Here is a 140,259-nt window from a genome sequence, read left to right on the forward strand (position 1 = left end):
ACTCAACCCTGGCCTCAACCCCAACTTCCCCCATTTTAAACCCAGTTCTACACCATCCTCAACCCTAACTCTACACCTAACTTTATCAGGTTCTATCCCGTATGCACCTCCAGCCCCTCCCAGCTCCCAGCCTATCTGTCTCTCATCTTTCACACCAACTGCAACGTAAGTGCATACCCTCCAGTAACTGTCAGCCTGAGCATTCATTTTCAACCTCAAGTCTAACTGTGTCTTGTCTATAATCAAACCATCCTCCACACCCAATGCAACCATTCCATCAGTGCATGGGAGCACAGGCTTATAATCTCAGATTTTAGGAGACAAAGGCAGGAAGACTGGGAGTTCAAGATCATCTCTAGCTGCATAGCTAGTTTGAGGCCATCCTGGCCTACGTGAGCCCTTTTCTTAAAAACAGCAAAATAATGGCAAAACAACAAATCAACCCAAAAGTGTTTAGCCATCCCTCACTTCACAAACTAGCCCAACTACATCATTTGTCCCATATCCATTTCTGGTCCCAAACTCTGTCAACTCTGTCTTTCTCTCTACCCATCACACTTTCCACTAACCTCCATTCTAGATCCAACCCCAAATTCATCTCACCCTAGACCATCAATGTATGTGTGCCCAACCCCAACACTTCTCTTTTCCTGACCCAAATCCATGTGCATGTATCTCTCAACTTGCATTCAACTATCCCCATCTCCAAGCCCAGGCAGGTTCAATCCCTTTCCTGACTCTAACCCCATCCCAGTCTCCAATCCAAGCCGTACGCTCAGCCCCTTCCCAACCCCATCTTCATAGGTCCTAATCCCAACTTCATACCAAACCATTCCATGTGTCTATGTCTCTGTATAATCCTTATCACCTCTGTCTCTCTCCTAGCATTTTCTTATCTCTGCTGCAATCTTTCTTTGTCTCTGTCCCTTTAAGTTTGTAATTTCACCTATCCTGATCTCCCATGCCCAGACCAGCTCTCACCAGTGTTTACCTCTTCCCCACGCTGTTTGTCCCCATCTTCCTTTCTATCCTTTCATTCACCCATCTTTCCATCCACCTTCTAAGTTTCTATCCATTCATGAATCCTCCCACTCATCCATCTATCTATCTATCTATCTATCTATCTATCTATCTATCTATCTATCTATCCACCCATCCACCCACTCACACACCCATGCACCCACCCATTCATTCACCCATCCACCCATTCATCCATCCACCACCTGCCCACCCATCCACCCATTCATTCATCCATCCATCCATCCATCCATTCATCTTTCCATCCATCCATTCATCTTTCCATCCATCCATTCATCTTTCCATCCATCCATTCATCTTTCCATCCATCTATCCATGAACTCATCCAGTCTTCCTTCCCAATACCCTCCCCAGTTCTGTCCTCTCCTGCCCCATCCCTAACTTTCTTCCACCCCCTCTTCTCCAGGCCCACTCACGGCTTTCTGCAGTGCGCTGCGGTGAGCAGCCACTGTGGGCTGATCAGAACGGCCCCACAGTACAGCTTGTTGGGCCCCAGAAGCAGGGCACCTTGCCATGGCTGTGTGTCCTTTGGGCAATCTGACCCATTCACAATCCGAGAGCTGCTGTCTGAACGGGTGTCCTCCCCTGAGTTGGAATCCGTGTTGAGGTCTCTGTTGGTCCCAGAGGGTTTGGTGCCAGAGGAGTTGTCACAAGAGGCAACATCATCAGCAAGAGCAAGCTCTGGAAATAGAGTGAGTGGAGAATGGATCTAGCGGTAGGGGTCGGAAGGGGCTTAGATGCAGGAATGCTCTTACAGTCAGAAACTGGGACTGCCCAAATTGTCTGACGTGACACGCTAGGCTTTTAGATAAGGAGTTGGAACCAGGATTGTGGAGGGGAAGCCAGGGATTATAGGCCTGGACTGAAGGATTGACTGAGCCCGAGATCTAGGGATATAAACAGAGCTGTAGGGGTGTAGGCCAGGACTGAAAGATGGGGTCAGGACTATGGAAATAGAACCAAGACTGGGATGTGGCCAGATCTGTAGGGGTGGGGTCAGAGCAGTGTAGGCAGAGCCAAGACCACAGGGAGGGAGCTCGTAGAACAAGCTGAAACCACAACTCAACCAGCAAGTTGGGATTTAGGACAGGGAACCTTGGTTCCAGTGGGCTTCTTGGACTTCGTGAGCTCCAGGGATTCCTGATATCCCAGGAACTCAACAGGAAATACCTGGAGAGAAGGAGGGTGCCCTGGGGCACAGGAGCCCTTAAGGGCAGACTAAGCTTGAGCATTGAGACCTAACTTCCAGAAGTGGAGTCAGAAGCCAAGACCAGTGGTACAAGCTGGTCACCCTACCTATTCTGGAGACTAGGGCACCAGGATGGCAAGACCCGAGAGGCTGGGGACTTGGAATTAGTCTAGGGAGAACTGAGGCAGGGTCACTTGGGGTGATAAGTCCCACAAAAACCCTGACTCTGGAAAGGGAGATGGAGCTAAGCTTTGGAACCACTTATAGCAAATGGATGGAGCCTAGCGAAGAGGGGTACGCTCTGGGGCTGAAGCCTGGCCTAGGGACTTGGTGAGAGCAGTGGGTAGAGTGGGAGCCCTTGGGTGGAGCTGGGGTGGGGGACAGGAAACAGGGACTCTGGAAGGGCCCAGCAAGTCTCACTTTCTGGATTCTCACATAGACTTGTATGCATTCTGTTCCCCACCCCTCACCCTCACGGGCTATCATTGGTCGTGTTCCTGCTAATGGCCCAGAGAAGGGTCGCCTCAGTGCTGTCTGCACTCACAGGCACATTCCAAAAAAAAAAAAACAAAAAAACAAAAACAAAAACAAAAACAAAAAAAAACCAAAAAAAAAAAAAAAAAAAAACAAAACAAAAAAAACAAAAAACAAACAAACCCACACACTGTGTCCAAAGGCAGCTGCTCCCGAGTGACAGGTGGTCTCTCTGGAGCTCGTCCACCTGGCCACCTGAGTGGTGGTGTGTGTGGATGGGGAGACCACAGACACTTCTGCACACAGCCATGCTGACGTGTCACACTGAAAGGACATCCGTATTTCACTTTCCAGCATGGCACAGTGCAAGAAAACCATCTCAGTAGCTACGGTCAGTCACTTCTCAATCAGTTTCTAGAGGCAGAGTCAGGAACCCCAGTTACAGGGGCATGAGAGCACATCCAGCTGTGTTTGAAGCCCTCCAAAAACACACAACCCCCTGAATGTAAAGCCCTAACTGTCACAGGATCACAAATACAGTCACGGACACAGCCCTGCACTCAGAAGGGGCTGTCTGCAAACACGAGGGTCATGCATTCTCACGGGGATGAGCAGAGCTGCACTGCATCCCAGACATAGACACTGGGGTGCAGAGGAGACACACGGAGCCAAATGCCCAGCGACGTCTACGCCAAGCTGGAATGTGCACCCACAATGTTGCAGCACCAAAGTGAACTGAGGTGCATGGACATCTGACTACCCACAAAGCCTCAGAGGATCCATACCGTCTGCCATGCAGTCACTCCATAGGGGACAAGGACACATGCAAGGCAAGCAGAATCACTCACATTTGTAATCCTGGAACTTAGGGAACTGAAGCAGGAGGATTGCCTAGAATTCAAACCCAGCCAGGGTTGCACAGTGAGTACCAGGAGAGCCTGGGCTATAGGACAGGTTCTAGACTAGCCTGGGCTAAAAGTGAGATTATGTCTTAAGAACTAAAACTAAGGGGTCTGCAGAGATGGCTCAGCGATTAAGAGCACTGGCTGCTCCTGCAGTGGACCTGGGTATGATTCCGAGTGTCCACCTGACGGCTCACAGCGAGCTGCAACTACAGCTTCCAACTGAAGCCTATTCCGGCCTCCTTGGGCACTGACATGCACAGTGCAAAATATCTTTACAAATACATAAGTAAAATAAATTAAAAAACAAACAAACAAACCAATAACAGCAAGAACATATGATGGCGCACAACTGCAATTCTACCTCTCAGGAGGCAAATATAAAAGGATTGGCTGCAAGTTCAAGGCCAACTTGGTCTAAATAATGAGTTCTAGACCAGCCTGGGCTGCACAGTGAGACTCTGTCTCAAAAATAATAATAAACAAATTACATAAAAGCCCTTTCCTTCTCCGCAATACGTACACAGCCACGGGGCCCACATTTAATTGTGTAACCACAGAGGCACAAACACACATTCACCTGGTCCTGGAGACACACCCTGTGGTCCACAGAGGCAGTCCTCCCCACACACTTAGGGGACCCTGGTTACCTGAGACCCCCAGAACCAGGGTTGCGATCAGGGTAGCCATTGCCCATTTCCAGGGGTGTCCTGCCCTCGCCATGACCGCTGAACCTGGTAAGAAATAGAGGACGAGGCTAGGTGGTTCTGAAGAGGCCTAGGTGGTTCTGGAAGTCGTGTTCCACTTTCATCACCGTCCCTGCCTCACCATGAGCACCCAGGGACCGGCAGTGGAGGGGAAGGACTGCCAGCATCTTATAGTCCCTGTCCATGTGGACAGCAAGAGAGGCGGGGTGAATCCAACCAAGATAAGACAGAGCCGGATCAGCTTCCCGCTCTTTCCTTACCTGCTGAGACCCTTCCCCAGGCCTCACCTGACACTTTGCCCCTGTTCCCTGGGCAGTGGGTGGTGGGGTCTGGCTCCCAAAATAGCTGCAGACTTCTCAAGCTGGCCTGAGCCTTTTAGCCACCACCTCCTCCTCTGCGCTGGCACCTGGTGATATAACCACCCACTGGTCCCTGGGGCACATTCCCAGGCAGTGAGGTTCCTGTCGGTCTGGGCCCCAGCACTCACTCTTCCTGCCTCCCCTCCCCTCCACCCCCCACCCAGTGCTGAGTGCCACTCCCTCCCTGCCTGGCCCCAAGGATGGGGAGGGGTCCTCAGCGCAGGCCGGGCCCTCCTCAGCCTGGCATCTCACCAGCTCCCAGGCACTCTCCCTGATAGCTAATGTTCCACATCCACTCACTCATTACAACTCTGTGTCTCCTGTCTCATCCCTCCCACTCTGTTTTTAAAATTCTTCTACCTGTGGTCTAGCTGTCTGTCCCCTTGGCACCCAATGACTCTGTCAGTGTGTCTTTCTCCATCACTCTGTCCCTGTTTCTGTCTGTCTGCTTTTGTGTGTTTCTTTGCCTCCTAGGCATCTGTCTCTCTATCACTGATCTTCTTGGTCTCTGTTCTGTCCCTCTTTTTCTCCTTATCTCTCTCTCTTTTTTTTCTCTGTGTGTCTTTCTGTGTTTCCCCCTGTCTTCGCCTCTCTGTCTCCCCATCTGTCTTGTCTCTCTGTCTCTCTGATTTTCATCCCATTCATGTCTAGTCTCTGAATATTGGTTCTCTGTCTTTTACTGTCTCCCTATGCCCCTCCCTGTCATTTGAGCAGGAGAGACAAAGATGTTTGTAGATGAAACCCCATCATCAACTTCCACCCCTGATACTAGGTCCCAGGCCAAGGGTCAGCCAGAGGAAGGGAAGCAGGCTGCCCCCACTAGGTGCCCTGGTCCAGCTGGCACAGCCAGACATGGATGACACAATGGGGCAATGGGGTGGGGCACCCTGTTAATGGAAAAGAGGCCAAGGGCCAGGACCAGAGTTGGGTGGCTCCTAGCGCTTTGGGAAATAGGGCATTGAATGGGGAGCAGAGCAGCACCCCTCCCTGTCTGATCTTTACCACCTGGCAGCCTTTCCTGCCCTCTTCTGTGTCCTGGCTTCTCTTTCTGTCAACATGCCCACACCAATTCTCCAGGTCTTATCCCCACAGGAAGATCCGTGAGCTTCGTGCCAAACACAAACTTTCTCCGCTTGAAATGACAGTCATTACCATGCACAGATTCCAATAGAGGTGTTAGAACCTGGGGTGGGCTCTACTGCATAGGAGGAAAAAAAACTAAACCGCAAAACCCACCTTGAGGTTTCATGCGATGATTAAATGGCTACAAAAACCAGCCACCAATTTCTCTGTTTTTTTCTCACTTATGTGGTCTTTTAAGTTTAGCTTACAGTTGTTAAACGTTTGACTTTTAAAAATTGTATTGTATTATAGTTATTTATTACTTTATGTATCATTTTTCTGTGTTTTATTTGGTGTGTGTGTGTGTGTGTGTGTGTGTGTGTGTGTGTGTGTGTGTGTGTGATACTCAAGTGGAAGAGGACAACCTGTAGGAGTCTGGGCCTCTCTGTCCACTACGTGGGTCTCAGAGACCGAGGCGAGGTCATTAGGCTCAACGTCAAGTGCTTTGACCTGCTGAGTGGTCTCCTCAGCTCCTGTTTTTGTTCCTTGAGATAAAACCTCACGCTGTAGGCCAGGCTGACCTCTAGTTCTTGGCTAGGATTATATGTGTGAACCATCACATTTAGATAAAAGCCAACTTTTTTTTTTACTTTATTTATGAAGCAAGTCTTGAATGCACTACGCAGCTGAAGATGCCTTGAACTGCAGACCTTCCTGCCCCCAGCTCCTGAGTGTTGGGGTTGCATGTACCCCACAACCTGTTTGATGCAGTGTTTTGGATTAAAACTAGGACTTCATGAATGCCAACTGAGCTACATTATGCCTCAATTGTTTTAATTAGTGATATCTATTTTTTTTAAATGTGTATGAGTCTTTTGCTAGCTTATATGTATAAGCAGCATGTAGTCACCCATAGAAGCCAGAAGATGCCCCATTCCCTAGCACTGGAATTACAGGCAGTTGTGAGACAAGATGCGGGTGCCAGGAACCAAATTCAGGTCTTCAGTGGTCTTAACTGAGAAGCCATCTCCCCTGCCCTTTAGAGAGATCTTTTAAAAAAAAAAAGATTGGTTTATTTTTTATTTTATGTGCATTGGTGTTTTGTCTGCATGTACGCCTATCTAAGGGTATGGAATCCCCAGGAAATGAAGTTACAGACAGTTGTAAACTGCATGTGTGTGCTGGGAATTGGACCTAGGTCCTCTGTAAGAGCAGCCAGTGCTCTCAATTGCTGAACCATCTTTCTAGCACCTAGCAGATCTTTTTTTTTTTTTTTTTTTTTTTTTTTGGTTCTTTTTTTTTGAGCTGGGGACCGAACCCAGGGCCTTGCGCCCCCTAGGCAAGCGCTCTACCACTGAGCTAAATCCCCCAACCCGTCCTAGCCAGATCTTTAAAAAATATTTTTAAACTTATTTTTTGAGAAGTTCATTCATGCGTACAATGTATTTCGGTCACAATCACATTTACTCCCTCCCCAGCTTCTCCCAGATCCCCACACCCCGTCCCAATGCCTTGTTTGTTCTTTAAAAAGTTTTAAAAATTTATTCTTCTTTCATGTAGTTCATCTCAACCACAGCTTTACCTCCCTCTACTTCTTCCAGTTCCCTCCCACCTCCTCTCTCCCCCACATCCACTCCTCATTCCCATCTGTTTCCCCCAGAAAATACCAGGCTTCCAAGGGATATCAACCAAACAGAGCTCAACGAGATCGAGTAAGACCAGGTGCAAACCCTCAAATCAAGGGTAAGCGAAGCAACTTAGTAGGAGAAAAGGGTCTCCTCCAAAACAGGCAAAGGAGTCAGAGACACCCCCACTCCCACTGTCAGGGGTCCCCACAAAGCACGGATTCAACAATTATCACATAAATGCAGAGGACCTAACGCAGACCGATTCCTTCTCTGTGATTCCCCCATAAGCCCTGCTTAGTTAATTCAATTTGTGGTACTCTCCAGGTATCCTTGACTCCTCTGGTTCCCACAATTCCTCCTCCTTTTCTTCCCTGGGGTTCCCCTCCAAACTCTAATCTGCAAGTGGGGAGACTTGATTGAGACCTCCAACCTAAGCTCTCTCTCTCTCTGCCTAATGGCTCTGGGTCTCTGTGTCTGATCCATGAACATTCGAGATCTTCCCAACTTCTGATTTCTTTTTCAATTTCTTTCTTCAAAAACTTGAAATTCTTGTCATAAAGGTCTTTCACTTGCTTGGTTAGAGTTACCCCAAGATATTTTAAATTATTTGTGGTTATTGTGAAAGATGTTGTTTCCTTAATTTCTTCTTCAGTCAATTTATTGTTTGTATGTATGTGGGCTACTGATTTTTTTTTTTTAGTTAATCTTGAATTCAGTCACTTTGCTGATGGTGTTCATTAGCTGTACAAGTTCCCTGATAAAATTATTGGGGTCTCTCATGTGCGTTATTATATCCTCTACAAATAACGGTAACTTGACTTCTTTCTAATTTGTATCTTCTTGATCTCTTTCAGTTGTCTTATTGCTCTAACTAGAACTTCAAGTACTACACTGAATAGATATGGAGTATCTATAGATAGAATGGGCAGCCTTGTCTTGTCACTGATTTTAGTGGAATTGCTTTGGGTTCCTCTCCATTTAATTCGATGTTGCCTATAGGCTTGCTGTAAATTGTCTTCATTATGTTTGGTGTGTTCTTTGTATCTCTAATCTCTTCAATACTTTTATCATGAAGGGTGTTGGATTTTATCAAAGGCTGTCTTTGGTATCTAATGAGATTATCATATTTTTCTTTCAGTTTGTTTATATGATGGATTATATTGACTGACTTTTTTATGTTGACTCAACTCTGCATCTCTGGGATGAAACCTACTTGGTCATGGTGGATAATCATTTTGATGTGTTCATAGATTTAGTTTGCAAATATTTATTGAGTTTTTTTGCATCTGTTTATAAGAGTAATTGGTATGTAATTCTCTTTTTGTTGTATCTTGGTGTAGTTCAGGTTTCAGGGTTTCTGTGGCCTCATAAAATGAATTTTGCAATGTTTCTTCTGTTCTTATGTTGTGGAATAATTTGAAGAGTATTGGCATTAGCTCTTCTTTCAACATATGGTAAAGTTCTGCACTAAAACTGTCTGGCCCTCAGCTGTTTTGGTTGGTTGAGACTTTTAATGACTGTTTCTATTTCCTTAGGGGTTATAGGTCTATTTAAATTGCTTATCTGGCCTTGATTTAACTTTGGTAAGTGGTTCTATCAAGAAAATTATTCTTTAAGATTTTCTAATTTTGTGGAACACAGGTTTTTAATCATAAAAATGATTCTGTAGATTTTTTTTTTTTTGGTGTCTGCTGCTGTGTCCCTCTTTTGTTTCTGATTTTGTTAACTTGAATTCTCCATTTTCAATTTAACTTAGATAAGGGTTTGTCTTTTTTGTTGATTTTCTCAAAGAACCAACTCTTTGTTTTGTCGACTCTTTGTATCATTCTCTTTGCATCTATTCTATTGATTTTAGCCCTCAGTTTGATCATTTCCAGCCATCTACTCCTCTTGAGTGTGCTTACTTCTTTTTGTTCTAGAACTTTAGTTGTGCTGCTAAGTCACTACAATGAAAACCCTCCAATTTTTTCAACGTAGCCACTTAGTGCTATGGACTTTGCTCTTAGCACTGCTTTCATTGTGTCCCATATGTTTGGGTGTGCTGTCTATTGTTTTCTCCATCTATAGCAGTTGAAAGTTTTGCTTGGTTTTATGGTCTGGGCTGACATCTGTGGTCTCATAGAGTCTGCAGGACATCTGTCCTGGTCCTTATGGCTTTTAGAGTCTATCTTGAAATAAGGTCTAATATATATATATATATATATATATATATATATATATATATATATGCGCGCGCACACACACACACACACACACGTGTGTGTGTTCTTGCTCTTTTTATCTTGCAGCTTTTAACATCCTTTGTTCTGTATGTTTAGTGTTTTGATTATTGTGTGATGAGGAAACTTTCTTTTCTGGTCTAATCTATTTTGGTGTTCTATAAGCTTCTTGGACTTTTATAGGCATGTCCTTATGTTAGGAAACATTTTTATTAAGATTTTGTTGAAAATATGTTTTGGGCATTTGAGCTGGGATTCTTCTATTCTATTATTCTTAGATTTGGTCTTTTCATAGTGTCCCATGTATCCTGGATAGTTTGTGTCAGGACTTTTTAAAATTTAACATTTCCTTTGACTGATGTATCTATTTCCTCTATCATATCTTCAATGGTTAAGATTCTCTCTTCCATCTCTTGTATTCTGTTGACAAAGTGTGCCCCTGTAATTCCTGTTTGAATTTCTAAATTTTTCATTTCTAGAATTTCCTCAATTTTTGTTTCCTTTATTGCTTCTATTCTATTTCCATTTTCAAGCCTTGAACTCTTTTATTCATTTACTTCACCTGTTTAATTGTATATTCCTATATTTCTCTAAGGGACTTATTCATTTCTTTCAGTTTTTTCTTTGTGTTTTCCTTAAGGAATTTCTTCATTGCCTCTTTAAGGACACCTATCGTTGGTTTTAAGATCTTTTTCTTGTGCTTCAGCTGTGTTGGACTCTTTAGATGTTGCTGTAGTAAGATAGCTAAGTTCTGACAGAGACATATTGCCCTTCCTCTTATTGATTGTGTTCTTAATGCTGGCATCTTGTCATCCCGGTTTGGGGAGATTATAGGCCTGGTGCTAATTTCTGAGTTTGCCTTTTTAGATGGGTGTTTTGTTCCTTGGTTTCTGTTTCTTCTCTGGTGTTCTGGCTGGTGTGGCCTGTGGTTAAGCAAGGGGTCTCCACACCAGTTGGTGGCTAGGATACAACAATGAGGAGGGGGAAGAGAGTTGAGGAGGTCCATGGACTGGGCAGCCAACCTGGATTCCAGTCAGGCAGGAGCTCTCTTCCCAAGTTGGCAGCTGGACACAACAATGATGATGAGAGGTGGGGTTGGGGATAGTAAGGGGGGCATCAAGAGAGTGAGGAGGTCCACAGGTGGGTGGTCTACCTGGAGTTCTGATAGTAAGGGTGGCCTCTGGTGGAGCAGGGGTCTCCTGAACTGGGGGCTTAGACATGGTGATGAAGAGGGGAGGGGGACATTGGGGATAGTATCAAGCCTGTGAGTATGAAGAGAAAGGGAGAGGTCCTCAGTCCAGTGACCTTCCTGGAGCTATAGTAGCCTCTGATTGAGCAGGGGTTTATTGTTTGTTTCTAATAATCCACTGAGTTCAATCAGTGCTGCCTGCATATATATGGTATGGGGTCATCCATTGGAGCAAAGGCAATTTGCTAGGGGTCATTCACCACTAGAACCTAACTTTCTCCCTCAGCAGCCACCAACTGCCAATAGCTCTCTGCTAGAGCTAGGGCTTGTGAAGGCCCCTGACATCCATGATGTAAGATCTATGGGCTTGTTCTTGTGCATCTCTTATACAGGGTAACCACACTACCATAAATTCATGAATTCAGTGACCATGTCATGTCTAAAATACACTATTTAAAAGTATTCTTCCCCAGTTTCTGGCTCTTGAGATATTTTATCACCCTCTTCAGTAAGTTCTCTGAGAATTGGAGTGGTGTGTGTATGTGTGTGTGTGTGTGTGTGTGTGTGTGTGTGTGTGTGTGTTACAGAAGTTTTGTTTATGGATGAGCACTGTACAATTGAGTATTCTCTGCTCTTTGACCAGTTGTGAGTCTTCTAGAGGTTTCTTTAGAGCCACGTTGATGAGATCATTACAGTATTATTTTGTCCCATTTTCAAACTAAATTCAAATCTCACTTCTGAAAAGAATACACCCACTGTTGTGGAAGCCATTTAGTTTTTAGACAAAAAATCCAGACATTCTGATAAGTTTCTTACCCAAGCACATTATACTTGAAAATATTACTGTTCTTGCATTCTTTCAAATATCCCAATACTGTATATAAATTTAATGTTTGTAGATACAAACTCAAAAATCATGTATTAAGAGGGATGGGGGGATGGCTTGCTGTAGAGTGCTCTCCTAGTATGTTTGAAGCTAGATAATCCACTCCAGGAACCACAAGAGAAAGAAAAACAAAAGAGATTTATTTAGGATGTGAGAGATAGCCCAGGGGATAGAACATCTGGCTATATATGTATATGGCTGAATTCAAATCCACAGAATCTAAGTAAAGTCAAACATGGCAGCATATCTCATTATTTCAACACACCTGGTAGGATGAGAGACAGAAACAAGAGAATCCACAGAAACTCAATGGTCAGCCAGCCTGGCAACACAGTGGTGAAGAAGAGACCCAGTCTCAAACAAGGTGGACGAAGAGAAGTGACCCCTGAGTTGTCCTCTGACCTCCACAAAAGGGACCTGACTTCACACCCATGCCCATGGGCATGCTCACTCACCCTCCCTTTCTAACACACACACACACACACACACACACAGAGAGAGAGAGAGAGAGAGAGAGAGAGAGAGAGAGAGAGAGAGAGAGAGAGGTGTCTTCTTTGTTATGTGAGTAAAAATCAAGTTTGTGGATATTCCCAGGGGTCAATCTTAAACCTTTCCACACTCAGGTGAAAGATGCTTTCAGTGTGAAAAACAGCTGGACCCAGCCTGTGGACCCTTTCTGTACCTTTTGGAGTTTCAGAAACCCACGCCACGCCCACTCGCATTCTCTGCTTCCAAGTTCGAGAGGTGAGCTCTTAGCTTCTGCTCCAGCGCCATGCCCGCCTGTCTCCCACCCTGCTCCCTGCCATGATGGTCATTGACTCACTGTATGAAACTGTAAGTGAGCTCCCAGTTAAATGCTTTTTAAATCAGCCGTCTTGCTCATAGTGTTTCATCACCACAACAGTAATCTTAACTAAGATGTGAGGTGACAAGCCTGTGTGGCTGGATTAGGCTACTTTCATCGTGCCTGATATCCCAACTCAGGGATGTTGACACCCATTTTCTGAATGTTTCTTGGTGGCTCTGGCCAGTTTCATGACTGTAATTGCTGCTCCTAACATTTAAAGAGTGCTGATTGAGACTGCCTGGTGGTCACAAGTTCTCCTTCCCATCTATTCAAAATGGTAGCTCTCTTTCTCCCCACTGTGGTTTGACTATAATGTTAGTATTTCATTGGTTTTTAGGTTGAAGCTCTAGCAGAGAACTTGCCCAATATGTACTAAGCTCCAGATTCATTGCCTAGCATCACACATAAGACTGAGCATTGTGGTCCATGCTTGTATTCTGAGCACTCAGTAGGTGGAGCTAGGAGGATGAGAAGCTCAAGGACATCCTGGACTGCATAAAGTTCTAACTCTCAGCTCTGAACTCTTCTCTCAGCCAAGCCCAGTTCTCCTGCCTGGCCCTTTGTCAGATGTCAACAGGCATGTCACGTACTTCTGCCTCAGATCCAGTGCCTGGTGTGATCTCTCACACCTAGGACGTTCCCTCACTGCTAGTGCCACCCGCCCAACCTCCACACCCAGACATCTTTCTTCAACCCTGCCCCAGTCCCAGGTCCACCTCTTCTCTCCCTGAACCACCATCCAAAATGCCTCCCACACCCTACAGTTACGTTTGTCTCGCTGTGCATTTGACTGCTCTCAAATGGTCCGTGTCTTCCTATGACCTCTAGGAGAAAGTCCTCGCCTAGATGCTGGTATCTGAGGTCCTTTTTGATACTCGTCTGCTATCATTCTTATTCCTACCACCGTCTTACAGACCTCTCACCCTTTCTGTTTGTTATGTAGTCCTGGCTGTCCTAGAACTCTCTTTGTAGACCAGGGTAGCCTCAGAGATCCACCTGCCTCTGCCTCTTGAGTGCTGGGATCAAAGGTGTGCGCCACCACACTATGCCCACCTTGGCAAACACATTTGCAATTTCCATGACCCTGACCATCTCCCAGATGTATTCACCAAAATACTCAATATTTTATACAAACTAAACATAAACTAAAATAACCAAAAATCACATAAATCAAAATTAATTATCATGTTGTATCTGAAATAATGACTATATTCAGTCAAAAATTCTGTAAGGTTACACTGACACTCAACTAATAAAGATGTAACTATGTTTTTTGCCTTCAAAAACACCATCCCCTCCATGCTGTTGGGCTGTCATTGGGGAGTGTGAGTAGAGAACTGAGAAGAGTCTAAACTGGCACAGAGTGGAGACAAGATGGTGTTTGTTACTTTAGTCACTTCAGCAGCAGCAAAAGTAAGGAGACGAAGCTGGGAGCAGTGGCTCATGCCTTTAATCCCAGCACTCGGGAAGCAGAGGTTGGTGGATCTCTGTGAGTTTAAGGCCAATCTGGTCTATACGGCAAGTACCAGGTCAGCCAAGGCTACATAGAGAGACACACCCCCATCTGTCTCTGTCTCTCTCTGTCTCTCTGTCTCTCTCTGTCTCTCTGTCTCTGTCTCTGTCTCTGTCTCTCTCTCTCTCTCTCTCTCTCTCTCTCTCTCTCTCTCTCTCTCACACACACACACACACACACACACACCACCACCACCACCACCACTACCACCACCACCATCACCACCAAATCAAATCAAACCACAACAAAAATGCTCTCCTATTGAGCATCTGCCTCAAGAGTCACTCTACGGCACTAGCTCACTCTTGGTCTCTGACTTAAAAGCAAGGATCCTGGTGGAGTGGGCTGTAGCTATCTCACCTCTACTATAACACAAAAGCTTGAGGAGAGTCATCCAAGGTGGATATCAAACTGAGTTGTGGCAGTGGGCAAAGCTAGGCTTCTAGAAAGCAGAAATGGAATAAAGAAAAGCACCCACTGTGTGCCTTTTACTGGTAGATGTGAATGAACACCTGTTCCTTATTTTTGCTGTAAGTGCTATTAACCACTGAGCATTTCTCCAGCCCCAATATTATCCCAATTTTACAGATGAGAGCATTCACACTCTAAAGGAAAGCACTTGTCAAGGGTGGCCACACTGGGGTTCCATCTGCTAACCACACCCATGGAGTAGGTGTAGCCTGTATCCTCCAATCCCCCTGGGGTGCAAGGATTGAACAAAGCATATGTGGCAGTGTTCTGTGTTCTGTGTCACTGCATTTATTAAGCATGAGGGGGCAGAGCTGGACATCTGAAGGCTCTGAGAGTGGGGCAGGGTTTCAGGGAGAGAGAATATGTAGCCAGCTAGGGTCAGGGGAGAGACAGATCAAGAACTGCATGTCTCATGTCAGAGTCACTTGTTTCTGATGATGTTTTGGATCCATCTGATACGAGTGCAGACATCTGTGTAAACTCCCGGCTTTTCCTTTGATCCACAGGGCATGTCACCCCATGACACAATCCCTCGGAGGTGATCACCGCATACCAGGGGACCTCCAGAATCACCCTGTGTGGAAGAGAGAGAAAATCAGAAACTCACATAGGAGGAGGAGGAGGAGAGGAGGAGGAGGAGGAGAAGGAGGAGGCGAAGTGGAGGGGAGTTAGAGATACTTGGAGATGGAGGAAAGGCTGGATTGGTAGTCATGCCTGTCATCTGACCTACTCAGGATGCCACAGTGGGAAGATTGCAAGTTTAAGGCTAGCTTGTACTATGTAGGAAGACCCTTTCTCAAAGTAAGAGAGGGAGGGGGCAGCGGCTCACCAATAGAGAGCTTGCTGAGCAGGCATAAGATCCTGGACTTAATTCCCAGGAAACGACAGAGATAGACGGGGGCTTAAGGATACCAAGTTCCACAAAGGTACAGTGAGAGAGAGGGTGTTTAAATAAACCGTCCATCTTGGGGAGAAGGTTGTTAAGACACAACATGTTCTAAGGGGAGTTGAAACTTTGCACCCCATGGCGAAGTTCCTTAAGCTCCATACGCAAACAACTGCAATGCTTCAGGAAGGCGTTGGGACTGACCAGATATACTAGGTCCCTTCTTCCCCAAGTATGTATAAGCAGTAAGGGCTACCAGGAGTCTCCCTACGTCAACATGAGCTGCCTGGAAGAGACCCTGAGTACCTCAGCTGCCAGAGGGAGACGCTCTCCAACCTGCTGTGTTGCCTGCAGGCTGTGCATTGTGCTCCACATTCTGGCTTTGATGAGCTGTCACCCATGATGGGCTGAGCTTTTGGTAATGCCCATGAGTCATTTCTGCTCCTGTAAGTAACCTCTTGCCCATGGTCCCGGAAGTAACCCCTATAAATCTTGTTGGTTCACTAAGTTGGACTTTGGTGTCATTCACTGGTTGGTTATTGCTTCCCTATCTGGGATGGAGACCTGTCTATCCCTGCAGGAAGAGGATCACAGGACAGAGAGAGACACCAAGGTCCATAAAAGTAAAGGTTATCAATGGAGTAGAGGGAGAGAGAAGAGCAGGGAGACGAAAGTGATAAGATCAGTAGGGGAGGCTGGAAAGGGAGGGACTCAAGAGGGAGGCACAAACTTTCAATGCTCCCCATCCCTTGATCCCAGGCCAGCCACGCCTACCTGTTTTGTTTCCAAACCACTATCTCACTTTCTTGGCTTCCCCACCCTTGCCCCCACCCCATCCCTACCCTTGTTTTCTTGGTAGGTTGATGTTGGCCCTCCATGGTCTAGAGTCATTCTGGAGTAAAAAGGAGTCTGAGAGGATAACAGGTAGAGAGGTTCCAGATAAGGTATTGAAGATTGGAGGGGTGTGATGGTGCATGCCTCTCATCCCCAGTACCCCACAGGCTGATGCAGGAGAAATTGCTGTGGGTCTGGGGACAAGACAAGGCTTGTGAATGAGTTCCAGAGAAGCCCAACTGCAGGTTTTGAGAGACGGGCATAGAATCCCTCTTTGAAGCTGGGATGCCCCCTAATCTGGAGCTCAGCTATTTCCAAATGGGCTTCATGGCTGCAGCTCTGAGGAAGGATAGCTCTCTGTAGCATGTCTCTGGCCCCTGGGCATCCCCAGTTGTTCAAAACTTCCACCAAGGTGACCATTCATTGAAATCGTTTCTTAAATTTTCAGGCTTGCTAGGTTTACCCATATTTGGCTAGCCATTTTAGCATCTCTCTGTCTCTTGGTATCTCCCTCTTTGACCTTGCATCTAAACTCCTTGTTCTTGTTTCTGATCTCTCTCTCTCTCTCTCTCTCTCTCTCTCTCTCTCTCTCTCTCTCTCTCTCTCTCTCTCTCTCTCATGTGTGTGTGAACATTTGAGAGTATGCGTGCATGCAGAAACATGTATGTGCAGGTGGAGACCAGTTGTCATAGGCATCCTTCCTTAGGAGTCGTCCACTGTGTGTTTTGAGACAGGGTTTCTCACAGGCTGAAGCTCACCCATTAGGTTAGGATGGCTGGCCGATGAACCCCAGGGATACGCCTGCCTCTGTCCTCAAGTTCTAGAATCACGAGCACATGCCATTCACCATGCCCTACAGCTCAGGTCCTCATCCTTGCCTGGTGAGTACCTTACTGACTGAGCCAACCTCTCCGCTTGGACCTGCCTTGATCCTCTCTTATCCGTCTTTACATGTGCGAAGCAGAGTCTCTTCTCCTGTCTTGTCCCCCAGTGTCCTCCCGGGCTGACTCTCTCGATCTCTGTTCAGCTCTGTTTTGGTTTGCGTGTCTGTCTTCCTGTCTGTCTTTGACTTCAGGTCTCTGTCCCCGGTCTCACCTGGCAGGAATCGTTCCCTTCTCTCTTGTCGCCTGCACACACCATGCTTCGGGTGATCTTGCCAGGGTAGGCGCGCTCACACTCTTCCCGGGACACCAGCTGGACATCAGCACACTGGATGGTATCTGGGAATTCACCTAGGAGGAGGGAGATGGGCCAGGCCCACACACTTCCCTTCAACAGCTGTCCTTACTGCTCTTCTCCCTCATTTCCCGCAGACTCCCCTTTTGTTTCTCTTTCATGCTTAGAATCTGCTTTCCTTGTCACCGTCTCCGGCTTGATCCCTTTCCCCACCATTCTTGGCTTGACTTCCCCACTAATCATTACTCCTCCATGACTTCTCACTTCTCTTCTCATTGGCCTTTCATTTGTGGCCTCTCCACGTTTGGTCCAACTCCTCAGCCTTCTCTCCCTCCATTTGTCTCTTACCTACAAACAGAGTGGCCTACTGATCCTCCCCATCAGCACCTTCTCATGGCCTACCACCTTCCTTCCCACCTCCATCATTAGATCCCCTCCCTTGGGTCTCTTTGGCTACTCCCAACCATCTCCCCTCACTGACCATTTTCCATCTTGCCCCAGCCCAGGATCTGACAGTTGAGATTCTTCTCAGAGCAGTCCTCCTTCAAAGGCAGGGGCTGGATCCTTTGAGAGAATTTGACTGGACGTTTCAGGTGCACCATCATGATGTCATTGTCATGGGTTTGGGGATTGTAGCGGGGATGGACAATAGTCCTGTCCACAGAGATTTGCCTTTGGAAGGTCTCAGTTTGCCGTAGATTGTGTTTCCCCAAGTACACCTCCAGATTCCTGGGAAGAAGACAGGTAGGACTCACTTACAGTCCTGGGCTTCACTGGAGGCTCCTAGAGAGATCACCTGTCCCCCTCCCCCTCCTCCCTCCCCCTCCGCCCTCCTCCATTCTCCTTCCTCCCTCCTCCCTTGATCTTCCCCAGCTCAGTAAAAGGCAAGCTCATTCTTCTAGAATTTTGCCTTTTAAACTCTTCTACTGCACAGCTTGACAGCAAACTTCCAGAGCTGCGGGTTCTGCTTGCACGGATTCAATTGGCCACAGGTTAGAAATATTGGGGGAGTAGCAGAGCGTGGTGGTGCACACCTTTACTCCTAGCACTCTGGAAGCAGACGCTGGAGGATTCCTATGAGTTTGTGGCCAACCTGGTCTATATAGTGTATTCCAAGCCAATAGGGCAACATAGAGAGACCCTGACTCAAAGACAAGCAACAAGAGAGGAGGAGCTGGCAAGACAGGTCAGCAGGTCGGGTGACTGTCGCACAAGCCCAATTAGCTGAGCCCCAGAACCGCCATGAATGTGGACAGAGAGGACCTGACTCTACGAAGTTGTCCTACGAACTGCACAGGTGCACTGTGGCGTGTGCACACCCATGCAACAAGATTAATAAATTCAACATTTAAAATATGTATCCGGGGGAAATGTGCTTGGGTTAAACAAAAATAGATTTTTTTTTCTAGTTACTGTTCCTTAAACAAAAGGATCTAACAGCTATTCATGTTATGTTTGTGTTGCCATGGGCACTACATGTAATCTAAAGACAATCTCACTATTTATTTCACAAGATTCATTTTTGTATTTAAATACATGTGTGGGTAGGGTATGCACATTTGAGTGCAGGTGCCCATGAAGGACAGAGAGGGTGTTGGATCTTCCGACGATGGAGTTACAGACAGTTCAGCGTTGCCATATGGGTGCTGGGAACTGAACGCAGATCCTCAGCAAGAGGACCTATCTCTCCAACCTTTAAAAACATTTGATTCCGTGAGTATGTGTTGCATAGCTGTGCATGCACAGAGGCTAGAAAGGAGGCTTTGGAACCCTCTGGGTTGGAGCTACAGGCATTTGGAGGCCGCCTGGCTTGTGACACCAGTGCTTGCATTTAAACTTCAGTCCTAATGCCTGTGAAGCAGGTTAACCACCGAGCTATCATTCCAGCCCCCTCCCTTTTTGAGGAAGTCTCTTGCAGCCCAAGCTGGCCTCAAGTTTCCTGTGTAGCTGGGGCTCAGCTTGTGACTTTGATTCTCCTGCCTCCATTTCTCAAATGCTAACACTAGAGTGGTGAATGCCAGGCCCGACTTAGGAGATGCCGGGGAAGGAACTCATGGCAGTCACTCCACCTGCCCTGACAGCCCCTCCAGAGATATACGTTAGAGTCCACACAAAGATATCTATAGGTTACATGCAAATGGTGCACTATTTTTTAAAGGCCTTGAGACACCTCCAGGATCCCAGAACCTATGGGTACCTGGCTGAAGAGAGATGCTTACAGAATGATGGATGCCCACGTCTACCTCCCTTCTGAAGTCTACAAGGCACCCGCTGGACCCCCTTCCATCGACTTCTTAAAGACAGAGGAAACTCACGGTTTTCTGCAGTGGGCAGCTGTCAGCACCCACTGTGGGCCGACGAGGACCCCACCACACAGCAAGTGACCCGAGGTGTAGAGGGCAGCTTGGAAAGGGTGAGAGTTCTTCAAACAGGGGCCTCCATGTACCACCTTATCCTGATCCTCCGACCAGGCTGAGGGAGGAAGGGTTTGAGAGAAGAGCTCAGAGATCCTGGATCCTTCTGAGATGAACTGCAATCAAATAGGTCCCTAATCTCACTGTCACCTCCAAATCTATCTCCTCTTCCTCTACCTCCACCCTCTGGGTCTTTATTTTTATATTTACTTATTTTTGTTTCCCCTGCGCGTATGCCTGCACGCCAGAAGAGGGCAACAGATCTAGATGGTTGTGAGCCACCATGTGGTTGCTGGGAATTGAACTCAGGAATTGAATTCTGCTCTTAACCTTTCAGTCATCTCTCCAGCCTCCCCCGACCCACCCCGAAGCCCCCTTTTTGAGACTGAGTTTCTTGGCGCATTCCTGACTGGCCTGGAACTCACTCTGCAGATCAGGCTGGACTTAAACTCAGAGATCACCTGCCTCTCCCTTCCTAGTTCTGGGATCAAAGGCATGTGCCACCGTGCCTAGCTATCTCCATCCTCAAAGCTGTATGCATGCCTTATCTTCAAACCTACCTTCCAGACTTGTTCTTAGCCAGTCTCCTCGGGGCCTTCCTCATCTCAAAGCTGCATAGTTCTGCCCTAAACCACCGTCTGTCAACAGTGCCAATGCATCTACCAGCCCCTCCCCCTTCTACGTTCCTTTAGTCACCTGACTTAGCAAGAATCAAGCACAGGGCCAGCGTCTTCACTGTCAGCATCTTCGTGGGCATCTTGAAAGGGGAAGCCAACGATTCCATTAGTCATATCCCAGCCTCTGTTCAGGTCCCCACCCTGCTCCTTCCTTACCCTCTCCATCCTTCCTATCCTGTCCTGCTCTCCTGACCTTGTTTGATCTCTGCACACCCCCCTCTTCTCATCTCCTGGTTTCTCATTTCCCAACTCACAGCTTGAATCTGAGGGTCCTGTGAGAGCAGGTGCAAGACAGTATTACACAGACCATGTCCATGGTTCCAGTGGCTTTGGGGAAGAAACACAGCCCTGGACTCTGGTGTCCACTATAGAGCCGTTAGTCCAAGAGGCCCCTGATAGTCTTCCTCTCTGTGGGACTTTCCTTTTGCACATTGATCCATCCTTACTTACCCTTCACTCACCCCATACCCATAGGTGCTGCAGCACCTGTGGCCTTACCTGCTGCTGGCCAGCAGTGTACCTGCCAGAATTTAGGGGGGGGGGAAAGGACACCACCTATCACAGGCAGAGAAAGTCAGCAAGGCAGGGTGCTCCACGAGAGAAGGGGCAGAACAGACTGACAGAAGGTTGCCTTATGATCCGACCTGCATGAAATAGTGGGGTAGGCACCTGGTGCTGGGTCCCAAGTAGCAGACTGTCTCCAGAAACCCGCCTGGCTCTGTAGCCTCCCAGATAGAGGCGGGCTCTGTCCTCAGAGTCTCCCAGCTCCCTTTTAACCCCCTCTCTCTTCTAGTCTCTGAGCCAGGAGGAAGCCAGTCACACCCTTTTCTTCACCCAAGCCTCCCACATACATTCCTTCTGCCCCACAGCACTGCTTCTGGTGACCCTTGACCAGATAACTATGGGGAAGCCAGTGGCCCTCTCTGGAATATAGTGACCCTGGATCTCTGAATTTTGAGGGAGGAAATGATATGTTCTCCTGGGTCTGAAGGAGAAAGGCTGAGGCTTAGATCCCTGAGCCTAAGGAGAACTGGCATCTGGACTCCTGGGTTAAGGGAAGAGGGCTGGGGCCTAGAACACAAGCCTAAGTAGGGAGTGTTGATGTGGAACTCTTTAGTTTGAGGAGGAGGGAAGAGCCTGGACCCCTGGTCCAAAGGAGAAGAGTTGGGCCAAAACCTTTAGGATGGACATAGCGGGGGATGGGAGCTCATTCTTAGTTTTGGATTTGTAGGATTGGGGACATAATAAGACTGAGGACTGGACGCCAGTTCCCAGGTTAGCTAGTGGTGCCCCAGCCTCCCCAAGTACCCCACCTATACCCCCTAGGGAGCCTGCAGCTTCTCCTCCTGGGTTTGTATCTTTGAGGCACTGGAACCAGCTGCCCAGGTTCAGTGGGGTCAGAGTGACTCACCTACCTGTAAGTCCCTCTGTGGGTGCTGAAGACCTCCGTGTCCCGAGGAGAGTGGGAGCTGCCACCCAGCTATTGAGAAAGGGTGTTTCACTAAACTGTCCCCCACCCCTAACCCAGGCTGGGAAGCAGCATGAGCAATATGGGGAAAGAGTCTTCCAACAATTGGGCATTGTCTGTCCCCAGAAACCTGGTGCCATGCTCCCAGGAAGATGGGCGGGAGGCTATCTCAATGACTTCTCTTTGTATCAGTGTGAGTGACAGCCCTGCTGGGTCCAGCCCTGCTGAGTCCCTCATCTGAATATTTTAGAGCTCTACACACCCATCCTCCAAGTTTGCCCACCTTCATGTTCTCTGTGGATCCTTCTCTGTGTCTGCCTCCATCTATCTCAATGTATTTGCCGTCTTGGCATCTTTCGAGCCTTTGCTCATCACCCCCACCCCCGCTCTCTGTGTCTGTCTCAGACTTTCTATCGTTCCCTCTCTCTTTCCACATCTCTACTTCTTCCCCCTCTTTTTCTCTCTGTGTCTATTTCTCCCTTTCGTGTGTTCCTCTGCCTTATAAAATCTTTCTGTGCAACTGTCTTTCTGTCTGTCGGTCCTCCAGACCCCTGGACTCTCCCAACTTCTGTTTCTCTGCTGGCTCTCCTCCTGTACCACTTGGGGAAACATTTGTGCACTTGGTATGTAGTTATGCTCCTGGGGTGTGAGAAGGTATGGCAAGGTGTGTATGGTTCGGTTAGTGAGGTGCAGGAGGAGGTGAAGAGTCACTCCTGGGGTTTTTGCTTGTGCAGAGAGATGCACGAGTGGAGAGAACCTGGCATGCAGACACCGGGGAGCAGCACCAAGAGCGATAAGCTATGTCGTGACCTGGGAGAATCATGGGGAGGCGCCTTTGAACTTGGGTCTGGGGAGCAAGGCAGTGAAGAGGAGAGGACGCAGGCGTGTGTGGGAAGAGTAGGCAGTGGTCACTGTGGGCTGCAAGGGAGGGACTTGTGGAGGGTGGAGGGACCTGGGGAAGGGTGTGGGGATGAAGAGGGGAAATGGAGACATACTAGGAAGCCATCAGGCAATAGCAGCGTGCATGAATAACGTGCCCCTCAGCACTTGCTGGGTGTGACGCTCCACGCGCCCTTCTCTTCATTAACCTGATCTCGCACTGCTCAGGCCCCATTGCCCTGGCTAGGGAAGACTTTAGTTACCACCGAGGATACACTGGACACTTCATGCTGGGTCTCTTCTGAACTTAGTGTCTCACTGTCTCCCCAGACACAGTCAGTCCCCCTCACACAACCCACTGGCTCTCTAACCTTGTCTCATTGTTTCCCTTCTGTGGGGCCCACTCTCCTCTGGTCCTGTATTCCGGTCCCAGGTCAGCCTGGTTCCCTCACCCACCTCACTCTCTGTTCTCTGAACCACTCACTAGACTTCAAGAAGGGTCTCCCTGTACTTTGCTTGGACTATCCCCTGGCCTTGCTTCTCACAGATCTGCCCCTAATTCCTCATGCTTCTTGTCTTTGTACCCCCACCTTGTTCCCCTTTGTCTTGCCTTTGTCCCACTCCTCAGTTTGAGACTGGAGGATCTTCAGCAACCAGGGACCCAGTTATAGATCTCCAGCAAAGGGCTGGAGGCGTGGCTCGGGGCTAGGACATCTGTCTAGAATCCCCCACTGAGGGACTGAGGATGTGGATTCTTTTTATACCTCCTGCCTAGGGCCCTACAGTGGCCGGTAGTGCATGTGGCTCAGCTGTATATCACCTGCCTAGAAACCCCTAGTGAGGGGCAGGAGGTAGAATATCTTTCCAGAATCCCCCAGTGATAGTCTGAGGTGTGGCCCAGAGATCGAGAGCGTGCCTAGCATGTTCCTCAGTTCCGTTCCTCAGCATTACCAAGTGGTGTTTTCTTACGTGCTCCTATCACAGGTGTGAGTGGTGCCTAGGTTAACTAGCTTTGCTTAACTGTCGAACACTGTGTGTGTACGCTTATTAAAATACCATAAGCCTATGTAATTTTCATTTGTTCCTTGAAAGTAAATGTAGGAAGTTAGAAAAGAAAACAGCTGAAAAGATACAGCATAGGTCTGTCATCTCAGTTAGTGAGGAGGCAGAGGCAAGACTATTCCAAGTTCAAAGCAAGCTGAGGCTACAGAATGAGACCCCATCTTAAAATGAAAAGGAGAGAGTTGGCGTCATAGGTCTGCATGTGTGAGACCCTGGGTTCAAGCCCTGGTATGGTAAAATGAAACAAAACAAAAGCAGAAGCTCACTCAATTCCATTTTATAATGCAAGACACTAATGGTCCAGAATTTAGGATACCAATGATCACCAAAGAACCCATTTGCCTCATGTCCTGGCATATTGAGTGCTTGGAATCTGATAACCCCTTTACACTTTTAACTCAACTCTGTGGGAGGTCATCTTATCCCTTGGCCATACACTGTTTGGACCAGCCCTACCCATGTTTTTAGTGCTCTAGCTTTGGAACCCATATCAAGTGCCCCGGGTGGTTCCATGCTTTATGACCTTGGAGGGAGTCTCTGACTCTGAAATTTCCTTCCCGTTCCATGCTTTCCCCACCTTTTCCTGCTGACCACCTCTTGTCCCTTTGGTCTTGCCTGGAACATTGTCTCTGAGAATAACTTCCCACTGGACACCACCCAATGCCACCTGCCTTGGTTGGGTTAGTCATTCTCCTGTGTGGGTTTCCACAGGTGTCTCCTTCCAGGTGTTAGCCTGGACCAGAGCCATCTGTATCAGTGTCCATCTCTCCTGCTGGATCTTGAGCCCCAGAGGGCATGGACTATGCTGACTCATGGCTGCATCCACAGGGAACTCAGGAAATGTTGACCCATGACTACCATGACCTCATCACATCCACTCCTGTTGTGGATAGGAAACCTGTGGCACAGACTAGGGAAGTCCATCGCTCACGTACAAGCCCACAGGAAGTGGTAGAGCCTGAGCTGGAACTCAACTTCCGACATTGTGGTATTTCAATATAACACAAGCCAAAATGGCAGCATCCAAAACCGGAAGCCTTCTGACACGGAGAATTCTAAAATGTCCTGCCCTGACATATAGTCCAGTATGGTGTATTCAAAAACAGTGTATTCCAACATGGTTTAGTCTAACATTACTCCAAAATGGAGTATTTCAACACAGTGGTATTCCAACATGGACATGTTCCAACGCGGCAGTCATGTTCCATCTCTCTACAATTTCCCGAAGATGATAATAAAATTCTGTACTACTGTACCGGGTAAGTGGGCTCCAGAAGGATCATCCATGTGGAGGAAGGAGGGAACAGGTAGGGTTTGAGTCTCTTGTGACCTTCTCATGCCCATTCCCGTCCCACTGTCTCCTCTGTTCCCAAGTTATGGTGGGACTAGAAGATCTTCAGAGAGAATGAGGTCCACACATCTGTCAGTGAACTTCATTATCTTCACATCCTTATCTCTGATCAGGACACGTGTGTTTAAATCTGCGAATGTTTGATTCTAGATTGACTGATTCAGCCAAAATATTCAATAAAAAATTTAAAAAAAACTTCATGAGAGTAAGCAGGGAGAATGTGAGAAGCCGTGTGCATCCAGAACCAACTCCTATCATTGGTGCTCTGTGTGATGCTGTCCCAGCCACTGTTTACATGGGGAATCATTAAATCTTTATGATGATATCAAGAGGTGGGAGCGTTGTCTCCCACTTAAAGGATGAAGGAACACAGATGGGGAAGAAAGATAACAAGATAGTAAGGGCAGACAATGGGCTGGGGGTTGTAGCTCAGGGTCAGAGCATCTACTTATGCCTGGGAGGAGGGAGAGGGAGGAGGGAGAGAGCCAGAGAGAAGAATAAGGAGGAGGGGGAAGAGGGAGAGAGACAACAGGGTGGAGGGAGAACAAAACAGGCAAAGAGGAAAAAGAGAAGAGGGAGGAGGAAAGGAAAGGTAGAAAGGAGAAGAAAGATGGGAGAGAGCAAAGAGAGGGGCTACAGTGGGGAAGAGGAGAGAAGGAATGGGAGGCCGGGGAGAAGACAGGGATAACAGAACGGAGAAGCAACATACATGGGGGGTGTGGGGGTGTTGGGTGTTGGGGCGGCAGTGGGTATTCCTGGAAAATATAGGTTTCCTTTTGGAAATTTTAGTCCTGTTAATAAAAGAATTTAAAAACTGACTTGGAGGGGTAATTTATTTAGAAATTAGGAGGGAGGGGACAGGGACAGGGCATTTATGAAATTATTTTTAAATTAATAAAAATATTGTCTTAAACAGAGAAGGCAAGCTGCCTAGAGGAGGGAGACAGAGAAGGGTAAGGGAGAAGACTGTGATCTTTGCTCGCACACTTGAGCAATGGAGGTTGGCAAGCAGCGGCAAAGGGGAAGCGTAAGGGGCCTTGAGAGAGTGAGAAATCCCAGACTTTCAGGGAAATATACCTGTGTTTGGGTCAGTATGTGAAAAAAAAAGTAAGTCAGAGGAGCATGGAAGCAGCAGGAACCCCTGCATGGAGGAGGGGTTTCTGGGAAGGATAGATTCATGATCTCATTAAGGGGGTAATTACTCCTCCCTTTGCCTTAGCATGCCTCCAGGTGAATCAGATTTCCTGTGAGGTGCACTCCTAGCCAGGTGATTGACAGGTCCATCTGGATTAGCTCTTGAGGAGATAGTAGTCTGTAGTCATCTCTAATCTTTGTCATGTTCTAATCTTTGAAGCCAATCAGTGTCGTGTCTCCACCCAGACCAGAGGTAGATTCCATTCTTTTGACCAGGTGGGAGGCCTTCTTTCTTAATGGTCTTTGAAAAATACTTGACGTCTCCACCTCTCTCTCTCTCTCTCTCTCTCTCCTCCTCTCTCCTCCCTCCTCCTCCCTCCTCCCTCCTCCCTCCTATTTCCTTCTTGTTCACAAGCACTAGACATTTAATATCTACAGAGCTGGCACGATGCCTGTCATCCCTGCTTTTTAAAAAGGGCATCTTGTGTTGTTCTTTGACAATTTCATACCTGCGTACAATGCATTCTGACCACAGCCGCCCCTTACCCCACCTCCTACTCCCCCGGACACTCCCGCCTTCATGTCCTCGCCTCTCTTTTTCCCCCCTTCCTTTTTCACTTTGTAGAGTACTGACTCCAGCTAGTTCTGTTGAGATACGATGGATCCCATCTTGATCCCAGCCTACCCCTCTCACTTCCCTCTCCTTTCAGGCAGATAAACAGACTTGCTTCAAGTTCACAAAGGCAAGAGCAACCACCATGTCAAGAACATGTCATTTCATGGCAGTCTATGCTGTCCTCTTATGCTCTGTGTGTACACTCTTCCTCCGTGTTCTCTGAGTTTTGGCATTATTGGAATAGCTGTCCCGTTAGTCACTATTGAGGGCTGAGCACTCCTTAGTCACCCTTAGTCACCCCCTTACCCACCTTGACCAGGTGTCTGCATAAAGGGGTTACTCTGGTCAAGGTTGAGAGTAGCACTAGTCTGTGGGTACAAATATTTAGAGGGCAGTTTGACAATATAACGATTTAAACTAAACTACAGTAGGTGTTCCATTCCCCATCCCAGGGCCTATGACCTCCCAAGCCCTGGCCTACTGACCAGGTTTACAGTATCAGGTATGAATTCCCTCCTGTAAAGCAGGCCTCAAACCGGATCAGAAAGTGGTTGGTTACCCCTAGAAAACCTCGTGTCACTAACACACAGAGGTCAGGATCCATCGTGCTGATCCTCTCGGGGATTCAGAGATGATATTTCCCTTCGTACTGTTACCAGCAAAACAGGAGATGAAGGCAAAAGCCAGCTGTGGAGGGAAAGTCTACCCTGGCTGGCCTCCGAGGCAGGAGGAGAGATGTACACACGTACCCACAGCAAATGGGTTGTACGCTCCACCATAGGTTCTTAATGCAAGTTCCAGCAGCTATTGGCTTTACCTATAAGTCTACTGTCTGACCAAAGAAAAACAAAGCCCTTTCCAAAGAACCCAACTGAGTATGAAATTCTGTGTTTGTAACCAATCACACCCTTGCTGTAGCCAGGCTGCTTCAGTACCCCTGTGAGTCTAGGTTATCTTTTAAAAAGCTATGGTATATTTTATTTCTGAGTTTTGTGTGTGTGTGTGTGTGTGTGTGTGTGTGTGTGTGTGTGTGTGTGTGTGAATGTTGACATTGGATGTCTCCACCTTATTTTTTTTAGACAGTGTCTCTGGCTCTCTAGAGATAAATAGATAAATAGGCCTCCTGTAAAGCAGGCCTCAAACACAATCAGAAAGTGAGCCCCACCCCCACCCCATCCACTGTCTCCAGCTCTTCAGCATTAAGATTACAAACACACACACGGCCATGTGTGCGCTTGACGTGGGTGTTGGAAATGCAAACTCAGATCTTTGGGCTTGCACAACCAGCACTTTATCCACTGAGTGATCTTCGGAGCCCTCCCTAGATCCTTTGGAGATAGGGTCTCACTATGTAGCCTTGACTAGCCTGAAAGCGACTGTGTGGACCAGAATGACCTCAAACTCGTGGAGATCTCCTTTAGCTTTAGCCTCCCAAGTGCTGAGATTAAAGATTTACACCATCACAGCAGACCCTTTAAGTTTTGAGATCGAATGGTGATTTGGGTGGTTCGAAGAGAGAGGAAAAGCTGATAATACTCCATGGAAATTCAGGGCCAGCTTCCTTGGTATTCCTTACATGAGACACAGGTGCAGAAATCACTAGGTCTGGACTTAAGGCTGATGGAGGAAGGCCAGGGTCTGGACTCTGGGATTTGAGGGCAGAGGGGAGGATTCGGACCCTCGGAACCTAAGAAAGGAGGCTGGGTCTGGATTCCTGGGTCTGTGGGAGGAGGCGTTTAGGACCTTGAGACTGAGGGAGGAGGCTGGGGCCTAGACCCCTGAGCCTGAGGGAGGAGGCTGGGATCCAGATTCCCAAGTCTAAGGGAGGAGGGCTGGGGTCTAGACCCCTGAGCCTGAGGGAGGAGGCTGGGATCCAGATTCCCAAGTCTAAGGGAGGAGGGCTGGGGCCTAGACCCCTGAGCCTGAGGGAGGAGGCTGGGGTCTGTGCTCTGTTTCTCCATGGGCAGAGTTTAGTAGCTGCAGCATTTCTGACTGACTGGCTGAGGGCGGTCAGTGGAGACTCTGAAGAACTCAAACAATGTTTGTGGGGAAGGAACTCTGGGAGAGAAGCAGGAAGGACAGGTGGGAGGGTCAGGCCCTTAGTTGCATCCCATTGTCAGCAGATTCTGAGGTGTCACTGCCCAGAGAAGGAAGGCAAATTGCCTAGGTGTGTCTCTGCTCTGAGTCAGAAGGCACCCCTCCCTTCCAGAGCCCCCCTGATCTTTTGAGAGAAGCCTACTAGCCACCATCTTCCTCAGCCCTGAGTTTCTGGATGCTCACTCTTGGCTGACCCCCAGAGGACCTAAATGTCCAGTTTCTGTCTCCTCCACCCCTGATTGAAAACTTTCCCTGTCACCTGAGAGAAATTTGGGTCCCTCCCCATCCCTTCACCTTGGTGACTTAAGTGCTTACTGCCCATTCTTTCTCCCCTCAGGTCCTCCCTTTCCGTCCTCCCTTTTTACCTGTGAGAAAACAGAAACTCAAGAAATGAAGAAAACACACCACCCACCAGGACCAGGCTGAAAACAAGCTACAATGTCCTTAAAAGTTAAAAATGTGAAGAAGACTTTATTTACACTTCAATCTGGTTTTGTGTCAATGTATGTGTGCAGGTACACCTGTGCCTTCGCACATCTGGAGGTCAGGGGGAAGTATGCAGGCATCAGTTACTCCCTTCCACCGTGTAGGCCCTAGAGGCCATGTCAGGCTTGGCAGCAAGTGTTCTTACCCACTGAGCCATCTTGCCAACTCTTCCTCATAGGTCTCTTCCCTCCACCATCAATGCTCCCAGCTCCCCAACATTATTTTCCAGGCTATGAACACACACATCGATATCACTCAGAGTTTATTCTGTCTCATCAGTATTCATTGGGTATGTCCAGCCCATGTTCCCATTAAACATCAGACAACAACAGTCCCTCAGGGATAAGGCTGAGCACTACAGCATACGCAGTATTTCCCACAACTTCGTAGTGAGAGAAATCGAACTTTCACTGAAATAATCTACTATTGTGGACATGTTGGCGGTTTCCGTTCTTTTTCCTCTACAATAAGTAATGTAATGAATCCAAATTTGATTCTATTTTTTTTTAAAGAACTCTAGAAATGGATGGCCTGAGTCCAAGGCAGGGGATGAAGGTCTCACAGTTAGCAGCCACTTTCCAATAAAGGACCGTAGGAATCCTCAAGCTACTGCATTTGGAAGTTTTATTCTTCTGGCATCTTCCACAGCCCTCAGGTTTCTCAGTCTCCTGACTTGATTTGCTTTTAGGTCTCTGGGGTTCTGATTGGCTTATAAACTTAACGTAGTGTTGAGGTTTTGCTATGTCCTGGAGGAAAGGTAAAGCCAGGCAGGGCTTTACACAGCCTTCCAGGCTGGCAGCTTGCCCTCCTGGCACGTTAGCGATAGGTTTTCATGGTGTCCTCCAACCACCGTTGGTACTTGCAGACTTGAGTGTAGACTCCTGGGTCATTGGGCTGGCCACAAGGGTAGGTTCCCCAGGACACCAGACCTTGAAGGGTGTCATTGCACACCAAGGGCCCCCCTGAGTCACCCTATGGGGAACAGAGGAGGTTAGTTTTGGCTTCAGAGAAAAGCTCCGTGACCCCTAAGTCACCCTAAGACTAAAGGATGTCTAGTTCAGTCTTTGTCCTGACAATCTGAATTGACTTCTACCTTAGTTAAGGAGCATGGGTTTTGGGAACTAATGGGAAAGTAGGAATTCATACTGTCATGTTGATGACCTGGGTTCCATTAGAGTTTCTTGGCAGGAAAGGATGGAACTTCTGGACATTCACATATAATTTCCTTATTGATAAAGTCTATTAATTAAGGCTGGCGAGAAGGAGACTCTTCTGTAGGGATTGGGTAGGTACTCCCTTGGGCTGTCAGGAAGCCGACTCTAGCCCAGGGAGAGGAGATTCCCTGGTTCTCAGGGACAAGAATGTTTCTCCCACCAGTCAGTCCTTCAACACATCACAGCATCTGTCCTAAGAGGTGAGGGGATGGAGGGAGGGAGAGAAGGAGGAAGATAAAGAAGAAGAGAGAGAAGGTGGAGAGGGACAGGAGGAGGAGGGGTGTGGGAAGAAGGAGTGAGGAAGAAGAAAGAAGAGAGAGAAGGACACAAGATGAGCGAAAGAGAAGGGGAAGAAGAGAGAAAGAAGCAGGGAGAAAGGAGAGTGGATTGGGAAGATTGGAGATAGCAGAAGGAGAGGGAGAGAGGGAGACAGAAACAGAAGCCAGCCCAGGGCGGGGAGATGGCAAAAAGGCAAAGGAATAAAATAAAATTGGGAATAAAAAGAAAGGTGGAAATATGTTGTCTAAAGTCAGAGGCCCCTGACAGGCTGTGAAAAAAGAGCATGGAGGAGAATTGAGAGAGATCCATTCCTGTCCTAGGACCAAGACTATGGTTAGGCATCTGGATCAGGCAGAAAATGTTAGTGGTCATCATGAAGAAGAATGAGTTAAAAATCAAGAGGCGACTGGATATCAGCACTCCAGAGGCTGAGATGGAAAGACCAGGGATTCAAATCCTGCCTCAGCTACAGAGCAACTTTAAGACCAGACAGAGCTACTACACAGCCTTGTCTCAAAGACAAAACTGGGGGCCTAGGGAGACTCGGTGGTTAAGAGCACTGCCTGCTCTTGTAGAGGACTCAGGTCCAGTTTCCAGCACCTACATGTTAGCTCACAAGCACTTGTAACTTCAGTTCCAGAGGATCTGTGGCCCTTTTCTGGCCTCTTTTGGTACCAGGAACACATACAGCACACTTACATATACTCAGGCAAGACATTCATATACACAGAAACATTCTAAATAAATCTTAGAAATAAAATTTAAGAAGGAATGTTCAGTCTGGTGTACTGCTTGCCCCTGTAAGTACTGCACTTGGGAAGACCGAGGCAGGTGTGTGTATTTCTGTGAATTTGAGGCCAGCCTTGGCTACCTAGTTCTAGGTTAGACTTGATTATTTCAGGCTAACCTGAGTTACAGAGGGAGGTCCAGACCAGCCTGACCACAGAGGAATACTGTCTCAAGAGTGTAAAGATGAAATACCATTAATCACAGTATTTTGAAGGTTCTGCAAAGTTTGGAAGTAGGAGGCTCACTCACAATCCTGCATCCTTTATCTCCATCTTTCTCAGCTCCACTGAGCTACTGGCCTCTGGCTAGTGCGGTCCATGCATGAATCAAGGTTGTTGACCAACAGAAGGTGAGAGAGCTAAGGAGGTAGGATCTGGGTGATGGCCAGGACAGGCTGGGACAAAGAGCTTTGGGCCAATGTGGACAGACAGGGGTTTGATGGGAGAGTGGGGGCAGTGGGGACTCACATTGCATGTGTTAGTCTTAGAGTCGGGAATGCCAGCACACAGCATGGTTTTCCCCAGCAGATCCTTATACACCTTCTTGCACTCCTGGGAGGAGATGAGCTTCACATCCGAGCACATAAGATCCGAGGGGAAGGTCACTGTGGGGAGGAGGACTTCAGTAAGGGGACTGGGTAGGGTGGGGACCTGAGGAACCAGGTCAAGATCAGGGATAAAAGGGAAGAGGGTGTGTGAGGGAGGGGGCTGTGCTGGATCCCACACTGAGACAATCTCACCATCTGGGCTGGTTGTGGTGCCCCATCCAGAGACGGTGCACGATGTCCCTGGGGGTTCACAGTGGTCAGGAAGCTTGACTTTCTGCACCTTGTCTGACATCTTGACCGGCTTATCCATCTTCACAAGCATGATGTCATTGACATGGGTCCTTGTGGAGTAGCCAGGGTGTCGGAATGACCTTGAAGCCTTGATCCTCTGGGCACTCTGATCCTCTATCTTATCACTGCCCAGATGCACCGTGTACTGACTGGGAGAAGAGAGTGACACTCAGGGAAGGAGGGAGGAGGAAGGAAGGGAGTGGGAGAGATGGCAGGAGGGAGGGAGAAGGAATGAAGGGAGGAGGAGAAAGGAGGAGGAAGGGAGGGGGAAGAGGAAGAGAAGGAGGGAGAGAGGGGAAAGGAGGAGAGGGGAGGAAGCGAAGGAGAAGGAAGAGAGGGAAAGTGAGAGGAAGAGCTGGGTTAGAAGCCCAGAGAGAAGAACACAGAGAAAAAATAGGGAGCCAAAGAAAGGGGCAGAAATACACACAGAGAGAAACACAGAACAGAAAGAGAGAGGAGGGTGAGGACAGAGGCAGGGACCCAAAAGAGACTTACCCTGCCTGCCCTTGCAGAACCTACCCCATTTTGCAGTGGGCTGCTGTGAGCACCCAGCTTTCACCCACCAGCACTCCTCCACAATGAAGCTGATCGCCTTTGAGCAGAGCCACCTGCCACGGGTGGGAGCCTTCCTTACACTTGTAGCCATCTATAATCCTTTCTCCTTTATCCAGCACCAGGGGGAGAATGAGACAGTAAACAGGGAGTTAGAGTCAGTGAGGAGTCTATAAGGCTTGGGAGGAAAGGTCGAGGGTGGGATGGAGGATCATGCAGGGGACGTGAGAATGGGTTAGGGAGAGACTGGGACCACTCATGATAGCCCACAGGCTTCTGGAGCCTGCAGAGGCCACAGGGAGTCTGCCTGATTGAGGTGAGAAGAAAAGACAACCAGGATCACAGAGTCACGGGGTCAGGTCACCTGGCAGGAGCTATTTGGGACAGGGGATTCAGACTCAGAATGTTGGGGACACTGAGCAAGCCCTCACCTTGTCCAGCAGTTTCCAGGGCTAAAGACAGCAGCACAGTTAGCAGGGAAAGGAGCCAGACTCCCATCTCGGTGACAGTGGCTCAGGGGACTGCCAGATGAGAGAGCTAAATGTTGCCAGAGCAAGGGATGACGAAAGATGAGGCACTAAGACACAGCCCTACCCTCCGTCCCTGGATTCAGGAGTCCAGGCCTCGGGTCTCCTCTCTCTGGGATTCAGGAATCTAGTCAGAGCCCTCCTCCCTCAGACATTTGGGTTTTAGACTCTAGACCTTCTCTCTCAGACCCTGGAGTCCAATTCCAGCCGTCCTCCCTTAGACCCAAAGGTCCAGACCCCAGCCTTCTCCCTCAGCTCTTAGGATTCAGACCCCAGCCCTCCTCCTTCAGGCCCTGTTCCAGGGCAGCACCTAAGGTCCTTTGCTTCTATCTTGTGGGTGGATAGCAGCCCTCTTACCCCTCATGGCCTCCCGTCTAGGACCCTGGAACCCCAGTCTCCAGGGAGGTTCATGCACAACCCCCGAGGAAGCTCCTCTCACCTGGGAGTGACTTGGCTAAGCTCTGTCCTTGATCCGGAGCCCAGTCCAGTGTCTTCAGCCTTCTGTGGGGCTGATCCTTTTATACCTCCTCTGCCCCCGCACCGCCTCCAGCTCCCTGGGGCACAGGTGGAGCTGTCTCTGGGTGCCTTCCCTCTGCTTTGAGCTTAGAGTTATCTGAAATCCCTGAGGCAGCCCTAACAGTTGATACCACAGATCTTTCCCTCCACCCTCTGTACTGCAGTCAGGTAGGGTGACTCCCATGTGGAAGCCGGCCCCCGCACATTCTAGCATCACCATGTCAAGGAGTCGTCCCCTGGAGCAGAGTTCAATCAGGTGCAGAAAGCAGAGGGGCGTTCAGTTTGGAGCCTTACAAGTAGTATCATCTTCTAACTCTAACTTTCTCCCAGGGTAGCCCAGACCCCACACCATGATTGTGACCAGTGTGACTCCTGCCCGCTGGATCCAGTACTGCCTGTGAGGCTGAACTTAACTCCCAGCCCAAACAGACAAATTAAATAAAATAAAATTAAATTAAATTAAAATAAAATAAATAAAATACGGAGTCCACACCCAACACCAGCAGGGCTCTTATGGATATTGGTCTAGTCTCTGTCCTCGTGTTCTTTAAAAAAATTGTAAATTATATTTATTTATTGCCTGTGGTTTAGATGTGGAGGTCAGAGGACAACTTTGGGGAGTTGATTGTCCCCTTTCATCACATGGGGCCTGGTGGCAAGCACCTTTTCCCATCTCACCATCTCGACAGTGGTCATATTGATCTTTAATCATATAATACACGTATTGTGTTCTTTAAATACATTTTTACGTTTAACACATTTTATATACTTTAATACATATACATTTAATACATTTTATATACAATATAAATGTACTGCATTTATTATAAATATAATTAAATGTAGTACATTTAGTACATTTTATATACAACATATAATACACTTATATAAAAGCATATATATTGTTTTTGATAATAAAAATGTAAGATTCAAGCATTATCTAATAGAGTCCCCCATCCCCCACAACCCTCTTTATCTCACTTTTTTTTTTTTAAAAGATTCCACTCTACCTTCCTATGGTGGGGAGAGTACTGGGGATTGAACCTAGCTCCTTGCACATAGTAGGTGGGTGCTCTACTGCTGGGTCACACCCTAGCCCCTCTCTGGGGGATTCTTATGTTCAAAAGGAGACACAGGCAGGCAGGTAGATGTGGCATCACATACCTGTGATTCCAGCACTCCCAAGGTGGGGACAAAAGAGTCGGGAATCAGGGTTGTCTTTGGCTCTGTGAGTAGGCTCACACGCGATACTGTCTCATAAAATTTTTATAAAGGTGGCTCAGTTTTCATCCTGCCTGGCAGTGTCCCCCTTCGGGGTGCCAATTCTGAGACTGGAGCAGCCTTCTTAGAACCATGAAGAACATGGCAGTCGGCTAGGCCAACACACTGTGGATGAACTGAGGTGACTTTCCGGGGCTGCTTCTGAGCCAGCGGACACATCAGCAATGGCGTGTCTCCCTCTCCTGACTGTTCCGAGCCTCCTTCTGGGTTATAGCTATTCACTCTTGGAGCTGAATACAAGGCCAACTCAGAGATGGCCCTCAATAGAAAGCCAAATCCAGTTCAAAACTCTTTGCTCTCCCCCTCTTCCTTCTCCCTCGTCTTTCAGAGACAGGCTGTCACTTTATAGCATGCTTGCTTTGAACTCGTGATCCTCCCATCTGACTTCCAAATGTGGGGGTGTCAGATCTATGTTGGCATTTCTATCTCTGGAGCCCCATGTCAAACCACAGAAGTTAAAAGTCCAAGTCTTCCTCTGGCCCTTGCTTTCTTCACAGTCCTCATGCCATATCCTGTTCCAGACCCAGTCCCTCAAACACTTGAAAGAACTGTATTGAGCATCAATGGTATACCGGGCTGGCCCACATGTCAAAGATACAGAGGTGCATACACTTGGATAGAGACTCTTATTTCAAGGTGTTGGTAGACTTTTGTAAAAACAATAATCAAATAACTCTCGATAAGGATAGGGAGATGGCTCCGTTGGTACTTGCTCTGAAAGCTTGAGGGCCTGAGTTCAAATCCTCAGCACCCATTTAAATGGCCAAACATGCTGTGCATACCTACAACCCCACATTGTATATTCCTGTATCCCTGTTATTGCGGGTGGATAGAGACAGGCAGATCACAAGACCTAGCTGGTCGGGCAGCCTAGCTGACTGTCAAGCTTCTGGTTCACTGAGAGACCCTGTTTCATGGTGCTGAGATGGAATTGGTCAAGAAAGGCACCTTATATCCTGCTCTATCCTCCCCCACATATGCATGGGCATTCCACAAGATGCAGATAAACAGATGTGAAGGGGAGAGAGGGGGGGAGAGGGAGAGAATGTGCATGTGCGTGTTTGTTCTTATGACAAAACACCACAAATACATAAATAAAGTGACTTATAGAAGGGTTTATTCTGGCTTCTGGTTCCAGAGGGTTGGCATCCATAGTGATGGGTAGCAACCATGGAAACTGGTTAAGCTGAGAGCCATGTTCCCAGCCCCTTTCTGGGGTTGTCTAGTCAGGTGCTCTACCACTGAGCCACGCCCAGCCCCTCACTGGGGGATTCTAGGCAGGGGCTCTACCACTGAGCCACGCCCCCAGCCTCTTTCTGGGGGATTCTAGACAGGAGATGTACTATTGAGCTACATTTTGAGACCTCTTTTTACTTTTCATTTTGATACAGTGTTTCGCTCTGCACTGGAGGTTGAATTTGAACTTAATCTATAGCTGAATGCCTGGTCCTCCTGCCTTGCCTCTGCTTCCCTAGTGACTGGAATGACCACCTTTTCTGCTGAACATGACTTCCAGACACAATGTTTATCCCCCCCCAGCCAACTCTAAGATAACTTGTGCCAGCCAGCCCTGCCCTGACACAAACATGGCGATAACTATATTCAAACTAAGTCACTAAGGCTCAAGACCCTTCCTCCTATCAGAGTCCAAATTAGACCCCAGAAGGCAGACCCCCACCATGGGACTGACTCTGGCCCCAGGAAGTGTCAGCCTTCCTGACTTGGACTCCCAAGGTAAGCATTGGCGGTGTCCAGGAAGCACTGCATAAACGGGTGTGGTGGTTCATGACTGCAATCCTAGCAACTGGGGGGGGGGGGTTTGGAAGCAGGAAGATCACCATTGGTCAAGGTCACCATTGGCTACATGGGTACTCTGAGTCTACCCGGACCGCATGAGACTGATTCTATTGTGAGGGAATCAGGGTGGTAAGGGGGAGGGAAACCCCGGTGTTCGAAAGGCCTGTTTATCTTGAAATCCCTAGCTGTTGCTGTATGTCTAGCCCTCTGTTACAGTCTCTTCATTAGTAAGGCTGGTTTTGTGATTTAACACGGGTCCCTGAGCTCAGCGAACCGTGTGTGGTGTTCACTGTTTTTTTTTTTTTTTTTTTTAGCGGTGAGCCTGCATCAGCTGGAGGAACTTAAATGGTGTTGTGCAAACCACCTAGCACCCACAGAGCCGCCTCCTTACACTTAGTCCAAGCGAGCCATTCTGCCTCAGGGTGTGACAGAAAAGAACGTGACCTCGCAGGTCAATGCAACACAGAGTTGCTCACCCTGTGACTTTAGGTGAGTGACTTTACTCTTCTGTGTCTCCCTGTTCCCTCCTCTAAAGTGGGAGAGAGCAGAGCCACACCAGAAAGAAGGACTTCCTAAAGTTGTGCACGAGAAACGGGTACAGAGAGGTTGAAACAGAAGTTCGACAAAGAAAGAGGCTTCCATCCCTTGTCGGCCTCCAGGACACGTGTCAGATGCTTCTCAGGCCTGGTAGCTTTTTGTGTTTACAGGTTTTATTTATATGCATGTGTGTGTGTGCATATGTGCACATAGGCGGTGTCTGTAAAGGCCAAAGGAGAGTCAGAAACCCTGTGGCTGAAGTTACAGCTGGCTGCATACCGTCTGACCTGGGAACTGAACCCCAGTCCGCTGGAAGCATAGCAAATACCCTTAACCGCTGAGTTGTCTCTCAAGCCCATTTGTTCGTTCTCATGTGAAGTGGATAGAGGATTGTTACCCTTGTTTCACAGATAAGAAAACAAACCGCTGTATACCGAAGGAGGAACTGTGAGGTGGTGAGGCTAGCTCAGCGAGTAAAGTACTTGCCTTCTGGGAATGAAGACCAGGACCCAGTGCTGGGGAGCTGGAGACACATGGATCCCTGGGGGTTCCTTGCTGGCCAGCCTAGCCTAATTAGCAAGCTCCAGGCCAGTGATAGATTGAACCTGGGGAAGGATGAGTTTGACCTCTGACCTTCAAACATGTACATACACACACACACACACACACACACACACACACACACACACACACACACACACACACACTCCTCATCCTCAGAACTGCTGGTCCTATTAAAATACACATCCTCACATATTCCTTAATTCTAGCACACAGGAGGCAGAGGCAGGTGGCTCTCTGAGTTCGAGGCCAGCCTGATCTACAGAGGGAGTTCAAGGACAGCCAGGGCTACACAGAGAAACCCTATCTTGAAAACCAAAACCAAAACCAAAAAACAAACAGAAGTTTTTTGTGTTTGGAGTTAATCCCAGCACTCGTCATCAAAGCCCCATCCGGACACTCAGTCTCATGTCTTCTTTGTCCTCAGAGCTCCGTCCTGAAGCCTCTGCGGGTGACACCTATGGCACCTCACAATCACATGCGAGAACTGAGAGCCACCACCCTGCCACCTGTGCCCTGCCCGGAGGTGGCTGCACACAGCGACTCCAGCAACGCTTGAGTCATCCATGGGTCTGGTGGTTTATTGCTTCTGACCTCCTGAGTCTCACTTGCCTTCACTTTAGGAGAGCATCCACTTCTCTGAGGGAGAGGTTCCCTCCTCTCCTATATCTGGTGAAAGCCTCCCTCTGAGTCCTCCAATCCCTCCCTCACACTGGAGGATTAAATCCCTGGAGTTACAGATGGTTGTGAGCTGCCACGCGGGTGCTGGGAACCAAACTCGGGTCCTCTGAGAGAGCAGTGCACTGCTCTGACCCACGGAGCCATCTCTCCAGCCTCTCGATATAATATTGTTAGTATGATACCTTACATTTATTCTCTGAGTCTTCATGGGTACAATATCCTGGATGGATAAGGACTCAAGGCAAGCTGGCAACAGTCATTGTTCCTGGGGCGGGTCCCCTTCAAGCTGGACCAGAGTTGGGATCTAATTGTGCAAGGCGTTGGCCACACCCACACACCTGTGGAGGAAAATGGTCCTCAAATAACCCAATCAGCCATGTTTCATTCCACATGACACCAAACAGGCACTGGCTGGTCAGGATTGGTCTCTTGAATAAAGCTCAGTGAAATCATTAGCTATTTAGTAATCTACAATGTGGCCGAAGGAGAAAAATAAGATTGACTAACCCTGCCCTCTTTTATTAAAAAGACCAACACATGAATTCTTGGGGCTGGAGAGATGGGGCAGCCATTAACAACATCAAGAGTTCAATTCCCAGTTCCCCCATGGCAGCTCATCACAACCACCTTTAATTCTAGCTACAGAGGATCTGACGTCCTCTTCCAACATCCCTAGGCACCAGGCATGCATGTAGTGCACAGACATGCATGCAGTCAAATACTCAGAACTATGAAGAGAGAGTCAGAAAGCAGACACGCACACACACACACACACACACACACACACACACACACACACACACACACACACACACACACGGTGGGCAGACACACAGGGTGGAGAGCAGTGTAAGAGTGGGGAGAAGAAAAGAGGGAGATGGGGAGGAGGGAATTTAATTTAATTCAGGATGCAGGTTCTGTTCCCAGAGACTACATGGTGGCTCATGACCATCTGTTTAACTCCAGCTCCAGGGAATCTGGTGCTATCTTTTAGTCTTCTCAGATAGCTTCATACATCTCTCTCTGTGTCTCTCTTCCTCTCTCTGTCTGTCTCTGTCTCTGTCTCTGTCTCTCTCTCTCTCTCTCTCTCACACACACACAGAGAGAGAGAGACATATGCATAAATAAAAATAAAATAAATCTTTAAGAATGCTGAATATGATAATTTTTTTTAATTTGTGAGTTTGGGGCCAGATTTCCGGCTCTAGGCTGTACACAGTTCCTCCTGTGGCACAGGCCTTTAATCCAATCACAAAGCCATTAGTTACTCTCACAGCATTCATGCCATTATTGTACCCATGAAGACTCAGAGAATAAACTTAAGGTATCACACTAAAAATATTATATTGAGAAGCTGGAGAAATGGCTCAGTGGGTAAGAGCAGTGCACTGCTCTCTCAGAGGACCCAAGTTTGTCCCAATACCCACACGGCAGCTCACAGCCATCTGTAACTCCAGTTGCAGGGAACTAATGCCACCTTCTGGACACCACAGGCACTGTATACACATACACATGCACAGGCACATGCACACATACAGGCAAAACACCGATAAATATAAAATAAAAATTATTTTAAAAGCCATACTAAATGTGACAGTAAAGCCTGAATTCTATAGCACAGTGGCATGCACCTGTCAGTCATCCCATCACATGGGAGGTGCAAGTAGAAAGATCAGGAGTTCAAGACCATCCTTGACTACATATGAAACTCAAAACTAAGGCCAACCTAGGCTCTGTGAGACCATCTCTACAAATCAATGAATGACAAAAACACAGCCAGCCCTCGTAGTGAAGACCTACTACCTCAGGTGTGGAGAGAATGAAGCAACAGGATTTTTAATTCAAAGCCCGCGGTGGCTTCAGAGTGTGTTCAAGGTTCCAGTCAATCTGACAACCTACTGAGGAATGTCTAGAATTAAAGTGTCTTTAAAAGTATCCTGTGTGGTTGACAAGATGGCTCAGCAGGTAGAAGTGCTTGCCACACAAGCCCGACTTCCTGAATCAACTCCTAGAGCCTACGTAAAGGGAGAAGAAGAGAAACATCTTCATGAAGTGGTCCTCTGACAATGCTGTACACAAATACATCACACACACACACACACACACACACACACACAGTGATAGTAACTTTTAAAAAAAAAGGGCTATGGACGTATCTCAGCAGTAGGGCTTACCTAAATCCCACCAGTGAGGGGCAGGAGGTATTGGCTCAGTGGTAGAGATTTTGCCTAGAATCCTTGTGTAAGGAGCTGGGGCCATGATTTGGGGTTAAAGCACTTGCCTGGTCTGGTAAACCCTGGGATCAATCGATAGCACCAACTTTAAAAGCAGGAAAACCATAATGGAAATCTGCATGTGATGGTATTCTCCCACGATCCCAGCACTCAGGAGTCTGAGGCATCAGAATCATGATTTTGAGACCAGCCTGTCCTATATGATGAAACCCCATCTCATGAGGATGTGGAGGAAGGAAAACCCAAAATACTGATCTATCATAGACCAGAATCCTGGATATTTGGAATTCTTATAAATTTTGATCCTTTAAAACAGCTTCCCACTAACCGAGGTTGTTTTCCTCCTCCTCCTCCTCCTCCTCCTCCTCCTCCTCCTCCTATGTTGCTGAGGCTAGCCTTTGCAGAGTGAGAGTGCCAGGATGACAGACATGTTCCACCATGCCCACGTCCCTCAAATCCTTGTATAGCCACTCAGAAAATGTGATGGTCACAGAAGCCATGGGGACCTAGTTCCTTCATGCCTCCCACGAAGTCTATTAGCAAGGTGTAGCCCTTTGCCCTCCTCTATCCCTCTTCCCTAAACACAGGCGGAAACACAGTGGAGGAGCCAGCAGTGGTCTTTATTGACCGCCCATCCCCAGGATCAGTCCCTCTTGCCCATGGTCTTCTTGATCCAGTTAGTGTAGCGGCAGATTTTGGTGTAGACTCCGGGTTTCTCAGGTTTCCCACAGGGGTCTGAGCCCCATGAGGTGATGCCCTGGAGCACCCCGTTGCACACCAGAGGACCTCCCGAGTCGCCCTGAACAAAGGCAGAAGTGCATTTGCCTTAATATGCCCACATTTCTTTTTCTTCTGCCCCCAGCATTTAAAACTCTGGACTACATCTTGCTATCTAGTGCAGTACATGGAGATTGGAGGTCGGTGCACAGGGGGCTGTTCGCTCCTTTGACAAGGAGGGTCCTGGGAATCAAACTCAGATCGTTGGGTTTGAATATCAAACCGCTTTACCTGCTGAGCTATCTTGCACTGAACCCCATCAGCACTTAATTTTTGAGATATAGCCTAGGTACCTCAAACTCTCTGTGTAGCTAAGATTGACCCTGAATTTCCATACTCCTGCCTCCACCTTCTAAGTACTGGGATGGCAGGTGTGCACCACCACGCCCAGTTTCTGCATCGCTGGGGGTGGACCCTGGAGTTTTGTGTGTGGTCGGCAAGTATACCCTAACAACTGAGCCGCATCTCCTGGTCCTGAAACCAATTCTTCCATAGGGTGGAATGAATGGTTGGTTTCTGATAGGAAATGGGATAAGATGTGGTGGTCCAGGGGGAGAAAGTGGAGTTTCCAGTGCAGAGAAGAGTGCTAAAGATGATGTTCAAATTCCTGAGCAATGGGAAAAGGAAGTCAAATGTCCAAAGGGTAATTCATAGAGAGGACACAAGGCCTTCCTTCTAAGAGGGAACTTAGATAATGACTCCAGATGGGGAGCACAGGGGAAGGCACAGGATCCTCATAGAGACAGATGGAAAGATACCTCATTCATGCACAGAACCAATCTCTAAGGGGCAATGGTGAGGCTCTTCCTGAAACAGATCATTGTCTCTAAGTCAGGCAGACCTGTCAGTGAGGGGAATGACAACAGCCTTGGCCAATGAGGAAGAAAGATCTGCCTTTCAGGGGTCTAATCATTGGTGATGTGGGTGGAGCCTCCATGAAAGGGTCAAAACCAGAAGAAGTCCTGTGGACACAGATGCATGGCATTTGACAGGGAAGAGAATATTGTATATGTGGGGGAAAAAAATCCCAGGAGGGCAGGATGGGAAGTCACTGAGAGATTTGGAAGTCAGATTCCTCTTCCTGGCCCACTGAGAAGGCAATGCTGGTCCCCAAGGACGCAATGACAGAAGGAAGCCTCCCTGGGGAACCTGGTGTCAGAAAGCAGACCAGTTCAAGGAGCCATCAGTGTAGTGAAGCATTGCCTAATCCTTAGCCTCAGACGGTCCTCCATACCCTCTGCCACCTCTCCACAGCCTGTCCTTAGACGGGACAAGACAAGGATTGTGCACGGCAAGGCTCCTGAGATGCCAACCTCACCTCTGGGAGTAGCTCACTCTCTCTGACCTCTGCCAGGATGGCACAATGTCCCTATGTCCTACATCGTTGGGGTCACCCCCATCCACACCAAGCTGCGAGGGGGCAGTTTCAGAGGTTGCTCACCTGGCACGTGTCGGCCCCGTTGCTGCTGCCAGCACAGACCATACCCTCGGTGACCTTCCCCGGGTAGGCTCTCTCACACTTGTTCTGGGAGTAGATTTTCACTTCCGCACAGTTGAGGGTGTTTGGAAAGTTCTCTGAGAAGGAAGAGGCAAGAACAGGAACCTTTTCTCGCCATCCCATCCACACCAGAGCCCCTCTGTCCCTTGGCTGGACATTCCACAGGCCCTTGGCTTCCCGGACCAGTGCACCTTTCTCTGTCTAGACAGGAGCCCTTGAGTCTTACCTTCCATTTCTTGCCTTTAGTAAAATTTAAATCTGGGGGCAGATGATGGAGGGGGATACTGGAATACCTCTCTGTGACATGCCCCTGCTCTCCTCCCAGATTTCTTGTCACTAGCCCACCAGGTTCTTAATTTAGTCTGTATTCTCCTTTTCCTAAATGTAATATTCTCCTAGAAGTCCTTCCTGACCACTCTAATTAAAGTACATCTGTCTGTCCTCATTGGGTAGGGGGGCAGAGAGATGGGGTAGAGAGAGAGAAGGAGAGAGAAGGAGGGAGACAGAGAGAGAGACAGAGACAGAGAGAGAAGAGAAAAGAAGAAGAGCAAGAGGTAGAGGAGGAGGAAGAGGAGGAGGAGGAAGAGGAGGAGGAGGGAGGAGGAGGAGGAGGAGGGGGAGGAAGAGGAGGAGGAGGAAGAGGAGGAGGAGGGAGGATATAGAATTCAAGCCTCCACGCATCCTAGGCAGACACTGAATCACTGAACTGCATCCTAATCCTCTTTTTCATTAAATTTGGTCTCTTTCAAGGTGGTCTCACGTAGCCAAGGTTAGCTTCCAACTCTCTGATGAGCTAAGTGAGCCCGAACTCCTGATCCTTCAGCCTCCACTACCCAAGTGTTGGGGTCATAACTGCGTATAACCCATTATACTTTTGATTTTGGGACATGACTCTCATTAAACTGCTTAGACTGACCTTGACTGGGATCCTCCTCCTCAGCCTCCTGGTGCCTGGGATGACAGTCTGTGCTAACTCCCAGGATTCTGTATCCTTTTACCCTCCACAGCTTTCCTCTTGCCTCTACCCATTACTCGACAGTACATACATTGGTTTATTGTCTGTTTCCCCCAACTAGGGTGAGCTCCAGCAAATCTTCACTTTTGCTCAGGGCTTTATGTTTGCTCCCACGTTGACTACAGTATCTTGGGCACACTGGGTGTTTAATAAATATTAATGACTTGCTATGGGTGTGGCACAGAGGTGGAGCCCTTGCCTAGACTCCCCCAAGAGGGCCTGGGGGCACAGCTCAGTGATAGAGCACCTGCCTAGCAAGAACAAGGCCCTCAGCTCAATCTCTAACACTGACAAAAAAAGTTAATGATGGGAATTACAGTTAACTTTGCTCTTAATCCCCTCTGAGGAGAAGATGAGGGAAAAACCCAGAATCTTTCTGCTCACAATCTCACGTGACCCTCACAGATGCTCTTTGAAGAGGTTTGGGTGCACTCATTCACTTTCTCATTCATTCATTCACGGGCGGGGGGCGGATTTACAAAGCATTTCCAGGGTCCCAGCGAACTTCCAAGCACCTAGAACACATCATCAAGAGAACACAGGGCTGGAAGTGGCGGCGGACACCTTTAACCCTGACACTTGGGAGGCAGAGGTAGGAGGATCCCTGAGCGTTCAAAGCCAGACTTGTCTACATTGTTCCAGGACAGCCAGGGCTACACAATAGAGAGACCCTGTGTCAAACAAATCAATCAATCAAACAAACAAACAAACAAAACTCAGACTGAGGCCTGGAGAGATGCTCAGTGGTTAAGAGCACCCAGGCTATGCTCCCGGTACCCACATGGTGATTTAAAACCATCTATCACACCAGTTTCAGAACTTCAGGTACTCCATCGATGGAGTGCACACACACCCATGCAGGCAAACACTCACACACATAAAAGAAAAATAAAAACCCTAGGAAAGGAAACAGATGAGTCTTGGACAGGTATCTCAGCGAGTCAAACCTTAAGTCTGAAGGCCTGATTTTTATTCTCAGGACATCATGGTGGGAGGAGAGAACTAAGTCCCTTAGGTTGTCCCCAACCTCCACCTATGCACTGTGAAACGCACACATGCACATACACAATGCAGTAAAACTGAAGGAAACAGAACCCTCGTGGGGCTGATTGCCAATTGGATGCTGACTCCCTGGACCTGTCTGGAGAAAGTGAGGCTGGGGGATGGAAAGGGGCTCCCCCGGGCTGATGGAAAGATCCTTGCATTCCTCAGTCTGCATTTCCAAGCCGCGCTGCCTCAGTAGAAGTCGAGGCATGCAGGGACCTGACTGCTGGCGTGGCCAATGCCTGGAGGGCCCCATTGTTTCTCTGAGCTGAGTCCCACTTGTTCTCACTATGAGGTTATGAGCAGAGGAACATTCTAAATATGCCAAAGTCCCAAAGGGACTAACGTTTGGCTCATGAATAAGAAGGGAGTTTGGATTCCTTTGGATCCTGGAGGCTGGGTGATGATGAAGGGTCTGGACCCTAGGGTGTGGGAAGGAACAGGCCCAGACGGAAGCTTGTGCCCAAGTTTGCTAGAACGTTTCTATAAAGCTCTATACAGTGGATGTGCATACAAGATAAAGGAAAGGTTTTTCCTTCCTTTGAATTCTGCTTAACACTAACAACCTGTTTAATCTCTTTCCCATTATCATCTAGCATTCAAGGTTTTTAACATGGGCTCTGGTTGAGTGTGTGTGTGTGTGTGTGTGTGTGTGTGTGTGTGTGTGTGTGTGTGTGTGTTGTGTGATTAACCAATGGTGTTGATCCTCAAGTTGGAGTCTTCTTTGTTTTTTGAGCCAGCATTTCCAATTGGCCTGTAACTCAGCAATTCAGCTAGGCTGTCTGGCCAAAGAGTCTCCATTTGTTTATCTAACTCCTTAGAGCAGTGATCACAAGTGCACACCATGGGCTGCTGAGACGGCTCAGCAGGTAAAGGGGCTTGCTGCCAAGCCTCGCAACCTGAGTTCCACCCCCAGGACAGGAAGGGTGGAAGGAAACAACTGATTCCTACAGACTGTCCTCTGACCTTTGCATGCATGCTAGGGCATGCATGCGTACACATGCTCATACATACACAAACACACAAATAAATAGATATAACTTAAAAAACCAAACAGTGCCCAGATGTCTGTATTGAGACAGGGTTTGTCATTGAACCTGGATCTTTAGGCTACACTGGCTGAATGATGAACCCTGGAACCCATCTTTCTCCATCTCCCAGCTTTGGGGTTACTAGTGCATGCTGCCACACGTGGCTTTAACATGGGTGCTGGGGAGCTGAACTCAAAGTCCTCACACTTGCTCAGCAAACGCTTTACTTACATCACCCCCCAAAGCATTTCTTCCCCTTCCCCATAAAACTTAATGTGATCACTTTTCTCTTTCACTATCTTCTCTTAGGGAGCGTGTAGATCAGGGTATGTTGCGGGGGTGAGGGGGGTGTGCAGACCGCAATGGCTTGGGACTCACTGGAGTGACTGCCTTCTTTTCACCCTCTTAGGTAGGGGCCCGGCTCTTTACCTTGAGGGCTGGTGACAGTGCCCCAGCCTGATATGATGCACTTCTGGCCAACTTTGGGACACAGATTGGCCAGCTCGATGGGCTTCACTTTGTCCCCGAGGTTTGCTGAGTTCTGCAGTCGAATGAGCATTATGTCGTGGCTGTGATCCTCCGGGTTGCTACTGTTAAAGCAAGGATGCTGGATAGACTGAGCCACCTGGATCTCTTGCTCGGGCTCATCTCTTTTCTGAAGGCTGTGATCACCCAGACGCACGGAGTACTTGCTGCACAAGGAGGGGGGGGGTGAGAGGTGGGGATGAGCGTTGGAACCCAGGCAGGAGGCCTAGCCTGAGTGCCTCAAACGCAGCAGTCCTCCTTAGCCCTCCTCCCTCAGATCCAAGTCTCTCATTTCCTCCTCCTCAAACAGCCCTCAGCCTCTTCCCTCCAGATCCACCCATCTGTGCCGAGTCCTCCACGCACTCTTTTTTGCAGTGGGCTGCAGTGAGGACCCATCTGTCTCCGACCAGGACACCCCCGCAGACCAGTCTCTCGCCCTGGAACAAGGCTGTCTGCCAAGGTTGGGAGTGGGGTTTGCACTCCTGACCTTCCAGGATCTTGGAGCCCTGAGCTCTGGTGAGTCCTGCATCAGGAAGGAGAAGGGTGGCTCGCCACCCCCGATGTCAGAGCCCCAGCCAGGAAAGCCACTGTGGGTTCAAATGGACACACGGGCCAGTTCCTCTGTGTACCATCTCTTTTGACTTCAACAGATGAGGTCCCAGCATCCATTGGAACATGACCACGTGGCCACACATGTAAGCTCATTGAGACCTGAGAATAATCAACACTAGGCACAGACCCTCCACCATGTTTCCACACACGTCTAGGTGAGTTCTTATCCATCCGCACACTCAAATTCAGCCCCTTGTCTAACAGGCAACAAGGTCTCTTCGGCAGCCATGCACCTATGGGAAACTCAACACCCACCACCCCCCGCTCCCCGCCATGTGTTGTTATTTCTACTCACTCCCAAGAAAGCCCCCCAGTCCCCGAGACCACCACACGGCACCCACGTACCCACGTGTCAGCAGGAACCACTCAGAGTCCAGCAATCCCTACCCCACTGAAGGCCCTGGATGGTGGTACCTGTTCCCCTCACCTGCCCACGCTCCCATTAGCAGAAACAGAAGGATCCACGTCTGGAATGCACAGGGTGGGGGGCGTCCCATGGTGGACCCTGAAGAAGAGGGTGGAACTGAGAGGAAGTCCCGAGGGAGGAGCCTGAGATCTTGTTGTCTGGGGAACTGGGGGAAGGAGGTGTTTCCGGAGCTGTCTTGAGTCTTGCTGGAGGATGGAGCTGGGGTCTGAGGAAGCTGGGGCAGAGCTCTAGACTCCCCGAATTTTAGTGTAGGGGAGAGCTTGCTGGTGGGAATCCCGACATTTTAAAGGAAGGAGCTCTGACCCACTCGTGGGATTGGAGAGAAAGATCTGAGGCTGTGACTCCAACGTCCTGGGGAAGAGGGAGCTTAGAAGACCCGCTTGAAGATCCTGAGAGAAAGAATGTGAGATCCTGGGCTCAGGGAAGGGGAAAGTCCCTGCGCCTGAAGTCCATGTCTGGGGACTTCTGCGCCTCACCTTCCAGAATGCAGGGGGCGGGGTCACTCGGACTCGGTGGAAGAGGCCCCCGGACTTCCCTTCGGTGTGTCAGGTACAAGATTTTGCTGCCTTTTAACTAGGAAGCCCCGCCCACGGCTCCTCCCTCTGCCCGCACCTTGGTGCGGTGCCTCTGAACCCGCAAGCACTCGAGGAGGGAGCAGGGGCTGGAGTGAATTTAGAAGGAGGGGCTGGAGGATCGGAAGCCGAGGTGAGGACTAGAGGGGCAGTGCACCGACACCCTGAGTAGAAAAGAAAGAGATAGGTCGGAGGGTGGCAGCTGGAATCTGGGCTCCTGGGCCTGACGGGAGAGGGATAGTCTTTGGATATCTTGGTCTGAGAGAGGAGGGACAGGGACCCGAATCTGAGGGAGGAAAGTGGAAGCCTGAATCCCTGAGTCCGAGGAAAGTGAGTTGGGGTTTGAATACCTCATCTGAACCCCTGGATCTAAGGGAGGAGCGCTAAGATCTAGACTCCTGAGTCTGAGGGTGGAGGTTGAATCTGAAGGAGGACTCGGGTGTTCTCCAGGGACTGAAGGAGCAGGGGCCTGTGATTAAGTTCTCTGTCCTTCATGAAAGACGGGCTTGGAACTGAGTTTTGTGGAAATTGGGAAAGGCCTGCATTCTGGTTGGGGACTTTGAGGGTGGATCAGTAACCAGCTGGGTAGGCAGGTTAGGGTGAGGCTGTAACCTGGTTTCCCCTTCCTCCCAGGGCGGAGGGCCCAGCCCTGGCTGAAGTCCCAAGGTGCTGCAATAAGCTTGTTGTTAAGGTTAGCGCAAAGGTTCGGCTGGTGCAAGTTCCTTCATTTACCCTTTCCTCCCCACCCTTTATCCCACATTACAGGCGACAGGAAGTCATCGTTCCTATAGTTTATTCTGGTTCATCTGGTGACTCTGGAGAGATCAATGCCCCCATCATCCTCTCTCAAGAGTCAAACCCACGACACCCAGGGCAGAACACAGAGCTGTCCGAGGTCCACGTGCGCGGAGTAAGCGCAGTCCTAACATCCCTCCGAGTGGGGACAAATGGGATGGACTCCAGAGAAGTAATCCTATTTGGGTGAAATTTGAAGGGGTGCACTAGCTATTTAGAGAAAGATATTTCTTTGCAGTGATCCCGAGGGTTGGGCTATTCCAGAGAATGGTGATTAAAATCATGTAGTATGGGCCAGGAGCAAAGGAGGCGTGTCTCAGTTATTTTTTTTTTTTTTTGAGGGGGCGTGGTCGTATCATTGATTTGCCTGGGAGTAGAACCCAAGAGGGAAGATGACCTAAGTGGGTGGAGTCTTTGGGCGGAGCCTAAGGAGTGACTCTGAGGGTCAGAGTCTGAGGGGCGGAGTTTCTGAGGGAGTTTTGACACACATCAGAGAAGCTGGGGCTGTGGACTCCTGCAGGGTCTTCTTGTTCTACATCCATCTTCCTCTCCAGTCTGTCTTTAGCGTGGACTCAAATAAGCTTGTTGTTATGGTTGTATTTTTCCACGGTGTTTTCAATCCAGTCCAGGTAGTGGAAGACGCTGGTGTAGACAGCAGGTCTCTGGGGTCTGGAACAAGGCTCAGATCCCCCAGACACTATTCCTGCTAAGGTTCCTTTGCACACCAGTGGTCCCCCAGAGTCACCCTATACGTGGTGAAGAACAGAGCTGTTAGCTGGGTTTATTCATGAGAATGGAAGCTTCCTCCTGAGAAAACCTCCTGTTTCTTGCTGTCAATACCCAGGAGACCTGGTCTGTGATCTCTCCTTCCCCAGATCTAGGAATAGAAGCTCAGAGATCTTATCTCCCACCCCAGCATGCAGCATCCTGGGCTCCCAGAAATCCCCAGGACTCATCCTGGATCCCTAGGTCCTGGAATCTGTAGTTCCAGCCATCTCCTATCCTGAGGTCTAGGAAAGTGCTTCCACCCTCCTGCAGGGGACAGCTCACCTGGCAAGAGCCTCGGCCACCCTCCCACAGGCCAGCACACAGCATCTTCTCAGAGATGTGTCCTGGGTATGCCCAGCGGCAGAGCTTGTTGTCCAGGATGCTAATGTTGGCGCACTGCAGTGTCATTGGAAACTGGACTGTTGGGGGAGAAGGATGGGTGATGTTCCCAGAATCCCAGGCAGCACCCCCAAGAACCTTCCCTGCAGCCCTTCTTTCCTCAGGACTCCCATGGAGTCACTGGGCCAAGACTCAGAGATGACATCCCAGACAGTCAACCTAGGGCTGGAAAATGAATAGATGGACAAAGCAGGGGAGAAGACCAAAGGGGAGAGAGGCAGTGAAACAGGAAGGGGTGTGTGTGTGTGTGTGTGTGTGTGTGTGTGTGTGTGTGTCACAGGAGTGGGGTGCATAAAGACCAGGAAGGGAGATAAACATCCCTGAGGTGAAAACCACTACCAGAGGCAAATTGCAAGGCAGACATGAAGAGAAAAGGGTTGAGAGATGTTTACAGGGACTGGACAGCATAGTGGGGTACATGGTCTCTTGCAGACAGAAATCCCTGGAGTGTAGCGTCTACTGCTACTCTGGGATGGACCTGTGTTATTGATTCTGGCACGTTAGTGCTATTTTGAGAGTGTGAGCACCTCTTTTCCCATATGTATATGTGTATGGGTATATGTATATATGTAAAAAATGCTGTATAGGCCAAATTGACTTCAAATCCCTAGAGGGCTGCCCTGCCAACCAAATCTGGGGATTAAAAACACGAACCATCACATCCAGTCCTGAATTTTCTGTCTGTATATGCACATGTGGGGGGGGGGTGTACACAGAGGCAAAGGAGGCCATCAGGTCCCCTGCTCTGTCACTCTGTGAAACATTCCCTTGACCCAAGGTCTCTCCCTGAACCTGGAGCTCGGCGGGGAGCTAACAAGTCCTAGAGAGGAGGCCCTTGGGAAGGGAAGAGGGGGAGGATGGGATGAAGGGGAAGAAGAAAAGGAGAGGAAGAGGAAGATGAGGGAAGAGAAAGGAAGAAGATGGAGGAAGAGGATGGAGAGGGAGAAGGAAAGGGAGGAGGGAGAGACAGAGAAGAGAGGAGAGATGGTAGGAGATGAGCAAGGGTTAAGGGCAAACTCATACTTTTGGAGCTTGACACACTGCCCCAGCCAGAGATAAGGCACTGGGTGCCCACAGACGGCAGGCTCTGGCTGAGGTTGAGGGGTTGCACAGCTGGGCTCAGCCGGACCTTCCGAGGTAGCCGGATCAGCATAATATCATCATTGTGGTCATTGGCAGAGAGATCCGGATTGAACCCAGGATGGGGGAAGAAGTCTGTGACCAGAAGCAGCTTCTCAGGGCCCTCCCACTGCCAGAGATGATGTTCCCCGAGGCGAACCCATAGGTACCTGTGAGGACAGACTTCGGAGATCAGGCTGGGGACAGGGAGCTCTGTCCACCCAAGGTCCTGTAGGCCCCTCCACAGCCACATACCCAAGACTTTGCTCCTTGTAGTCTACTTTTCGAAATCAGTCATCTTCTTGCCCTTCCCACTTGGGGCCTCAGTGGTGACCTGGGTCCACTGGAACCTTGTGGATGCTGAGGAACCCCACCTACCACACAAAACAACCCCGCCTCTGCTCCCACAGGTCTGGTGGCTTCTGTGGGAGTGGCTTTAAGTATTTTTAACGTGTGTGTGGAGAGGGGTGGGATATAGCTAACTCCCAAGTTTTCCAAAAGGCCTAAAAGCCACTTCTACCTGTAATATCCTTTTATTGCCCAGGTTCTAACCTTAGGTTCCCTTGTTAAGCAAACTTACTCTGGTCTAAGTTCATGCTATGGGCAGTTGGGGACTTTCTATGGTCTCCAGGTCCCCTAGTTTCCAACTTTCGATAGGAAGCATCAGGGTGATGATTGAAAACTTGGGGTTTGAGGAGTATGGGGTGTTATTTCTGTGTCTACACCTCACCGACACCCTGGGGATGGGGAAGCTAGCCCCTTCGTCCATCTAGCCCCCATGACTCTTCCTCCCTCTCCACCACCCTGTTATCTTGCAGGCTAAATCAAAATATTACCCTTACAGCCCAAGATGGTGCCCGTCTTGGAAGGGTGCATGTTGGGAAATTCCTAGAGAGAAAATTGGCATCACCTAGGTGACCTTGACTGGAGAAAATGTGGAGAGGGTCTCACAGTGTCCAGGACCCTAGGACAACCGGAATCAGGACCCCAGATTTCTAAGAGTCTAACACTTCATTGCCTATGCCTCTGGGGTTCTGAGAAGTTCAACTCAGGGGACTAAGTCCACACCCCTCACATCCTACATCTTATTTTGTCAGAAAGTCCAAGATTTTTGTCCAGTGGTTGTGACAGCCCGTCATCCTAACATGGAGGAGCAGGAGTTAAGAGTTCGTTAGGAAAACAGGAGTTCAAGGCCACCTTTCGCTACATAGCAGGTTCGAGAACAGCCTGGGCTATTCAAAACCCCGTCTCAAAAACTCCAGGATTTTAAGATGGTCTGCATTAAATAGCATACTAGGGCTCAAAGATTCTAGAATCCCAATATTCTAGGACAGTAAGACAAGAGTGTTACAGATCTAGTACCCGTATAAACATTTGATTGTGGATTAAGCATCCACAGTTCAGAGCCATCTTGGTCCACAAGACTTTGCAATGGTGGGATTCTGGGATATTAAACCGGCCAGATTTTACATGTTCATCAGTCCATTCCAAACACTGTGGCTGGAAATCTAGTAATTTCTGACTACAGGCTTCTAGAATGTTCCTTTCCTCCATTCCTTCCTCTCTATCCTTCTTTCTTTGTTCCCTCTGTCACATCACTCTTCCCTCCTCTCATTTATGTTCCCTCCATCACTCTTTCCTTCCCTTTTCTTTTTTCTCGCTTTTGTTTTTTGTTTCTTGTTTTCCTTGAGACAGAGTTGCATGTGTCCCAGCTGGCCTAGAACCCTATGTAACTGAGGGTGATCTTGAATTTCTGATTGGGCCAGGATGTCTATAACCCCAGCACTCTGGGAAGGCAAATGTCTGTAGATCTCTGTTCCAGGTCGGTCTGGTCCACACTGCAAGTTCCAGGATAGCCAGGATTACTACACAGTGATACCCCGAAGAGCTTATGAATTGAGTCTTAGCATCAGGTCTCTGAGCAGGTAGCTAAGAGCCCCGGTTTGATGTCAGCCCTCTCCTGCCTCCAATCCCGGAGCCCCCAAGCCCCCAAGCTAGACCTTCCCCTCCTTCTGTTTCCCAGTCCCTGCTGGGCCTGACCAGCTCTGGACACTCACGGCTTGCGGCAGTGAGCAGCTGTGAGCAGCCATTGGTCATTGATGAGCGTGGCTCCACATAGCTGCCGGGTGAGGTAGAAGAGGCCGGCTTGCCAGGGCTGAGAGTTGCGCTGGCATTCCCGGGCTCCCACGGCGCGGGTGTCAGCTCCACAGTGGCCTGGGGTGCGGTGGAGGGCACAGGGGTCAGAGCCAGCAGGCTGGGGAGAGCTTAGGGAGGAGTTTCCTGGGGAATCCAAAGGGCGAGGACACCATATAGGGGAACATGGGGTTCAAGGATGCGGGTCTGGGCTTCTCACCTGCCAGCAGAGAGAACAGCACTAAGGTGAGTCCCAGCTTCATGGCCTTGGGCACAGGTCCTTTGGCCTGCTACTGGGCTCCCGGCCTTCTTTATGGTAAGCCATAGAGATCTTCCTTCCTCCTCCGTGGGGCCGCCCCTGTGATTAATCAGAGTTGGGAAATGTCCCCGGGGGAGGGGGAAGGCCTTATGACAGGGTCATCTGGAAGGGGAGGGGGCACAGGGGACTCTCCATGTGGCCTCCTAGCTCAGCAGAATGGGCTAAATGAGAGAAGATTGCTGGGCCTTAGAAAGTTTCCGTCAGAGCCTTAAGAGGGCGAGGTTTGCTTCCTATGTCCTCAGACTTCGAGATCTGGATTCAAACTGTTGCACGGCTTGGTGGAGGAGGGGAACAGGGAGGAGAAGGAAGAGGAAGGAAGGAAGGGCAGAAGAGGAAAGGGAAGAGGAAGGGACGAGGGACAGAGAGACACACAGAGAGAGAGACAGAGAGAGAGACAGAGAGACAGAGAATATGTATGTCTGGGTGAGAATGAAGCTCTCTCTACCAAACCAAACCTGTTTTGGGGCCGCGATCAGGGCTTCTTCTCTCAAGCACATGGGCCCCTTCTGTGGTGTTGAGAAATCTGGTCCTATCTGGATTAACCCACTCTTGTCATAACCTGCCCCCTTCCCCACAGCTCCCCAAGAACCCAGGTGCTCATGGTCCCTGGAATCAAGCCCAAGTCTCTCGGCCCCTCCCCTCTGTCCTCTGCCACCCTCTCAGAGCCCCACACCCGTTGCGCTGGTCTTACCCCATCCCCCAACTTCTATTTTGCTCATCATTCATGCATCTCCCTCCCAGCACGGGGTGAATCCCCTGGGAGAGCCCAACCTGGGTGTGACTCATCCCTGTCCCCAATATCACCCTGTTGTGGGTGGGGCTCTCTGGAGTCCTGCAAAGATGTCAGTGATTGAGTGAGTATCTTTCTCCATATCCTCTTTTTCTCTGATAAACTCTTACTCATCTCCAGGACCCAGTGCTCCTCTGCTGACTTGCCTTCAGTGATTTCTTCAGGTCAAGGCTGACTTGGCCCTCGAGTCCACTTTCCGATGCCCAGGAGCCTGAACATCAAGTTGAGATCTGCTCCCTGGAACAGCCCTTCCCTGTGGTGTTGTAATGTGAGCAGGACTGTCTGTGCCCCATCCTCTTGGGGGTGAAGAGTAGATGTGTGACTTGCTGGGGATGTTAAGTGACAATAGTAACCAGAGCTGCAGGGAGGAAGCAGATGGCACTAATGAACCAATGGTGCTCTCATCGGAGTGCCCGGGAGATGGTTCAGTGGGTAGGGTAGTTGCTGTGCAAACCTGAGGACCTGAGGACCTGAGCTCAATTATCAGAGCCCTTGTTTAAAACATGTGAGCACACACACACACACACACACACACACGCACGCACACACGCACGCACACACGCACACACACACACACACACACACACCCCACTACGACCAAGCAGGGTGTTTAATGTCCTTTTAGTCCCAGCACTCAGGAGATAATGACAGGCAGATCTTGGGGGCTTGCTGGCAAGCCAGGTTAGCCAATCTGTGATGTCCAGGTTTCGTGAAAGGCTCTGTCTCAAAAGATAAGAAGGACCAGGAGAAGGCTCAGTGGGTAAAGGGGCCTGCGGCCAAGTTGACCTGAATTTGATCCCCAAGACCCCCATGGTGGAACGAAGAACTGATTTTTATGAGTTGTCCTTTGACCTCTGCATGTGCACTGTGGCAGGAATACCTCTCAGCCCCCATCATATGCACACAGGTAAAAAGTAATATGATGCAATAAGAAGAGGTAGAGGGGCTGAGGAGATGGCTTGGAGCACCGGCTGCTCTTCCAGAGGACCCCAGTTCAATTTCCAGCAACCACATGATGGCTCAGAACTGAGACTCCAGCTCCAGGAGATCTGATCCAATCCGATGCTCTCTTCTGGTCTCCTTCCGCCCTGCATGCACATAGTGTTCAAACACACATATAGGCAAAATGTACATAGATATCAAATAAATAAAAATTATAAAAAATAATTATAAAAATAAAAACTTAAAAAATATTTGCTAAAAGAAGAAAGGGTGGGCAGCAATACAGGGAGAGAAATGATCTGACCTCTGACCTCTAAAGCGCGTGCGCGCGCGCACGCGCACACACACACACACACACACACACATGCGCACACACACATATGTGCACATACCTCTGGCCTCCACATGCACACACACACACACACACACATGTGCACACACACACATATGTGCACATACCTCTGGCCTCCACATGCACACACACACACACTTGTGCACATACTTCTGACCTCCATATGCACACACACAAATGTGCACACACACTTCTGGCTTCCACATGCACATACACATGCACATACCTCTGGCCTCCACATACACACATACATGTGTATGTGCACACACACACATGTGCACATACTTCTGGCCTCCACATGCACACACACACACACACACACACACACACTTGTGCACATACTTCTGACCTCCATATGCACACACACAAATGTGCACACACACTTCTGGCTTCCACATGCACATACACATGCACATACCTCTGGCCTACACACACAGCAGCCTGTATTGTGAGCTAAAGCACCAGATCCTGGAGATCTGATGCCCTCTTCTGGTATTTGAGTGTATGCACACACATAAAATTAAATGCAAATAAAATAGATCTTTTTAAAAGTCAGCGTTAATAGCTATCCTTAAAATAAAAGATTTATTTTATTCATGTGTTACAGATGTTTACTCATGCTGGGCCCCTACTGCAGTTCTCATGTCAAGAGCTTTGTAAGTGTCAAGCTATCTCTTTTGCCTCTAGCAGCTACCTTTTAAAAAATGACATTAATTTATTGTCTGTGGGCATGATGCAGAACGTGTGTGGAGGTCAAAGGACAGCTGTGGGAATCATGTTCTTCCTTTCCACTATACGGGTCATGGGTGTCAAACTTGGGTCATCAGGCTCGGCAACAAGCTCTTGTACCCAAAGAGCCATCTATCTCTCCAGCTGAATCATTCGAGCGGGGTTTATAAAAAGTATTTAGATTCTAGGATTGTGTGCACATGATTTTTTTTTCCTGGATGTATGTACGTGTATTGCCTGGTATCTGCAGATGTCGGAGGAAGGCATGGGGCCCCTTGGAACTGGAGTTAAAGATGGTCGTGAGCTGCCATGCTGGGATTGAGCCTGGGTTCTCTCTGCTCATCCAGTGTTCTTAAACACTGAGCCATCTCCAGCCACCCCCCCCCCACAGTAGCCTGGAGTTAAATAAGTTGGTTTCTATGATCTCATTTAATCTAGTGGGTATCTCTGTTTCGGGGTATGCCGATGAAGTTGAGTAAACACACTGTACAACAGCTGCTGTCACAGGTGTCACAGAGGAAGTGGGGGTCTGTGGAGGGGTAACCAGGGAGGGGGATATCATTTGAAATAAAAACTGATACAATTATTAATAAAAATTAGAGAGAGAGAGAGAGAGAGAGAGAGAGAGAGAGAGAGAGAGATTGACAACCAACAAAGACAGTTTGTCTAGGTCAATCCAGGGAGGCCTCCTGGAGGAAGTGACCTCACAGAGACCTGAATGTCAGGAATGTGAGACTAGCCTGTCTCCCAGACCTGATGAGCAGCTTCCTGGGGGTAGGGCTTGGTTGGAGTCATCTCTGGGACTTGGCAGAGGACATGGATGAATTACTTCTAAGCATGAGGCCGGTCTGCAAGACCCTACTTACTGTGCTTTGGATCCTCAGATGACACATTGGACTGGCATTTCCTGGGTATGCTAATGGTGTGGGATAGGGGAGGAGCCAATGGAAGGGAGCTGTAGGTCAGACTCCATGTTCTGACCTTAGACACCAACAGTCTGTGGGCTCTGGGCCTCGCATATAACAGAGACTCAGTTAACTGGTGTTCAAAGGGGGAAATGTGCTGATTTAATACCTGATCACTTTTCTCTATATCCTTTTTTCTGACGAACTTAGTCATCCTTTAAAACCCAAACCAAATGCCCCTCTATCAAGATTTCTGTGTTCCCTTTATTTCGGTCTAGGGTCAGTCAGGATGCTCAGACACATTTACATTTCATCTGAATTCTGGGAAGAACCCCATATGCCTTTTGAAATAGATACGTTTATCCACAGACCATATCAAGATGGAGGGGAGCCCTTAGCATACAGCACGGTTTTCTTTCTAAAGCCCACAGGCAGGCTCCTTGGTGAGCTTAGCAGTGGGGGGCCTCTCTGCTGTAGCTGGAAGTGGGCTTGGATGTTACACCAGACCCCCGAGTTCCAGGGCCCCAAGGGAGGTGGAGAGTGTGTCAGGTGACCCAACATCAAGCTGGTTCCTGCCAGGACAGGAAGAACTGGTGTTGGGTGGACCCAAAAATGAGACCTAGTGGGAGGGGAAAAGGAAGTGGTTGAAAGACCCTTCTGGAAGGTTAAGAGGAATGGAGAATCTGATTTTCCCATTAGTCCTGTGGGTGGGCTGGGCGTGAGACAGGAAAGAAAAATGGTGGAAGAGGGATGGATCCTTTGCTTCAAAGTGTCTCACTAGCTGAGAGTCAGGGATTCCAACAGTTAACCATATGGAGTTTTTTGTTTGTTTGTTTGAGTTTTTGTTGCTAGGTTTATTCACTGTTTTAAAGTCGTGTATATTTGTACATGTCTGTAGATGGGTACTCGGATTAAATTCAGGTGCCTGAGGCATCTGAACCCTTGTGTGCTGGGAACCAAATTCAGGTTCCTCGGTAGGAACAGTCCACACTCTTAACCATCGAGTCATGCCTCCAGGTGTACTGACTGGTTTTGTGTCAACTTACACAAACGAGCGTCATCATGGAGGAAGGAGCCTCAGTAGAGGAAATGCCTCCATGAGATCCAGCTGTAAGGCATTTTCTTAATTAGTCATTGATGGGGAGGACCCAGCCCATTGTGGGTGGTGCCATCCCTGAGCTGGTGGTCCTGGGTTCTATAAGAAAGCAAACTGAGCAAGCCATGGGAGCAAGCCAGGAAGCAGCACCCCTCTATGGCCTCTGCATCAGCTCCTGCCTCCAGGTTCCTGCACTGTCTGAGTTCCTGCCCTGACTTCCTTCAATAATGAGCAGTGATATGGAGGTATAAGTTTTCTCCCCAACTTGCTTTTGGGTCATGGTATGTCGTTGCAGCAGTAGAAACCCTAACTAAGACATCGGCCCATATTTTAAATATTTGGAATTTTATGTGCATTGCTGTTTTGCCTGCACATCCATGCTCCACACAAGTGCCCGGAAACCAGAAGAGGACACCAGAGCCTCTGCAGCTGGAACTGCAGCGGTTTGTGAGCTGCTGTGTGGATGTTAGGAGTTGACTCCAGGTGTCCTGGGAGAGCAACCGGCACGCACTCTTAACCGCTGAGCCATCTCTCCAGACCTCTCTCTGCCCCCCTCTTCCTTTCTTAACACCTTGTTTCACCTTTGTTTATTTTGTGTGTATTCCTGCACATGCTCGCCACAGTGTACGTGTGGTGGTCAGAGAACAACTGTCAGCGTCTGCTCTTTCCCTCCATCTGTGTGACCCATGGAGCTAATTGAGTGGTCCAACATTTCTTTTATACAGAAATATTTTCAAAAAAGAATCCTAAAGTCAAAGTAATCCAGGCCAAAGGACAAAATGTGTCTGACCTAGGTTGGGCCTCGCTACCCCTCCTAAGAATTTTCTGAGTGCCTCAGAGATGAGCCTGTTAACTGGCAACATTGTAGATAACTACCTTCCCAAGTCCTCCCAATTTGGAGTTGCACCACCATCTCTGCTGTGGTCCCACCAGATGCCCACAGAAGCCACCCTGTGATCTCATTTAGATATAATGGCACGATTATATTGATATAATCAGATATCCTTATGATGCTAACTTTAAACCCCATTGAAAAGCCCATTCTGGAGCTGGAGAGATGGCTCAGCGGTTAAGAGCACTGATTGCTCTTCCAGAGGTCCTGAGTTCAATTCCCAGCAACCATATGGTGGCTCACAACCATCTGTAATGGGATCCGATGCCCTCTTCTGGTCTGTCCAAAGACAGTGACAGTGTACTCACATATATGGAATAAATAAATCTTTAAAAAAAAAAGAAAAGAAAAGCCCATTCTGGCTATTGTGAAAACCAATGAGCCAGATTGTTCTTTGAGAAGCCCACTCTCCTGGGATAGGTGAGGTGGTTCGGGGGTGAAATCACATGCTGGTAAGCCTACGGCCTGAGTTTGATCCCTGGGATCTACACAACGAAAGAACTGACTCTCACAAACTGTTCTCTGATCTACACACACAGACACACACACACACACACACACACACACACACACACACACCTGTGCACACTTGAACAAATAGATATGTAAATATAATAATGAAAAGAAGGCCATGCCATGCTTTTAGATGTGTCTGGCGTTCTTCCAAAGTGCCTCTCTTTCTTTTAACCCTCATGCTTAAAATCTAAGTTAAAAATTTCTTGCAATGAACTCCAACGTGGGCAAGTAAGATGACTCAGCGGGCGAAGGCACCACCAAGCCTGACATCCTAGATTCAATCCCTTGAATGGAAGAACTGGCTCCTGAGGTGTCTGTCCCCTGACATCTATGAATGTGCTCGCGCTCATTTGCAGAAATAAATACATGCTTTTGTAAATTGAGAAGGTCTGAAGATTGCTCGGTGGGTAGAGGTGTTCATCATGGGGCCAGGTGACTTGAGTTCAGCCTCTGGAACCCACGTGGTAGAAAAAAAAAGAACCAACTGCTTTTCACCTCCACACATGTTCCATGCTGCGTGCATGCATGCACATACAAAAAATAAATATTATTAAAAAAAAAACACCAAAAGCCCCCAGCTCTACTGCACTCTGTATCATCAAGGAATCCAGTTTTACTGGATGGAACTGAGGTCCTTAAAACAGAAAGGCAGTCTGAGGGTACTCTGGGTGGCAGTGTGGAGCCACTTCCTTGCTGCTGACTTACATGAAGGCCGTCCTCTGTGCACTCACTGGCTCTGATCCCAGACAGACGCACACACATTGGAGGTCAGATCAGGTACTGTTTAATCGGAGATAACCAGATGGTTTTCCCGTCTCTGTGACAATTACCATAAACACACACACACACACACACACACACACACACACACACACACAAGTGTTCCATCACGGACCCCATACAATGTATGTAAGAGGTAGACAATTCATTGTCCCCATTTTTCAGACAAGGAAACTAAGGCTCATTGTCCCAGTCACACAGAGGAGGGAGGTAGAGAAAGCCAGGTTGAATAACAGATAACTTCTCTTAGAGACTTGGAGACTGCCGGCTTCCTTGAGGCCCTAGAACTCCCAGCCACCATTTTCTGCACTTGTGAGTGGAGAACAGGAGTGGGCGGGGGTGAGAGAAGAGGATGCATTCTCAGAGGTGTGGGCACCCATGAGAGGAGGACGGAGTGGGGGGTGGACAGATGAAGTGAGGATGAAGGGTGTGAGAGGCAGGTCATTTGGAACGGATGACTCTTCGAATCCAGTTGGTGTAGTTGCAGATCTTAGCGTAGACAGCCGGGTACTGGGTAGCAGCACCACATGGATAAATGTTCCATGAGAGGATGCCATGCAGGGTGTTGTCACACACCAGGGGTCCACCGGAGTCACTCTGGGGATGGGAGGAGATACCATGAAGTGAGATGCTGGGATGGGGCCGGAATGATGTTGGACATTGGGGTGGTAAGGGGACACAGGTAGAGGTGATGTTGGCATGGGGGGAAGGGGGTCAAGCTGGGAGGTGACAGGGGAGATGCGATGGGCTTTCAGCTGGAACTGGCTCATCCGAAGTGAGAAGACTGAGAAGGATCAAGAGATAGGGTTGGCAGGGTGAAAAGTGGATCGAGACAGCGGATCAAGAAAGGGGGTAAAGATTAGGCAGGACTGTGGATTGGGGGTGGGACAGGAGGGAGGCCGAAACAGCTCTTTCAGTGTCTTCCTGCACCATCCCGCATCCAAGAGACTTGCTGATTCTTACCTGGCAAGAATCTTGGTCTCTGTCCATCCCAGCACAAATCATGTTGTTGGTGATCACACCCGGGTAGAAGGTCTCACACTGCTTCTGACTGAGGAGAGTTACCCTGGAGCAGCTCAGGCGCCTGTTGTATTTCACTGGGAACAGGCCAGTCACACAGGGACCCGTTAGTCCAGGACCAAGATCCCCGAGTCCAGCCCCAAGCCTTCCTCCTTCATACTCAGGGAACCTAACCCCACCCCTCCACCCTTAGGCACAGAAATCCATACCCTCCTGGTCCTCCCTAGGCCTCCTCCCTCAGACCCAGGGTACCAGACCCAGACTCTCCTCTCAGATCCAGGGGTCTAGATCCTAGTCTCCCTCAAACCCAGATGCCAGACCTCGGCCCGATTAACCCAACCTGGGAGTCTTCCTCTTTTATAACCAGAGGTCCAGGCCCCAGCCTTCTGACCTCACATCGAAGTGTCTAGACTCCAGCCCTCTTCCCCAGATCCAGGGCTACAAAGTCCAACCTTCTAATCTCAGATCCAAGAATCCAATCCCAACTTCTGGAGTCCCTTGACCCAGGGTTCATAGTCTAGCCTCTTCCATCGGATATTCTAGCCTCTTCCATCAGACCTAGACATCCAGGCTCAGTCATCTTCCCTCAGATCTAGGGTCTAGCTCTCATTCAGCCTTTCACCCTTTCGACCTGGAAACCCTGGCCACAGGATCCTCCCCTAAACCCAGGAGTTCAGCCCTCCTCCCCAAAGTATACTCATCCAGCCCAGTTCTTGCCTCTTCGGTTGGCTGTGGTCCCCCAGCCTGAGACCTGGCACTCCTGCCTTGGCTGAGCACACTGGAAGGGCAATTGCACGGGATGCACTTTGGACGTCAGCACCACAGGACTGCTCAGTTTTAGCATCATGAGGTCGTGTTCATCTGAGCGGAGTGGCAGAACGGGGCCTGAGCAAGGCTGGTACTTGGGGTGGAAAACAGGGGAATTCGTGGACCTCAGTTGCTCGCTCTGGAAAAGCAGCAGGTGGTCATCTCCAACTCGAGCCCTCAGTGGTCTGGGGAGGGAAGAGAAGTCAGCTGGAGCCAAAATCGTCATGGAGACAGAGCCTGATCTAAGTCCTTGGGTCAGAGGGAGAAGTGAAGTGGGCTTCTGAGGTCAGAGGTCCTGGGAGAGGAGTTGGGGCTGGTCCCCTGGGACTGAGGGAAGAGGTTGGAGACTGGACTCCTGGGTCTGAGCGAGGAGGACTGAGGACTGAAACCCTGGTTCTGAGGGAAGAGAGTTTGAAGGTTGAAGGCTGATGGTGTCTCAACTCTTTGATATGCCCACCTCTCCTTTCTTCGTGTCACCTGGTCCTTTCTCCCTGTGTGGCAGTGATATGGAAGAGACTACAGGGCTTTTTGTTATTGTCGTTGTTTGTTTGTTTGTTTGTTTTTTGTTTGTTTTTGTCTTAAATACTGACTACAACAGGCCCTGACTTCTGTGGAAAGGATCGCTGGGCTCACAGCGCCCCGCCCTGGCGTAGCAGCTTGGATCCTGCCTCTTCAGTAGGATGGCTAACACCCCGATCCTGACCGAAGTTGGGCGAGTGCCTGGGCCCCATCCAACCCGCTCCTCCATTGCTGCCTCTGAGTCGAGTCGTTCCTTACTTATTTCTCCAGCAATGTGCGGCCGTGAGCACCCAGTTCTGGTCCACGAGGACACCCGCACATTGGAACTGGAGGTTATGGAAGAGGGAGACCTGCCAGGGTTGAAAGACACTCGGGCACAGAGTGCCGAAGGCCTCGAGGTCCTCGCGCGTGGTGTTTCCCGGGAGCAGCAGAGCCTGCGCCGCTGGATAGAGAAACAGGACAAGGGGATCAGTACTGGCCCGGAGCAGTCTGGGCTTCGGGTTAGTGCAGCACTTCACAGGATTGACCCCTCGGGGGCGCAGCTGAGTCGTGAGCCGTGGGAAAATGAGAGAACTCTGCGAACCAGTCGCTGAGACATAAAAGGGCAAAGGGGGTTAGAAAAGAACGGATCCAAGACACCCCGGTCTGAGGGAGTCGGATGTGGGGTGAGGCAATGTGCAGGAAAGACAGGGATCTTACCTACCAGGCTGAGATCGGATGCGAGCCTAGGCAGAGCACTGTGCAGAGGAAGTGTGGTAGGTAAGGGGCGAACAGGGGGGACAGAGGGGCAAAGACACAGTGGAGCAGTAAGAAGCAATGACAGAATACAGCGGGAGGTAAATGGGAGTGGTCAACATGGTGAAGGCAGTATGGAACAGGAGACAGGACACACAGTGGGGCGGTGAGGAGCAGGAGACTGGAACCCAAAGCATCAGAGAGGAGGAGACAGGGTCAAGGGAGGACAGCAGGAGATGGAGCCCAGAAGGTTGAGAAGCCCCAGATGTGCAAGACGAAAGTTTAGGTCTAGTCCAAAGATGGGAAGGTGCTCCAACAGTGTACAGCAGATTGGGGTACTGTAGCACCTCGTTTAAGAAGAGGAAGGAATGCAATGGGTCTGAGAGGAGTGAGGAGAAGACAGGGCAAGGCAGGGGAGACAGAGAGGCAGAGAAGCTGATGGAGCGAAGGGGCTGGGTTCTCTAACAGATGGGAGCGGCATCTGAGGACAGAGCCCACCCGAGGGTGGATCCTGTTTGGGATGTCTACGTGGGTGCCAGGCTCCCAGGAAGGCGAGCTGACTATGGTTGCAGTGGCAACATTCCCTCCACCTCCAGTCCTGGCCCTCCCCTCCTGTCGCCCCCGGCCCCAGGCTCACCCCAGAGTTGCATCATCAGTAGCGGCAGCAGTAGCTTCACCAGGGACAAGGAGCCAGAGGCAGTGGGGAGGTGAAGAATCGGGACCCTCATAGCTGATATCGGGCTTGCAGAGGCTGGAGTGGAGACCTAAAACAGGGATACTCCGTCAAGATCCCCTGTCTCAGCACACCTGGGCCACTTTAGTGGGACTCACTCCACAAGCCCCCAGGACTCCAGTCCTCCAGAGGGGAGCGATTTGTGCACCCAGCTTTTCCTGGCCACCAGCCACGCTGAACTCCAGGTCCACACTCCTTTGTGGGTGGGTGAGGGTCGTCCTCAGAGCCCGTGGGAACCTCTTCCTAACCTCCTAGCTGAGGGACTTCCCCATGCTGCAGGGAAATCAGGACTACGAAAGAGTTCCTGCCCGTTGCCCGAGGGTCTCCACCCATCCTCTCACCCAATAGGGTGGGGTGCATCCCGCTTCACCTGGGAGTAAGAAGAAAGGAGGCGACTCAGAAGTGTCTCTTGCCCAGCAGTATGGACTGCAAACAGTCCTCTGACCAGGGACCCCTGGCCAGACCTTCCCTTTTAACCCTCAAGATCCCGGAAGCTTCCCCCCACCCTTCCCCTTAGGGATTCACTCCCTCTCTTTCCCTCTCCCTAATTATAACGTGGGTGGGGCTGGCATTCAACCAGGGCCCCAGATTCCTGCTCTGGGAGGGGCCCTGGAATACAGGCTCCTGTCATTGACAATACCTTTTGGAGCTGGCTTTCTTGGGGGTTCCCCCATGCCCTGTTCTGAGAAGTATTCCCAGGTGTGGTGGGAAGATGGGGGGGGGCTCAAGTCTTCTGGGAGCTTGGGGTGATGAGATGGTGAGTGGTGGCGAGGGGAAACAAAGAGGAGGAGAGGGCTGCTGCTGGAATGGGGAAGAAGAGGTAGGTGGGCAGGGTTCAAGTAGGCAGAAGGAAAGAGTGGGAAAGGCAGTGACGTACTCCCAAGTGTCTAAACCAGGAGACAGAAGGCTCCTTGTGTCTCAGCATGTGCTTAGAGGGTGAGGGTGGGAAGCCGTGGTTTTGCACTAAGCCCTTGTGTGATCACCTTGCACCCTTCCCGTGTGTCTTCTTCAGGTGACACGAGCTAATGAATCACCTTGAGGGACAGGCCACATCACCTTGGCTGACACCCTCGTTTTGGGTGAGGAATGGGAGGCTCAGAGAGGGCTGTGACTCATAAGAGGTCACACAGCAAGCAAGTCCACCTACCAACTAGGGACTATTCTCTCTAGTTCCAGCGATCTCTCCCTTAGAACCTGTGTTATCTGAGGCATCTTGTCTGTCGAGAACTGTATTAACTGCAGAGGTTGCTTTGGCTCAGCCCTGTCCAGATTTTTGCTCCAGTGATTACGTTGTACCAGCCCACCAGCTACGTGGAGCTACAGAGCCTTCAAAATGTGGTAAAGATGACAGGAATTTCCTCCTGCTTTTGCGCCCTTTGACTTCATTTTGGCTGACAGATGCCCGTCAACGCTGACCTCAGTGAACTGAATCTGGCAGTTGGAAAATGATGGTAGCCTCCTTTACGAACTCTTACTCCATGTGTGAAGACACACTTAGTGAGATCACGCTTGCGCGTGTGCAATTTTTCATGCAGAGAGACAAACTGAGTGTGGTTTTGTCCTGCCTAGCCATCAAGATGGCTTGGTGGGTAAGGATGCTTGCCTAACAACCTGTGTTTGATCCTTGGATCCCACATGGTGGAAGGAGAGGACTGACCCCTGCAATTTGCTCTCTGACTTCCACGTGTGCACCGTGGCATGAGCCTCTCCCTGCCCACCCCTAAAAAAAAATGAATGAGTTTAAACAAATGGAAAACAAAACTAAACTAAAACTAAAAATATTTTAGATGTAACATAAAAAGAAAGTGAACAGGGCTTTAATAGGACATCACGCTGATAGCTAAGAGTCACCGGGCTTTTAAATCCTCTGGTCTTCCAGGTCTCAGCCGTGTGGCTGTGAGCAAGTGCCTTCGCCTGTCTGTGCCCACTTTCATGTCTGTCAAGTGGGTAGAAAAATAGGATCAATCTCCTTAGAGGTTTGTGATTATTCCATTGATTAGTAATATTTAAAAGATCTTTGGGGGCGCTGGAGAGATGATCAGCAGTTCAGAGGATTCACTGCATTTGCTGGGGACCAGGGTTTGGTTCATAGCACTCATATGGTGGCCAGGGAATCTGACGTCCTTTTCTGGACTCCTCAGACATCTAGACATACAGCATACAAACAAGTATGCAGACAAACTCTCATACACATACGACATTTATGAGCCCTCTGGATCAGGATTGATATGCAGTTGGCACTTAACAGAATCATTTATCATTTAACAAATATTTATTGAAACACTGGAATATGCCAGGGACAGTCTTCAAAGCTGGGAACAAAACAACAAAAACCAACCAGACGAACAAAACTAGTGATGATCATGTCCAGAGTCACAATTTAGTTCAAGTCAGGATTTGATTCCAACAAGCCCCAGGTTGATCATATTCGTGGTGGGTCGGAGAGATACACGCAAGGGTCCCAGCTGAGGACTCCTTAGGGAAGGATGAACAGAAGTCGAAGCATTAAAAAGAGGTTGGAGGGGTTGGGTGGTGGCAAGCAGGTCCCTTCTAATTGTTTCTCATAACCTCGTGGATCCAGTCAAAGTATTTGCAAACTTTTGTGTAGACCCCAGGCTTCCTGGTGACGGCACATGGGTCCTGACCCCAGGAGATGATGCCTTGGAGAGATCCATTACAGACCAGGGGGCCTCCAGAGTCACCCTGGCACGAGAGGAGACAACCTGTTAGAGTCAAGTGGGGTGTTTGGGATGGGGGTGAGGACGGTGGTGAAGGCGGCAGGGAGGAGAAGGAAGACGTTGACAGTGGGACAGTGAGAGGCTGGGAGATGGAGGTGGGATTCTGGGTGAGAAGATAGATGGGTTAAGGTTCAGAGGTTCTTCATGGGTGACGGAGCTGGAAATGAGGGTGAGCATGGGGAAGCAGGGTTGGATATGGCTGCGGTCAGGGCTGGGGATATCAGTAAAGATGTGCTGGAGGTTGGAATGGGTGTATGGCTGGAGACCCAGCCCCTGCCTGCTGACCTGACAGGAGTCCTTGCCCTCTTTCCGAACACTGGCACACAGCATGGTGTCCGTGATGTTCCCCGGGTAGGCCCTCTCACACTCCTTGTTTCCGATGATGGAGACATTGGCACATCGCAAGGAATGAGGCAGACGCACTGTGGGGACAGCAGTGGAGGGTGTGAGCAGTGGTCACCTGATTTTCTAACCCCACCACAGTAGCCAGAAACTCAGATAATCCTTGCCTTTACCCATATTTATGCTTGCAACTGTAGCAACAGCAATGCTATGAGTAAATTCTTCCCACTGCTTGCTCCCTATGTCCTATCTCTGATGCCCCCAATCCCGTAGGTGGATATGATTATTCTTTTTAGAAAAAAAAAAGACTTCAGAGAGGTAAAGCCACCTGCTTTAGATCCCACAGCTAGAAAGTTATAGATTTGGGAATCACAATGATCTTACACCTGTCCCTTCACACCTGCTTGCACCTTTCTCACACCTGTCTGTCTTGCACCTGTCTTGCACATGTCTCAGTCTTGAGGCCCAAAAGTGAATTTCTCATTTTCCTTTTAGCTCATTCCTCTCCTGACAGCCCCAGGTAACCAAGCCTCTTGATCTTTCTCTCTGAAGATTCATCTGGCCTCCTTTCCCCACATCCCATCCCCCACCCTGATCACGTTTCCCTCAGGAGCCCCTACACTGGGGGCTGGATGTGGTGCCCCATCCGGAAATGAGGCAGCTGGTGCCTGCAGTGACGCAGAGTGAGGACAGGGTGAGTGGTCGCACAGCTCGGGTAATGACGGCGGGAGACGACATCTTCACGAGCATTATGTCATTCCGGTGGTCTTTGTTGGGGAGGCTGTTGTTGAAGCCGGGGTGCGGGAAGGACTCAGTGGCCATTCGCCTCTGCTCACAGCCATCCGTCTTCTCCAGATTGTGCTCCCCAAGGAGGATCACGTAATGGCTGAGGTGGGAGAGATGTGGTCAGAGGTAGAAAGGTAGGGGGACAGGGCAGGGGTGGGGAGGGAGAGATGATGAATTGTACCTTGTGAACACCCAGACCCATCCAACTTCCAGCATCGCTCACCCCTGCATCCTCATCCTGACTAAAGCCATCAGCCATTCCAAGACCACCTCATCCCTTTATCATCAACCCAACTAGATCCTCGTCATAAAACGAATGCCCCTCCATCCCCCACCCCTTCATCTTCAGACCAGCTAGACCACCATTATACATACTAATACTACTTTACCCTCTCCAGTCTTGGTCACACCCCCATCATCCATGCTAACACCACTCCATACCCAATCCCTCCACCCACTGCTGCCACCCTCCACATGTTCTCCCTAGCCCCAGCCCCTATCTCCATCCATCTCTCCATCTCCAGCCCCCTCCCAGCCCCGCCCAGCCCCGCCCCAGCCCCCGCACCCACGGCTTGCGGCAGTGGGCTGCTGTCAGGAGCCATTTGGGGGCGATGAGGGTTGCCCCACAGAGAAGCCGTGTCTTCTGAAAAAGGGCCACCTGCCATGGCTGGGAGTGAGGCCTGCACTCATAACCCTTGATGATCCTCGTCTCTCCCCCTACGTGCCCTGAAGGGGGAAAAGATGAGGTGCAAGCATAAGAGAAGGTAGGCTGGTAGAAGGACCCCAGATATGGGAATGGGAGGATCAAAAGGGTAGGTGCTCTCATTCCCAGCTGGCATGCACTGGCATAAGACTCCAGGTCATTAGGGGATGTCCTAAGATTTTGAAGGGACCCTACCCCCTCATTCCTCCTCTTATACCCACTTGATGATGCCTGGTATAGCTCAGACTAGTTCATGGGGGTGATCTCTAAGCAGGGGTCACTGTAGTTATAGGGGAGACTTAGAAATTGGAGAGGGAGGCCTCATACTTCCCTCTAAGCCCCACTGTACCTGTTACCAGAGCAAGTGCAATGAATCGGAGAATCATCATGGCCTGGAGTAAGGCAGGACGGGCTCCAGGTTCCCCTGGGGACAAAGAGAAAGACTTAATCACTTTTAAGAGGCAATTGGAAGGCCATTTTGGTTTTGCTTCTTTCCTTCACTTGAGTTTCCTCCTGGTTCTCACACCAGTTCCCAAGCCTGTAAGAAAAGCCTTCTTCTAGAGTGGCCTTGGGCAGAGACTCGGATCTAGGCTGGCAGCTTCCTGGGTATTGAGAACAGCAAAGCTGCCGGGAAGGGCTTTGTTGGGCAAGGCTCCTGTCTCACTCAGTTTAAACTCTTCCAGTGGAGAAGGAAGACCCCTGGAAAAGTCTTAGAGAATATTGTTCTTCTTCCTCACACGAGTTCCTGGTTTGTTCTACCACTGGGAGCCCCACAAATAGAAGGGCAAGGGCAAGGGGCTGCCTACTGGGAAAGGACCTCATTTTAGATGTCTCAACAGGCAGAGTATTAAGGACCCATGAGGTCTGTCCACAACCAGTGAAATCCCTCCCTCCACCTTGCTGAACTCCTGTGAAGGACAGCCGGACAAGACTGGGTGTGGTTGGCTAAGGGACAGCGGGTGCCTACGGCTGCCCTGGCTGGTGGGGTTAGGAGAGGAGGGCAGGACTTAGCCACCGAAAGGGACAGAGGTCATTGAGTTTGGGGGCAGCAGTTTGGAGGTGTGAGATACAGAGAGAAGTTGAGAGTGGCTTCAAGTCCCTTCCCATTGTCCAAGGACAGATCAGAGGCGGAAATGCATCCTGGAACAGGAGGCCTAGTTTCTAGGATGGCAGTCTCCTGGAATAGGTGCAGGTGGGGGCAGGGGTGCGGGTGGAGTGGGGGAACCTTCTCTTCTCTTCTGGATTCACTCCTGGGCTTTGGGAATGGGGACTCTAAAGGGTGAGGTTGGCAGCTGCATCCGGCTGGGTCTGAGCACCCAGTGAAAAGGCAGGCAGGCGGGCAGGCAGGCAGGGGGTTGGCCCCTGTAAGGGGGGGCTGAGATGACTGAGCTTCTAGTCCTGCCTTATTACCCTGGGAGAGGGTTGTGTGGAAGCCAGGATGTCACCTGGCTGAACCCCTCTCTTCCCTGTGGCCTCCTCTTCTTGTAGGTATACCCTTTTCTTTCCAGTAGTTCTCGGAGTTTTAGGCCCCACACATCCCTCTCTCCCCTCCGTGTGTGTGATTTTGGTCTCTTTGCCTCTAGGCTTCTGTCCTTGCATGCCTTTGGATCCTTATTTCCTCTTGTCTCAGCATTTTGTCCTGTACCATCCCTTTCTAGGTCTCCCACTGTGCCAGCCTCTGTCTCCTTCTCTCTAAGGTCCCTGTGACTGTCTCTTCTCCGGCATGCCTTTCCCTCCTCACAGCCCAGTGGGCCTCTTGGCCTCCTTTGGGTCCTCCCTTCTCCTTTCCAAAGAGAGAAGGGGGGTAATCTGGGGCGTCACAGAGGTGGGGCTGCTTGCTAGGTGAAGGGGCAGGACAGGACGGTGGGGGAGGCAGGTCAGGGCCTGTGGCAGCCAAGGCTCAAGAAAGGAGAGAGAAACCTCAGCGGGTGTGCCAGGGGCCCCAGGGCTCCTATGTGGGCCTCCTTTCTCTGCTGACCCTTCCCCCGCCCCGGGTCTCCACTGCCCAGGCCTCCGGCACTTACTGGGTTCTGTAGATAATTTCCAGTCACTCTTCAGCCTCCTGGGCCTCCTCATTAGCTAGCTCAGCTCTCCCAGCTTATGTTTTCATTCAGATCTTTCTTCTGTAGGCCCTTTCCGCCTTTCTACCCAACTAGATGTGGGGCAAGGCGGGGTAGGCCTGGGCTCTGCCAGCAGCCTACCTTGGCCTCAAACACTATGGGCTCTGCCTCTTCCTAACCAGGTGACTGTACATGCCACAGGTGACTCCACCCCCGGGAAATTCAGTTCCCTACTCTGTGACATGGGGGGGGGGGTGCCGGCCTTGCCTTGGGGTGGAGTGGGGGACAAAATGCCAGGAGGATTCTGTGAAAGGCTACCATCCTTCTGTTTTTGGGTCAGTATACCGGGTCCCCAGCACACCAAGTCCCCTCTTAGGCATGTTTTTAGCAAGGCCCTCTTTTCTGTCTTCTGAAGAGAATGTGGAGACAGGACCGGTGGGGTGGGAATAACCTACCACTGTAGCTGGGTTGTTTCATCTCCAGACTCACCTTGGACCATGTCCGACACAATAAAGCATACTGGCATGCCATATCAGATAAAATGGATGAATATTCACACAGGCATAATACCACCCCAACTCTGGTCATTTATGTCCAGTTCATGAGAAAGCCGAAAGCTGGGGCTGGATAGCTGGTACGGCAGTTAAGAGAACTGGCTGCTCTCTTTAGAGGACCTTGATACAATTCCCAGTGCTCACACAGTGGTTTACAATCGTGTGTGATTTCAGTCCCAGGGGCTCCAAATCCAGTGTCTTCTTCTGGCTTTAGTGGGCACTGCATACATGTGGCTCATACAGGCAGGCAAAATACCCATACACATAAAATATAATAAAATAATAATAATAAAATAATAATAATAATAAATTTAAGACCCAAACCTTTGATTTTAAAACAGATTTTCAGTATGTAGCTCTGGCTGGCCTACAGCTCACTCTGTAGACAAGGTTGGTCTCAAACTCAGAGATCAGCCTACCCAGTGCTGGGACTAAAGACCTCCACCAATACTGCTGGGCTGTTTGTTTTTGCAAGAGGGTCTCATAAAACCCAGAACGGCCTTGAACTCCTGATCCTCCTCACCTCTCTCTTCAGAGTACTGAGATCACAGACCTATGCATCCAAGTCCAGCATAAACTCCCACCCTTTCTGGTTTCCTCCAGTCTTATATTAGATATTAAACAGACAGGTGCAGTCCCTTCCCTTGTTTGTATAACTTTTATTCCAGACAGCCCCCTCTCCACTGCCATAGATACACCCAAGGTTTCAAGAGGTTCTAAGCTCACAAGGGTGGGGGCTTGGAGTGGCGAGGGGGCAGACGTTGGTGCTCCAAGGGTCGGAGTGGCCCTAAGCAGAGCTGCATGCAGACCGAGGGAACCAGTTAGTTGTTCCTGATGACTACTCTGATCCAGTCCATGTATTTGCAGACCTTGGTGTAGACCCCTGGGATGCCTTTTTGACCACAAGGCCCAACAGAGCCCCAGGAAACCAGACCTTGAAGAACCCCTCCACATACCAGGGGTCCTCCAGAGTCACCCTAAAAGACAGAAATGAGACTGATATTAAAGAAAGTGGCTCCAAGCCAGGTCCCAGGAGAAAGGAGCACAGCTAGCTCACAGGAAGAACGTGATAATAGCTAGCCAATAGGAAGGAAGATGCCTACCACCTGACTGGGTTCTGGCCAATAAGGAAAGAGAATGCTATCTTCCGTGCCCAACCCCAGGAGAGGAGGGCTGGTATATATAATAGAAGAGAGTGCTTTGAGAAAATTGGTTGGTCTCTGGGTCCTATGACACTGGCCTCTTTTAGGGTGTCCAAGAGATCAGGAACACCTGATCACACGTTGACATGATCTGCTGATTTTATGACCTTCTTCATCCAATCTTTCTCCCTCCCCCTCTACCTCCCCCTCCCTCCCCATCTCCCTCCCCCTTCCCCCCATGTGGGTAAGCCCAATTAGTGGTAGGGAAGCCTTGGAGTACCCTTGAAGGGGCCCTGTCATATCCAGTCCTGGCTAGTTCTTTGCCCTCTACTGCTTGTCTGTTTGTCCTTCCCTCTTGTCAACCTTTTGTCCCTTTTCCTCCCTCTCCTGGTCCTCCATTCTGACCCCTCTCTCCTAATCCCTGCCTCTCCCTTCCTCAGACCGAGTTTGCCTTCCCCCAATCCTCCTCTCTTCATTCCTTCACCTCCCACCTCCTGGGTCTGGGTTTCTTCCTATGTTTCCTCAGTTCTGTAAGAGTGTGAGGTCAGAATCCAGCTGTGGCTCAAGCCGTAATATTTGGCAGCAACCTTCCTCTTCACCTCTCATGGACACCAATAGCCATTGTACAGGTACTGTCTTCCAGCCCCGAGCTAAGAGCCCCAGGTGCCAGGATCCCTGGCCTGGGAAGTGAGTTTACATCAAAGCGACTATTGGTGGCCATCCCTGCTGCTCCTGTGCCCCCTGCCTGCCTCCAGAGGGCCTGCCTGCAAGGCCTTGCTGCGAAACTTAACTCACTCTCAGAAAGGTATAAAAAGACATTTTTATATGCCATATGGACTCTGATTCCTCCTCAGGGTCCTCTCTGTCTCTGGTGCTGGGGCCTGAACACTCCCCAGCTCTTGCCATGTTGTTGCCTCTGTCTGTCTGCCTGTCCATGACACTAAGAACTCTATTACACCTCAGCCATCTACCTCGCTGTCCTTCAGCTTCCTCCCCTGCCCCACCCAAGGCTATGTCTTCCTTTCCTACTTTCTGTCCCAGGCCACGGTCACCACCCTGAGTGGATTCACCTGACAGGCATCCTTCCCAGCTTCTCCACCTGCACACAACATGTTCTCTGTCACTCTTCCAGGAAATACGGCCCGGCACGTCTTGTTAGAGACAATGGAGAGGTCGAGGCACTGGAGCCGATCTGGAAATGGGTCTGGAGGTGGGAGATAGGTGATCTAGGGCCCTCTGAGATCCCTCCTTTGAGGCTATGTTCTTCCCACAGACATTCCATCCAAATTCGTACCCCTCCCCTCAACTCCACTGCCTCCTAAACTCTGAGTTTCGTGACTCAGTTTCACAGTGACCCTTGTCCCAAGGTCATAGGCCTGGTCCCTTGACCTTTGACCTCATTCGCTCTCAATCTCAGCCTCACTCTCATCTTCCATCTCCTGAATCCATGTCCCGAGTTTCAGTTTAACCGCAGACCTCAGTTCTGCATCTTCCAAACTTTCACTTCACCTCAACTAAAAAAAAAGTCTTCTGATCTTGGGTCATTTGACTTCAGATTCCATGACACAGAAACCCTAGCCCAAATCCTATGACTTCCAATTGCAGACAGGAGAAAGATTCTGACCAGATTGTGATTCAGGGACCTCAGTGTCCCACCCCTAGTGGAGACTAAGCCCAGACACTCAGTTGAGAAGTCTAGGCAGAGGGTCTACCACATCTATAAACGTTTTCACTTTGTATTTTGAGATGGGCTCTCATTCTCTACCCAAGGCTGGCCTTGAACTTGCAACCCTTTTACTGAAGCCTCTGGAGAACCTGGGATTTGAGGCCCGATGATACCAGCCTTATATAGACCTCTAGTGCCTGAACCCATTACCCATGATGTCCTGATGACCCTGGTGTTACTCTGATCTCTGGTCACAACTCTAACCCCTGTCTTCTGACTCCATATGAAATCTAACTTTTGTGACTCTAAAGACTCCCACCTACCATGACCCTACCCTTGACCCTGATGATTAACCCCATGCTCTCTCTGAAGTGAATGCCTTGATCTCTTACCCTACATCTCTCACCCCTAAACTCAAGGCCTCTTACCCCATGGCTTGTTTGTAGTACCCCATCCTGATATATGACACTTGGCCCCAGTGGGTGCACAGGAACTGGGCAGGGCCACGGGCCGGACAGCATAGGTCAAGCTGATGGGTCTGTTCAGCCGTAGGAGTCGAAGATCATGCTCATGGTTCTGATAGGCACCATGATAGCTGGGGTGTGTTATGGAGAAGGTGGTGAGTCTCAACTGTTCCGTCAAATCCAGCTTGGAGAGGCTGTGTTCCCCAAGGCGCACCATGTACCTGAGGGTACGGTTGGTTAGTGAGTGGCAGATAGGTCGCCCCTTACCACTCTCTGTTTCTGTCTCTCTGTCTTTGTCTCTGGATCTCTGTCCCCCATCATCGATGTATGTTGCCTTAGTCTTCTACCTCCACGGCCCCTGTCTCTCTCTGCTGCTCTTGTCTTAGGGCAAGGGTATCCTCAATATACCAGCTGCCAAATTTATCCCCACAGCCATCACCAGCAGTTACGCCAGGGCTGTTGACTGAGCAACGGATAGGAAGGACACCACCTCTCTGTCCTGCACGGATCCTCTTGGTCTCTTAGCACCTAGGCTCCCCTTTCACAACGATGTCCAGACCTAGAAAATGGATCATCTGGGGTCTGGGGAGATAGCTCAGTAGTTATGTAGTTGGTATTTTGTCTACTTAAAGGTTTGCACCACCAACAGACAAAATGAAGGCATTCTAAAGAGACACTAGTGTCTCTCGACCTATCTATCAGATTATTGGAACAGCGGACCCCTAAGAAATGGCAATCCCCTTCCTAGGAACTTCATGCTGGGAGAAGAAAAAGGTGCCAGCCAAGAGGTAACATCTCTCCTGAAAAAATTTCACAAAGTTCTAAGAGCTCGTTGGGTCGATGGTTGGGTAGGATCACACTGTGGACTGCATAGACATGCAGGACATTAGCCCTCTATTTACACCTCAGTCTCACTGAGGGACCCCAAAGATGGAGTGGAGGGGAGCACTGGATCGCTTTGTGCCCTTCCCAATGTGGCCACGTTGAGTTAATCTTCTTTCTGTTATTAATTTGTTTTAATAGGCTTCTCAAGGAAGGGTGGCTGAATTTGGCTTCTTGGGGGGGACAGGCTGTGACTCAAGTTCAGTGACACTCTGAGTCTAGCTGGGGTTAGCGAATGCCTGGGGCTGGTGATAAACACTGTAGGAAAGAGAAGCGCACAGAAGGAAATGGGAAAGGAGCAGAGGCGCCATCCAGGTCCTCCACCCTCTGCGCACCTCGTCCCACCTGGCAACACCCAACTCTGCTTGCAGGAAGTTCTGCCCCTCTGACCTGAGGAGGGCCCATTCAGGCCGCTTACTTGCCACTGCAGTGAGCAGCCGTAAGGACCCACTTGCGGTCCACGAGGACACCACCACAGCGCAGGTATTTGCCATGGAACAGCCCCACCTGCCAAGGCTGTGAGTTCTTCACACACTCAACGCCATTATAGATCTTCTCCCTGTCTGCCTGACTGAGGCCTGAGGTGGGGTGTAGACCAGAGAAATGGGGTTAGACACGAAGATCGTGGGTGGGAGAAGGAGGCAAGGTACAGGAAGGGGAAAGGTGAAGAAATGAAGGCTGAATGTGTGCTTGATATCCCAGCACTCAGGAGGCCGAGGCAGGAGATCTATCACAGGCTTCAGGAAAACAAAACAAAATGCACAAAAAGATGGGAGATGAGAAGTAGCAGAGAAAGCTGACGGTTCGCAGACCCACGGATACAGGGAGACAACTAAGTAGGGTTGCCCTGTGACCCACCGTCAGCACCAGATAAAATATTATCATGGGGGAAGGACCCAGTCCAAGGGCTGCCACCACTCCTCCTCCTTCCCTTCCCACACCCCCACACCCTCCCTCGTCCCCCCAACCACCAATCAGAAAACTCACCCACAACACATAGGAGCAAGAGAATGTTGAGCTTCATGGTGGACTGCCTCCAGGGTCTGCCAGGAAAGTTGGGTTATCTGAAATCACTCTCTCCTGTGCCCCTCATCTTTGCTCTCTTTTCTCTGCCCCTTGTCCCCCAGGCCACTCCTTCATGGTTTCCATCTTCTCACCTGTTTGCCAGGTCTTCGATGGTTTGTCACCTGCCCAGCCTGTCTATCTGTCTCGCTCTGCTATCTTCTGGTTCACCTACCTTCCAGCCCTTTCATCTGCCGGCCACCTTGAGAGTCACTTCTCCTACTGTCCACCGGTCACACAGGATGCCCCACCTGATCCCTTTGTGTCAGCTGCTCAGATTTCCGTGTGGTGGTGGTGGGGTGGAAGAGGACAAAGAAGACAGGGTGGGGCATGGCTCTAATCCTGCAGGAACTCTATGCACACGAATGACACATAATTGAGCTTTGCAGCTCTATGAAGACCCAGCTCGACTACCCCCAACCCCACCCGCAGTGGCTCAGGGGATGGGCCCAGGGGACAATGACTCAAGATGTCTGTGGACCTGGATTCTAATCCCCACTCTTGGGAGGAATGCGCTGGGAGGGTGGGGCCCTAGAACACCCTGACCCTGGGAGGGCAGAGGAAAGAGGCTGAGTACAGGGTATGAGGGCTCAGTGGGGGAACTGAAAGCAGAGAGAGCCCAGGCTGGAAGAGCGGAGGCCAGGAGAGGTTCCCAGCCCTGTGGTTAGGGATGTACAATGTGGGCTCCTGACCTGGGCTCTTTGGAAGTTCAAATTCCCTTTTAATTTGTCGTTGTTTGTTTGTTTTATCTGTTTTTTTTTTAATTATTTTATGTGTGTAGGTATTTTGTCTGCACGTATATCCATGTAACTCTGTGTACTTGGTGCCAGTGGAGGTCGGAAGAAGAAGTCAGATCCCCTGGAAGTGACTGTGAGCTACCATATGGGTGCTGGAAATTGAACCTGGGTCCCCTGAAAATAGCCAGGGCTTTTAACTTCCAAGCTACATCTCCAGTACCCTGAATTTGTTTTTATCTTGTTTATTTGTTTTGTTGTTTGAGACAGGGTCTTGCTAGCCCCAGCTAACCCTTGCTATGAAGCCCAGGCTATCCTTGAATTCAAGCAATCATCCTGTCTCGGCCTCCTGAGTGCTGGGATCACACACATTAATGCCTAGAAGGAATGTTAAGGCCTAGGTGACTGTCACCTGGCTAGCCTGCCATTAAAGGAAACTCTCATAAGTTTCTGCTGTTGCTAAGAAACTTTCTAAAGTTGATTAAATGTGTTGTTATGTTCTATGCCACTGGGAACCAATCATGATAGAAGTTAATAGAACTGCTTTGAATGGTTATCTGCAATAAACTTGGACCAGAACCAACCACCCAGCTGCACTTCCTGCATCTATGTATAAGCTTTTATGGTATTTGCCTTTATAAGCTGCCCCTGGGATGGACCCCAGTATAAGAGAGACACCTGCCCCAATACAAGAAACTCTTTGGAATAAGACTTCCGTTTTGAGTAGGGATTGAGTAAAGTTTAAGTTCCTAAGACCTCCTTGGGAATCTGACATCCTACTTGGCAGAAAGAAACATGTACACGGGCAACTGACATCCCGGTAGACAAGTTAAGGCGTGAATGTTAGGCAAGGCAAGTCCCCTGCCACAGTGGAAGAATCCAACCAACGGGAAACAGGATAAGTGTACAACAAAGGCATGTTCCTAAGGAAGCCCCCCATCCCTAAATCCTGCTTAAAAAGTGTGTCTCATCTGGAAGGGAAGGGGTGAACTAAGGAGAGAAGGAAGATGGACGCAGAGATGGGAGGAACAGAGGGAAGTCGCTGCGAGGGAGGGAGACTGGAACACAGAACCCTGAGTGAGAGGCTACCTATGGAAATTTCTGGATAGCCACTGCTCCCTTTTGTTCTCCAGGCTCTATCAGTGCAATTTTTTAAATCATAGCAAAATTCCTTTTTAAAAAGGGAAGGAAGGAAGGAAGGAAGGAAGGAAGGAAGGAAGGAAGGAAGGAAGGAAGGAAGGCAGGCAAGCCAGACAGTGGTGTACATCTTTAATCCCAGCACCAAAGAGGTGGATCTCTGAGTTTGGGGCCAATCTGGTCTACAGAGTGAGTTTCAGGATAGTCAGGCCTACATAGAAAGGAAGAAAAAAGAGGGAAGAAGAAAAATCAAGAATGCAAACAAATAAAAAGCAGATTTCTTTGATTTTTTTACTTAAGTGTGTTTGTGTGTGTTTCTGTGTAGAGGTATATTCTTGTGAGTGCAGTGCCCACAGAGGCCAGAAGAGGGCATCAGGTCCCTTCGAGCTGGAGTTGAAGGCAGTGTGAGCCACCCCACATTGTTTCTGGGACCCAAACTGGGGTCTTATGCAAGAGCACCAAGCACTTTTAACAGCGGAACCATCTCTCCAGACTAAGAAAACCCTTCTAACAATAATTAGTATCCTTGTGAGGCATTCACCAGGGAAGACTGCTCAGACAGGTTTAAGCCAAATAGGAAGTCTTTATTAATCAGGACAGTGACTACACTGTGTGTTTGGGATCCTACTGTAGCCCTGGCTACACTCACGATGAGCTTTTAAGCACAAATACCATGTTCTGTGTTCACATACTTCAGTTAACAAGAGCAGTTAGCCAGAGCATAACTACAGAAAACAAATGGAAACATTAGTAAATTTAGAGACTTTCCCAGAGCTATGGACTTTGATGGATTTGGCCTTTGTTTTCCTTTTGGAAGGTGGTATTGACTACCACTGAGTTCTACACCCTGAATGGCACATTCATTGTGGAGTCAGTGGTGCTAAAGTCTCGGGTCCTTCTAAGGTCTCGGCTCTGTAACAGTTTCCATGGGTCTTAGTGAATGAGTCAAATCTTAGACTCATCCTGCTCTAAAGAGCTCTAGTTGGTCCTAAGGGCCATTAGTTTAATTTTACTAAATGGATATATAATTGGCCATATAGTTTAATATTCAGAGGCCTGCCACTAATCTAGTCAGAATGAGAATTAAAGGCCCAGTCAGTGCTGATAACAGAGCAGTTAGCCAGGGGAGACAGAGAACAAAGGCTGATATTAACTATCTGGTTTATGTCTTTTTCTTTTCTCTTTCTTTCTTTCTTTCTTTCTTTCTTTCTTTCTTTCTTTCTTTCTTCCTTCCTTCCTTCCTTCCTTTCTTTTCTTTTCTTTTTTTTTGAGTTTTGAGTTTTCTCTAACCATGTCAATGGTTTTAATTACTCCTGATCAATTAGCATAGAAACAGCAGGGGTTCCCCACCAATCCTCAAAGCCAGACATAGTTTCCTTTATCTCAGGAGAAGTGTGTCTAAGCCCTTTATAGTTTCTGGATCATTTCTGCAAGGGAATCTAACTGTTGTTTTAATACCCGTAGGTCCTGATCAACACGTCTACTTAGTTTGGAAAGCATCCGAAGAGGCACATTTAGTCAAACCACTAGTTCATGTCCACCAAGTTGTCTCGGGGGCTTTGAAGTATTGCTGTTGTCAAGATGAACTAACCCATAGGGAGAATAGCAAGGATCAGAATAAGGGGAAGTGCCTAGGTTAAAAGTTTTGGATATTAAACAAGTGTTAGCCCCTTATTAGTCCTATATTGTTAATTTGGGCTGCCCTCAGTCACGATGGATTTTATTGGGCAATAGGCTGACAGTCTGATTAGTTCCTATCCTTATGTAATGCAGGGGCTGGGTATCTAAGCATAACCAGCAATCCTGGCTAATTTTTTGGCTGGGAATGGTTAACTCTATCCCCAAGGTCTTTTCCAGTGGTATTGAGTCTGATATCCCAGGTTTTTTCTGTTTCTCAAAAGCCAGAATATGTTTTAAGGAATTTCCAGATTTTTAATTTTACCGTCATTGGATTACATTTTCCTATTGTGTATTTCTTGGGAAGGGCCTTTCTTTCTATATCTCCATCTGCATGCTTTTAGGATGCTGCCTCTGTTTTTTCGTCATGGAAATTCCATTGTTCCTGGCAACTAGGGAGTCCAACTGCTGTGCATGCACAGAATTTTAAACTCTGTATTCCTATCTCAAACGATATACTAGAACACACACACACACACACACACACACACACACACACACACACACACACACACACCTCCAGACCTTTAAAGAGGAATCAGTCAGTAAAGGTCAAAATGGGACCAAAATGAGATCGAAAATGGATATGGGTTGTTGACATGAAGTCATGTTTGTGAATACTTTCCCTGTATCTGTCTCCCTCTGTTTCCAGTCTAGGGTTGAGGGTGGTGGGGGATGAACCATGACTCTTCATACCTATAGTGTAAAACACAAGACTCTGGAGGAGATAGAGAGTGGGGAGTAGGAGTCCCTGGGACCCAGTGAAAGCTTAATTTCAATGTTATAGTCTAGAGACAGTCCATTTGGCAGCAGCATCTGTGGTTTCCGCTTTCTTAATCCAGGTGTAATGCCAGCTTTCTTTACTGCTAGAGGAGTGGAGAAAATCACCTTGTGGGCTCCTTTTTAAGTTTAGTTCCAGCATCTCTTTGGCTTGATCTAGATGGTATCATTGGACTCAAAGAAAAGGGAAACTGGTGGTATACTCAGAGGTTGGCTGAATCTCTTCAATAGTCCAATGAATAGTCTGTATGGAGAACTGGAAGGCCCATGATGACTTAAGAAAGGATTGCTTAGACAGTTCTGCCAACTGCTGGTCTCTGAGCCCGGGAAGCATGGAGGAAGCCTTTCAAACATAATCTCACGGTGGTGTAAATTTGTCCTTATATGGGGTTCAACAGGTTCAAAACAAAGCAAGGGAAGAGTGTCCATCCACCCTTTGTGGACTCTAATGAGAGTTTTGCTAGAGTTTTCTTTGAATGTCCTGTTTATTCTTTTTTTTTAACCTGGCCAGAACTGTAAGGTCCATATGGTCTATATGAGCAGTGACACTTTCAATCTATGTCTAGAGCTTTAGCTATTAATTGAGACGTTTGGCTATGAAAGCTAGGCCACTGTCAGACTCCTTGCTAGTGAGGGAAGGAAAATCAGGAGATCAATTCCCAGGGGAACTTTTTGGCTACTGTTCGATCAGTTTTAGTCGAGCTGGGGAATGTATCTGCCCACCCAGAAAAGGTCTCTATAAAATGTTGCAAGCATTTTTCTTTTATTTTCCCTGGGAGGTTTGGTGAAGTCAGTTTTCCTAGAGTTCACTAGGGTGTTGCTCTCTTATTCCAATCCCTTCCTGGGTAAAAAGCGCTGTGTTTTAAATTCACTTGAGCACAATCCTGCATCTGGCTGAGACTTCTCAGGCTAGGCTATCCAGTCTACGTAGAGCATCACTTGTTCTGAGCACTCAGAAGGTTTTGTGGGCCCAGCTGAGAAGCCTGTTAAAGGTCAATTACCAGAGTCCTGCCAGTTGTTTCTGGGAGAATGGTCTTTCCTTCTGGTGTCCTCCTCAACCTGTGAGTTCGAGATGTCCATCTCTTCTTCACTCAGGCAGCATCATGTCCTGGTATGTCATCAGAATATCAACAGGCCCCGCTGGTCTTTGGGCTGTTTGTCAAGCATCCAGGTTAGCAGCCCAGCAGGTGAGAACAGCAATTTGTAGGAAAAGTCAAATAGCCTCTAGGAAGGCCAAATTTTTTTTAATGTTTTTTTCCCAGTAGTGAGAAGTCCTTTTTCTCTTTAGATCATACAATGGACACACCCAGAAGTAAAAACATACTGACTGATGGTGCATATATATGGTGGTGGACTTTCCTTTTTCCCATCTGAGAGTTTAGGTCAGATCAATTCTGCTGTCTGGGCTGAGGTACCTGGCTTGGGCCCAAACTGTTTTGGTTAAGATAGCAACTATAGCTCTTTTCATTTTTCATCTCGTGACAGTCATGGATGAGCACCTATGGATCATCAGACAAGAAGGTAGCAGGATTGATGGCAGTGGGTCTCTCAAACCAACTTGAAGGTCATCCAAGGGCCTGATACTGGGCAACACAGTCATTAGACAGCCAGTGTTCTGATGCTCCTCAGAGGAGGTCCTCAAGTGCATTGTGGGGTGCTGTGAGTATAAGTCCTAACCAGAATTAATTTGTTGCTTTCTTTCATTAAACCAGCAGTAGCTTCCATAGCTCTTAAACAAGTGGATCATCCTGCATACCAGTTGTTTGGATAGGTATGTCATAGGGTATTTCTATGGCCCCAAAGTTTGGGTTAAAATCCCCTTTGTTTTTCGTTTCATGGACAAACAGATGAGAAGACTTTGAGATACCTGGAAGTCCTAGGGCTGGAGCTGAAGTCAAATCTATTCTTAAAGCCTGAATGCCTTTTGTTTAGTCTCAGTTCAGATTAGGGGCTCAGAGCTCAGGGCCCCACTTTGTGCTAGTGTATAAATAAATGCCTTGCTATTCCCACAACTTCTGAAACCCAGAGGCAGTAACATTCAGCTGCACCTCGAAACTCTCAAGCCTGTCACTAAGTGCCTTCATAAAGAAACTTGAGAGATCTCAAACTAGTAATTTAAAAGCACACCTAAAAGCTCTTGAACAAAAAAAAAAGCAAACACACCCAAGAGGAGTAGGTAGCAGGAAATAATCAAACTTGGGGCTGAAAACAATCAATTAGAAACAAAGAGAACAATATGAAGAACCAATGAAACCAAGAGCTGGTTTTTGAGAAAATCAACAAGCTAGATCAACCCTTATACAACATAACTAAAAGACAGAGAGGAAGAGAGAGAGAAAGAGAGAGAGAGAGAGAGAGAGAGAGAGAGAGAGAGAGAGAGATTCCAAATTAACAAAATCAGAAATGAAGAAGAGGACATAACAACAGATGCCAAGGAAATTGAAATAGTCACTAGGCCTGTACTTTACAAAATTAGAAAATCTAAATGAAGTGGATCAATTCCACGTACCAAAGATAAATCAATATCAGGCACACAATTAAATAGTTCTATAATCCTTAAGGAAATAAAAGCAGTCATCTAAAGTCCCCCAACTAAAAAAGTCCTAGGACCAGATGGTTTTAGTACAATATTCTACCAGACTTCCAAAGAAGAGATAATACCAATACTCCTCAAACTATTCCACAAAATAGAAACAGAAAGAATATTGCTGAACTCATTCTATGAGGCTACAGTTACCCTGATACCTAAACCACACAAAGACTCAACAAAGAAAGAGAATTTCAGGCCAATTTCTTTTTTAGACATCGATGCAAAATACTCAATAAAATACTCACAACCTAAATCCAGAAATATATTAAAAAATCATCCACCATGATCAAGTAGGCTTCACCCCACAGATACAGGGATGGTTCAACATCATTGATGTAACCCACCATATAAACAATTAGATGCTAATAAAAAGGCCTTTGACAAAATCCAACACCATTTCATGGTAAAAATCTTAGAAAGATCAGGGGTATAAGACTCATATCTAAACACAATAAGGACAATATACAGCTAGCCAATAGTCAACATCAAATTAAATGGAGAAAAACTTAAAAGAACTCCACTAAAATCAAGAACAAGACAAGGTTGTTCACTCTCTCCATATCTATTTAATATAGTACTTGAAGTTCTAGCTAGAGCAACTATGACAACTAAAGAAGATCAAAGGGATTAAAATTGTAAATGAAGAAGTCAAAATAGCTCTATCTGCAGATGATATGATAGTATGCATAAGTGACTCCCAAAATTCTACCAGAGAATGCCTACAGCTGATAAACACCTTCAGCAAAGTGACTGGATAAAAAATTAACTAAAAAAATTCAGTAGTTATCCTAGATACAAATGGTAAATGGGTTAAGAAGAAATTTAGGGATGAACACCCTTCACAATAACCACAAATAATATAAAATATCTTGGCATAACTCTAACCAAGCAAGAAAAATACCTGTGTGACAATCACTTCAAGTCCCTGAAGAAAGAAATTGAAAAAGATAACAGAAGATGGAAAAGATCCCCATGCTCATGGATAGGTAGGATTAACAGTATAAGTGGCCATCTTGGAGCTGGAGAGATGGCTCAGAGGTTAAGAGCACTTACTTGCCGCTCTTCAAGAGGTCCTTAGTTCAATTCCCAGCAACCACATGTGGTTATAACCAGCTATATTGAGATCTGGTGCCCTCTTCTGGCACTCATCCATGTATAAATAAATAGTCATTTAAAAAATGGCCATCTTACCGGGAAAAAAAAAACAAAAAAAACTACAGATTCAATACAATTTCCATCAAATTGCCAACACAATTCTTTACAGACCTTGAAAGAGGAATTCTCAACTTCATATGAAAAAAAAACAAACAAACAAAATGAATAATCAAAACAATCCTGAACAATAAAAGAATTTCTGGAATTATCACCATCCCTGATCTCAAGCTATACCAAAGAACAATAGTAATAAAACCTCATGATATTTGCATAAAAACAGACAGGTTGATCAATGAAATAGAATTAAAGACCCAGAAATAAACCTACATACCTATAGAACTTCATTTTTGATAAAGAAGCCAAAACCATACAATGGAAAAAAGAAAGCATCTTCAACAAATGGTGCTGGTCTAACTGGATGTTTGCATGTAGAAAACACAAATAGACTCATATTTATCACCCTGCACAAACTCAAGCCCAAGTGGATTAATGACCACAACCTAAAACTGGATACACTGGATATACCAATTCTAATAGAAGAGGAAGTGAAATAGCCTTGAACGCAGTGGGACAAGAGACAATTTCCTGAATAGAACGCCGATGGCTCAGGCTCTAAGATCATCAATTAATAAATGGGACCTCATAAAACTGAAAAGTTTCTGTAAGGCAAAGCACATCATTAATAGAACAAAACGGCAGCCTAATGATTAGGAAAGGAACTTCACCAATCCTACATTTGAAAGAGGGCTAACATCCAAAATATATAAAGAACTCAAGAAGTAAGACACCAACAAACCAAATAACGCAATTAAAAAACAGGGAACACAGCTACAGAGAGAATGTTCAGCAGAGGAATTTTGAATGGCCGAGAAGCACTTAAACGCTCATCTTCCTTAGTCATCAGGGAAATGCAAATCAAAACGACTCTGAGATTCCATCTGACACGCATCGGAATGGCTAAGATCAAAAACTCAAAAGCAGCTCGTGCTGGCAAGGATGTGGAACAAGGAGAACATTCCTCTGTTGCTGGTGGGAGTGTAAACTTGTACAACCACTTTGGAAATCGATCTGGCAGTTCCTCAGAAAATCGGGATCGTGGCTTAGTGGTGGAGTATTTACTTAGCTGTCATGAGGCTCTGAATTCCATACCCAGTACCAAAGTAAAAACAAACAAAGCAAATCAAAACAAGCAGAACACAAAGAAATCTGTATGCTCTGTTGGGTGGATGACTCCAGCTGGTACACACGCACACACACACACACACACACACACACACACACACACACACACACACTGCTATACATAGCTACCATTGTTTAATGATGTGAATACTTGAAATCTTCTATCTTTCCCTAGAACACATTGCCTGGGTAGTAGCTAAAGTCAGCACATTGTACAATGGAGCTCTTAAGTTTTTTCCCCCTATACATTTAAAAAGTTCATTTCAAGATATTGGAATTTATTTTTAAGTGTTTGATGACTGGATATACATTAAGGTGGGGTGGCTCCTCTTTGGCATTCTTATACTGCTACTTCCTTATTTTCCTCTAAGTTCCCAAGTCAGTATTGTCAACTCTCAAACCTATGGAGTCTGTATTGAATTTGTGAATGCTTACAGGGTTTGGTTAGGTTTCCATTTTCTGGACTAGTGTTGTGTGATATGTGGGAATCCATTGGAATAAAGCAGCACAGACATTATGGTAGGCTCTCAGTCCAACCTCTGGAGTTTAACTTCAGTTAGTGGTACAGTTAACAACCCTTAGTGGCCATGCTGTGTGGCTTTTCCTAGGGAGATACCACACATATCTACTTGGCCCAAACAGGAAACCCACAACAGACCAAAGTAAGATTATACCAAGCTCCAACTTGGCAAACCAATGAGTATTGAGTTACTTACAGGAGCAGGGATGACAGAAAGACAGCTGCATCGCCAAAAAGCTGCCCTAGCATGGATTATGGCTTTCCAGAGCCATAACCCTGGATTTCTTTGTAGGAGATTCATGGGTCAGAGAATCTCCTGTATGTAGCTGGTCTGTCATATGTTTGTAATGTCAGAGCTGGGGAGTAAGGAGAGGAAGGTCTGTGAAGCTCAATACCGTCAGTCTAGCCTACTTGTCAAGTCTCAGGCTAGTGAGAGACTCTCTAAAAATAAGGTGAGAGCTAGGTATGGTTACATTACCTTTAATCCCAGTACCTGGGAGGCAGAGGCAGGTAGGTCTCTGTGAATTCAATGTCAGCCTTGTCTGCACAGTAAATTCTAAGCCAGCCAATGCTACTTAGTGAGACCTTAACTAAAAACAAACAAACAAAAAAAACCCCACAAAAACAAAAGAGAACAATCACAAAACAACAACCAAACCCGAGGTAGAGTCATTAAGCTGGATCACCTAAAGTGCTTGCGGATAAGCTTGAGGACCCAAGTTGAATCCCTGGAGCCCACATGGTCACAGGAGAGAACAAACCTGAAACATCTGACTTCCATATCCGAGCAATGGTGTATGTAACCCCCTACCCCCAAAATAGTGCAAAAAACAAATAGAACAAAAGGTGATGAATGATACCTAAGATTATCCTCTGACTTTCACATGCACACAAACATGAACAAAACCAAGTGTGATGGTGCATGCTTGTAATCTTAGCACTAAGGAAGCTGAGGCCTAGGTTACAGTGCAAGACTGTGACTCAAAAAAAAAAAAAAATCAAACTAGCTACTACTGTACTGGATACCATACCTGTACCAGAGCCTCAGAAAGGACCCACTCATAGATGTCTAATGCTTCCTCAGACCTGGCTCAGATTTTTCTAATAGCACCCCTCCACTTGTTTCCATATGCTGGCCCACAACTCCAACAGAAGCCCCAGGCCCTACTGGAAACCATGATGGCTGATGTCCAGAAGAATCCCAGTGGCCACATTGGTATTCAAAAATGTTATCAAGAAGAGTTGCAGTCTGTCCAACTTGTCCATAAGCAGGACACAACACAGGCTGACTAACTTTACATGAGGGAGCTGGCAGAACACCAATAGCTCTACCACTAAGGCGGTTGACTCACTAGTGTAGAACAATGACCTATATAGAACCAAGTTACAGGCACCAGAACAGCTAGTCCAAGAGAAGCCGGAGGCTCAACGTGTAGAAGAGCCCAGCAGCTCTTGGAAGTCTCTTGTATTTGTCATTAAAAAGAAATCTAGCAGATCTGAAAGCAATCAATAAAATCATTCAACCAGTAGGCTCTTTACAGCCTGGAATCCATTGACTTGCTTGTTACATAAGACATGGTCTATGATTTAAAAGATTGCCTTTTTACAATATCTTTGTAGAGTATGATAAAAAAAGATTTGCTTTCTTTCTTTTCATTTTCCTTTCTTTCTTTCTTCTTTCTTTCTTTCTTTCTTTCTTTCTTTCTTTCTTTCTTCTGTGCAGTCCAACTCCTTTATTTCCTTTTTGTTCATTAGGCCATGATTCTGTATGGATGGGCTCTAGCAGCTCAGGCTCCTTCCCGTTAGTCTTCACAAAGTGGGCTTCTCTGGGTGGCACAGGCTGGTGCTTCAGCTGAACCCAGGTGCCCTCCTCTTTGGCTTCCTCTTTCTTCTGATCGTTCTCCTTCACCTGCTTCAGGAAGGCATCTCTGCTCTTTGAGTGCTTGATGTGCTCAATTCACTCATTGATCCTCTTGGCCAGAATCTTGCCCTTAACTTGCTTGTTTACAATGATGCCCACGTCATGCTGGGTGACATTGTAGACTCCCAGTTTTGCTGTGATAACACTTATGGGCATTCCTTTTGAACAGTACCCATTCCCTTGGTGTCTACAATATTACCCTCCTTGTAGATTCGTATGTATGTGGCCAAAGGAACAACTCCATGTTTCCTAAAAGGCCTAGGGAATATAAACCAAGTGCCTTTCCTCTTTCCCTTTGTGTGAGTTACTGGAAGATGGCTACCAGGGTTTGCTTTCTTAATATCTGATTATGATAATAGTTGTTCAATAAAAAGGTATCATTGGAAAGTGCTTCCACAAGGAATGTAGAATAGTCCTACCTTACATCAATACTTTGTACAACCATTAGAAATAATTCATAAGCCATTTCCTCAATTTACCTCAGTATAATTTACCATTATATGGATGATATCTTGCTGGCTGATTCAGATGGAGATGCCTTAGGAAAAACATTTGATGAGGTAAAGGGAATTTTGCCTTGTTGAGAATTACAAATTGATCCTGAAAAAAATGCAAAGAGGATATCCTAATAATTATCTAAGATATAAGATAGGTTTGCAGAAAATCCAATCACAGAAGGTACAAATCAGGAGAGATCAATTAAGAACTCTTGATGATTTCCAAAATAAATAAATAAATAAAATGTTGGGAGGTATCAATTGGCTAAGGCCCATAATTGCATTAACTACTCATAAGTTAAGTAATTTATTTCAAACCTTACAAGGTGATACAGACTTAAAAATTATCAGCTCAGGCTGAAAAAGAATTGACTCTGCTAGAAAAGAAATTACAGGATGCACACATACATCATTTGGATCCAAAGATGACTTAAATTTTAATTCTTTTGAGTTCTACTCATTTTCCCACAGGAATTCTTATGCAGGGGAGAAGATTTTATCTTAAAATGGATATTTTTAGCACACAAACAATAAGAAAATCAAAGACCTGTTTAGAAAAGTTTTCTGGATTGATTCTAGAAGGAAAAATTAGCAGAAATTGTGGTACCTTTGACTAATGCTGAAATTGCCTCATTAGGGGCAGAAAATGAATATTGGCAAGAACCTTGTAATAATTTTGGGGGGAAGAGATTAAAAACAAATACCCCTGAAGCAAGTGGGAAGAAGTATTTAGCTAAGCACTCTAGCTCCCAATGCGTCACACATGCACACCCACACGAGAGCTATCCGGATTCACAAAAGAACCGCACACACACACACACACACACACACACACACAGAGAGAGAGAGAGAGAGAGAGAGAGAGAGAGAGAGAGAGAGAGAGAGAGAGAGAGTTAATTTTACTTGGCTGGCTTAATGGCTGGGCATTTCTAATCCTTCCCGCCGCTAGCAAACAGCAGTATTCCTAAATTAACATCTTTTAAAATCTGTATTTCATCTCTGTTACCCCAAACACAATTGGGAAAGTGGCCTCTGTGGCCACTTCCCTGATTTTTCACGTGTCTGAGGACCTTTAGTGCTGGTCGTTTTTCTTCTCAGTCATGTCGATCTCCTTCTTCTTTCTCTTGCCCAGTTCCTAGCCTGTGCAAATCCCCAGGACCCACCTCAGTCTACCTGCCCAGCCATTGTCTATACAGCAGTTCTTTATTGCCAATCAAATCCATCTGGGGGTGGAGACCCTCAGTGTGTGATAACACGGCCTTTGGGAGCCAAATTGAATTGAGACAGCATTAGAACCAAGGCCCAACACAAGTGACTCAATTTATAAAAGTAACAAATTAGATTCTTTCTCACACAGTAAAAGGGACACCAATTTTTAGGGCCCCTACATTCTATATTGATGCAAAGAAATCAGAAAAGTCAGGTTACAAGTCAGAAAAATTAGTAAAATGGTCCAGAGCCTATATAACTTAGCTTAAAAATTAGAGTTGTGGGGGGTGGGGGTGGGGTGGGGTTGGAAAGATAGCTCAGTGGTTAAGAGCACTGACTGCTCTTACAGAGGTCCGGAGTTCAAATCCCAGCAACCACATGGTGGCTCACAACCATCTGTAATGAGAGCTGAGGCCCTTTTCTAGTGTGTCTAAAGACAGCTACAGTGTACTTATACATAATGAATTAGAGTTTTAAGCCATTCTTATGACATTACTAGATTTTCCTGAATCTCTTAACATAGTTATAGAAAGAGTTGTTTTACAAGCCACTGAACTTATTCAAAATAATGCACAATTTAACTTCACTATTTATTCAATTACAACAAGTAATCAGAAACAGAGATCATCCATTATGTATAACACGGATGAGAACCCATGCAGGTTAACCAGGATCCCCAACATGGAATAAAGAAATTATTCAGATATTCATAGGAAATATGCTAGAAGCTTCAGAATTTTATATATATTTTAAAAACAACCATGTTAACAGCAAAGGTTTAAAGATATTCTATCTCTTGGTAACAAGCCAAGAAAATGATAAGGCAGTGTCCTACTTGTTCTTTGTATAACCGAACTCCATCACCTGCTGGGAGTAATCCAAAAGATACTCAAAGAAATGAAATTGGGCAAGTGGATATGTTCCATTTCTCAGAGTTTGCAAAATTAAGGTATGTGCGCCATACCATAGACACATACTCAGGATTTCAATGGGCAACTGCTTTAAGTTCTGAAAAGGTTGTTTTACTAATTACACATGCATTAGAAGTTATGGCAATTATGGGGATACTTGTACAAATTAGGACAGACAGTGCTCCAGAATTTATCTCTAGTAAAATGAAACAATTTTTGCATATTACAATATAAAACATGTCACAGTTATACCGCATAATTCTAAAGAACAAACAATTGTTCAAATCAAATTTTAAAAGAGATACTTAATAAACAGAAAGAGGTAACAAAGAGCCCTTGAAATAGAATATAATGTTTTATTAACTTAAAACCTTGGCAATGGACAAAAATATCAACAGCTGCTGAGAAATATTGGCTCATAGAAAGAACTGCTGAATTAGAACATTCTGTCTGTTCTAAGGATGCCCTAACTTCAAAACGGAAGGAAAGAAATATATTGCATTAATGAAGAGGTTTTGTCTTTGTTTCAGCAGAAGAAGAGCAGCTATGGATACCATTAAAATGAATAGAGATTAAATTTGATCAGAGGAGACCTCTTGAAAAATCTTGGCTACAGACATGAGGAAAAAAATTTCAAGAGTAACAACAAAACAGGTAATATGAACATGGATCCCTCTACGTGGGAACAGCTTTGAGAGTCGCTGAGATAAAAATGTTTCCAGCCAGGACTTCAGCTGAGTCTACCCAATAAGTCTTGGTGGATACAGAGTCCTCAGGATTTATTATTCCATCCTGCCAAATGGAATGAGAGCTGAGGCCCGTTTCTAGTGTGTCTGTGTAATATCTATATTACAGTTTGGTTACACAGTTCTAAGGAACCTTTTTAAAAAAAGGATCCATGCCTTTCCTGCTCAAAGATCAAAGAATCATCTTTAGCTGATCTGGGCACACCACACATTCCATACACACATGGATCTTGCCTTCGAAAGTTTGTGTTTGCAGAGCAATGGAACCAGACACCAAAGAAGACAAGATAAACAGCCCAGATCCCCCTACCTCACAGACTGGCTCAGTAGCTGTTTCCTCAAGAATCTGCATCCAAAACTGCTTCAAGATGGCTAGCTAAGATGGACAGTAAGTTTGTAAGTCTGGACAGACTCGCAGAACGTTCCAGCCAGGACTTCAGTTAAGCCTTGTACTTTCCCGTCACACAGAAACCTGACAACAAATGATACTGCGATCTTTCTTAGGACTTGGCCATTATCCTAATTGTCTTAAGGCTCCCAAAAGAGAATGTCAACTTCAGACAGCAGGAAGCAGTTTTAAGAGGATGATGCCCCATCCCCCCCACAAGGGTTGGGTGGGTTTTGGTTGTCTGGTGGGTAAGGGGTCCTTGTTGTTGCTTTGGGGGTTGATTACAAATTGTAAATGGTCTTGGTCAGGGAGGAAATAAAATATAGGAGGTTAGATTCAGGGATTTCTCTCTTTCTTTTCTTTCCTTTATTCTTCTATCTCTCCTATTTAGTGTTGGGGAAGGAGGGAGAGAAGGGATTGAATGAAAAAAATGGATATCGGAGTAAAAGATAAAAGGATAGACTATTAAACTAAAGAGCATCAACAAGCCAAATATGTTTACATTGGTATGGAATTTTGTATGACTGATACAAATGTAAGGTTTTTTAAAACAACACACTGTATGTTTTAACTTTTGTTTAAGGTGTTATGCCTATGCAACTCATTTAAAAATGCAATGTGAGGTACTAGTCCTTGAAAGCTGCTATTGCAAACTGTTCACAATTAAGAAATGCAAATTAGTAGTCAATCAATCAAATTTATGGTCTTGTTAGGTAATAGTTTAGCTAATTACAGAAATAAACTTTATTTAGCCTCCATTAAGTGTCTTCTAAGATAAACAGATATAAATAGCTGGAAGCAAGCAACAGTTGCCTATTCAGATATTTTATAGGTAGATGCTCTTCAAAATCCTCAGCGATCTACAGAATATGGCATTTAAAGGTGCTTTATTAACAATGGGCTTTTCATGACAGTGAGACATGTCAGTTTCTGGCAACACCCATTCTACTTTAAAGAAGAATGATGAGCACTGAAGAATCTACACGTGGGGTTTGCTCCAAATGTGGCAAACTGCCACCAGGCAAAAGCCTGCTCTGGTTTCGACTGTACACAGCACGTTATCTAAACTGGACAAGCAGAACATAGAAAAAGTTGACTGCTGAACTTTGCAAGTACAAGGTAGGCAAGTCCTTCATAATTCCTGCTTCACAGGAAAGTCTATCATACCTGGGGCCAGAAGGCTGAAGATGATATTCTGACGATGCAGAGAAACATTGAGTGACTAACCAGGTAGTGAGAAACCCTTGTCATTTCTTCAGTTTTGGAAGCTTCTTGTTCTGCACTTCCTGTTCACTCAGGTAGTATTTATCCTTCTCAGGTTCTGCTGAGGTTAAAGACTAGATAGTTAAAATCTCACCATTAAGTTCAAGCTGTTTAGGATTTAAGAAAATGTTTTAAAGTCTAAAATATATTTATAGGTTGATAAATGCAAGTTATGATAGAAAATGGTTTAAATACAGAACTCTGACCTCACCAAGATAGTATAGTTGACTTTCTCCAAGGTTGCCAAGTACAAATGGACTGGACATTGTGAATGTAATTTTTACCTGATAGTTTTCATAATTGTTACTATTGTATATAGTTTATTAATATAAGAGAAAGAGCCTCTATTCAACTAAAAGGGGGAGAAGTAGGGGGACCGTTTTGTGAACTGTGTCTTCAGATGCTGATTACTGTGCCCAGAGACCTTGTTGCAGTATGGATGTTGGCATTGTTATTATTATTGAAGCATTTCCTGTCTCAAGGTTGCGTGGCAATTATTCTCCATCACCTTTGATTGGTTGGTAAAGATCTGATCAGCCTATAGGAAGAGAGTTAAGATGAAGCTTCTGATCCCAGTGAGGGTCGTGGGTAGAAAGAAAGGAGAAATTTCCAGCAAGGAGTGGCCATGAGGGAGTCTGGGGGGACACAGATGGAGCAGGAGCAACCAGGATGGGACTAATATGGCAGGAAATGGGACATATGCGTGGGTAGTAGGCAGCAGAGTTGGGTTAGTAGGTGAATACCTGCCCGGTTATAGTGCTTGGAACTTATTAATAAATATAGTAGGTCTCTGTGCCATTATTCAGGTGCAAGGGAGGGGCATAGAAAAGTACCATACTTTTACATACCACCACAATAACAGGAATTAACTATCATTGATCATTAATATCTCTAATATCAGTGGACTCAATTCCCCAATAAAAAGACACAGACTAGCAAAATACATGTGAAAACAGAACTGTCCTTCTGTTGTTTACAAGAATCATACTTCAGCACCAAAGATAGACATTACCTTATATAAAAGGTTAGAAAAAGATTTTCCATGCAAATGGACTCAAGAAGCAAGCTGGCATAGCCATTCTAATATCTAACAAATTAGACTTCAACCAAATTTAACCAAAAGAGATGGGGAAGGGTACTTCATATTTATTAAAGAAAAAAAATCCACCAAGATGATTTCTCACTTCTGGATATCTATGTTCCAAATGTAAGGGCATTTGTAAAAAGAAACATTACAAAAGCTTGAATCGTACATTAAATCCCACAGATTAATCGTAGAGGACTTCAACACGCCATTCTCACTAATGAACAGGCATTCCAGAGCAAAACTAGACGGAGAAATAACAAAAATAACAGTCGTTATGACCCAAATTAACCTAACAGATATCTATAGAACATTTCACCTGAACATAAAAGAATATACTTTCTAAGCACATCATGTAACTCTCTCCAAAACTGACCATATGCTTGGTCACAAAGCAAGTCTTAACAGATACAAGAATTTTGAAAAAAAAAAAAAAAACAAAAAACTGCCTGTATCCTAAGACCACCATTGACTAAAGCTGGATTTCAACAACAGAAAGCCTAAAAGATTCTCATGAAAAAATAAACATTCCTCTACTAAATGAACATTAGGTCAAGGTAGAAATAAAGACATTAAAGACTTCCTAGAATTCAATGAAATGAAAATGAAGGCACAACATACTCAAATTATGGGACATAGTGAAAGCAGTGCTAAGAGGGAAATTCACAGCACTAAAATCTTTCATAGGGGCTGGAGAGAGGGTTGGGGATTTGGCTCAGTGGTAGAGCGCTTGCCTAGGAGGCGCAAGGTCCTGGGTTCGGTACCCAGCCCCCCCCCCCAAAAAAAAGAAAGATAGGGGCTGGAGAGATGGCTCAGTGGTTAAGAGCACTGACTGCTCTTCCAGAGGTCCTGTGTTCAAATCCCAGCAACCACATGGTGGATCACAGCCATCTGTAATGAGATATGATGCCCTCTTCTGGTGTGTCTGTGTTGTAAAAATATAAAAATAAAAAAGTAATGCTGTCTTTAAAAGAAGGGGGTTGGGGTTGGGGATTTAGCTCAGTGGTAGAGTGCTTGCCTAGCAAGCACAAGGCCCTGGGTTCGGTCCTCAGCTCCGAAAAAAACGAAAAACAAAAAACAAAAAACAAAAAACTTTCATAAAGAAATTGAAGAGATCTCATACTAGAACCTAACAGCACATCTGAAAGCTCTAGAACAGAAAGAAGCAAACGCATCCGCAAACGCATCCAAGAAGAGTAGATGGCAGGAAATAATCAAACTGAAGGTTGATATTAATAAAATAGTAGAGATAATGACACAAAGAACCAATGAAGCGAAAAGTCAGTTCTTTGACAAAAATCAACAAGATAGAGAAACCCCTAATCAAACTAACTAAAAGGTAGAAAGAGAATATCCAAGTTAACAAAATCAGAATCAAAAGGGGGACATAACAGACGCTGAGGAAATCCAAACAACCATTAGGTCATACTTCCAAATCTGTACTTCACAAAACTGGTAAAAGACAGTTTTCTTGAAAGATAACCCTTACAAAAGTTAAATCAAGATCATAAACAATTTAAATAGACTTATAATCCCTAAGTAAATATAAACAGTAATCAAAAGTATCCCAACTAAGACATGACCAGGACCACATGGTTTTTAGTGTAGAATTCTATGAGACTTTCAAAGAAGAGCTGATGTCAATACTCAAAATATTCCACAAAACAGAAGAAGAATTGGCAAATTCATTTAATGAAGTCACAGTTACCCAAACCACACAAAGAGCCAAAAAAGAGAATCACAGACGAATTTCTTTCATGAACATTAATGCAAAGATAATAAAATACTGGCAAACAAAATCCAATAACGCATCAAGAAGATCATCAGCCTTCTAAAATTTGCCAACATAATCCACCGTATAAACAAACTGAAAAAAAAAAAGCCAAACGACACAATCGTTTCATTAGATGCTGAAAAAGCCAACGCCCTTTCAGGGTAAAAGTCTTGGAGAGATCAGAGACAGATAGAAAGAGCATACCTAATCATAATAAAGGCAATATACAGCAAGTCTATAGCCAACATCAAGTTAAATGAGGACAAACTCAAAGTAATTCCACTAAAACCAAGAACAAGACAAAGCTCTCTCCGTATCTATTCAAAATGGTACTTAAAGTTCTAGCTAGAGCAATAAAACAACTAAAAGAGATCAAGAGGTTACACACGGGAAAGGAAGAAGCCAAAGCATTGTTATCTGTGAATGATGTAATTGAAGTAGAAACTTAAGGGTTCTCTGGAAGGTCGGTTATGTCGGATGATGTTTTGCTAAGGCAGACACATAAAGGAACGTTTCTCTGAGGCAGACACAGGTGAACAGATGCTCTGCTAAAGCAAGCACATGAAAGGTCATGTGATGAAAGATTCTTTGCTAATGACACAAGCATATCAGTTCACCTTACACTGCATAGTTGAGCTGCATTTGTCAGGGCTCCACAGAAAGGAATGTACCAGAAAACTTCTAGTGGTGTGCTGCAGTTTCTTGCTGATTCTGCAGACTCAGGCCAATTGGCACGGTGATGTCAACTGAGGCAGACTCATGTGCTAAGGCAAGATGCATGGTAAGGCAAAACCCGTGGAGGACACGTGATGTTTAGAGGGTATTAATAGGACTTGATAGACATTAATGCAGTAATGTAGAGCTTGGCTCGCTCGTAGAGCTAGCTGTGCAAGTCTTGTTGGTCTCCAGTCTTCACTGATCTTTGCTTCATTGAGAGAGGCACCACTTAGAACTTCTTGTAGGCAAATTTTTTTGCAACCCACTCTTAATAAGAGTTTAACCTCTCCCCTAGCCCACCACCCAGAAGAGATAGTGGAATAGAAAAGTTATTAGGATATAGGGGAAGTTGGCCTCAGCAATAGTTCTTTGGGGGTGAGCTCGATCTTCTTTGGCATCAGTTTAGTCCCATAGCAAACACCATATATAACTTGGCAGCTGTAGACGAGCCCTCTAGGTCGGCAGACAGCACACATGAACTGGCAGCTACAGTCCAGTTCTTTTGGCAGGCAGATATGAGGCACAAACACCAATCGGCCAAAGTGGCAAGCTGTGACAGGAGCCTCAGGAGCAGGTCCTTGTGAGTTTCTCTCAATGGCAGCGTTATCACAAGTTGAGCTCAACAGCACTACATAAGGTGAACCAATACACTCATGTCCTTAGCAACAAACAGTGAGGCAGAGCAAACCAAACCAATGTTCAATGCTTGTCTCCCACTGTCGGTGTGGTCATATTTATACTCTTTCTTCAAGCGTCCTTTCACGTTTGCTATATCAAAATATCCCTCCACCTGTGTTTGCTTCAGGAAAACATTCTTTCCCGTGTCTGCTTTAGCAAGATGCCATTTCACCTGGGTGCCCCAGAAAACCATCATTTTAATGTAACTGATTTTCCAAAGAAACTAGAAGTTTCCACTTCAACTGCTCTTGGCATTCCTGTTGGCTCTAGTCCCTCCTGCTGATTTATGTTTTCTATCCCAACTGGACTGGACTGGACTGATTGTGTCTGTGAAATATTTGTAAGTGAATCAAGCTGCTTTATGAACTGACAACACAGACAGGAGTTGCTTCAAAGAACCATTTCTAAACAGGTCCACTCTCCAGCCCCATATACTTTATTTTCCACTACATCTGGTGGGTGGTGGGCTAGAAGGGTGGTTAAAACATTTATGAACCATCATTAAAAATAGAGTTTGAAAAAATTAAAGCTATATATAGTAATATACATAAGTAACCCCAAAAGTCCTACCAGGGAACTTCTACAGCTGATAAACACTTTCAGTGAAATCATTGGATACAATATTAACCAAAAAAAATCAATAATCCACCAATGTACAAAAAAATAAATAAGTTGAGAAAGAACCCAGGGATACAGCATCCTTCACAATAGTCACAAAAAATATCTTGGGATACCTCTAACCAAGCAAGTGAAAAATCTGTATGACAAGAATTTCAAGGTTTTGAAGAAAGAAATTGAATAAGATATCAGAAATTGGAAAGGTCTTACATGTTCATGGATCAGTAGGATTAACTTGGTAAAAATGGCTATATTACCAAAAGCAATCTTCAGATTCAATGCAATCCCATCAAAATTCCAACACAACTCTTTATAGACCTTGAAAGAGCAATGCTCAAAAAAGGAAAGACTCTAGGACAGCTAAAACAATCCTGTACAATAAAATAACTTCTTTTATTGGAGAGATCAGGGATACAAGAGACATAATCATAATCATAATAAAGGCAATTTACAGCAAACCTATAGCCAACATCAAATTAAATGAAGAGAAACTTAAAATAATTCTACTAAAATAAAAGCAAGACAAAGCTCCCTCCGCATCCATTCATAATAGTACTTAAATTCTAGCTAGAGCAACATCCCTGATTTCAAGCTGTACTACAGAGTACAGTAATAACAACTGCATGGTATTGGCATAAAAACCAAGAGGTTGATCAATGGAATCAAATCAAAAATCCAGACAGAAACCCATGCACCTACAGACATCTGAATTGTGACAAAGAAACCAAAGTTATACAATGAAAAAAAAAAAGCATCTTCAATAAACTGATGCCTGCACACAGAATGAAAACAGATCTATATTTATCACCATGCATAAGACCTCAAGTCCAAGTGGATCAAAGACCACAACCCAAAACCAGATACTTTGAATCTAATATTGGTACAGGAAACAGTTTCCTGAACAGGCACTAAGATAAACAATGAGTGAGTCTTCATGAAACTGAAAAGTTTCTGTAACGCAAAGGACACCATCAATAGGACAAAACAGAAGCCTATAGAATGAGAAAAGATCTTCGCCAATTCCATATCTGACAGAGAACTAATATTCAAAATATACAAACTCAAGAAACTAGACATCAACAAACCAAATAATCCAGTTTAAAAATAGGGTACAAATCTAAATAGAATTCTCAACAGAGGAATCTCAAATGTCTGAGAAACGCGCGAAGAAATGTTCAGCATCCTTTGTCATCAGGAAAATGCAAATCAAAACGACTCTGTGATGCCATCTTACATTGGTCAGAATGGCGAAGATCAAACACTCCATCGATAGTGCACTGTGGTGAGGATGCGAAGAAAGGAGCACACCCTTCCATGGCTGGTGGGAGTGCAAATTTGTACAGCCACTTTGGGAAGCAATATGGCAATTGAGAATTAACCTACCTCAAGACCCAGCTATACCATCCTGGACATATACCCAAAGGAAAGTCCATCCCACCACAAGGACACTTGCTCAACAATTCTCAAAGCAGTTTTATCCATAATAGCCAGAAACTGGAAACAACCTAGATGTCCCTCAACTGAAAATGGCAATAAAAATTCAGTATATTTATATACAATGGAATGCCACTCAGCTGTAAAATTGTATCATGAAATTTACAGATAAATGGATGGAATTGGAAAAATTCTGAGTGAGGTAACCTAGGACCCAGAAAGACCACACATAGTATGAGCTCACTTCTAAGTGGGCATTAGCTGTAAGTATGAATTCATACTATGAATTATTAGCTGTAAGTACAGGCTAACCATGCTGCAATCTGTCACTGACCCAGTAAAGCTAAGTGACCAGCAGGGCTCAAGGGGGAACACATGAGCCTTACTGAGAAGGGGAAATAGAATAGATATTGTGGGTGATCTGGGGGCAGGTGGGGACGGGGACAGCAGGGGTCAGGTAAGGAGAAGATGGAAGGACAGAGTACTCAGAAGAGCCAACTGGAATTGAGGGGTATCCCAGGGGCGAGCTAGATAAACCTCATGCAATGGAAACTCCTAGTAATGGGGGATGGGGAGCCTGAACCAGCAGCCTATAACTAGGCAAAACTTCCAGTGGAGAGACTGAGACACCATCCCAGCCACAGAAGCCTTGATTTATAATTAATCTGTCCTGCCTACAAGATGTACTGGAGTAAAGGTGTTGCAGACATTATTTGAGTGGCCAACTAAGGCAACCATGCAAGTGAAAAATCTGTATGACAAGAATTTCAAGGTTTTGAAGAAAGAAATTGGTCCATCTTGAGACCGTGAGATGGAGCCCACCCCTGACACTACCTTGAGGGCCAGAAGCCAGAGGCTGGATAGCTCAGAAACCCAGGATACAATCAAATAGGACCATATATAGGGTTACAGTTAGGGTTAGGGTTAGGGTTAGGATTAGGGTTAGGGTTAGGGTTAGGGTTAGGGTTAGGGTTAGGGTTAGGGTTAGCATTAGGGTTAGGGTTAGGGTTAGCATTAGGGTTATACAGGTTAGGTTATGTAGGATGATGATGAGGATGATGATGACGGTGTGTGTGTCTGTGTGTGTCTGTGTGTGTCTGTGTGTGTGTGTGTGTGTGTGTGTGTGTGTGTGTGTGCGCGCACGCGCGTGCGCGTGTGAACGAAATGATCCATAATGATACTCTGCTATACTTGTAGTTAGAAACCAGGGAGGCTTCATCCTGCCTTAATTGGAGGTATGGGGTCTAGTCTTACTGCAGCTTGATATGCTGTGGTTGGTTGATATCCATGAGACGTCTGGCAGTTTTTGACGGAAAATGCAGGAGTGGGTGGGGGAGGGTAACTGGGAAGAGAGAAGGGGAGGGAACCTATGTTCAGGATATAATAAATGAAAGAAGAATTTTTTTAAAAAAATCACACTCTCCGGTGCTTTATAACTTTAATCACAGCATTGGGGAGACAGAGGCAGGTGGATCTCTGAGTTCAAGACCAGCTTGGTCTACAGAGTGAGTTCCAGGACAGTGGGGGCCACACAGGGAAACATTGTCTCAAAACTATGAAAACACCAAACAAAACTAAAACCAAGGCCCACACAAAGTGCCTAGCCAAGCCAGACACACAACCCAGCGCCAGTTGAAGGAGAGTTTCCACCATACATCTTCTGACATCATTGCTTCAATCTATGCCAGACTCCCTGTTCTTCCCGGGAAACTGTACAGAGCAAATCAGAACATCACTGGAACTGTGACAACATTGCTCGCTGCACCCACAGGGTACAGAGGCCATCTATGGGGCATAGAACATTGATGGACTCCTGGACATCTCCAGGCCCATGTCTGAGGACGAAGATATTCCAAAGAGACACTTTTGCACCTCCCTTTGGCTATCAGACTTTCGAGACAATGGGCCCAAAGAAACTAGACATCCCCAGGAGTCTCATGCTGGGAAAAGAAATCAGGGAAATCCATGTACAAGACAGATGGATGGTTTGCCTCTGGGAAACAGATTTTGTGAAAACTTACTGATTTTTATTTACATGAGCGTTGCCTGTGTGTATGTATGTGCGCTGCATGAGGGCCTGGCGCCCTCAGAGGTCAGAAAGGAGTTCTAAGATCTCCTGACAGGATAAAAATGCAGGTAGGTACCTTTGGCAGCCCGTGCCAAGAAGTACCCTTGAGAAATTATGAGACGCAACAGATCTGGTGTAAGAGGTTTATTGGGGGAGGGGAGAACAAAAGGATGTCAATATGAACCAGAGATAGAAGCAGACAGACAGGGAGATGACGAGGGAGACTTGAGGGCAGAGGGAGAAATCTAGGGTGGCTGGAGCGGGGGTGGGGGCTGTTTTTCTGCAGCCCCCTGGTGGTGGCAGGTAATGACAAAGCAGCTGCTAGGCTCCTGGGAGCAGGCCTGTGGAGAATCGCCTGTTTGCTTACATCCTTAGAACTAGAGTTATAGGTACGTGTGAGCCACCGTGTCAGTGTGGGGAACTGCACTGTGGTCCTCTAAAGCCCGTGCTCTTAACCACTGAACCATCTCCAGCCCCAAGAGACTTAAAACTTTGTGTGTGCGTGCATGTGTGTACGTGCGTGTGCCCGTGCGTGGTGTGTGTTCACGTCTGTATGGAAGTCAGAGGACAGCTTTGGATAGTGTTCACCTTGGCTTTTTGTTTGCTTCTTTGTTTTGGGGACAGGCCTCTCATTGGCTTGAGGAAGCCCTAGGCATCCTCCTGTCTCTACCTCTCCAGCCCTGGGATAACACATGCACTACCGCACCCCACCTTTTGTATGAGTTCTGGGGGTGGAACTCAGGTCCTCACAGTAAGTACTTTACTGACTGAACCCCTCCCTCCCCCAAACACAAACTGTCAGACCACTGTAGCAGAGACAGGAGGGAAGACCGACCGCAGGGGCTCACAGCTTGGTCAGCACTGCTCAGCTACGAGTACCTCTTGTCCACTGTTTAAGCATACACTTCATGTCAGGGTTCTGTTGTTTGGGGACCTGGAGGGCATTCTTGTTACAGATTCCCTTGGTCCCTCTTCCCAGAGTGGATGCTTTTTCTGCTTTTTACCATGACTTGTTTATTTTGAGAGCAGGTGGTCCTTGGGACTCCCAAGATCCAGGCTCTGGCCCAAACAGCCATCCTGGTTTTCTCAGGGCTCATATGAGCTGAATGTTTTTCTCATCTTTCGACCTGTTTAAATGGAGACACGAATCTACTCTTTCCCTTCCCCAGTAACCCCTTTCTTGGCCTTTCAGGCTAAAGAATGTTCTAGAATGTGTCCCATCAACCTGAATGGACCTCAGTTGAACCGTCCTTATTCTAGGCCCATTCTTCTATGTAACAGGGATATGACATCTCACCCTTGAGTGAGATCTTTCTCATGCTGTAGGGACCGGATGTGTCCCAGGAAATACAGCTGCCCTTTGACAAAGCCCTTCCCCGAGGAGGTCCTGCCAAGTCTCTCTTCCTCTGTCTCCTCCTTGCAACTCTCTCTGGATTCCTTCCTCTCCCGCATAAGCTTCCTTTGGTTATTAAAACTCCCTTGGGCAAAAACAGGAAGTGGAGGTTAGTTGTCTGTGAAACTCAGGGGAAGGGAGGAGGAGGGAGGAGGGAGGAGGGAGGAGGAGGAAGAGGAGGCAGAAGGTAGAGGGAGGAGGAGGAAGCCCGGCAACTTGGCTGGCTTTCCTGACTTCTTTTTTTTTCTTTGCTGGTAGTCTCTTCAACTCAACTATGTCCTTATTTTCTGTTCCACCGGAGGGATTTGGGTGGCTCTCTCCGGCTTGCTCAAATCCCCTGCTGTCACTCATGGCTGCTGGCTGTGGCCCTGGAACCTTGGAGACATTGGCATCATGGCAATTAAATCCATAGGGCAACTGCCACAGTAATAATAATGATGACAGCTACCACTTACTAAACACTCACTCTGTGCGAGGCGTTCTCTGCGCTTTCCACACAGTAATAGTCCGACTAATCCTCCCAGCAACCCTCTGAAGTCTCTGTTACTATTTTTTTCCAATTAAAAAAAAAAATCTTCATCCGGGTGTGGTGGCTTGCACCTGCAGTCCCGGCTATGCTGGAGACCAAAATAGGTGGATAACCAGAGCTCAGAAATTGGAAACCAGCCTGGAAAAACAAGCAGTGGAGACTCCCACTCCAAACAAGAACAATAAAAGTGGTTTAAGTGTCTATTTTGTTCAGAGTTAGCTGGTGGTGTTGCTTTTGTTTTTTTCTTTAGTGGTAGTGTCTTGTTTCTCTTCGTTCACATTGTTGCGTTTTATCTTCATTCCACACTGCCTTTATCATTGTGTATCTTTTGCAACTCCCTTTATTAGTGTATCTCCCGAAGTATTGGTTTTAATTAGCCCTGACTACTTATCTTCATCACTGTGTATCTTTTCCTACTGTTTTTTTTTTCTCTTTAATTAAGATGTGGGCTTGGCATGTAGCTTAGTTGGTAGAGTGTTTATCATCCTGTTGGGAACAAGCAAAGGAAACGTATTCTTAGGACTACCCAACGTATTCTTAGGACTACCATTTCGTTTTCAGACTCAATTTAATCACAGGGAGAAGCTAAAATCAAAGTCCCAGAACCTAGGGAAGCTAGGGACTTCCCAACGACGAACAGCTTGTGTTGTAAACGTCTGTCTGAGTCCAGACATCTCAGGGACAACTTGTAAGGAAACAGTTGTCTGAGACCAGACATCTCAAGGACAACATCTCCATCTACTTGACAGGATCAAACAAGTTCATGTTCCCAGGACTAGGAACAAACTCCTATCCCTCTTCTCCAAGTGTTTTCTTAATTGTCTGCTCATGGGTTAAGAGTATAGAACTTGTGGTGAGAGGACGACATAAACTCCATTTTAGGACCAGGCCTGACTTCAAAAAGAAAGTCATCCATTCTAGGAACTGACCCTAACCCCTTCCCCCAAGTCATCAGTCCCAGAAACTAGGCCATAAACTCCCCAATCCAAGGAACAGCCTGGAGAGAACCACTAGGATGTGGAAATACCTTATCTCGGGATGGGCCATCTGTGCCGGGCAGCCTTACATGGTTTGTCTAGCTCACCCCGTGGTGGTTAAATGTTCATGACACAGGAATGCAGTCCACTGACCTCCTGGACACAAGCCAATCAGAAACCAACCCATGTAACATCCCTGGCACCCACCAATAAAAACTACCTAACCCTAGCTAAAATTCCCTTAGTTCCCTATAAAAAGCCCCATGTGCCTTTGTCTTTGGTCGCTGCCATTTTGGTAAGTGGCCGACCCCTGCATGCAGACTTCTTGCTTTCTGAAATAAAAGCACGCTTGCCAATTGCACGTGCGAGTGGTGGTCTCCATGCAGTACTTCCGGACTTCACAGGGGTTATCTAAAGCAAGGGGCATAAGTTATAAGAACACATAACCAATTGCCTGCCACGCCTTAATTGACTACACGAAACTGACCAGCTCCTTTGTCTTCCTGCAGCTCTGATGTTGGTGTGAAACTTTGTTTCCATCCACATGTTCCCTCTTCAGCCCGTCTCTCACTCCACTTTGAAAACCATGGGTCCAAGTTCTTCCTCAGCCTCGTCTCCTTTAGAACTCACCTTACAGCATTTCCACAAGTAAGCTGGGATTTGGGCACACTGATGGGACATCAGGCTCCCTTCCCTCTCCTCCCCAGCTCTACGACTGTCCTTGGTGTGCTGCTCTGTCTGTGTCTGTCAGTTTATGTCTATAGTTTCAATTGCTTGATTGTTGCTTTGTGTTTGCTGTCTTGGTCAGGGTTTCTATTCCTGCACAAAACATCATGACCAAGAAGCAAGTTGGGGAGGAAAGGGTTTATTCAGCTTACACTTCCACATGGCTGTTCATCACCAAAGGAATTCAGGACTGGAACTCAAGCAGGTCAGGAAGCAGGAGCTGGTGCAGAGGCTATGGAGGAATGTTACTTACTGGCTTGCTTCCCCTGGCTTGCTCAGCTTGCTCTCTTATAGAACCCAAGACTACCAGCCCAGAGACCGAACCACCCACAGTGGGTCCTCCCCCCTTGATCACTAATTGAGAAAATGCCTTACAGCTGGATCTCATGGAGGCATTTCCTCAAGGGAGGCTCCTTTCTCTGTGATAACTCCAGCTTGTGGCAAGTTGACACACAGAACCAGCCAGCACAGTTCCTATTCAGAGGAAAGGGACAGACAAACTTCATCTGCTGGCTGTTCACACTTTGACTTAATTTTAACTCATTTCAAGGATTTACAGGAAAAAAAATGGCTGAATTGGGACAACAAAAATGGATAAACTGACCCTGCTCTTGTAGCCCTGCCCAGGAAGCTAGGAGGTGAGCCCTGCTGTAGAAATCCTGCCTCCTGTCTGGATCAGTTGGATTCAGTAGGTAACAAGGGGCTCCTCCCTTGAAATTACAGCTGGAGGTAAGAAGGAAAGTTTTATCTGTCTATTTTAAATTTTTAAATTCATGTGGCCACTACATACATACTGGTCTTAAATATATGGATTTACTATGTTCTATCCATCTTAGTTATAGATTATTGTTTTATAAATTACTGGATATGGTTAAAAATCTGTAAAATCTCTAAGAAAAAGGCCAGCCTAAGCTTGAAACTCAAGGTTAGAGCCATCCTGAGCAGCAACAAATGGCATGAACCCAACAAAGGAACAGGTCTCCAAAGACTGTTAAATTGGGATAGGATTTTACAGAATTTCTGCCCTGTCTTAAAAACCAGGTTTATAGAAAAGAAAGTTTAAAACCATGCTTGAATAAGGAGATATTAAAACTGTACCTCCATTTGCTCATATACAAGAACCTTTCTTGGTGGCAGCCAAACTTTATAGCATAGAAACAACGCCCTTGGTCTTGATGTTAGAGACATTGAATTGTTTACACTGCTAAAAATTGGTTTTGTCTTCTAAAAATTATGGTTATGCTCTACAACTTCACTCTCCTAAAAGGCACTTTATTTTAATATTGCAAAACCAACTTTTAAAAGCAGTTAAATATATAAAACCTTGAGATGTTTTCAAATTTATCAAATATTTTATTATTAAAATGTCTTTATTAATGTATGATGGTTACAATGAAGAAGGTTAATTTTAGTGGAGTAACCATGATGACGATGGAAAACATAATGACTTTGAAAATCAAATCATAATGGACAACAGCCATCAAATCATGGACCCACAAGGGGATCAAGTTAAATGGGAGAAGCTCAGGCAGTCCCTGTGCCGATGGCTGTGGGTCTGGTGATGGATATGAGAGCAGAAGGTTTTCTCAAAAGCAGAAAGGGGTTACAGTTCTTAGCAGGAGAGAGAGCGAGGAGTTGTCAGGAAAGCTGCCGGTTATTTTGAGGCAGTCATCCCAAATGCGTTAGAGGAACTGTAAAACTCTGCTGCAGATGGAACGACGATCCGTGGTCAGGAAAGTCACTGCAGCTTAAACAGGACGCCCTGCCCCTTCAGGACTGTGCTAGCCACAGTGGTGAAGTGTGCAGCTACTGATAAGGCAAGGCGATGTCAACTAGATATACAATGTGATGTTAACTAGAGGTCTTTTATCTGCTTAGCTTTGCCTTCCCCTTTTCTTTTCATTATATCAGGTAGGTTGCCCTATAAATTATGATAGTGGTACCAGGAATAAAAACAAATTAAGGAATTTTTAACTTAAAAAAAAAACCTAAATCAGGACCACAGCTAAACACAAGAGACTAAAGAATTCCTATCTTATGAGACAATGACCTTGGGCAGTCTGACAAAGAATTTGGAACAATTTCTCAACATATGGGTCACAACCCTTTCTAAAGACTGTTTTTACCCCAGTAGCCTAGCATTGACTGCAAATCAGATGTTTATTTTATGATTCATGTTACCACAACATAAAAAAATACTATGTTAAAGAAAGTGAGAGTCACTGGCTCCAAAGGTCTATTCAGGCTAACAAGACAAATTTAAAGATGTATATTTAACCTTATATTTACTAGCATTATTATAATATAGTTTTTATTATAAAGTGAGTCATACAGGAAACTGTGTATAATGTTACACAGTTCCCAGTCTCTTTATGGCCTATGTTCATGGAATTAAATTTTTTATCTTAATGCTGAGAGGACTGCAATTTAAAACTGTTATTTTAAATCTAAATATAATGAGGATAAAACATAAGATCCTGGTCTTAGGAATTTACTGTTACTATAAACTATCAAGGGTAACTAAGAAATGCAATTGACAGTCAGCCACCTTGTAAATGATCACACCTTTAGTGTCTGCAGAAATACATTTGAAGTCATGCTAAGACCTCATGCAGTGAATTACGTGACAAAGCTTTACTTAGCTTGCTGTACATGGTCTCAAGGTTAAGCCTAAAACAAATAACTAAAAACAAGCAAAGTTTGTTTGGCTCAATTATACTTAATAGATTTTGGTCCTCAAACTGGTCTGAGAATCTGCTGAATATGTCATGTAAGATGCTTAAACATACTATGAAAGACGGAGACTCTAAAATCCTAACAGTGACTCCTCAAGGTCTCCAAGAAGATATGGGTACAATGACAAAGGACTCCATGGATGGTGGTACGTTAACCACTGGGAAAGACTGCCCCATATTGCCTCTACTGCTGCTAAGGTCTGGCCTGAACTGTTTACAAACAGGACACTGGAGATGCATTGTTTTAGACATAGAAGTCAGCCTCCCAAGTTCCTCTTCCACAGGAAGGCCTCTCAGATTTGCCAGACTGATGCTGCCCTGAGACTTATGCCCCCAATGAAGCCACTGACTTCAGGAGCCTAATGGGGTGGCCCTCTGGGTAATAAGTAAGTCTCTGTCATTTTAATTGATACATAGACCATTTAGATTATTCTTCCAGCTATGATTTAATCTTCTCAGATCTTTGATAGCATCGGTGGTTAGGCTAACTGTAGTTTTGTCAGCTCGGCAGTAGCAAGCAACCGTCTTCTTCCCCACGAGGCTGCAGCCATCTTATTAGTCCATTTCATACATAAAGATCAAGCCTTGCTTCTCCTAGATCTACTAGGTCTCTTGTTAAGAAAAGGCAGGCAGGTTTCCCCTGCTCACAGGCTACATACTAAAAGATAAACAGTTTTCAGATATGTTTCCCCCCTTTTTTTTTAAAGCAACTGCTTTAAAATGACTGCTTCCTGTAACCAGTAACCTGTGTCTCGTGATGAATAGCTGGGACAGGAGAAAATGTAAAATTTATGTAAGGTCTGAAGATATGAAAGCTCAAATGATGGGGATCTGAGGAAACATTTGAGCATCTAAGAAGGAATTTGATGGTTCAAGGAGACTTTCTAAAGTTGATGAGCGCAAATTATGAAGATTAGAATACATAAAACTTAAATGATCAGAAAACAATTCAAGATATTTAAAAAAGGGTTGAAAATGTCTCAGATTACTTTCCTTCACCGTGCTACTGTTATTTTAAGACTTCAGAAGTTCAGAGCTTTAACGTTTAATTAACCAACGGAATTCTGGTAAGTTGTTAGTCCAACTCTGGTAAAGATTTCCACTTTACAATCTACTATCATAAGCACAAGCTAAAAATTTTAAATTTCCTTTGATTGTCTTTTTAAATACAGACTTAAAAATGTTTCTCACTATGGTAAATCTATGTTCATCCAGTCCTCTGGATAGAAGGACAAAGCCCCCTCTTTCACGATTTACACTGAAAATCCAGTGAGAGTTCGCCCCTTCTGCTCCATGGAATGCTTCTGTCTTCCCTGAACTTGCCTTAACGAGTGTTCATACTTTTAACCCAAAACCATTTTCCAAGCTTCTGCTATGATACAAAGATATGAATCTATTGCTTTCTCTTCTATGTGGATTTCAGCACAGATCACAAACTACGATAATACAGACGTACCTAAACTCTGGACTTGCTGAAAGCTGATAGAAACCAGTCCAGCCGATATGATTGCTCCCTGTCTTCCAGATGGATCGGCTAATCAGATGCTCTGACAAGTGTCCCATTGACCAGCATTTGACTAGCCTCTCAACCCTCCTGGATCCCGGTGACAGCATCCTGCTGTCATCTGGAAGTAGTTACAGGAGAGAATATGTCATCTGTCCGTTCCTCACTAACCAGCTGAAATGCTAAGTTCAAGGACACTCCCCGGCACAAAGGACAAATGGCTACCTATAGTGCCAAATGACATACCACTCTCACCACCAGACAGACTGGCCCTTAGCTTTGCTCCTCCTGGTTATGTTTTATGTAGCCCGAATGATAAGCTTCATTTCATGTTTTGTCCAAGGCTGCATTAATGATATCCAACTGATGATTTTGAGGGCATCATACGACCCCTTATATAATGGACAGGAGGCACAGCATCAAAGCTTTAATCCAGGTACACAGAGACAGGTAGAAATACTGGAAATAAGCAAAAAAAATTTGTTCTCAGGACTACCGTTTCATTTTCCGACACCATTAAATCATACGGAGAAACTAAATTCAAGGTCCCAGGCCCTGGGGGAACTTGGGGATTTCCCTTTAGCAGAACAGCTTCTGTTGTAAACGGTTGTCTGAGTCCAGACATCTCAGCGACAAAATGTAAGGAGACAGTTGTCTGAGTTCAGATATCTCGAGGACAACTTCATCCTGCTGGCAAGGTCAAACAAGTTCATGTTCCCAGCCTAGGAATGAACACCTATCCCGCTTCTCCAAATGTTTTCCTAATTGTCTGTTAACTGGTAAGGAATATAGGACTTGCTGTTATCTAAACCAAGATACATAAGTTGTGAAAATATATAACCAATTGCATGCTATGTCCTGTTTATCTCTTTTGTCACTCTGAGCTCTGCAACAAATGACCGGGAGAACAAATTAAAGACCTTGAAGCCAGATGCCCTGGATAAGGCCCAGTGTCCAAAGGGTACACCCTTGCTTAATACATTATGTCGAAAGACGATGGGATAACACTGCGAAGTTCCACCTCACTTTGTGTTCCCATCCTTTAAAAATGTTGTTCAACCTCTCTTTGGGGACGATTCAGATCCTGAGCTGAGCCCCGAGGCTCAGAAAATAAAGCTTTCTATCTGAAGTGAGCTTCCTCAATTTCTACCCTGAACCGAACAATCCAAAAGCCCTGGGCTCTGTCTCCCGCACTGCACAAACCCAGGGTGCTGCTGTGGGCCTGTGGTCCCAGCCCTTGGAAAACAAAGATGGGAGGATCAGAAGTTCAATTGTCTGTAACTACGTAGCAAGTTCGAGGCCAGTCTGGACTACATGAGTGTCCTGGTTACTTTTTTCCCCTGACTTGACACAAGTTAGAGTTATTTGGGAAGAGCCTCAGTTGAAAGAACTCCCCCATCAGACCGGCCTGTAGGTAAGTCTGTGGACCATTTTCTTGATTAATGATTAATGTGCGGAGGCTGGGCAAATGGTGGACAGTGCCACTCCTGGGCAGGTGGTCCTGGGTAAATAAGAAAGCAGGCTGAGCAAGCCACGGGGAGCAAGTCATTAAGCAGCACCCCTCCATGGCATGTACTTCACTTCCTGCCTCCAGTTTCCTGCTTTAGTTCCTGCCTTGCTTTTGCTTCATGATGGACTATGATCAGGATGAGTAAGCTAAATAAACTCCCCCTCCCCCAGATTGCTTTTAGCTATAGCATCTTGTCATAGCAATAGAAATCCAATCAGAACAGTGAGACCCTATCTCAGAAACATAACAATTGCGATCAACTTCACCTAGAGTATTAGCAAGACTCTAAATCTTTTTAAAAATTATTTTTAATTTTTTGTTTATGTATATAGGGAGATGGGGCGAGGGCTGTGTGTACACAAACACAGTGCCCAAGGAGGCCAGCAGAGGGCAGTAGATGCCTTGGAGCTGGAATTACAGGTGATTGTGAACTTCCTGATGTGGGTGCTGGGAACTGAACCCAGGTCCTCTATAAGAGCAGTGTGGTCTCTTAATTGCTGAGCTGTCTCTCTAGTCCAGGCTGTTTTCCCTTGGATTTTTAAGATTTGTTTATTTTTATTTTATGAGTATGGGTGTTTTTTTCCTCTAACCCAATATACCTTTAAAAAAAAAAAAAAGAATGTGCCTACAAATTGTATGTTGTTCTGATGTGTATATTTTAAAATTTACATCAACTGTGGTACAGCACATAGTTTTCCTTATTTTTTCCACCAAGATTTGCATTGCTCATTTTAATAAGTTTGTATTTATTTACATAAAAGAATACTTGCCCTATCCATCTTGGGCCATGTCCTTATCAAAATGTGTGGCAGCCTTCATCCCCGACCCCATTAACAGTTCTGAACCTCTTTCACAAAGCTCTGCTCCCCGACTGGCTTACTCCTGAGACAGCTACTGGTTTACTTTCTACTTCTATCCTGTTGGTTTTGGAACCTCACCTGAACACTGCTTCCTTCCCTGGTCCCACGAATGTCTGCTCCATCCACAGATCTGCAAGCATCTTCTACTTCAGACTCACTCTTTCCTCTTTCTTGGCATCATACCACTGCACGGCCTTCCGGGTTAACATGTTTGTCCATGTACCAGTTGTTGGATACTTTGAGTGGCTTTCCAGATTCTAGTTATTAGGGATAATACTACTATAATCATTCGGGTAGGGGTTGTTAAGTTTTCATTTCTCTTGGGTAAACACTCAGGAGTGAAATGTCTTGGTCACGTGACAAGTGTATGGCTTAGTTATTTAAAAGCTGGCCACATGCTTTCCAAAGGGGTCTTCCCATGGTTTATGTGGCAGCCAACAGCATCTTAAGTTTTCCTACTGTTTCTTTTTTTTTTTTTTTTTTTTTTTTTCCGGAGCTGGGGACCCGAACCCAGGGCCTTGCGCTTGCTAGGGCAAGCGCTCTACCACTGAGCTAAATCCCCAACCCCTTTCCTACTGTTTCTTATTTTCCCCAGTCCTTGGCATTTCTAGTCTCACCTTCTACCACTGTGCTTGGTAGCACTGGACCATTAGGAGGTGATTCATGAGATCCCCTGTGGTGGTACATGGCTGTCATCCCAGCACTTGAGGACATTGAGGTGGTGGGAGCACCTGGGCTACAGAGAACGGCTTATTCCCAATAACAACAATCAAAATGCTTTTGTTGTTTTAAGTCTTTGTTTTCTTCTTGATGAGTGTTTGCCTGAGTACATGTTTATGCACCACTTACATGCCTGGTGCCTGCAGTGGCCAGAAGAGGGCATCAAGTTCTCTGACACTAGAGTCACAGACGGTTGTGAATCATCACGGAGGTGTTGGAAATCACACCAGGTACTCTGAAAGAGCAGCAAGTGCTCTTAATCATGGAGCTCTCTGTTCAACCACTGTTTTTATTTTATTTTCCCAAATAGTTTTTGACCTATACACCCATATACGCATACTGCCATGGTACATGTATACACACACACACACACACACACACACAAACACACACACACACAAATAACTGCAAATTACGCACACTCAAAACCAAAGAAAACTACCTCTAACCTATCCCGCTGCCTCCCTGCAAAGCTGGGTGTGACTGTAGCCCCAACTACCCCACCTCAGTCACTGGGGTCCTTGTCTACTTTGTCGTATGCTTCTATGATCTAGACAGTCCTGATTGAGACTCTTTCCAGATAATTCTAGATGGTGTCAAGTTGACAAAACTAAACATCATACCATCCCTCAGTGTTGAAGGGTGACATGTGGTAGGGTCTGTGGTCATGGAAATCACCATGCAATAGTTGCACAGAATCTACAGACAGCACTGCATAGCCTTTAGGGTTAAGTAATGTTTAGATCACTCATTACATATAATATAAGGTCATGCTATGCATTGGATATTATGTTGATTTTGTGTGTTTCTGTGTGTATGTATGTGCCTTATTCATGCATGTGTTTATTTGTGTGTGTGTGTGTGAGACAGAGAGAGAGACAGAGAGAGAGAGAGAGAGAGAGAGAGAGAGAGAGAGAGAGAGAGAGAGAGAGAGATACAGGCCAGAGGACAACTTCTACCGTTCTTCAGGGACTATCCGTCATGTTTTCTGGGCCAGGGTCTCTCACTGAAGTTGAATGGTTCACTAGAGTGACTGACTGGTCAGTGGGCCCTTGGGATCACCCCATCTCCACTGGATTTGCAGGTATGTTCTACTTCCGGCCTTTCATACGAATGCTGGCAATCTAAACTTAGGCTCTTGTGCTTAGGTACCCCACTGAGCCACTTCTATAGCCTGGAGACCAGATTCAGGTGGTCAGTCTTGATGGTCCAACCTTTACATACCGAGTCCCTTGCTTTGTCCTGTTCTGAGCAAAGGTCTTACTGTTTTGCTGAGGTCTGGCTCAAAGCCACAATCTCCCTATTTTAGTTCCTACATTTTTGTGCCCGTGTGTAACTGTGATTCCACTGTCTAGAGTGCTTCATAGATACGCTGTAATCACTATCTAATGTCCACAAGAGTAAGAAGGCTGTATTGAGCATCATAGAGAAGTGCCCGTGTCAGATGAGCTTCTTCTAGGCTGAGTTAGAGAGCCTTGAGCTCTGGATCCTATGTGAGAAAATGACAAAATATGTTAAATGAGTTCACTTTCAACAGATCGGGTCAGTAGGCAAAAACATTGGGGCTTTCGGGAGCCTCACCTTATCTTCTGCTTGGGCGAGGCTTAGTATTTGCTCATTTGATGCTCAGAGAAGTTGTACACAACAAAACCACTATTGTGGAGTTTCTTTGCTGTAACCGCAAAGAATTGTGTGTGTGTGTGTGTGTGTGTGTGTGTGTGTGTGTGTGTGTGTGTGATAGGTGTGTCCCATCTCCCTCTCCCTCTCCTGTCTCTCTCTCTCTCTCTCTCTCTCTCTCTCTCTCTCTCTCTCCCTCTCCCTCTCCCTCTCCCTCTCCCTCTCCCTCTCCCTCCCTCTCCTCTCCCTCTCCCTCCCTCTCCCTCTCCCTCTCCCTCCTTCCCCCTCCTTCCCTCCCCCCCCCCCCTCTCTTTCTCTCTGTGTAACATAGAGGCCAGAGACCCACATAAGGAGTCACCCTTAATCACTCTCCACCACCTTCTTTTTTGAGGCAGGGTCTCACGCTGAGCCTGATGCACAGTTCCGTTAGACCTTCTGGTCAGCGAGTCCCGGGGACTCTCCTGTTATGGCTTCCCAGCTCTGGGGTTCCAGGGGCACACAATCCTGCTTGGCATTTTTACATGGATTCTCATCATCAAACTCAGGTCCTTGTGTTGTACAGCAAACACCACAGAGCCATTTCTTCAGCTCTACATATCACGTGTGTGCCCTCAGAGGCCAGAAGACGGCATAGAATCCCTTGGAATTGGAGTTGCAGACATTGGGAGTCACCTAACAAGAGTACTGGGAACAGAACCTGGGTCCTCTGCCAGTGTTATTAATCATTCTACCCCTCCTGCCTCAATGTCCTGTGTTTAAAGCATTATAGGCATGTGCCGCCATGTCCAATTTAAACTCTCCTAATCCTCTCCAGCTCTTAACTGGCCCCAGGCTGTCCCCTTGCCCAGCCTGATACTATAGAACCCTCTCCACTCACCTGTCTTTTCCACAAACCTTGCCCCTCACTCAGTGCCCAGAAAGGTGCTCTACCTCAGAGAAGATTTGCCCTTGACCAGCAGACCAGATCCTCTTACCGCAACTTAAAAACATTTGCATATTTGGCCTCACGAACCCTCCAGTCTTCTGTTGAGTACAGGCCAAAGCAGACTCCATTCCTCTTACGCTTGTGTGGGAAGTGGATGAAGTTCTGGGTGACTGCGTGCTATAGACACGAACACAGCTGTCTCAAGGACCCCAATGCCTCAGACCCACAGGAATGGCAAAGACTTCCCCAGATAAGGCTTCTCAAGATGATAATGCTTTCCTTTGGTCCTTGTCCAGGTGTTGACAGTGCACAGAAAATATCAACACCATCTTCCTCCTCCCGGGTGTTTACAACCTGAGACCACTCCCATACAGACACCTCCCTCCTGAGATTAGCTAAACTCGCCTTCAGGTTCAGCTGAACATGATAAGCCTATTCCCTCAATTCAGATCTATACAATAAAGCTTTATTTATAAAATAAAGTTGCTGTTGTTGCCGAGTTTTCTACCAGGGCACACCAGGGGCTGACCCAACCCCAGCTTTTCTGTACATGTGTGTGTGTGTTTTAGTTACTGTTCTATTGCTGTGAAGAGACGCGATGATCAAGGGAACTTTTATAAGAAAGCATTTAACTGGAGGTGTGCTTAGTTTCAGATTGTGTTAGTTCACAATCATTATGCTGGGAAGCTTGGTGGCTGAGAGGACACCGAGTGAGCTTAAAACTCCAGTGACACACGTTCTCCCAATCCTTCCCAAACAGTTCTACTAACTAGGGAGTCTGTGGGGGCCATTCTCATTCAAACCAACACAACGTGTGTCTTGTCTTTGTTCCCTGTCCCCTCACTTAGGCCAGTCCCTAAGCCACACATGTAGTGCCATGCTCAGTCAATGATAACCAAAACAGAAGACACCTGACACCTTCAGAGGCTGTGGTGATGTCACCCGAGCCAGTTCTGCAGTGGGTGCCAGTGGTCTGTTGCATTAGTTGTTGTAGTGGTTACTTTTGTCATTGCTGTGTCAAAAGCAACTTAGGGAAGGGACGGTTTATTTTGGCTCTTAGTTCAAGGGCATCACCTGTCATGGTGGGGAAGTCACGGCACCAGGGACTTGAGGTCCTTGGTTGTTGCAGTATAAATAAAAAAAAAAGCAGCAGGACCCGTTCTTGTGTGTACCCTGTCGGTCGCTAGTTCTGGCTTCAATGGGCATTGAAACTAGTGTTAATTTATCCCATTAGTATCTCTCCCGGCAGCTCTCTGCTAGCCTCAAACTCTCTGGTTCCAGCTACCAGTAAAATCACGGTTCTAGAAGTTCAGCAGTGGCTGACCTATCTCGGCTCCCTGCCACAGACCTGCCCACACTCCTGCAACCACCCCCTGGCAGTTAAAGTATAAACTCCCAACTACCCAGAAAAATCAAGACTCAACAAATTGTAACCCAACAATCAGATTTATATGTTAAACTCTCAACCCACAATATATCCACACAATAAATTCACTGCTAATTAATAAAGATATAAACCGCCCACCTAGACAAGATAAAATTGACCTCGTCCACCTAGATCTGGATCATCCTGCTCTGTTGTCTCCATCTTGACTCTCCCTTCTTCCCCTTCTCTCCTGCCTTACAAAAGCTTTGTCCCTGCCTTATTTTTTTACTGGCCAATCATGGCTTTGATCTAACTTGTCTGCCTTCACCTGCATAATGGCATCAACCTACACTTGGTCACCTACATCTGGTCAGAAATGGAGGAATACTTGCACTCAGCTCACTTTAAGTTTGTATTTAGAAGGGAACCTCAGAATGGTGTTTAGAGTGGGTTCTTTTACTTCAGATAACCTCATAGCGGGGGAAGTCCTGGATCATCTTTTACCAAAATCAGATACCAGTTGCAAGCTTCAAGTTGTTTTGACCAAGTGACTATCAACTTGGTGTTCTAGTTTTATATTTGTTACTGTGACAAATACCCTGACCAACATCACCATATAAAAAAAGGGTTTGTTTGGCTTATAACTTCAGGTTACAGTTGTGAATCACATCATATCCACAATCAAAAGCAGAGAGAGAGAGGTGAGTGCACCTGTGCTAATTGCCTCTGTTTCTGGCTCTCATCTGGCTTTCTCCTATCTTATTCAGTTCAGGAACTCCTGGCTAGGGAATGGTGCCTCCCACAGTGGATGAGCCCTCATACACCAATGAACTATCAAGACAATTCCCAGAGACAGACACCCAAGTCAACCTGTTAGAGACAATTTCTCAACTAGGGATCTCTTCTCAGATAATTCCAAGTTGTGACAAGCTGACAATGAAAATTAACTAGGACAGGGGATGCATATGCATGTGGTTTTGTGGCATTTTAATGTAAGAGTCCATTAAGCATATGCCTAAGGGTTGGTATACTTGGATCATATAGGAGTTACATTTTAGTTTAGTAAGTTTGTCATCCACTCCTGACTTTTTAAAACAGTTCATGAGGCTAAGGAAAGCACTACACACACAGTATTATTACAAAGAATACTTTATTATCATCTTATATTTATTGTACAAAAGAACAAAATCATTACATTTTGTGTGCCTCAACTGTACTCAGACCCTATTGTTGCCTCTCATTCCTCTTCACCCAAAAATACACTATATTTTCTTTCTTCCTTCCTTCCTTCTTTCTTTTTCTTTCTTTCTTTCTTTCTTTCTTTCTTTCTTTCTTTCTTTCTTTCTTTCTTCTTCTCTTCTTTCTTTCTTCCTTGATTTTTTTTAAAACAAGGTTTCTCTGTGTAACAAGCTTGGGCTAACCTGGACTTACTTTTTAGACCAGGCTGACCTCAAACTTACAGAGATTCACCTGCCTCTGTCTTCTGAGTACTGGGATTAAAGGTGGGAACCACTACACTCAGCCAATACTCTCTATTTTCATGTCTTAATTTCACTTGACAAAATACCATGCTGGGATTAAAGGTCTGCACCTCCGCACCTGGTTTTAAGGTCTGTTTCGTCGCGGTATTCTGGAGAGTACTGGCTGAGTGTGGCACTGCACACGTTGCAGAGACTGATGTTTCTAGACTGTGTCACAATGCCTTTCTGAAACCTGGCTTGTCATATTTATTTCTCTGCAAACCGTGTGACTTCATTCTCCAAGTCTTAATAAAACTACAGCAATGCACATACCACATTTTCTTCATCCACTCACCTGGATGAACTTTAAGGTTGATTCCACATCTTGGTTGTTAGTAGTACTACCTCAATAAATGTGAGTGGGAAGGTGTCTCTGTGCTTTGTTGGCTTTGAATCCTTCAGGTATACTGAGATCAAATGGTAGTGCTATTTTAGTTGGTCTGCCTGCCCATCTACCTTCCTCTTTTTTCTTTCCTTCCTTCCTTCCTTCTTTCTTTCTTTCTTTCTTCCTTTCTTTCCTTCTTCCTTCCTTCCTTTTCTTCTTTCCTTCCTTTTCTTCCTTTCTTCCTTCCTTCCTTCCTTTCTTCCTTCCTTTACTTCTTTCCTTCCTTTTCTTCCTGGCTCAGGTCAGAAACAGGTCCTTCCTTTTCCTTCCTTCCTTCCTTCCTTCCTTCCTTCCTTCCTTCCTCCCTCCCTTCCTTCTTTCCTGAGCATTTTTGAGACAGGGTCTCATGTAGCACAGTCTGTCCTTGAACTTTCTGTGTAGCTAAGGACCACTCTGAGCATCTGATCCCCTGCCTACACCTCCCAGGCCCTGGGAATACAGGTATGTGCACCTACACACAGTTGATGCAGTGGTAAGACTTGAACCCAAGGTGTCATGGATGCTAGATGATCCATCTACCAACTGAGCTTCATTCCCAGCCCACAACTTTAGTTTCTTCAAGAATCTCCATACTGACTTCTGTAGTGACTGCCCCATTCTCATCAGCAGTAAACAGTAGATACTTTTAAAAGACCTAAATCAGTAGACACAGCCAGCAAGTTCCCAAGCCCAAGCACCTGTGTCTCAACAGAGTTCCCATACTCACCTTCCTGAGGCCTTCCAAGTGTTTGCCAATGACTAGCCTTTCTGAACTTGGTCTTTAGGGGGTTAAATTATTGGCCATTGGTGACGAATTCAACCTTAAACCAGAAGTTTCAACTTTGAACTGGGAGGCTTGTCCCTCTAATAACTAATCTCATACCACCCCCAACTCTGATTTTGTAGGGATTTTTCCACAAACCTCTCTAGTAATGTATTTGGAGTATGGTGAAGCTGGGTGTGGTGGTGTACACCTGTAATCCCAGCACTTAGAAGGTGAAAGGAAGATTAGGAGTTCAGGGCTAGGGCTGGAGGGATGGCTCAGTGGTTAAGAGCACTGTACTGCTTTTCCAGAGGTCCTGAGTTCAAACCCCAGCAACCACATGGTGGCTCACAACCATCTGTAATTGGATCTGATGCTCTCTGCTGGTGTGTCTGATGACAGCTACAGTGTGCTATATAAATAAATAATAAATAAATAAATAAATAAATAAATAAATAAATAAATAAATATTTTTTAAAAAAGAAGTTTGGGGCTAGCCTCTGCTTGAGGTCAGCTTCAGCAATATAAGACTATTTCTCAAAACAAACAAAAAACACAAAACAAAAACTAAGTAAGTGCATTTGACAGACTTGTGAGTATATTTTCCTGTGTGTCCCAGCTAATAGAGGGTATCTTCAGGAACCAAGGATGAAGGGACACTTTAAGGAAAACTTATTATGCATATGTTCAGATAGTAGTCATCAGAGTCTTAGAACCCATAAAGCAGGAATCAGACACCAGTCATGGTGGCACACTTTGTAATCCCAGCACTTGGGAGGCTTATGCAGGAGGATAAAGTTCAAGGGCTGCATAAATGAATCCAAGGCTATTCTGGGCTACATAGTGAAAGCCTATCTCACAAAGAGAATAGAAGGTATACCTCACAGTATCCTATGTTCCTGACCTGTCTCTGTGTCTTAACGCTGTAGCCGCTGATCATCCCATGACTTTCCCAGAGAGATACTCTTTATTAAACCAGCACCCTGGGACTGGCAAGATGGCTCAGAGATTAAGTGCAGAGTGGCTCAGGTCAGAAGCAGGGTTCTTGCCTACCCAGGAGAGTTCTCAAACCGCCATATTTGATCCCATAATGAAAACCCCATCCTTCTTTGCAGAAGTGACTCATTCCCTGAGTCCATAGAGATCACCACAACACATGACAACAGGGCAGCTTTCCAGCTGAGTGTCACACCTTGGATTTTCTCCCCCATAGATCGGCCACCTCGGTTTGGTCAGGCCAGTTATTATTGGTCCCTGCTGCAGGGAAGAACTTCAGCCTTGGAGCAGGTGGCTGGTTCTTCTGGAAACTGATACAACCCATAACCCATCACACATTTGGTTTTCCAATCACACATCGGGGGTTGTTATTATTGTCCAGTATCTTTTTAAACTTTTTTTTTAAAGGCAAAGTGTCACTTTGTATCCCTGGCTGGCCTGGAGCTCTATGTTAAGCAGGCTGACTGCAAAGTCATGGAGATCTGACTGCCTTTGCTTCCCAAGTGCTGGAATTAAAGGCATGAGTCATTATGCCTGCCCTTTTTTTTGTAAAATCGAATTTATTTTAGGTGTATGAATGTTTTGCCTGCTTACATCTTCTTCTTCAAGAACAAGTACTCTTAACTACTAAGCCATCTCTCAAGCCCCTCTTTTAAATTTTTAAAATTACATTTGTGTATATGTTTATGTTTGTATGTGTATGTGTGGTGTCGTGTGTGGCATGTGTATATGAGCATATTGGGCATGTATGTTGGGTATGTATAGCCTGTGTGTATGTGTGTGTATGCATGGCATGTATATATTGGATGTGTATGTGTGTGATGTGTGTATTGTGTATGTGTGTATATGTGTGATGTGTGTATGTTGTGTGTGTGTGATGTGTGATGTGTGGCATGTGTCGTATGTGTATGTACATATTGGGTGTGTATATGTGTGATGTGTGTATGTTGGGTGTGTGTGGAATGTGTGTGTGTGATGTGTGGTGTGTGACATGTGGCATGTGTATGTACATATTGTGTGTGTGTGTGTGTGAGTACGCATGTGGTATGTGTGTTATAGGACACCTGTGTGGAAATCAGAGGACAAACTGCAGGAGTCAGATCTCTTTTTCCACCATGGATACTCGAATTCAGGTTGTCGGACTTGGCAGCCAAAGCCTTCCCTGTAGAGCTCACTCCCTGGCCTCTCCTACTATTGTTTGAGGCAGTTTTGCTTTGTAGCTGAGGCTGACCTCAAACATCAATTTCCTGCCTCAGTCTCCCAAGTGCTGGCATAACAGAGGTGTGCCACCACATTCAGGACCACCTCCTATTTTAGGAAATTCTATCTTTCTTGTCACTTGGAATTTACACTCATGACAATGCTCTCAGGGTAAATTATGAACCCATTTTAAAGGCAAGATAAAGGAGAGGTGGTTTTGGGTGGCGCACGCCTGTCATACTCACACTCTGCAGGGTGAGGCAGGAAAATGGTCATTAACATTCCTGTGGCCATCTTGGATTCTGTTGTCTCTCTCCCACCTCTTCAACCCATTCACATCCAACATGGTTCTTCCTTCCTAGTGTTCCTAGCCCAGGATAGCCTCAAACTTCAAGGTCAATGGTGACCTTGAACTCCCCATCCTCTCCCTCCATCTCCCGAGGTGGGATGACGGGCATGCACCACCCTACCCTTACAATTTGCTTTCTTACATCTTACTCACTGCTTTTCACTTGTGTCTGCCATGGTGCCTGACCCTGGCTGGTGCCAATATTTACTGAACAAATAAAAAATTATATCTTTAGCACCCAGCCCAGTATATACAATCTACACTTTCTGAGACACTGCAAATTCAGTGGTGATTGTACAAGGTGACTATTAGAATTTACCCTTGTGACAATGCTGTCAGGGTAAATTATGAACCTGTTTTGAAGGCAAGAGAGCAAAGAGCTGGGTTTGGGTGGCACATGCCTGTCAGACTCACACTCTGCAGGGGGAGGAAGAAGGACAGTCAGGAGACTTCCAGGCCAGCCCAGGCCATCAAGCAAAACCGATGCGTCATTCAAAACAAACCAACAAAACGAAAAAGGAAGCAAGGAAGTTGTGAGTTTTATGACTTATTCATAGCAGGGATTAGCATTACGTAGATGCGGGATCATAGGCAAAGATTTGAAAGCCAGGACTATTGAGGAAGGATGTTCGTGGGGACGATAACAGATTTGTGAGGTGATACGATCTAGGAGGGAGGCCCTTTGGGTCCTGTAACTAGAGGAACCAGAGAGCTGTTGATCCATGTTGGTGGCAACTCAGAGAGGGGCAGAGTTGGCAAGGGCTGGGTCTTATAGAATGTGGGATGTTGTTTGAGTTAGGGCATCAGAGTGGGAATGAGCTATGCAAAGGGTGTAGAATACCTGTGGCGAGTCACCTTGAAGTACATAGGATGTGCTCTAGGCAGAAGATTCTGGACTAGAGAGACTTTTAGAATGAAATATCCCATGAGCCTAGAACCTTCTTGAATATAAAAATGCATTGTCAAGGGGTAAATGGTTTGAGGGTTCCGAGAATCTGTCAGGGAGGGTCGTCTACAGACTGCTGCTGAGGTGAGTTCATGATGGGGCTGAGAGGCACCAAGAGACTGGAATATGCAGATATCAACGCCAGTTTGTGGTGGTCATGAAGATGTAGCAGTGGACTTGGATGCCGTTTGGGTTGGAGCACCCAAGTTACTGGGGTGTTCCAAGGCTGGTGGAGGGGATGTCGCTGTGAATATGGGTCTGTTGTTCCAAAGGGGCACTTCGGGCAGAGGTGACAGAGAAGGGAGAAGCACACAGTGAGAGAGGCACAGAGGGGAGGGAGGAAGGCAAACGAACACAGTTTTATTGTGTGCCCTTTGTCCATCCCTGCTCCGGAGTGTTTCTGATGGTCCCCTGGATCCAACGCAGGTATTTTGAGACTCGGGTGTAAACGCCAGGTCGGTTGGGCTGTCCACATGGAAAATCCCCCCATGAGATGATGCCGTAGAGTTTGCCATTGCAAATCAGTGGACCCCCGGAATCACCCTGGGTTGGGGGGAGAAAGAATTGTTGATAAGGCTGAACAGAAGGTAGAGATGGGGCAATGTGGGGAAGAAAAGGAAAGATGGAGAGAAACCAGCAGGGAGAGGGAGGGTCAGGGAGAGGGAAGGTCAAGGAGAAGGAGGGTCAGAGAGAGGGAGAGTCATGGAGAGGGAGAATCAGGAAGAGGAGGAGTCAGGGAGAGGGAGAATCAGGAAGAGGAGGAGTCAGGGAGAGGGAGAATCAGGAAGAGGAGGAGTCAGGGAGAGGGAGAATCAGGAAGAGGAGGAGTCAGGGAGAGGGTCAGAGAGATAGAGAGTCAGAGGGATGGGCTGCATGCCCTGAACGTTCTCCATGTCTTACCTCACAGGAGTCCTTTCCCCCTTCTTTGGTACCAGCACAGAGCATGTTGGCAGTGATCTTCCCGGGATACACCTGCCGGCACTCCTCATCTGAGCGCAGTTCAATGTTGGCGCACTGCAGAGTTTTGGGGTAATTCACTGGGGAGGAGAGAGACCATCTGAGGAGGCTTGTCCTGGATGTTAAAGAGTCAGAGTGGGTAGGAAATTGAGATGGGATGAGTAAGATGGCAGAGAAAGATGCGGCAGGAAGTGGTAAGGAGACAAAAATATGGAGAGATGTGGGGACAGCTGAGGAGAAAGAGGAGGTGTGGATAAGAGGGCTGAAACAGAGGGACAAGGGATGAGGAGAAATGAGAACCTGAAAGTGGGAACTGGGGAAGTGGCCCTGTAGTTAAAGTGCTTTCCTTGCAAGCATGAGGTCAGAGGGCAGATTCCTAGAACTATGTAAATGCTGGGAGTGGGCACAGTGACCTGCCTATGTTTTCAGCCCCAGAAGGGCCTCCCCAAAGCAAGCTAGTTAGCAGTCCCAGCCATGACAGTTAGCTCTGGTTGAGAGCTTGGTTGAGAGACTGCCTCAATGAATAAAGTGGAAGAATGATCAAGGATGATTCCCAACATCAACCCTGAGGCTCTTAATACACATACAGTCACATGCACACCACACGTGTGAAATATGCATGCACACAGCACATGTGTGAAATATGCATACACCCACCACATGCACACCACACATGTGTGAAATCTGCATACACCCACGACATGCACACCACACATGTGTGAAACAGCAAGGGGGCAGGGGGGAAGAGAACTAGTAGGGGGCGGGGTCCGGGAGTAGTGGGAAGCGGTAAAAGAGCCAGAAAAACTCAGTGGTGGGGAGAGGAGTGTGACAGGGAAGGACACAGGAGGGACGGAAGGGAGTGAGGATTGCTGAGGAAATGCTTGCTCATGTACATTACACCACTGTTAGCCATATGTATAAAGCACCCGGAAAGCACAGTTTGTATAGTTCACCCACCTCCACAAGATATACTTATTAATGCATTGCGTATATTACAAATATGCAGGTCATAAATATATTTATTACAGTGAGTATATAATAATGTGTTTTAGATATTACATGATAGACGTTTTCATACCCGTGTAGCTCTGGCTGTCTTTTCTGCAGCTTATGCTGCCCCTGAATTCGTGACCCTACAGACTCAGTTTCCCAGGCGACCAACTGTACAGGGATGTGCCACCAGACCCACCTTATTACATACTCATTTATTCTGAGTCAGGAGAGATGGCCCAATGACTAAGAGTACTTGCTGCTCTTCCAGAGGACCAGAGTTTGATTCTCAGTACCCATGTCAGGCAGCTCCCAACTGCCTGTGACTACAGTTCTAGGGAATCAGGCCCTCTTCTGGCCTCTGAGGGCACTTGCACTTATATATACAAACCTATAAACACACACAGACAGAACATATATATATATTTTTTTTTCCCAGTAAATATTTGGGAGGAAGAGGCAGGTGGATCTCTGCAAGCTCCAGGCCAGGTCAGTCAGGGCTACATAGTAATACCCCCATTATACAGTTTATATATTCATATATTTGTCATATATTAATATATATTCATATAATATTTGTGATATTAATATTAAGGAGATATGTCCCTTTGTTTACTTTTTTAGGACTGGCAAGATGGCTCAGAAGGTAATGGTGCTTGCAGCCAAGCCTGAGGACCTGAGTTTGACTCCCAGAACCCCAATGGTGGGAGGAAAGAACAGGAATCCTACCGTTTGTTTCCTGACCTCTCTCCGGATTGCCTTGGCACGTGCACCTTTCCTCCAACACACACACACAAAACCAATACCAAATATAACACAAAACCAGCACACAATACAAAACCAAAATGTAATAAAAGAATCTTCTTCTGACTTCCGCTTATGGCTGCCTGTTTCCTCAGGCATCTGTGAGGACTCCAGCAACCATGTAAGCACTCACCCTGGGGGCTGGTGGTGGTGCCCCAGCCAGAAACACGACAGCAGGTGCCAGTGGGCAGGCAGTCGTCTGCCGAGAGCTGCAGAGTACGGACGTGGTTGCTGAGCTGGACCGGAGACTTCAACTCCAGAAGCATGATGTCATGGTCGTGGTTCAGGTGGGTGGGGCTGACCTGGTATTCAGGATGGGGGATAGAGCGGACCACCTCCATTGCCTGCTCGCCATTCTCCACACGCCCCAGGGCATGCTTGCCCAGATGAACTGTGTACCCACTGTGGGTGCAGGAAGTGGTGGGTAAGAGACAGTAGATGAGCCCACCTCTATCCCCATCCCAGTCCCAGCCTCTTCCCCATCCCAAACTCAATGTCTCACATACTCTTTCCTGCAGTGAGCTGCTGTGAGTACCCATTTGGGGTGAACCAGAACCCCTCCACAGAGAAGTCGTCCACGGACCAATAGAGCCGCCTGCCAAGGCTGAGAGTGGGGAAGGCAGGTGTAGCCACCTGGAAGAAAACCACTGGTCCCATTGGTCCCATTGAGAATCTTGGGGTAGTCCCGGGAGATTCCTGTCAAAGACAAGAAACTTTTAGAGAATCTGGGCTAAGGAAGAAGAAAAAGCCGGAGTTATAGCTCTGGATTTGTGGAGAGGGTCAAATTATTGTTTTGGATAACCAAAAACTGAGGATTCATTTGCTGGCTTCTAAGTTGCCATATTCTATCCAGTGGGGATGATCCAGGTAGACATCTGTACTATAGAAATGCCGGCCTGTCTAATTGCACTGAGAGGAGAGCTTATGGAATGAGCAGATTGCCAGGAAGTAAGTGGGGTTCCCTCTCTCTCCATCTGCATTTTCTTGAGCTGAAAAAAAAATGGCTTACCTATTTACCTAGTTAGCATTCATCCACTTGTTCATTATGTCATCCACCTATCAATCCATCTACCTATCTATCCACTCACTCACCCATCCTTCTAGCTATCAACCCATCAATTTACCATCCATATATATCTAACCACCCATCTACCTATCCACCAACATGCCCACACACTCATTCATTTACATGTTCATCTATCTACCCACCCATCCCTCTATATAGCATCTACTCATCTATTTACCCACCCATCTTTCCATCCATTCACACATCTACCTGCCCATGTATCCATCCATCCATCCATCCATCCATCCATCCATCCATCCATCCATCCATCCAAGTATTCATATAGACATCAATCTTCCCATCTATCCATCTACCCACCTAACCACTAATCTACCTATCCACCAGCCAACTGACTCACATAATTCATCCATTTACTCATACACCTATGTATCCATCCATCTACCTGTCCATACACCCATACACTTACCCATCCATCAATGTATCCATCTGTCCATGTATCCATATGTAGCTCTCGATACTATCTATCCACTCTTGTGCCCACTAATCTACTTATCCTCAGTCAATTGATTCACATGTTCATCCATCTACTCATCCATCCATTTATATCCATCCATCCACTCACCTACTAACCCAACCATCTATCTTTCCATCTATCCACTCACACACCTACTTCCATCTATCCATCCACTTGGATACTCATAAGGTGAAGAATGATAGAGGAAGACATCGAATATGCCAGTAGTCCAGTTCACGCGCACACACACACACACACACACACACACAGAGAGAGAGAGACAGAGACAGAGAGACAGAGAGAGCACAAGATAGAGTGAAAGAACGAGCATCATTTAAAAACCTCTATGTCCAAATCCCTACCTTTCCTCTTGGTCCACTCTGTTCCACATATGTATACATACATACATACATACATACATACATACATACATACATACATACATACATACACACACACAAACCTACCCATCTATTCATCCTCCCAACCACCAAACCACCTCACCCATGTATCCACTCAATTACTACACATCCATCCATTCTTTCGACACAAATTTCTGGGCGCTTTTCTTGTTCAAAGACCACCCACAGGTAGCCATGCCCAAATTCATATTTCTATCTCCAATCTTTCCAGTTGGAAGCTCAATTGATATCAGTCTAAATAACTTATAGGTATCATGATGTTTTTGTCTACAGACTGATCTTTCTTACCCAAACTGGTCTTTTTGGGCCTTCTCATCTTGATGTTCACCCCAAACCTGGGCATCAATCCTTGCTTCCCTCCTCCTTTGATCATTTACAACGGTCTTGTTAGTTTGTCTCCTAAATACCCAGTTGAAAATGTTTACGATTTATTTATTTTATGTGTTTGAATGTTTTGCTTGCATGCATGTATGTGCACCATGTACATGCCTGATGCTTAAGGAGGTCAGAAGAGAGCATCCGGTTCCCTGGGACTGAATGGTTGTAAGTCACCATGTGGGTGCCAGGAACCAAACCTGGGTCCTTTGCTTTTTTCCGGAGCTGGGGGCCGAACCCAGGGCCTTGCGCTTCCTAGGCAAGCGCTCTACCACTGAGCTAAATCCCCAACCCCGCAGCCAGTGTTCTTAACTACCAAGATGTCTCTCCCACCCTCCAATATCCAATCTTTGCCAATTCCCTGCCACCATCTTGGGCCAAATTTTGCTTGAATGCTGAAATCATCCTAAATGTTTTGTATTTTTTTCCAATCCAGTCTTTCCAATTTAGTTTAAGGAATCTTCAAACAAGGAATGACAGGCCCTGTTGTTCCAACTCTTGATTTCCCCTAAAATGAATTCAACAATGCTGAGGAGAGGGCTATGCTGATAAACTGCTTGCTGCATCTGAGTTGGACCACCTCCTCTCTGTCAGTACCAAGGTTAAAATCTAGGACAATGTCACAAGCCTGCAATCTCAGACCTAGAGCGACGACATGGGAAGCAGGAGGACTCCCTGGGGTTTGATGGCAGCCAGTCCTGCTGAATTGGAGAAATTCAGGTCCAGCTGGAGGACTGCCTCAGAATATAAGGTGGAGAGTGATAAAGACACTTGATGTTGATCTCTGGCCTACACACACACACACACACACACACACACACATCCTGTGTCACTTGGAAGATTCTTTGTCCAAATCCCCAGTCTTCTCTTGGCTCACTCTGCTCTGGCCTCATGCAACTGCTCTCCCAACACACTGGAGCTTCTCTTTGTACTTGCTGTTCTGAAGGGGAAACTTAAGGTTTCTTTGGAAAGTCAGTTCTGTTGGATGGTGTTTTGCTGGGGCCAATGCGTGAAGAAGTGTTTCACTGAAGCAGACACGGGTGAAAGGGTGTTCTGCTAAAGCAAGCATGTGAAAGGGTATGTGATGAAGGACTCTTCACTAACAGCATGTATGTCTTGGTTCGCCTTCCATTGCATAGCTGTTTGCCGTGACTCCATAGAGAGAAATGCACCAAAAATCTTCTAGTGGGGTTCTGGTGGCTTCTTGCCATTTCCTCAGACTTGGGCCAATTGGCAGAGTGATGTCAACTGATACAGACTCTTGTGGAGTTTGCTAAGACTGACTCATATATGGAGGCAGAACCCATGGAGGACACACAAGGTTTGGAGGGAGTATAAACAGCCAGTAATGGGGGCTTGCTTCCATAGCTAGCTTTGCAAGGCTTCATTGGTCTCGAGTCTTTGTCTTTGCTGAGCTTTGCTTTATTGAGAGAGGCATGGAAAAGAACTTTTGGCATCCATGCTGGTCATGATCACTCCCACTGATTCGTGCTGAGTCAGCTGAGGCCTGGCTGTTTCTGCTAGGTCATGCCAGTGCTGCTGGTTCATGTTTGCTACCCCAACACTATTGAACTGGACTACTAGCATATTCGTGAAGTGTCTGCGAGTGGATCAAGCTGCCACTGTTGATATCTGTACACTGAACTGCTGCTTTCCTGACAGTGCGGATTAGACTTGTTCCAAAGAACAATTTCTAAACAGGTCCACTTCCTCTGTATCCCAGTAACCTTTCTTTTCCAGTACCTCTGGTGGGTGGTGGGCTAGAAAGGAGTTTAAAGCATTTAAGAACCCATAGTAAGAGTAGGTTTTGAAAAATTTAAACTACACTGCTCCCTCCTACTTAGGACTTCTTCTTTATGCCAAACTTATACCTATATGTTCCAATGTGTCAATTCTAGCCACATGTGGGTCTTGAAGTCAATTAAAACACAAGCCAAATCTCAGTTCCTTCGGGATGCCAACATGTCTCAGATATTCATTCATCCACATGGTCAGAAACAAGGATGTGTTGCAGACAGAGGACATTTGAGCTGATGCATGGAGAGTCCAGAAGGCACATGATAGGGTTCTTTCCCCTGTGAGAGCTAAGTCCCTATATCACTTTGTCAGCAAAGCTTCCTGGGCCCCTGGTCTAAGGGTTCCCCTCCTGGACCTCAGGCACCAGCAGGACATGTTCTGTAAAGATGTTTATCAGCGTTACAGCTATCCATCTCTTCAGGCGCTTGGTAACTCCCTCTTCCCCATCTCGTCCTTATCTTCCCTATCCACTCCCCTCTTCTCTCCTCCTCTTCACTTCTGCTTTTTCTTTCCTTTTCTCCATATGCCTCTCTCTCCTCTTTCTCTTTCTCTCCGTTCCCCTATCTTCTTTTTCCTCTCTCTTCCCCCTCCTTTCACCCTTACCAGAAGCTCCACTGACAGCAGCCTTCTGAACCACTCTGTTCAGAGTCTCATTCCTCAAATCTAGCATAGGTGACGCAACAATGGAGACACAGCTGTGGGCGGCGGGGCAGAGCATCTAGTCCTGAGTGGGATACTTCCTTACCGTGCAAATTACCAGCCTGTAATTTGCTAGCCGTCAAGTAGAAAAAGCACAGTCCTCCCATGGGATCTGTGGAGAGCTGGTTCTAGGGCCCTACAGATATTCCAGCCCAGGAATGTTCAAACCCTTTACATAAAGCGTCCTCGTGTTTACAAATAACCTCCACACATCTTTCCGTCCCATTAAATCACCCCTGATGACTTATAATAGCTAATAAAAGCCAAATGCTGTGTAAACAGCTGCTACACCTTGTTTCTCAGGGAATGCTGCCAAGGGGAAAGCCTCCACGAGCTCAGTACTGACAAGAATGGCTCTTTGAGTGTCGGGGTTTGTTTTTTTTTTTCCCCTTCTATTTTCAATGGTTAGTTTGTTGGATCCTCAGATGGGGAGCTGTGGGTTCAGAAGGACAGCAGAGGGTGTTCATCAAGCATCGGGGAGTTGGGAGACTCATTAAGTAAGGTGCTGCCTCTGAACCTCCATCCTGAGCATCCTGCAAATGCTTAGCCACAAGGGAGGCCCCTCACCCTTCAGCCCATCTTCCCACCTGCATATGCTGGGATGGGCCCCATGGTTTTAAGAGTTTTAAGGGCAGGAATAAAGGGTCATTTTGGTGGAGCCAAAAATGAGGCAAAGGTGACATTTGGGGCAAGCCTGGGCTACCTACTTGAGATCCTGTCTCAAAAAATGAAAAAAAAAAATGGCAAAATCAGAAGCTGAGCTATGGTATGGTTCTCTTTTAAGTCTGGGTTGCTTATGGTGCAAAAGGCTCATGAGGATGCTGGTCAGACTGAAACCCTCACTCTTCCCAAGTTCCCTCTAGTACCAGAAGAGAGTAAATCGTTATCCAGATACCTAAGCTTTGGGGTTCTACCATCTTTAGTAGCAATTTTGCAGAAGCCCAAAAGGGCCAATTATGCCAAGCTTGATGGCACAGGCTTGTTAGCCCAGCTCCTTGGGAAACTAACACAGGAAGATTGCAAATCTAAGACCTGCCTAGGGTACAGAAGTTCAAGGCTGGCCCAGAACTTAACAAGACTCGATCTCTACATAAAAAGTAAGAGGAATGCAGGCCAGGCATACAGACTTCCTTAGTTCTCATGGCTCCCTGCAACTGATTCTCAGTACTGCAAGAAAGTGGGGAAGAGGGGAGGAAAACAGAGAAAGTAAAAGGAACTTGTATCCCCAATTTGAGGTGGTCCAACAAATAAGCAGATTATTTTGTTTCATGTATATATATACATATACGTATATACATACATTATATACTCATTATGATATACATTAATATATTATATATAATATCCAAGTAGACATTAGTGTACTAAGGATATAGTACAATATTTATTGTCCTAGGGATTTGACCCTAAAGTCTTATCTCAAATGCACTAGAAAAGCACTATACCCCTAAGCTGTATCTCCAGCCAATAAACTTCACACACACACACACACACACACACACACACACACACACACACACACACACACACTTAAATAAATGAATAAATAATGCAACTAGAGAACAACAGGAAAGCTAAGCCCAAGCACTGAACTTGAAAAGCCCTTTAGGTCAGAAGTTATGCACACAGCCCACTGGAGCAGGGCACGGTGGACCGGGTGGACAACTGGATTAGTATCCTGGCTCAGGTGTGGCAGTGTCTGTGGGGCAGGATCCTTCTGTCCCTGAGTCCTGGAAGTAATTATAGCACACCTACCTCATCAGGCTCTGGAGGGTTCCACAAGACGCAGCATGTGGGGCTCCTGGCCCAGGGTGAGGCACCAGGAGGGGCAAGGGTGTGAATCCTGGGTGTGGCACCACAGCAGTGCAGCCACCCCATCTCCCTGCGAGGACTGGTGCAGGGTGCAGGGTGCTGGGTGCTGTGGACCTTCCCCCTTTAAGTCAAAACAAAGCTCTGGGGAGGCCTTCCTGAAGCCTCCATTACATATCTAGGCTCCTGATAGACTCCTCCTTACCTCGTAATGATAATTAATTACTATTAATCATTATTAATAATTAATTATTAATTAACTAATTATTTGGGTAGTTCTTTCAATCGTGTCTGCACAGCTCCCCCAGATATGCCATGGCTGCTGCAGACAGAATGCTCACAGTACCTACTGTGGGTCCCTGGTAGAATAAGTGAAAGATGCACACATACCTGGGGTTTCTAGAGAGAGTATATGGGAAGGCAGAGAAAAGAGCCGGGCTTGTAGCTCAGCTGGTGTGTGTCTAGTACACACACAGCCCTGGGTTCCATCCCCAGAACCCCATAAACAGAGCCTGGTAGCACACATTTGTCATCCCTAATGCTGGGAAGGTAGAGTCGGGATTATTAGGAATCCAAGGCCATTCTCAGCAAGATAGTAAGTTTGAGGTCAGCCTGGTCTGCAGGAGACGCTGTCTCAAAAAGCAAACATCAAAGCCAAAGAAAATAAAAATCCACGACTTTCAGAACCCTTTCTGTCGAAGGACAGGCAAGTCCCTGTTCTTATCCAGAGCAATCAGTGTTGCAGAAGAAAACAATTGTAGGCGCATGAACCTTCGGTTTTGCTCAAAGCAGTGTTTGTTAATATTTGAAACCGTGCACTAGTGAGCTTCCTGCTCTCAGAGGGGCCGTGTGTGTGTGTGTGTGTGTGTGTGTGTGTGTGTGTGTGTGTGTGTGTGTGTGTGTGGGGTAGGGTTTAGGGGGGGAATGGGGAACGGCTGCAAAGAGCCAAGAGTCAGGGAGAGTTGGGGCTTCTGAGCTGGGACACCTCTGAGATCAGAGGTGAAGCATTGGTATTGGTGGGCTGACCCCAGCTGGGAAATCAGGTCACACACCAACTAGCAGGAAGCTATCAGGGTGTTTTCCCTGGCCTCGAGTGGGCGTGGGGCGGAGCACGCGGGTCCCACGCCCCCTCCCCGTGGCCTGACCCTTCCAACTATTGACTTGAGTGGCTTCCCTGCCTCCACCCCGTGCCTGAGTACTTACCTCCGGACAAGGCCAAGGTCAGGCAAGCGATGGTAGCCACTAGGGGCCACATGATAGCTCCGGGATGGGGGGTGGGCAGGGTGGGCGGGGCCTGGGTTGAGAGGCTGAAGTGGGTATTGCAAAGCAAGCCCGGAGACTGAATTTCTGTGCTTTGTAGTCTTGAACTTTCCAGCTCTAGTCACTCTGAAATCCCTCACCCTCGAATCTTGCTCTCTCCATCCCCAATGTGTGCGAGATACCTCGGGAGCTGGTGGAGGGGCAGCATGCACTCCTCTGAGCTCCAGGACCTGCCATCACCTTACAGGGGTCACCCCTTCTTCCTCTGCAATCTGAGAGCTGCGTCCACAGAGCATTCTCTCACCCATCACTCTTTCCCCGCCTCTGACCCCATTATCCCCTCTCTGGGCCTGCCCTGGACCCTGGGTCTCCTCCCTGGCGTCTAGTCTTTCTGCATGCTTAGGCTCCCTGCATCTCTGCAAGTTTCTGTCTCCACCTGCGCCTCACGCTGATTCAGCTGTCCTGTATCCCAAAATTCCCATCCCTCCTCCTTTCTCCTCCTTCCTGTCACCTTCCAACGCCCCTTCCCCAGGCCTCTGCCCCTCTCCCACCCAGAGACCCTACCTGAGTGAGGGGCCAACTTCAGCTGCCAGCTGCCTAGAAAGTTCAGCTCTGACCCATGGCTTTTAACCCCTGAGCTCCCTCCCCCAGCGCGCGCACCATTTCCCGGTGCTGGCTCCCCCTCTCCACCCCCAATGGCTCAGCTTGTTGTTGACAGGCACCCCCTAACCTGGGCTCGGCCCTCAGCTTGGAGGCGGAGCTTCTGGGACAAGCTGGGACCCAGACCTGGCCCCGCCCAAGCCCGAATTGAACCCACTGTGAACCTTCCTGTGGCAGGAACAGACCGTAGAGAGGGGGAAAGCCCACTCTCCTTCTCAAACTCCTCCCGCCCCCATACTCCTTGCCACGCGACACCTCACTCTTTACCTCACCTCGGCTCTCAAGATGTGCAAACTCTTACTCTGCCCCAGCTCCCAAAGAGCCATCACTGAGCTGTCCTGAAATCCCACTTTTACCATAGGATCGCCCCCCAGCCTGTCTCAATGCCAGTCCCTTCACCAGGCTAACCCAAGCTTATCTCTCAACATCAAAACCAACCCAGCCAGTGAGTCTCACCTCCAACCTTTTTTCTTCTAGAATTTAAGGCGATGACCACATTTGTTCATCACCTCTTTCCCAAGACATAAGCCACCATAGGTGCCAGGCCTAAGAGGGTATCTATCAAGTGCCCCTGGGCTCCTGTCAGGAAGAGCCCGCGCCTGGGAAAGTAGTTTGAACTAGGCAGCCTTTCAGGAGCAGAGTTGACGGAGTGCATAGCAAGGCGGGTGGAGAGGGAGAGGGCAGGTGGGGGAGGGGAGGCCAAGCCCGGATGGGATGGGGTGGAGGAAGAGGAAGGAGGAAGGGATGGTGTTTGGGGAATGAGTAGGTGGCTTCTGGAACTGTGGCTAGGTGGGGCCCCATGAGTTAAACCCAGGGGGTGGATCAGGCAGGATTAGGGATTAAGAAGGACAGAGGTGGGGTCAGAATTTGGAAACAAGCCAAGGATGGGGATGCTGTGATGTTTGGAAAGAGGGAGCTAGTAAAGATGACATCATTAAGATAGAGGCTGGTGGGGTGAAGGTTCACAGGATGGGAGGTGGAGATACCGCCAGGTACAGGATTAGAAAGTTCAGAGGTCCGGACCAAGGGAGTTAGGATTTGGATGTTGAGATCAAACCTAGTGTTCAAAAATTAATTTTTAAAATAAGGTGTCATGGAACTGGGGATGTAGCTCCCTTGGTAAAGTGCTTGCCTATCATGCAGCATGCGTGAAGCCCTGGGTTCCGAATCTGAGCCGGGGTACACACCTGTAAACACAGCATTAGGGAGGGAGGGGCAGAAGGATCAGGAATTCAAGATCATCCTTTGCTACTTGATGAGTTTGAGGTCAGTATGGACTTTAAAAAAGAAGAGAGAAAACTCGCAGCATATAGGCAATAAGGAATGCTAATATGAATTTATAAATCAATACATTGTTCAGCCCATTGGTCCTTAGTGGTACTTGCATCTAGCAAATTTCATTTGTTTTGTGTGAGTTTAAAGAAGAATGTTTGCATTGCTATTAGCTACCCATAATTTAAAGTTATAAAGTAGCACTGTATATCACAGGGTGTTACAGCACAGTTCTACCATCCTAGATACCTGGAGAGGCTGGGCCAGGAGGATAGAAACTTCAAGAGCAGCCTGCATTGAAGAGTTCAGAGACCAGCCTGTGCAACTTAGCAACACTTTGACTCACATGCAAAGTATGAAGAAGACTAGGGGTGTGGCTCAATGGTAGAACCCCTGCCTAGAATCCCCCAGTGAGGGCCTGGGGGTGTTGCTCAGTGGTAGAGCCCCTGCCTGGAATCCCCCAGTGAGGGGCTGGGGGCTTGGCTCAGTGCATGGGAAGGCTCCATGTTCAAGCCCCAGTACTGTTCAATGTTGTAAAGAAGCCTCTCAAAGACAATAAAACAGATGCAGAGATGTCCCTAAATCAGGGTAGTGTGATACCAGGTTATGACTGGGGATAGGGTTGGGTTGCAGATGGGAGGGACATGAAGATAAGGGTGCTGATAGAGTCCTGTTGGGTTGGGGTGGGTTGGAGAGCAGGATGGAGGGGCAGGATGGTGAGATGGTTGGGGTGGACACCAGTGATGAGAACTAGATACAGGCTGCACATCTGTGTTGGGGTAGATCTCGGTGGGGGCCTGGGTCACACCTATGAGTTCCTGTTAAGGTGACTGAAAGGCCAGTGACCTTCCCCAACCTGGGCTTCCTCCACCTCCCTGGGCAGGGCTTGGAGTGGGTGCTGAGCCTATTTCTTTCCGGCAGAGTCGGGTTCAGGTGGGGTGGCAGGAGGGAGGATGCTAGGTTAAATGAGGTGACAGCTTGTGTGGGAAGTTGGGGTACCTGTGCCCTCTTGTGGCCTAGGCTCAAGTTTCCAGTAAAGCTTTCTCACTTGGGAGGGGCTGGAGCCTGGTGCTGGCATTTGTTGAGGGGTGATTGCCAGGTCAAAGTTGATGTTCAAGGTTGATTGGCCAGGACTCAAGTAGCCTACCCATATTGAAGTGAGGTCATGGACCCACCAAAGGCTTCCACCCCCTTACTTCATTAATATGGCAACAAGGAGCCCATGGTTGATAATCACACATAAACACTGGACCAAATCCAGGGGTACCATCTCATAGCTCATCATCTTCCCGTATATTGGCAGCCTAGCAGGAGAAAAAAAAGAACTAGAAGAGGAGTCAATGTTCCTAGTGGCTCAGAACTTGAGACCTATCCATAGATAGGCTGCATTCAGGTGACATGGTTGCTCTGTGCCCCAGTGTCCCCCATTTGCAACATGGCCCCCATCCACAGCACTTATGTCATAGAAAAGAGTTATGTGAATTAGTATCTCTTTAGGTAAGCAAATGCTTGGCAAGGACTGTGGGTCCCAGAGGACTTGTTAAAGAACCAAAGCTGGAGGAGGTTTCCAGAGGAGGCCCCACCCTAGCTTGGCTTCAGAATAGGATTCTTTGTTAAGCATAAACTGGTAGTTCTGGTTGGAAGTGTTGGCTTAGACAAGAAAGCCTGCCCCACACCCAGAGCCTGACGTAAACACAAATTGACAGAGAGGATACAAAGGAAAAGGGGCCAGAAGGAGAGTTGACATTCCTAGTGGTTCATAGCTTGGGTCTGAGTACAGGTGATATAAGTACACAGAGAACATGAGTAACTGAGGTGGGTGTGTGAGTGGATAGAGCTATGGGGAGAAAGGTTATGATACCCCCAAAGACAGCAGACTCTTGGAAGACTAGATGTCTCGTCTGAGTCCTTGTCATTAGGAATGCGGAGTGTGGTCCCCACCATCCTCTCTTTACCATCAGGACGGAGAGAGTTCAGAAGGTCTGTCTTACCACCTACCTGCATCTGCACCACGTCCTTTGCCTCGGCCTCTCTACATTTGTGGCTAAGACAGACTTCTCAGGATCTTGTCCCTCCTGACACTTCAAGAGTGCTGTCCCGACACCCTTTTGACAGGATCATCAATAGTTCTTTTCTTTCACCAGAAAAGTCCCATAAGCATAAAAATGGTAGACTTTCTCTCATCTATCATTAAGAATAGAGTGATGGTGTGGGGGGTAGGGCACACCACCTTCTCCCAACCTTGGCACCACCCTTCCACTGCTTGGCTCATCTCTGCTCCCAGTTCACTCAGTCCCATCTCTAAAATGTCGGCTACATGCCTAGTGTGTAAGTTCTCTGAGCCTATTCCATGAGTGTGTTTGTTCTCCCTATACCTCTGTTAAGGGCACTGGTGGCCTCCATGTTGTGGAGTCTGACTGTCAGTTCTTCATTAGCATCTTACTTGAGTTATCAGTAGTGTTCAAAGCGTGGGTCACTCCCCAGTCATCAGAAGGGTTCTTTCTTGATGTTCTAGGACGTGGTGTTCTTCAGGGTCTCTTCATGTCCCCTGGAGCCTCCTCAGCCATGTTTGGCTCTGTCTCCTCCCTGCCCCGGGCTTCTTCTCTCTTCTGTCTATCCTCACTCCCTTGCTGAACCCATCCTGTGCCATGGATTTAAATATTATCTACAGGTACATTGTGTTTTATAAAAAAGAAAAAGAAGCCAGGGATATGTTGGGTGGGGGAAGGGGTACCTCTGTGGGCCCATGCTGAGGCATCCCTTCCCCCTGAGACAGCAACCAGCACACGACAGGTATAGTATAGAATAGAGTCTATTTAGGGCATGGGGAGGGGAGTTGAAGGATAGTAGGGACAGAGAAAGGCAGGGAGAGAGGGAGAGAGGGAGAGAGTGTTAAGGAGTAGAGGCAGGCCATGAACATGGGGAGAGAGAGGGGAAGGGGAGAAGGAGCTGAGGGGGAAGAGAGTAGGGGAGCAAGAAAAGAGAATGAAGAGGGGGCAAGCAGCCTTGTCAGGCACATCTGGCTGTTGCCAGTTAACTGTGAGGCGGGGCCAACAACCACTTCGAAATTTAATGTCACTGGACTCTTGCTCTGGGCTTTTAAGTTTAGCATCTCCCTGCCCACTCTTGATCCTCTCTGTTGGTGGTCACACCATCCTTTCCTTACTCAGCCAGAACCTCATCTTGACCCTGAGTTCCTTCTCTCACTCCGAATATCTGTTCTGCTATCAACCCTCCAGGCTCTACCTTCATAACAAACCCAGGTTCTGACCAATTCTCACCACCCTCTTTCTTTGTGCTCTTGATGTCTTCTGGACTTTCCTAGCTCAGCTGGGTCACTTCAGGTTCCTCGTGTGGTCTCTTGCTTCTATTTCTATCTCAACTCCGTATTTTAAATATCTGTGTGTCAGTGGGCGTGGTGGCACACACCTTCAATCCCAGCACTCAGGAGGCAGAGGCAGGCAGATCTGAGTTCGAAGTCAGCCTGGTCTACAGAGTGAATTCCAAGACAACCAGGACTACTCGGAGAAACCCTGTCTCAAAACAAATTTTTTAAAAAATAAATAAATCTGTGTGTGCATGTGTGAAAATGTTTGTGTACGTAAGTGGAGGCAAGAATGTACCAGGCACATCTGGGAGGGTCAAAGAACAATCTTGGCTGATAGTCACTGTTGTCTACCGTGTTTGACAGAAGGACTCTTGTCTTTTGCCGATGTATACACTGTAGCTGGCTCTTAAGCTTCCAAGAATTCTGTCTTCATCTCTCACCTCTCTACAAGAGCACCAGGCTTATGGATGAATGCTATAGCACCCAGCTTTATGTGAGTTCTGGGGATCTGAACTCAAGTATTCGTGCCTACATGGCAAGCCCTTTACCCACTGAACCATCTCGACAGCCGCTATTCATAGCCTGTTTTCAACATATGCAGATGTGGCTTAGCCACAGACACCCAGATGAACCAGACAGTGTG

General features: G+C 46.9%; 9 protein-coding genes and 1 long non-coding RNA gene across 11 annotated transcripts in view; 1 reads left to right on the forward strand and 9 right to left on the reverse strand.

Annotated features, from left to right (window-relative positions):
• Positions 1–4,326, reverse strand: part of Klk5 (kallikrein related peptidase 5) — an 8,573-nt gene extending 4,247 nt beyond the window's left edge. The window contains exons 1-2 of the mRNA XM_032896058.1: positions 4,254–4,326; positions 1,455–1,719 (exon numbers count right to left, since the gene is read on the reverse strand). Coding sequence (XP_032751949.1) covers positions 1,455–1,719; positions 4,254–4,326 — 338 coding nt within the window. The remainder of the gene's footprint in view (positions 1–1,454; positions 1,720–4,253) is intronic.
• A 10,423-nt stretch (positions 4,327–14,749) lies between these two features.
• On the reverse strand, positions 14,750–22,028 carry Klk6 (kallikrein related peptidase 6). The gene is made up of 7 exons (XM_032893789.1): positions 21,887–22,028; positions 20,970–21,115; positions 20,491–20,551; positions 19,696–19,852; positions 17,862–18,109; positions 17,300–17,436; positions 14,750–15,058 (listed from the first exon to the last, which is right to left on the reverse strand). Exons 3-7 carry the CDS (start codon positions 20,549–20,551, stop codon positions 14,906–14,908), a joined length of 756 nt encoding a protein of 251 aa, XP_032749680.1. The 5' UTR covers positions 20,970–21,115; positions 21,887–22,028; the 3' UTR covers positions 14,750–14,905.
• Positions 22,029–29,551: 7,523 nt separating this feature from the next.
• On the reverse strand, positions 29,552–33,734 carry Klk7 (kallikrein related peptidase 7). The gene is made up of 5 exons (XM_032893788.1): positions 33,668–33,734; positions 33,204–33,345; positions 32,586–32,833; positions 32,314–32,450; positions 29,552–30,536 (listed from the first exon to the last, which is right to left on the reverse strand). The coding sequence occupies exons 1-5, from the start codon at positions 33,732–33,734 to the stop codon at positions 30,381–30,383; spliced, it is 750 nt and encodes a 249-aa protein (XP_032749679.1). The 3' UTR covers positions 29,552–30,380.
• An 8,235-nt stretch (positions 33,735–41,969) lies between these two features.
• Klk8 (kallikrein related peptidase 8) lies at positions 41,970–48,870 on the reverse strand. 2 transcript variants are annotated; one of them, XM_032893790.1, is made up of 6 exons: positions 48,776–48,870; positions 48,300–48,377; positions 47,624–47,783; positions 47,165–47,427; positions 43,589–43,722; positions 41,970–42,169 (listed from the first exon to the last, which is right to left on the reverse strand). In XM_032893790.1, exons 2-6 carry the CDS (start codon positions 48,367–48,369, stop codon positions 42,014–42,016), a joined length of 783 nt encoding a protein of 260 aa, XP_032749681.1. In that variant the 5' UTR covers positions 48,370–48,377; positions 48,776–48,870; the 3' UTR covers positions 41,970–42,013. The 2 variants fall into 2 exon arrangements, with proteins under 2 accessions (XP_032749681.1, XP_032749683.1); XM_032893792.1 differs by lacking the exon at positions 48,776–48,870 and adding an exon at positions 48,607–48,708.
• Positions 48,871–48,929: 59 nt separating this feature from the next.
• Positions 48,930–55,655, forward strand: LOC116892228. Its single transcript, XR_004386929.1, has 3 exons — positions 48,930–49,004; positions 55,146–55,258; positions 55,359–55,655. It is a non-coding gene; the product is annotated as an uncharacterized LOC116892228 (long non-coding RNA).
• Positions 50,051–54,363, reverse strand: Klk9 (kallikrein related peptidase 9). Its single transcript, XM_032893793.1, has 5 exons — positions 54,306–54,363; positions 54,010–54,166; positions 51,857–52,122; positions 50,717–50,853; positions 50,051–50,412 (listed from the first exon to the last, which is right to left on the reverse strand). Exons 1-5 carry the CDS (start codon positions 54,346–54,348, stop codon positions 50,239–50,241), a joined length of 777 nt encoding a protein of 258 aa, XP_032749684.1. The 5' UTR covers positions 54,349–54,363; the 3' UTR covers positions 50,051–50,238.
• A 6,183-nt stretch (positions 55,656–61,838) lies between the features above and the next one.
• Klk10 (kallikrein related peptidase 10) lies at positions 61,839–65,215 on the reverse strand. The gene is made up of 5 exons (XM_032895148.1): positions 65,125–65,215; positions 64,011–64,341; positions 63,144–63,418; positions 62,370–62,503; positions 61,839–62,003 (listed from the first exon to the last, which is right to left on the reverse strand). The coding sequence occupies exons 1-5, from the start codon at positions 65,213–65,215 to the stop codon at positions 61,848–61,850; spliced, it is 987 nt and encodes a 328-aa protein (XP_032751039.1). The 3' UTR covers positions 61,839–61,847.
• A 2,264-nt stretch (positions 65,216–67,479) lies between these two features.
• Positions 67,480–71,992, reverse strand: Klk11 (kallikrein related peptidase 11). Its single transcript, XM_032896059.1, has 6 exons — positions 71,814–71,992; positions 70,139–70,213; positions 69,656–69,812; positions 68,921–69,186; positions 68,244–68,380; positions 67,480–67,923 (listed from the first exon to the last, which is right to left on the reverse strand). Exons 1-6 carry the CDS (start codon positions 71,863–71,865, stop codon positions 67,771–67,773), a joined length of 840 nt encoding a protein of 279 aa, XP_032751950.1. The 5' UTR covers positions 71,866–71,992; the 3' UTR covers positions 67,480–67,770.
• Positions 71,993–73,224: 1,232 nt separating this feature from the next.
• Klk12 (kallikrein related peptidase 12) lies at positions 73,225–77,581 on the reverse strand. The gene is made up of 6 exons (XM_032896060.1): positions 77,545–77,581; positions 76,983–77,135; positions 76,893–76,902; positions 75,640–75,896; positions 74,616–74,749; positions 73,225–73,380 (listed from the first exon to the last, which is right to left on the reverse strand). The coding sequence occupies exons 1-6, from the start codon at positions 77,579–77,581 to the stop codon at positions 73,225–73,227; spliced, it is 747 nt and encodes a 248-aa protein (XP_032751951.1).
• A 46,456-nt stretch (positions 77,582–124,037) lies between these two features.
• On the reverse strand, positions 124,038–135,612 carry Klk13 (kallikrein related peptidase 13). The gene is made up of 6 exons (XM_032896061.1): positions 135,473–135,612; positions 134,300–134,390; positions 126,960–127,149; positions 126,587–126,855; positions 124,603–124,739; positions 124,038–124,245 (listed from the first exon to the last, which is right to left on the reverse strand). The coding sequence occupies exons 2-6, from the start codon at positions 134,349–134,351 to the stop codon at positions 124,063–124,065; spliced, it is 831 nt and encodes a 276-aa protein (XP_032751952.1). The 5' UTR covers positions 134,352–134,390; positions 135,473–135,612; the 3' UTR covers positions 124,038–124,062.
• Positions 135,613–140,259: the final 4,647 nt, after the last annotated feature.

This window comes from Rattus rattus, chromosome 2 (genome assembly GCF_011064425.1).
Source record: "Rattus rattus isolate New Zealand chromosome 2, Rrattus_CSIRO_v1, whole genome shotgun sequence".
Taxonomy (NCBI): domain Eukaryota; kingdom Metazoa; phylum Chordata; class Mammalia; order Rodentia; family Muridae; genus Rattus; species Rattus rattus.

Bases quoted from the DNA above. Each gene is read 5' to 3' on its own strand.
- Klk6 (XM_032893789.1), bottom strand. From the start codon at position 20,551: ATGCCCACGAAGATGCTGACAGTGAAGACGCTGGCCCTGTGCTTGATT. The intron at 19,853-20,490 runs GTGACTAAAGGA...TTCCTCCCTCAG, and splicing joins CTTGATTCTTGCTAAGTCAG to CCTGGTCGGAGGATCAGGAT. The intron at 15,059-17,299 runs GTGAGACCGGGG...TCTTCCACACAG, and splicing joins AAGGGAACGATTCCTGCCAG to GGTGATTCTGGAGGTCCCCT.
- Klk7 (XM_032893788.1), bottom strand. From the start codon at position 33,734: ATGGGAGTCTGGCTCCTTTCCCTGCTAACTGTGCTGCTGTCTTTAGCC. The intron at 32,834-33,203 runs GTAGGTTCTGCA...CTCTTCTCCCAG, and splicing joins GCAGCCCACTGCAAAATGGG to TCAGTACACGGTGCATCTGG. The intron at 32,451-32,585 runs GTGAGATTGTCT...TCCTCCCCACAG, and splicing joins CACCACAACCAGCCCAGATG to TGACCTTCCCCTCGGATCTT.
- Klk8 (XM_032893790.1), bottom strand. From the start codon at position 48,369: ATGGGACGCCCCCCACCCTGTGCATTCCAGACGTGGATCCTTCTGTTT. The intron at 43,723-47,164 runs GTAAAGAGCCGG...CTTCCTTCTCAG, and splicing joins CACTGTCACCAGCCCTCAAG to AGAACTTTCCAAACACCCTC. The intron at 42,170-43,588 runs GTGAGCAACCTC...GCCTTTGTTCAG, and splicing joins ACGGGGCCGACACGTGCCAG to GGCGACTCGGGAGGTCCTCT.
- Klk9 (XM_032893793.1), bottom strand. From the start codon at position 54,348: ATGAAGCTGGGACTCACCTTAGTGCTGTTCTCTCTGCTGGCAG. The intron at 52,123-54,009 runs GTGAGTGTCCAG...CTGTCCTCACAG, and splicing joins GCTGCTCACTGCCGCAAGCC to GTACCTATGGGTTCGCCTCG. The intron at 50,854-51,856 runs GTATGAGTTTGC...CTCCCCCAACAG, and splicing joins CAGTGTGTCAAGCTCCAAAA to TCCAGTTTCCAATGACACTG.
- Klk10 (XM_032895148.1), bottom strand. From the start codon at position 65,215: ATGAGGGTCCCGATTCTTCACCTCCCCACTGCCTCTGGCTCCTTGTCC. The intron at 62,504-63,143 runs GCAAGAACTGGG...GCCTGTTCCCAG, and splicing joins GACCACAGCCAACCGAAGAG to TGAAATACAACAGGCGCCTG. The intron at 62,004-62,369 runs GTAAGAATCAGC...TCCCATCCCCAG, and splicing joins GAGACCAAGATTCTTGCCAG to AGTGACTCCGGTGGACCCCT.
- Klk11 (XM_032896059.1), bottom strand. From the start codon at position 71,865: ATGAGGAGGCCCAGGAGGCTGAAGAGTGACTGGAAATTATCTACAGAA. The intron at 70,214-71,813 runs GTAAGTGCCGGA...CTTTGTCCCCAG, and splicing joins GAAATTATCTACAGAACCCA to GGGAACCTGGAGCCCGTCCT. The intron at 69,813-70,138 runs GTACAGTGGGGC...TTCCCCCTTCAG, and splicing joins TGCACTTGCTCTGGTAACAG to GGCACGTAGGGGGAGAGACG.
- Klk12 (XM_032896060.1), bottom strand. From the start codon at position 77,581: ATGAAGCTCAACATTCTCTTGCTCCTATGTGTTGTGG. The intron at 74,750-75,639 runs GTAAGAGGCCTT...TCCCACCTCCAG, and splicing joins TACTACAAACAAGCCATGGG to ACCCATTTCCAGATCGGCTC. The intron at 73,381-74,615 runs GTGAATCCACTC...TCTGTCTTTTAG, and splicing joins CTGGGAAGGATGCCTGTCAG to GGTGACTCTGGAGGACCCCT.
- Klk13 (XM_032896061.1), bottom strand. From the start codon at position 134,351: ATGTGGCCCCTAGTGGCTACCATCGCTTGCCTGACCTTGGCCTTGTCC. The intron at 127,150-134,299 runs GTAAGTACTCAG...TGTCTTTGACAG, and splicing joins GACCTTGGCCTTGTCCGGAG to GAATCTCCCGGGACTACCCC. The intron at 124,740-126,586 runs GTGAGTGCTTAC...TCTCCTCCCCAG, and splicing joins CACCACCACCAGCCCCCAGG to TGAATTACCCCAAAACTCTG.